Genomic DNA, 144,179 nt, shown 5'->3' on the forward strand with positions numbered 1-144,179 from the left:
GTGTCAAAAGGAAGGACTATGCTCTCCCACTGTTTATTCATAGGTGTGGTTCCCCCACTGCCCTCCAACCTGTCACCTAAAACTTACCACAACATCTTTTAAAGTGTGCATGGCCTCAAACAAGACAAGGTACTTAACTTCAGTGATGTCTGTATCTGAAAACTTCCACTGCAAACGCTTTGCAAGTGTGTACAGCAGCTGATCAGCTATCACAACGAGTGTCTGTCCTGGATTGAGAGCTATTGAGGTACTCATACAGTGAAGCATATTGTAATAGGACTGTTTGCTGACTCCGTCAACAGTGGGAGCATCTAGAGGGCTTTGAAATGAATAAGGGGGGACCTGGATGAACGCTCTGCGTGGTAGGGAGCCCAAGAACCCCAGTCGTCACGTCATTAGTTAGCTGCGCTTCCAAGTGATCATCTACATAATTCAACCACTGATAGCCATCTTGGAGGACCTGCTGCAGTGATCTGGATGCAGGTATTAGATGGCTGTTAATGTCATGCAGTGATGGAACATGAAAAATGTCATCCTTAGGCAAAGATACATCCACTGGGAGTGATCGCAGTCTTTTGGTACATGCTGATGCCAGTCCAATGAAAAACAGACTGAAATGACGCAGTTGTTGATGAGGATTATAATCAATGCTGTCACTTCCGCCAGTCGTGAAGACTCCTTTGATGGCTTCAAGAACTATATACAACACCTTCCCATTTCCAATGAGTAATGAGTTGGCAATATCAATGCTCAGCCTCATTCTGCCGGCATGCCAACAAGACTCTCCTTTATAACCGTCATCATAATATACCTTTATTACCATCATAAGGGATAATGTGGCATCTATTTCACGCAGATAGTGTGGCACACTCTGGGCATTTGCTGATCTTTTGTATACACTGTTGAACATCGGGTAGTTTAAGCCAGTGATAACACAAGCTTAAATATCTAAAGCAGGATGTATTATTGACATCGATGCAAGGGCCATCTAACAACAAAATAGTAAAGATCTCAATGTTGGAACAAGAGAGTCTGCTTCTGAGGTATTTGAGAAAGAGCCTGAAAACATGTGCTTGACTGAGATCTTCATGAAACACCAGATCCCAACAACCAGATGACCTTTGTATTTCCTTGATGTAAGGGATCACATTGACCATATCCTGTCGAAGAGGAATTTACCCGTGATCAAAGCAGTGCTAGATGATCAGGTTCAAGTTTCTTGAAACCTTAGGCTTTTATAATTTTGGAAGTGTGGGTTTCACGAACTATATCTGCCTTTCTATAAAGACTGCTAAAGGTATGCAATGTGGGATTCATAAACCATGCCACAGCTCATTCACCTTGTTTTCACCGGGCTGTCTCGGTATGTACTCCTCTCAGCCTTTATCAGCTTTGTCTGACCCACCTTCTGTTGGTTGACAGCGCCTCTGCAATGGCTCTACTACTACACTACTCGCACCACCGCCACACCCAGAGATACCATCTACTACTACAAAGCTTGGCCAATCGCCATACTCTCTGAGATATTTTTCTGCCGTTTTGTGTAACACGCTTCTATTTTTTTTAGGTTGACAACATAAGTTTACCGATGCGGAATATGTAATTGGCTCATCTCTGACAAACTGACAAATAAAACACAAATTTCAGTCTCATGTATCCATACTGATCATTTTAAATCAAATAACGCTTGTTGCTATCAATAGAATGACTTGAAAATAATAGTAAAACTGTGTAAAAATATGCATTATAAAGTGTATCCTCAAAGGTGCTTAAACTTAAGGTATACATATTCATAAGTAAGTTTGATGTTCATCCTTCTACCATATAGCCAATGACAGGTACCTCGGAATTCACATTAAAAAACCCTGGTACCCTTTTCAAAATACCTCGTATCACATAAACAGTGCCATAAATGAGTTTTCCAACCCCAAATTAGTACAAATTGATATGTCACACAAGTTTGTAGCTCAAATGGTTCAAAAGTTGTAAAAACGCCTATTTTAAAGATGGTGGCCAGCAGCCATCTTGAATTTGAGGGTCCAAATGGGCACGGATTCCCAAAACACCCCAAAAAATGAATTCCCCACCCTAAAGTAAACCAAATTCAACTATTTAGAATTTTTTGTTTAGGTGAAATGGGCCAAAAGTTAGAAAATACCTTATTTTGGGTACTAATTAGCATAATTTATGCTAATTAGGGGGTTTTATGCATAGAGACAGAGCGTCTCTTTGGATGAATCTTTTTCTCTTGCCCCAAGGAACATCCATGCCAAGTGGGACCTTTGTGATTGTATCTAATGTTGTCGATGTTTGGTCTAAAGATCCAAAACATGGTTATTGTTTTTAAAAATAATGCAAATGAACGCACCGATGGGGATGAAACCTGTAAATTAATTAGTTTATACAATTTTGTTGCCAACATTCAGGAATATCTTGAGCGTTTATGTAATTTTTTCATTGTTTTATATAATAATGATTCAAACATGATTCTTGTATTTTTAAGAATGCAAATAAACACACCTGGTGGGGCTGAAACGTGTAAATTAATTAATTCGTATATAATGCCAACATTCAGGAAAAGCTTGAGATTTTATCTAATTTTGTCGATGTTTAATCTAATATCTCTAATGTTTGATTCAAAACATGATTCTAGTTTTCAAGAAAACAAATGAATACTCCTGATGGGAATATAAAGAGTAATTAATTTACTTCTTTACAATTTTTGTTGCATTGGTTTAGTTTGGTTTTATGTCAAAAAAATAAATGAATACATAGAAAGGAGCAGCGGTAAATGGAATGAAATAATTTTTAAATAATCTCATATGTTAGATAAAAAGAAAAGATTGTATTTCATTGAATGCAATGAATATGGTTAAGTTTAATAATGTTGCTATATCATATAGTGAAACTCATTAGGAAATTCATAAGCGATAATGTTCGCACCTGTTGACACAAAGTACAATTATCCCCTCTGCAATAACTACAGTGACATACATTTTTGTTGCATACGCTTATACCTACGTCGTATTCATCTGTTGCTGCTAGCGTTTTTTAATTATACCATATTACGCCATTCTCTATTCAATAACAGATTACAAGCTTTACCCTAACCTAAATTCATTAATAAAGTAGTATTGAATATGGAATACGATGGCGAAGAAGAAGATTATGATGATGATGAAGAAGAAGAAGAAGAAGAAGAAGAAAAAGAAAAAGAGGAAGAAGAAGAAGAAGAAGAAGAAGAAGAAGACGAAGAAGAAGAAGAAGAAGAAGAAGAAGAAGAAGAAGAAGAAGAAGAAGAAGAAGAAGAAGAAGAAGGAGGAGGAGAAGAAGAAGAAGATGATGATGATGATAACGATGATGATAATGGATAATGATGATGATGATGATGGTGATGGTGGTGATAATGATAAAAATAATGATGGGGAAGAATAAGAAAAGGAAGAAAAAAATAGAGAAGATAAAATATCTTTTGTACAGGTGGCAGATTGTACCCAGATCACGACGTTTGGAGAGGAGGGGGAGGTCTACTTTTGAGAGTAGATCCTCATGGGAATGCTTCCATTCCCGCAAGATCACGCGGAAGGCAAAGCGCCGGGTGGATTCTAATTGGTTTGTGGTTTAAAGGGTGGTTAAAATTCTGATAACACTGTACTAGTACGTTGTAATCAGAATTATTGCATCTTTTACTATCTAGCGATTCATACACTGTTCAACAACTCCTCCTATACCTTTGTACAGGAGCCAACCGTTGTTAATCCATGATGAATCCACACTTTTACTGTAGCGTATACGTGAACGCGAGCGAGACTACGCGTTACGCGAGAGCGCGTAAAATTTGTCATGTCTGGAACTTTTGTGCGTGTGCAAGCTTGCAAGTTGAATCCCTGGTTAAAATCAGTATTTTTCAGGTAGTGGCTAAACATTGCCGTTTTACGGGCCGTTTTATTTTGTAGGCCATAGTTTTATTGCTGATATCAACAGAGAAATCATCGAAGTTTTTGTAAAGATGAGTGGTAATGATTAACTGACATTCCTCGTGAAATAATCGTGAATTATACGATCTTAAGCTTCTTTTCGTTGTTGAAAGGGATTCAATCATGTTTCACCGTTGTTCATCACCGTTTAACAACTCGCGTCCGGCGCGTCTGCGTGGTTTACTTCGCTCGGGCAGCTAAAGCTGCCCTCGCGAAGTAAACCACGCAGCCCGGGCCACGCAGACGACGCGGCCGCATCGTTGTTAAACGGTGATGAACAACGGTGAAACATGATTGAATCCCTAATAAACAAATAATCTAGGTGTCAAATTGAAATGGAACACAACTAATAAACTTGAAGCCAATTCTACAAACCGCATCTTCCACATGTTTTCAAATTACTATTCAAATTCGTGTATAAATCCATTGTGATTCAATCCTAATAAGGCTAGTAAAGATATCATAATTATCGTTGAATTGTTGTATATCGTCAGCATGCTACGATAAGTCTTTTTTTTTAAAATTTTGAGCACAAAGTACAAAATTTGGTTCAAGCATGCATTTAAACACATTTATTCACAAGAACAAAATGATAATGATACAAATAAAAGAGAATGATCCCAAATAATGGGAAAGAAACGTGTAAATTGATTAATTCCCGGGGGGGGTCACTCCCATTGTGGCCTGTACACTATCCGCGATAATAAAAACGCGTAAAAAGGGTAGTTTTTCGTGGGTAAGCACGATACGCGAGTAACGCGTTTAGGGTGTCAAAAACATGAAATATTGGAAAAAAAGGTAGCAAAATTACAATTGCTAATACGCGGAAATGAAATTTAGGGTATGAAATTTGATGCAAGGAATATGTTTAGGGTGTGAAAACACCTGTTTAGGGTATTGTTTTAGCCAAGGGTTAAATCCTTGTTTAGGGTGCTTTTCAAAAGTTGATTATCGCGGATGGTGTACAGGCCACAATGGGAGTAAACCCCCCGGGATTAATTCGCACAATGTTGTTGCCAACATTCAGGAATAGCTTGAAGAAGAAGAAGAAGAAGAAGAAGAAGAAGAAGAAGAAAGGAGTCGAGGTAAATGGAAGGAAAATTAAACAATTTTCAAATCATCTCATGTGTTAAATAAAAGCAAATATCGTATTTCACTGAATGTAAAAAATCATATGCGATAAATGTTCGCACCTACCGGCCATTATGTATTTGACACAAAGTACAATATGATTTCCATTTAAAAGTATTATTCCCTCTGCAATAACTACGGCGACATACATTGTTGGTGTATGCTTATATAATACTGCTGCTAGCGGTTTTTATTTTATTTTTGCATACTGACCACGGATTACGTCTTAGCTGTATACTATAACAGATCGCAAGCCCTTATGCTCCCAGCATACGTTCCTGCCGCTTGCCGCTGCGGCAAGCGGCAGGGCGTTTCAACCAATGACAAGCCTTGATTGTGTCCGTTTGTCTGCAATGCGCGTGCGCCACGCCGCTCAGCGGCAAGCGGCAGGGTAGTATGAAACCAGCTTTACCCTAACCTAAAATCAGTGACATTGAAGATGGAATATAATGGCGAAGTTGAAGAAGAAGAAAAAAAAAAAAGTAGATAATGATAATGATGATGATGATGATGATGATGACGATGACGATGATGATGATGATGATGATAAAAACAATAATAGAGAAGAATAAAAAACGAAAAAATTATGAAGAAGATAAACATGAGATGAAGAGAATCACAAAGATGAACAAACTACACTGTAAAAAATGGCCGTAAATTAACGGACGCCCGGACGCCCGTATTTCGAAATTTCCCGTAATTTTACGGGAACCAGCCGTAATCAAAACACCTTTTTGTGATTAGAACCCCCTACCTACCACCACACCCACCCACACATCTACATGTATTACTACAAACCCATGTGTATCACTAACTCCCACTTAATCCTGCTTAAACAAACTGAATGTAAAATTTAAATTTTACTGGTCCCCGTAAAAACCACTGGCAGCAAATTTTCCGGGTTATCCCGTAAAAACAACAAGTTACGGCTATTTCCCGTAATTTTACGGGAACCAGCCGTAATCAAAACACCTTTTTGTGATTAGAACCCCCTACCTACCACCACACCCACCCACACATCTACATGTATTACTACAAACCCATGTGTATCACTAACTCCCACTTAATCCTGCTTAAACAAACTGAATGTAAAATTTAAATTTTACTGGTCCCCGTAAAAACCACTGGCAGCAAATTTTCCGGGTTATCCCGTAAAAACAACAAGTTACGGCTATTTCCCGTAATTTTACGGGAACCAGCCGTAATCAAAACACCTTTTGTGATTAGAACCCCCCTACCACCACCACCCACCCACACATCTACATGTATTACTACAAACCCATGTGTATCACTAACTCCCACTTAATCCTGCTTAAACAAACTGAATGTAAAATTTAAATTTTACACCTCCCCGTAAAAACCACTGGCAGCAAATTTTCCGGGTTATCCCGTAAAAACAACAAGTTACGGCTATTTCCCGTAATTTTACGGGAACCAGCCGTAATCAAAACACCTTTTGTGATTAGAACCCTTACCTACCTCCACACCCACCCACACATCTACATGTATTACTACAAACCCATGTGTATCACTAACTCCCACTTAATCCTGCTTAAACAAACTGAAAGTAAAATTTAAATTTTACTGGTCCCCGTAAAAGTACGGGGAAACCACTGACAGCAAATGTTCCGGTTATCACGTAAAAACAACAAGTTACGGCTGTTTTGCTTACGGTTGCTTCCAGTAAAATTACGGGAAATTTCGAAATACGGGCGTCCGTTAATTTACGATCATTTTTTACAGTGTATGAAAATGAAGTGATGAAGCGATTAACGAAGAGTAAGAAGAAAGAAGGATAAATAATAAGAAACGGAGAAAACGACGAAGAAGAAGATGAAAAGAAAGAAAAAGAAAAAAGAGAAGCAACAGGAGACGAAGCAAAAAAGAAGAAATGAAAAAGAAGAAAAAATACAATACAATAACGGGGCAGATGAAGATGATGAGCAGAGGTAAATGGAAGAACAAATAGTTATTATTTATTACTTACTTATTACTTGAATAACGAGATTATTCCAGCATTTATAATCAAATCCTTTCAGAATCACCTCATTGGTTAACAAAATAAGTCAAGATCGTATTTCATTGAATGCAATTAATGTAGCTTTGTTTTAATGTTGTTATAGCATAATGCAACTCTTTAGCAGATTTATAAAGATGTAATTAAACGCACCTGACGGCCACGATCCATTTTACAAATGTAGTTAATGTATCTTATTCCCTCTATGATATCTACTGTGACATACATTTTTGGTTCATCGCATTACAAATACATAATTATTCATCTGCCGCTAGCGGTTTCATTATTGTACCATAATGTGACCAGAAATATCTGCTTTTCTATAATTGGTAAGGCGGCAACAGATCGCAAGTCCTTACCCAAACCTAAATTCATTCACACAGTTGTGTAATAATTGAAGATGAAATATGATGAAGACTTGAAGAAAATGATGAAGATACTGGCAATGAGGAATATTAAAATGGTTTAATTACCTCAATAACTCAATAATTTTAAAACCTAATTCAATATGCACCAGACGACCAAATTTGCACATGTAAACAAAACATAAAAAGAAAGTCTTCACTTTTGATATAAGTTTCACAGTGACCATAGTAAACTTACTACTTTCCTGAAAGTAACTCGATCATTCAAGTTTAAATTTTTGCGATTTTTACCGTATTTTATACAGTGTAATGTAATGTAATGTAATGTAATGTAATGTAATGTAATGTAATGTAATGTAATGTAATGTAATGTAATGTAATGTTATATATAATGTAATGTAATGTAATGTAATGTAATGTAATGTAATGTAATGTAATGTAATGTAATGTAATATAATGTAATGTAATGTAATGTAATGTAATGTAATGTAATGTAATGTAACGTAATGTAACATTTATATTGCACCTGAGAGACAAAAGTGATTTGCTCTTTAGTGTCTAGTAAAAATAATAACAATCTATAAGTCCATACACTGTAAAAATATTTTACTCAACACTGAGTAAAAAGTCCACAGCTCAACAGTAAAAAAATACTCAACATTGAGCTCATATAGGTCAAGGTCACAACTCAACAATGTTGAGTAATTTTTACTCAACAGTTGAGTTGTGACCTATAATGAGCTCAATGTTGAGTACATTTTTACTCAACTGTTGAGCTGTGACCTTTTTACTCAGTGTTGAGTAAAATATTTTTTACAGTGTAACCATGATAACAGGTCAAAGACCTTATCCGGGTGAAATAAAATAGATTTAACTATAGCTGTGTTAAGCGCATGCAATGCAAGGATTATACCATGGTATTTGGTAATACTATCATAGCCAACCTGTTTATATTCCACGTGGTTTACTTTTCATCACTTCGTTATATACAAGATGCCTTCCCATTAAAGGTTCTTGGGAGAACATGAGCGAAAGTTAACGTTAAACAGGCCTTCACCTAATGTTTATATTCTTCTTCTGGTTGGTTTTCCACTTGAAGAACTGAGCGCAAGAAGACCATAAGTCCACTTGGCCCCTCAACATGTATACACTAAAGTTACGTATAGTTTCTTAGGGTTTTATAAACATTACCAAACTATACGAAACTATACGCAACTTTAGTGTATACATGTTGAGGGGCCAAGTGGACGTACGGTCTTCTTCTGGTTGGTTTTCCACTTGCTTGAAAAAGGTTTTTATAAAAGGTATATAACCTTCATTGGCTCGTATTCCAATGTTCTGCTTTTCACGGCGCCAAAATTTGGACACACGAGCTCAAAGTGAACACTGATCAGCAACCCAACAAACACAAAACAGTTTTGTAAAAGGTTATTATCGTTGCATTGTCGTATTATGTGACCGGATCAAACAAATGAGGGCAGTGTCGTCTTGGTTGAATTTGAGGTACAAGCTCGTTTTACTATTCCAAATCTCTATTGTTTAATGTTTTCACTTTATAAAATACATCTAGGTAATTTTTTGCAACTTTGTGATATACAGTAAGCCCAAAAATTAAGGTAACAGTTATGTTTACCCCCTGTATATCCTAAACAAGCAGATGTTTTTAAATCAGTTGGTATACAATGGGCTAGTGCGCGTGAAGCGTAGAAAATTGCAATTTGCAATATTACCATAGTTTGGTCCAAAACATGCTGTTTTCGGGCTAAAAAGGAACATGAACAGGGCAATTTTGGGGGCCCAAATGTTGGGGGCCCTGGGCCCGGACCCATCTGGCCCAATGGTAAATCCGGTCCTGAGTAGTAGCTAGGGCGTCGCGAAACCATCAACTTGCGACTTTACGCTCATTACGTGGTAGCAGGTCAAGAAGTCAAGTGATTTAGTAACTAACATAGCTGATACTGTAATTTGGTTTAAAGGTAAAGGCGGGGCAAAGGTAGCCTATAGACGAATCCTGATCCACGCATTCCTACACCTGACTAGCAGCCTTTAGTTCGGTAGCCGTCGGCTACAATGCACCCAAAATGTGAAATGATTCGGCCTTGGCGGAAATTTTAAACTGCATTCCATCACCCGTTTTCCATCTTCCGCTAAAACACAGGTAGACAAAAGAATGATTAACACAATAGGCCCTACAGTTCCCTTAATAATAATCGGATTAACTACACCATATCAAACGCTAAAAATTGATGTACTTGCGAATAAAAGGACTAAAGTATAAATAGATGCGACGGGATTACCTGCGGAATTATCTCTATTGTATTATTCTATTAACCCTCCTTGTCCTTGCATCTTCTCTAGGTATTAGGTGGCTTTTATTTGCACAATAGGGCGCTCAAAACACCAGGTTGGTGCTAGCGGCTACCCAAAGATGGCCGACCAAATCCTGACCATGACTTGGCTAGTTGGATTCGCCAGCAGAGTAATGCTTACAGGCCAAAGTGTGCTTTGGCGATCTGAGCAGACTCCCCTGTGTTAACCTGCGGGGCTTACCACTCCTCCGCGCACCCACAGTGAGACTATTTTTCTTTCCCAGTATTTATTTGCTGTTTTGTTGGCGCTTACAGCTGCAGACTCTTTGCGCCATTATCTATACGGGCAATTGTCCGAAACTTGACAATCCAGTTTTAGAAGTAGTAGGAAACGAGAGACAATCTGTGACAGCGAGTATGGACTGAAAACCAAGTGCACATGAAGCCGGTCTCCTTAAGAATGAAAATAAAGGTATTGTTTTTAGCCGCTGTCGTGCATCTATTGTCTCATATAACAATGACATCATCATTTTTAGCGTCGATGATGATGTATTCTGAAGAGATTTTGGGGAATTACCAAAATAATAGTCTATTAGTGTGATAATGACGATAGATATTGAAGGAAAAATTGCAAAAAGATTGCAGTCAACAATTTCAGAATGATTTATATTAAAACAAGTCAATCGTTTACATTATAGGAAGTAAACGAAGGTTACAGTTTAATGCGATATGACAAACAACCTCTCATCTGTGGCTTATGGTAACTCCCAAAAGGACCCAAATCCAAAGGTAATCTTGGTCATCAAAAGTAGCTAGATTATTTTAAAACTTAAAAAGTTTTTTGAACATAGGTTTCAGCCTCAGGTTACAGCTACATTATATCTGACAACATTACACCTAGGATGTGAAATTTGATTTTAAATGACGTTTTGGCTTTAAAAGCTCTCGTCTCGCCGTTAGAAACGTTGGTCAAAATACCTCTTATACACCTAGAGTTTATCCGTGCCACTCTGAACAAGATACTGGGGTGATTTAATTTAATTGGATCTACTGTGGTTTATTCAAGACATCAATATTGATAAATATGCTGGTAATTGTAGGAGCAAAATCAGTTATAAAGCTAATTTTGTACTCAAGCAGAACATGATTAAAACATACCCATCTGTTGTGTTTTAAGTTTTCCCGTGACATGAGCGTCATTAAACTGATGTTAAGGTGTGTTATATAGAATATGTGGTGTGATCAATAAGGCTGAAGTCGGTCATATACAATTTCCCGATCCTTATTGGATTGTAACAGGCATTTGCAAAGCTACATTTTGCCGAAAACCCCATTGAAATAGGACAACCAGTTCCAAAGATATGAGCAGTTGAAGAGTTTCCAGCTATATGTTAAAATCAATATGAAAATTCAAAACATTTCACAGTTTACTTGAGACGAAATAATATTTAAATAACTTTTCGTCAAAAAGTTTGCCGTGCCATAAATATACAATAGTTTGTTAGCATTTTCTGTTGCTCAGTCAGAACTGATCAAATAACGAAAAACTGTTAATAGTACCGGTAATGAGTGCTGTGTCAAAAATTGAGAACAATTATGCTACATGTAACACGTTAGGCGTCCATTGCATGTGATATCCGCCTCCTTATCGTGGTGATGAGGATATGTAGACAAGACAAGTCATGTATGTAAGTTATCCTCATTATCTTCAATAATTAATGTATTTATAACATTACTAACACAATTAATGTGTTTATAACATTACAATGATTACTAACACTAATTACCTAACAACACATAATACATTATGCTATTAATCTGTCATCGTGTTATGCCAATACAAGACAATAATAATTTACAAAGCAAACCCATTCTCTTCTACCAGACTACCAAAATGCTGAACACAAATATGTAATAAGTCAACAATTCTTTGCTTGTAACAGGTGACTAAGCAATATTTGATTTCAAAGGGTATAAAATAAGGAGTTCAAATTTGGAATATCTCAGAAAGTTATTTTTCAACTTTACGCTCATTTTGTGAGAGCAGGTCCTTGTGAGTTAAGGCTTTCTGGTTCTCAACCCTCGTATGTACACGTTATCAATCACATCACTTTACATGTTATAAGTTTACAAAACATAAAACATCCACAATTAGTCAAACTGTAAATTTATGAAATGCCACGTTATTAGCGATCTGAGACAACCATACATTGCTTTGATGGGTTCAATAATCCTTGAAAATACGTTCTGGGACATGTATTGGAATGGGTGTGCTTTTGTTTCTTTTAAACAACCCAGTTGTCGTCGATTTCCCACTGGGAGATAATGAATAAAAATGACGATGTCAAGAGAATCCAGGTGCGCAATTAGAAAAAAACAACTAATCTTACCCCATTTGAAATGTCAAATTTTATTTGAAGTTTAATCTTGGTTGGAAGCATGGATAGCTTTTTGAATATTCAAACGATCCGTTAAAGTATTATTTAGATCAATAGTGACATGAAATTCTCATTCAATTTATTGAAAAGATTTTCGAAATTGTTCAATTGTTCTAAATCTTTTTATTGTGAATTAGCGCTAATCGCTAGGCATCTTTGAACTCTTGGGTGAGTAAATTCTGTGTTTATTTTTGTACTTTGATGAACACAATATGAATGAGAACTTCATGTGCAAATATAGCAGTGTTTTTTTTTTAACCTCCATTACAGGAGGATGATACCTTTTGCAAACCATGTCATATTTTGTTCCGTGTTTGATTTATTTGGGTTCATTAAGCATACTTTATGGCAAAAATATCTCCAAATAGAATACAATTTGTTATCTAGATGATTCATATTCAGCGCCTGAAAACGTAGCATATCTTATATTTCAACACCACAGAATGTATATTCGTAGTTTTTGATGGTATATACTCAAGCGGAGACAGTTATAAGTTTTGACAAAGTAGTATTTCTAGTATTTGAGCGTTGAGTTACTGCTCCCCCATCCGAGACTCAGCATTAATATTATATTAAATATATTGTTTTGTGTGCCGGTTTCAGAAATGTAATACATTATTTAGCGTTCAGGTTGCAGAGAATATGGCTATGAAGGGTAGTTCCTAAAATATAACGCACGGAGAAGAATACATAACGGTGCGGTGCATAGAATTGGGCACTAGAAATTTATCATTAACGATAACATTACCATTGCAGAAGAATTGTTTATGTTTTTCCGCACCTGCATATCCCAAACAATTACTTTAAAAACCGCTCCATGATCAGTTTTAGACCAAAATAAGGGTATAAATTCCGCGTGTCACAAACACGGAATGAAACAGCCACGAGAACTTTCGCTAAATCACGAGGAAATGGAGTTCAATACATACCTGGGTATTTCAAATCATTAAGCATTGATGTCAAACTGACGTCATTTCATCCATTCTAACCAATCGGTACTCTTGATTCATATCAATTGACGTCACACGTTTACAAAATGTGTCCACGTGCGAAAATCTAATGTCGACTAGGAATTTTCGACAGGCACATGCAATAAATAAAATAAGTGTTTTTTTGATATAAAAGAAACATTTTGACATATATATTTTTACACAATATATTATCGTAGAATATACAGTTTATCGCAATCTCGTAACGTTTTAGCATAGCTTTCCTTTACGTTCCCTCAAAACCTGCTACACGTATGGGTATCTTAACATCCTAATCAAGGCAGTTATCCTGTCAAAATAGTATTACGTTGCAATGGACATGGCGCAATACAGAGATACACGATCCCTGGGATACGATCCGCAAACAAGACCGGCACGTAAGCATGAAAAACAATATCTAAGATAAGGAACTAGACTATAATAATCAATAATATTTAGACAATTATGATATAGCCTCTCCTATGAAAAATACATGAATTCAATATGCCCCTTCATTTAACAAATGCCCAATGGCGCGATGAGTAGTTGACTCCGCGATATACATGGCACCCATTAGTGGAATTAGTTATTTTATTTTTAACAATCTCTTGCTACTTTAAAAAGATACTAATGTTATGCAGCAGTAAATAAATATAAAAAGATTATTTTGTCAAAATGAAATGCTAGGAATTTTAGTTCTCTTTGCATGCGGAATCAAACATTAATAAGTAAATTTAACTATGCCATTTGGAAGTCAACGATGGGAAGACAATGGTTTCTATTGACGAAAATAAAATAGTGCGCAGCAATGTTTGATTCAAACCACTGAAATTATCAGACAGTATATAGAAGATACTGGTATAAAATATTATCAAACATTAATAGGTAAATTTAACTATGCCATTTGGAAGTCAACGATGGGAAGACAATGGTTCTATTGAAGAAAAGAAAATATTGCGCAGCAAAATTTGATTCAAACCACTGAAATTATCAGACAGTATATTAAAGATACTGATGAATCAATGGCACCGATTTGTTGTTATCTAAATGAAAATGTCGTGTATATATCAATTCGAATGATATCATCATAAGGAATATTAACGTTTGCACAGTATTTTGTGGGGGAGCTGAGAATACACCAGACATATCGAATTGCATTGTTAATACAAGGATTATCCTTCTGATATCAAATGATTTTGATTTTTTTGAAATTTGCGATATAATACAAATTATTAAAATTTAATATTTTTAAAATTTTTCCCCAAAAATACTATAAATTTTATTGGGGAAAAATCCATATCTTCAATACGAATGGTTAAACTTTTCAATTGATTATCGGATTTTCATCCCTGCTACATATACTTTAAGTACATATCATTAGATTTGTAAAGTTTACTTCGAGGACTGTTAAGTATCAAAAATATCAATTTTTAATCAGAGCCCTAGTAATGACTTTTGATTACCTTTTTCTCGGAAGTTATTTTCAGCTATACCGTCCACATCGACGTCGGTACAGAATAGGATAAAATCACATCAACTGATTTTAATGTGTATGTAGTAGGAAACTGACAACGTAAAATAGCGCCAAACCAGCTTGACGCGCAGTGGGTGGAGTAATTTGACCAAACCCACACATCTGCAAGTGGAAATCCAACCAGCCGTGACATGTCACTTCTCCTATATAACTGAGAGCACGTAAATGAGAACGATTTCAGATGAAAAGTGCAAATATTAGCAGACAGTCAATAGTAACACAAAAGCGCGGGAAATTATTTTTTACTCTTTACGTTTAAAGGTGGTCGGTTGGATTTATACAGCCTGCTATTACAGGTAAGACAGTTACTGAGATGTGTTTGTCTGTTTGTTTGTTTAAACCGTTGCTTTGTGAGAAGACACTTTTGGGCTCTGATTGGACCAAATCTCAAGGACAATACTCAAGACAGGGTGCTATAACGCATAATATATAAATATGATTAACATCCCGTTCTAACAATGCGATCCATGTTGCATTGTTTCATGTCTTGGATTGGGATTGTTTTAATGGCAAATAACCTATGTTTGCTAGTGAAGTGAAAAGGTGATTTGGTTCGTCCAGTGTGCTATTGTAATTACGCCTATGAAGATTGCGCGGTCTGTAAAATTTTACATTTTGGGAGATTATTGATATAGTCCCAGTGTTTTTTAATAATGTTGTACTGGTTAGTATTTGCTTCTAAAAGAAATCCGTTTTTTATTCTTTATTGCTTTATATCCACTATCAGGTATGTGAGTATAATGAAACTTTGCAAGAGATCGAATGTGCTTTCACTTTACCTCAATAAAGTAAACTTTTTTGGTGGTTTACGTTCTAGGATATTTCAATGATATCGTTATGAACACGGCAGAGTGCCGAATACGCAAAATTACTGTTCTGAGTAAACAGCGTTTGAAAATCTTGGTACCATTCCATTGGTCCATCTAAAAATTTAGAACATTCGTGAGCACTCATTTGAAATGTATATTATAGATGTGAATGTACACGAATTATTGGCAATAATTGCATGTTCTGAAATAATCGATATATCCCTCAAAACGCGTTTTAACAGCTATTCGGCTTTATGCTGTATCCAAAATGTCTTTACCACTGCGCAGAGAGAGGTCGAATACGTCCGTATTCAACTGCGTGTAAACCATAGCACGCATTCTTGATTTGGGGCTTTTGTGTAGAAATCACTGGTTGTCCTAATGCTTTGTAGAATAACTAACTATATAAGTTATAAATAGTCATCCCTGTAATATTTATCAAAATCTTGAGGATTTTAAAGCAAAAATAACAATATTGGCCTATATTTTGCGTATGATTTTCCGGGATTCACGGGCGCGTACTCACATTATTAAACCACATCAATACCATGTGGGGAATGTTTGTACTTATTTTGGTATCACTGGATAGAAGATACCTACAGCTATACGTTGGTATCAAATATATTAGTATAGGACATGTAATATAGAAAATTCGGGGTTTCCCGCTATACAATACCATAGATCAACATGATTTGTACAGCTAAGTATACGATTCGTCTCTCTGCCGAATTCATTAATCGCACTCAGGCGCGATTCGTCCAAATCAAAATTTCAATAACGTCGGTGAGTAAGATTTACCATTAATTTTTGGTGAAAATAAAAGATAACTTGAAATATAACCATAAGCATACAAAAACTCAATTTGCTCAAAATTCTCGATTCGTCACTCTGCCAAATTCATAACCAATTATGTTCTAAACACATTTCAACGACATGATAACTTCAAATGTCTTGCTGATATCAACATATTCATTTCCAATTTCATTACATTTGGTAGAAACTCACCTAAGAGTAGAGCCTCTCCCATATTTGCCCGGGCATATTTGTCGCGACATCTGTCCGATTTTTTTTTATTCGTGGAAGTACATTTTTGAGAATGATACATTTAACACAGTACCAGTTTATTTGCTACGAACACGACTTGAGAATTTACAAATATGTTACACATAAAAAGATATTTATGTTTCTATTCTGACAAGAATAACAGGCTATTCCAGTTGAAATCCACACACCCCCTATGGAAGACATGACCGTAATCTCCCACTCTCTGGTATATATTTCAAATAGAATTACCCATTTAGGTAACCCTTTTTGAATTTCCCATTTCCCATATGGAAGATTAAGGTCATATCGTTCGTAGGGGTGTATGGATTTGAACTGGAATAACCCAGTGATAGTGAGAAACAAACTGTTGACCGACATGAACGAATTCGTAGGTGACATAGCTCTGAAATTCAAACACAGTACCGCTACTTACTCTCTCACTACGTTTGTTTGGATTGTCTGTTGTTGTTGGTATAAAGCCATGGTCGCGTTCCTAGCAAACTTGAAAGATACGCTAATGCTCCAATAATATTACAAATACCGTATCTTGATTTCTCGTACATCAAGAAGTACCATTCAACAATTAATTCAGAATTGATAAGACTATTATCTGACTAGCAAACATTCGGTGGATTTCATGGAATCCGCAGTTTCTGGAAATACATTTTGCACGGACCTTGACCGTGTTTTGTCAAAAACAACTTTTAAATAGAGATAAGAGAGAGACACAACATAAGAATGCTATAAAGATTTATATGCATCCAGCACTGGCAATTATAATACAATTTGGGCATATGCCCAATTGCTAATTCTTTAGAACTATAAGGCGTGTATTTTGAGAAGGCATCCAGGCTGCTGTAAACGTACCTTGAGCAAACCGTGTTCATTTCAATACATGTATGATGCTGTCGCTATCTGAAATATTATTTTGATTTTTGTACATTACTTTGTTACACTATAAATAAGGGTACTATCTTTTGGTATTGGTGATCCGATCCAAACATAAATTAAAACGTAGAATACATAATTCCTCTCTAACCATGCTTACAAAACTATTGGGTGGTTTGGTCGTCGACATAGTTGTGTTTCTAATAAATGTATTGCTTTTCTAATTGAAATACAATGCAATAAGTCGTCTCCACACGTACATGTAGGAAGAACATTTGAGGTGTTAAAAAAGTAATTCGAGGTGTTTCCCGAGGGGTGTTTCTGACCGAAAAAAACATGTGGACACACTTGCAGTGTCGGCTTGCGGTGTCGGATCCTCAAGGGTCCGTCACCCTAACACGGCTTTATTTGTTTTCTTTTAACACGTTTAACACCTACAATTCTCGCGATTCATAATACGATACGCTGCCAGCGGTTGCTCTTTCCAGTCCAAGTTTTGACAAATAATGCAGCAAGAAATAAATATAAAATGATTATTTGCATGTAGAACAAATATTATTAAGTGAATTTAACTATACCATTTGTTGGTAGTCGAAAGTGGGAAGACAAAAGTTGATGTTGAAGAACAGAAACTCTGGGTATATTATATGCACATTGCTAACTCTTTAGAACTATAAGGCGTGTATTCTGAGAAGGCATCCAGACTGCTGTAAACGTACCTTGAGCAAGCAGTATTTATTGCTATTCACAAAAATTAATCAGTAAAGCATTTCCATTAACCATAACCATTTAAAGGCGAAATAAACTGAAACTGAAACTGAAACCCTCCTGTATACTACAAAATACTACTTGATATATGCGCTGTTCTTGCGTGCATCCCACGTGGTGTGATGACGCAATCGCCCTAAGTGATATATAGGCACGGTGGCAAAGTGTCGCTGACCGAGTGCTTAGCATGCGAGGGGTCTCGGGTTCGAATCCCACCCAGAGCAAACAACTTCTTTCTTTCTTTTCTCTCTTTATTCTTTCCTTCTTTCCCTTCCCGTCGCCAAAAAGCCCTTAGGCGGTTAGAGTTAAGTGAAACATATCTCAAGTACAAATGATCCGTTGAAATATGGTTCTGATTTGTGTACATTACTTTGTATGGTGATCCGATCCGTAATAATACATCTCTAACCATGCTTACAAAAACATAGTTGTGTTTCCAACAAACGTTATTACTTTTCTATTTGAAATACAATGCAATAGAGTCGTCTTCACACGTAGGAAGAACATTTTAGGTGTTAAAAAATTCTAAAAGTAATTCAAGGTGTTTCCCGAGGGGTGTTTATGACCGAAAAAAGTCATGTGGACACACTTGGGGTGTCTGGCTTGGGGTGTGGGATCCTCAAGGGTCCGACACCTTAACACGGCCTCATTTGTTTTGTTTTTTTCAACACCTACAATTCTCGCGATTCACAATACGATGCGCCGCCAGCGGTTGCTCTTGACAGTCTAATTTTTGACCCCGAGGTTTTTAAACTGTTAACTTTCAACTGCTTATTTTTACTCTTGAGTGAGAGTACACTACAATAGACAGCAGGGGATCGTACCGCTTGCAAGAAAATTTCGACCATGCACGGTTGAAACATTATTATTATTTACAAATATGTTTGTGACTATAATTTCTGACATGGATGACCAATATCCAGCTGTTCTTTCCTCATGTAAACTATAATCGGTTTTTGCAAGTAAGCAAGTACAATATTCATACGCTTAGATGGTGTAAGGAGGCATTATCTAGTAACAAAGATAACAACCAGTAATCCCTGCAGACCTTTTGATTTGGACCAACGTTACGATATAAGATAACAGGTGGATCACGTGCATTTGGTGTAAGATTTGTAATTGTTTTAGCTATAAATAACGATACTAAATATTGCAGGCATTAACAGTTTCCGACGTACTTTGCTCCTTGTTTTTAATAGCTCAGTGATTGCTTCGTGATGTAATTTGTATATACATCTCACGCATATCATACAGAGTTGACCCACTTGCTTTGATGCTAAGACTAGAGCATGAGGAGTCAGCAACATCTTCAATCATTATTGTTTTGAATGTTTCACAAATATATTAAACAGGCTTTTTATACTGCTAAAATGGATTTGATTAAAGAACACGTTCGGACGCTCTATCTGATCTGAAGTTGATCATTTGTAGATAAGCCGTTTATATCAATTAGAAAATTACTTGGTCACTGAATACTAATTTGTCTTACACGTATAATATTGCGGCTCACACAGAGACCCACGTTTTCCCTTCACCTTGTTGTCAGATATTTATTTACTCCCGATAAGAATCAGAACATGTTAATTTTTATCTTCAAATTTCAACTTTTTATCACTGATGTGTCTTTATCAATACGTTTATACCCAGTGGCTGGGAACTGGCAATACTCTTTAGCCAATGAATTGATGTGTTGTTTCTTTCCGAACTTGAAGTAGCGCATAACATAGCGTTTGATAACATCTGAATCAGTCTCTACTAGTGATTGAATTCATCTTGATGAAGTAATTCATCATAGAAGTAGGCTTCTACAAGTCTAATAATTTAAACCCTAAAAAGCGCTAGTGCATATTCTTCTTTATGTTTTCGACTATAATTTCTGACATCGATGACCAATATCCAGCTGTTCTTTCCTCATTTGAATTGTAATCAACCACAGTGTTTTTAAGCAGACTCTACATGTGTCTATAGTGCAGACTTCATCAGAAATATACACACGCTTAGATGGTGTAACGTATGTAAGGTATATGGAGTGCAAAGCTCTTTAAAACATTTCGTGATTTTGAGATCGTTATGAAGCGTAATACTAGCTTGAAATTGTGAACAGCAGAATTATAGGTTTGAATGGCAGTACTATCTGTGTAACATGTCAGACTAGTTATCCTTTGCAAATTAAATGTAAAATATACATGAAAAGGTGTTACTTAAACAAAACCTCTATCTCCTCTATAGCGAAGAACATCTTAAAAGCGCGAGTAAATCTGTAATTTAAAAGTTAATAATAGTCAAATATAAGGTTCATTTATCTTCACTAACTGTAACGCTGTTTTTTACTCTTGACACCAAATCTTTGTTTCTGGTCCGAGGTGGATTAATTTTGTTTTGGTCTCAGGTGGAGCATTTTATTTTGCTCAGATGGCGAGACAATTTTTTTTTTTTCAAAAACTGCCAAACCACCCTTGATATATAATGGTGCGTCCCTTACCATGCTTCGATGGGTTCAATGTATCTTTGAGATAAACCATGGGACATATATTGAAATGGATGTGCTTTGTATCTAAGAAATGATCTCATTTTCTGCCTCCCTGTGAAATAAAAATGATTGAAAATTAGGACGTCAAGAGAATCCAGGTGGACAAGTACTGGAATATTAGAAATAACATCTTGCTCCATTCGAAATGTCAAATTTTGTTTGAAATTGGGAAGAATAGGAGCTTTTCAGACATTTAAATAGTGCATTAAAGCATTATTTAGATCGATATATTGAAGAATAATAGTGACATGACGTTCTCATCCAATCCATTGACAAGATTTCTTGAGGTTGCTCTTTATTGTGAAGTAGTGCTCATTACTTGGCCTTTTGTTTTGATTTTATATTAATTATTCTAAATTGCTTTTGTAAATTTCACATGAGCAATTTGTGTTGGGTTTTCGTAATTTGATAAGCAAAAGCAATATTTAACAAAAATAGCAAATAGAATAAAACATTAATTTGTATGCGTATGCAAACAAGCCTTGCTTACTTAATTACTTAGTTCCTTAGGCACGACATCTTTTTTGGTCCTATAACGCTATTGGTGCCCGAGGAGGTACCGATGTCACTTTTTATCGTACCCTGAACATTTGTACAGTGCATTTGATCGTTATTTAAATGAAAAACAATATTACTATGCAACTGTTAATTAATATGCTTGATACCATGTATTACATCTCCAGGGAGTGATGTTAAGAGTCATTGGTACCTAACCGGGCACCGATGGTTCTGTAGAACCAAATCGGACGTGGTGCCTTACTTAGCTACATACTTACTTGTAACCAATCGGCATTCTCCAATCACATCAAATTGACGCCATACATTCACGTAACGTGAAAAAATCAAATCATGTCTGCTATAAATTTTCGCCAAGAACAAGCAATAAATAAAATAACAGTTCTTTTTTCACACAAATATACAGTTTATCGCAATCTCGTAACGTTTTTAGCATAGGTTTCCTTACGTTACCTCAAAACCTGTCACACGTATGGGTATCTTTACATACTAATCAAGGCAGTTATCCTGTCAAAATAGTATTATGTTGCAATGGACATTGCGCAATACAGAGATATACGATCCACCAACAAGACCGGCGCGTAGGCACGGCCAAATGAAAAACAATATAAACTATTCAGATTAGGAACGAAACTATATGAAGAAATCAATAATATAAGATAATTATAATATAGCCTCCCCTATGAAAAATACATTAATTCAATAGAATCCTACATTTAACAGATGGCCAACGGCGCGATGAGTAGTTGACTCCGCAGTATATGACACGCATTAGTAGGATTAGTTATTTAATTTTTACCAATCTCTTGCTACTTTAAAAAGATGTTATCATGTTATGCAGCAATAAATAAATATAAAATGATTATTTGTCAATATGAAATGCTTGACATTCTGCTCTTTGCATGCAGATCAAATATTAACTATACCATTTGGTAAGACAATAATTGATATTGAAGAACAGAAAAAAGTGCGCAAAATGCTTAATTCAGAACACTAAAATTATCAGACAGTATGTAAACGCTACTGATATACCAATGACACCGACATGTTGAATGAAAATATTCAATATGGATTGTATACTAAAATAAGTTTTTATTAGTTGTTTCGGGATATTTTCAGCTATACCGTCCGCATCGACGTCGGCACGGAGCAGGATAAAATCACCTGAACTGATTTTAGCTTGCATGTAGTAGGAAAATGACAACGTAAAATAGCGCCAAACCAGCTTGACGCGCAGTGGGTGGAGTAGTTTGACCAAACCCACACATCTGCAAGTGGAAATCCAACCAGCCGTGACACGTCACTTCTTCTATATAACTGAGAGCACGTAAATGAGAACGATTTCAGATGAAAAGTGCAAATATTAGCAGACAATCGTAACACAAAAGCGCGGGAATTTTTTTTTAAATTTTACGTTTAAAGGTGGTCGGTTGGATTTATACAGCCTGCTATTACAGGTAAGACAGTTAGTGAGATGTGTTTGTCTATTTGTTTGTGTAAACCGTTGCTTTGTATGGAGACACTTTTGGGGTCTGATTGGACCAAATCCCAAGAAAAATACTCAAGCCAGGTGCTAGAACGCATTATATATTTAAAAACATGATTAACATCCCGATCTAACAATGCGATCAACGTTGCTTTGTTTTCATGTCTTGTATTGGTTTTGCTTTAATGGTAAAAAAGATATGTTTGGTAGTAGAAAGGAGGTTTGGTTCGTCCAGTGTGCTATTAAAATTTCACCTTTGAAGATTGCAAAATGTTACATTTTCGGAGAATATTGATATAGTCCTAGTGTTTTGAACATGCTGATCTAATCATGACTTGAGGTAATATCTTTATACTTGATGAAAACAATTTTGTTGAAACCCTCTATTTATTAAAAAGAACGTCTTTTTAATACTGTTAATGTTGTTTTTGGTTAGTATATCTTTCTAGTGTGAAGGTTTATGAGTGTAACAGTCGAGAACATCAGTCCATTTGCTTGCATTTCACTGTCAGATTATGCGAGTATAATGAAACTCCGTCAAATATATAGATCGATTGTGTTTTCACTTTATGTCAATGCAGTAAACTTTAGTGGTTTGCGTTCTCGGATACTTTATGATGTGCAATGCACGTTTCAACGTCAAATGTCTTGCTCATATCAAAGTGTCGCGACTTCTGTCCGAATAGTTTTTATTCGTGGAAGGACATTTTGAGAATGATACATTTAACACAGTACCAGTATATTTGCTACGAACGCGGCTTGAGAATTTACAAATTTAATATGTTACACATAGAAAGATATTTCTGTTTCTATTCTGACAAGAATATAACGGGCTATTCCAGTTGAAATCCATACACTCGTATGTAAGACATGACCGTAATCTCACACTCAGTGGTGTATATTTTAAATAGAATTGCATATTTCGTTAACCCTATTTGAATTTTACATTCCCTATGTTGAAGATTAAGGTCATGTCATCCGTAGGGGTGTATGGATTTGAACTGGAATAACCCAGTAATAGTGAGAAACAAACTGTTGACCGACATGAACGAATTCGTAGGTAACATAGCTCTGAAATTAAAACGTTCAAATACTGTAATACTACTTACTATCTCACTACTTTTTGTTTGGAGTTGTCTGTTGCTGTTGGTATAGCCATGGTCACGTTCGTAACAAACTTGAACGATATACGCTAATGGCCCAGTAATATTTACAATTGTGTTTTGTTTATTGGAATAAAAGAAATAAATAAAATAAAAAAATAAAAAATAAATAAACACCGTATACTGATTTCTCGTACATCAAGAAGTACTAGTCAGCAATTAATTCAGAATTATTGATAAGACTTTTATCATGATTATCTGACAAGCAAAATTGATGAGAAGTTGATAATCGTGAATATCCGCAGTTTCTGGAAATACGTTTTTAAAAAAACCCTTTCAAATAGAGATAAGAGAGAGATATAGAGAAGCAACGTTGTTGGTTGTTTACAACATAAGAATGCTATAAAGATTTATATGCATCCAGCACTGGCCATTATAATACACTTTGGGTATTATACAATTGGGTTTATCATACAATTGCTAATTCTATAAGGCGTGTATTGTTCATTTAAGGTGGTACTACTGTCACCCCTGGCCAATTTTGTGTCTATTTTTGCATTTTTCTCAAAAACTATAGAGCATTGGTGACAAGTAAGATATGTATATTGTAGGGGCAAGGACTACAACTACTGAACTGAAAATTCAGCAACTAAAGACAAGTAATTGATCAAATATTGGTTTCCCCTCATTTTTGACTGTAACTCCACAACTGTTGTCTGTGTTGAAATAAAATTTCCAGTGCTGTAGTTGTAGTCCTTGCCCTTATAATATACATATCTTACTTCTCACCAATGCGCTATAATTTGTGAGAAAAAATACAAAAATAGGCACACAATTGGGCAGGGGTGTAGTACCCCCTACAATGTTTATTCTGAAATCATTTCAAAGACAGACAACTGTTAAAGTTAACTTTAAACTGCTTATTCTTACTCTTTCTTGTAATTTTGAGAGTAAAACTACAATAGACGGTGGATCGTACCGCTTGTAAGAAAACTTTGTCAATGCACGGTTAAGACATTATTACTATCAATAATAACTATGGTCCAGTAACAAAGATAACAACCAGTAATCTCTGCAGCCCTTTTGATTCGGACCAACGTTACTATATAATATAACAGGTGGATCTCGTGCATTTGGTGTAAGATTTGTAATTGTTTTAGCTATAAATAACGATACTAAATATTGCATGCATTAATAGTTTCCGACGTACGTTGTTTCTTGTTTTTAATAGCTCAGTGATTGGTTCGTGATGTAATTTGCATATACATCTCACGCATATTATACAGAGTTGACCCACTTGCTTTGATGCTAAGACTAGAGCATGAAGAGTCAACAGCACCTTCCATCATTATTGTTTTGAAGGTTTCACAAATATATTAAACAGGCTTTTATATTCTGCTAAAATGGATTTGATTAAAGAACACGTTCGGACGTTCTATCTGATCTGAAGTTGATCATTTGTTGATAAGCCGTTTATATCAATTAGAAAATTACTTGCTCACTGAATACTAATTTGTCGTACACGTATAATAATGCGGCTCACACAGAGATCCGCGTTTTCCCTTCATCTTGTTGTCAGATATTTATTTACTCCCGATAAGAATCAGAACATGTTAATTTTTATTTCCAAAAAGCCTCTTCAAATTTCAACTTTCTATCACTGATGTGTCTTTATCGATACCAGTTGCTGGGAACTGGCGATACTCTTTAGCCAATGAATTGATGTGTTGTTTCTTTCCAAACTTGAAGTAGCGCATAACTTAACGATCAAACGCGTTTGATAACATCTGAATCAGTCTCTACTAGTGATTGAATTCATCTTGATGAAGTAATTCATCATTGAAGTAGGCTTCTACAAGTCCAGTAATTTAAACTCTAAAAAGCGCTAGTGCATATTCTTCTTTATGTTTTCGACTATAATTTCTGACATCGATGACCAATATCCAGCTGTTCTTTCCTCATTTGAAATGTAATCAACCACAGCAGACTCTACATGTGTCTATAGTGCAGACTTCATCAGAAATATACACACGAGTAAATGGTGTAACGTATGTAAGGAGGTATATGGAGTGCAAAGCTCTTAAACATTTCGTGATTTTGAGATCGTTATGAAGCGTAATACTAGCTTGAAATTGTGAACAGCAGAATTATAGGTTTGAATGACAGTACTATCTGTGTAACATGTCAGACTAGTTATCCTTTGCAAATTAAATGTAAAATATACATTGAAAGGTGTTACTTAAACAAAACCTCCATCTCCTAGATTTAATAGCGAAGAACATCTTAAAAGCGCGAGGAAATCTGCAATTTAAAAGTTAATAATAGTCAAATATAAGGTTAATTTTTCTTCACTAACTGTAACAATGTTTTTTACTCTTGACACCAAATCTTTGTTTCTGGTCCGAGATGGATTCATTTTGTTTTTTCTCAGGTGGAGCATTTTATTTTGCTCAGATGGCGAGACAATTTGTTTCCAAAAAACTACCAAGCCACCCTTGATATATAATGGTGCGTCCCTTACCATGCTTCGATGGGTTCAATGTATCTTTGAGATACACCATGGGACATATATTGAAATGGATGTGCTTTGTAGCTAAGAAATGGTCTCATTTTCTGCCTCCCTGTGAAATAAAAATGATTGAAAATTAGGACATCAAGAGAATCCAGATGCACAAGTACTGGAATATTAGAAATAACATCTTGCTCCATTCGAAATGTCAAATTTTGTTTGAAATTGGGAAGAATAGGAGCTTTTCAGACATTTAAATAGTGCATTAAAGCATTATTTAGATCGATATATTGAAGAATAATAGTGACATGACGTTCTCATCCAATCCATTGACAAGATTCCTTGAGGTTGCTCTTTATTGTGAAGTAGTGCTCATCACTTGGCCTTTTGTTTTGATTTTATATTAATTATTCTAAATTGCTTTTGTAAATTTCACGTGAGCCATTTGTGTTGGGCGTTCGTAATTTGATAAGCAAAAGCAATATTTAACAAAAATAACACATAGAATGAAACATTTATATTTATGTGTGTGCAAACATGCCTTGCTTGCTTAAAGGATCCGGAATGAGCGTTTTGAGCGTTTCGACAGTATTTTTTGTGGGACATGAGAGCACATCAGACATATCGAATTGCATTCTGAATACGAAGAATGTCTTCCTGATATCAAATAATTTTCATTTTTTGAAATTCACAAATTTTATGACAAATTGTTTTGGTGTTTTGGGGAAAAAATCCATATCTTCAATACGAAAGGTCAAAATTCAAAATTATCAATTGATCGTCGGCTTTTCATCCTAGCTACAAACACTTTAAGTACAAATCATCAGATTTATAAAATTTACTTCGAGTATTGCTGAATATCAAAAATATCAATATTTAATCATTTGCCATAAAATGTGTATTACATTGCGAATTTCAAAAAATCAACATTATTTGATATCAGAAGGACATTCTTCGTATTCAGAATGCAATTCGATATGTCTGATGTGCTCTAATGTCCCACAATAAATACTGTCCAAACGTTCATACCCCATCCCTTAAAGTACTTAGTTACTTACTTACTTGTAACTAATCGGCACTTTCCAACGCCATACGTTCACGTAACATGAAAATTTTTCGATAGGCACAAGTAATAAATAAAATAACACTTTTTTCACACAAATATACAGTTTATCGCAATCTTGTAACGTTTTAACGTAGCTTTCCTTACGTTACCTCCAAACCTGTCACACGTATGGGTATCTTTACATACTAATCAAGCAAGTTATCCTGTCAAAACAGTATTCTGTTGCAATGGTCATGGCGCAATACGGGGGTATACGATCCACCAACAAAACCGACACGTAAGCCCGATGAAATCAAAAACAATATTAACTACTGAGATGAGAAACTAAACTATATTAACGAATCCATAATATAAGTTAATCATAATATAGCCTCTCCTATGAAAAATACATTAATTCAATAGAACCGTTCATTTTATAGATGACCAATGGCGCGATGAGTAGGTTGGCTCCGCAGTATATGACACCCATTAGTGGGATTAGTTATTTAATATTTACCAATCTCTTGCTACTTTAAAAAGATGTTATCATGTCATGCAGCAATGAATACATATAAAGTGATTATTGGTCAATATGCTAGGCATTAATGCTAGGCATTGTGATGTTTGAACGCAGATCAAATATTAATAAGTGAATAACTATGCCATTTGGTAGTCGAAATTTATATTGAAGAACAGAAAACAAAGCTTGATTAAAACCACTGAAATTATCAGACAGTACTCATGAGCCAATAGCACCGACATCTGAATGAAAATGTCATGTAAATTTCAGTACGCATATATCCTTTAAATAATTTTGATTAGTTTCGGGATATTTTTAGCTATACCGTCTGCATCGACATCGGCATGAAATAGGATAAAATCAACTCGACTGATTTTAGTGTGCATGTAGTAGGAAAATGACAACGTAAAAAAGCGCCAAACCAGCTTGACGCGCAGTGGGTGGAGTAATTTGACCAAACCCACACAACTCCAAGTGGAAATCCAACCAGCCGTGACACGTCACTTCTCCTATATAACTGAGAGCACGTAAATGAGAACGATTTCAGTTGAAAAGTGCAAATATTAGCAGACAATCGTAACACAAAAGCGCGGGAACTTATTTTTTTATTTTACGTTTAAAGGTGGTCGGTTGGATTTATACAGCCTGCTATTACAGGTAAGACAGTTAGTGAGAATTGTTTGTGTGTTTGTTTGTTAAAACGATCACTTTGTGAGGAGACACACTTGGATCCTGATGGGACCAGTCCCAAATGAAATACTCAAGCCAAGGTGCTAAAAGGTGATTAACAACGATGTGATCCATGTAGCTTTGTTTTTGTTTTCAAGTGCTTTTACTTTCAAGGTAAATAAGCTATGTTTGGTAGTGAAAGCTGGGTTGGTTCGTCCAGTGTGCTATTGTTATTTACACTTCTTTTAAGTTTTTGTGGTCTGTAAAATATTACATGTCTGGAGGTTATTGATATAGTCATAGTGTTTTGGACATATTGATCGAGGTTTTGAAAATCACGACTTTTTAAAAGGACGTCTTTGTAATAATGCTGTTGTATTTCTTTCTAAATATCAAAAGCCGCTTTTTATTCTTATACATGTAGTGTGCAGGTTTACATTTGAAATTGGAAGATGCCTTCCCCTAAATAACAGCTAATAACAGTATTGCGAACCTTCAGCATCCATGGTTCGATGTAGAGAGTCTTTCCTATTCAGAGGAAATATTGCAACACCTTATTGCCTTTTAACAATAACCAATGACACTAGCACGTAATTCCAGTCAAGCACCAATCTTTAATCCTATTGTTGAAGAGGATAATAAGCTTATACTTATGTATAGCATTAGTAAAAAGCTTAAGTCTTTGTTTGCTTTGGCTAAATCCTGTTCAAGTGGTGGGCTAACCAACAATTGACAATGAGAGGACTTTCCTGAACCTCGTTCAGTTGGGGATGATTTGAAGTGACCGCCAGTTATGACCATTTGATATTTAATACCAGCAATGTGGAAAAAAAAGAAAAAGTGCCAAAATAATGTACCCTTTTACGGAAGGAGCAAAGTTTAACGAGTTATAACTCCGCTTCTGCAGTACGAATGTCAGCGGCGAATGTCAGGTTATTATTTCCCAGTCTCTAAAAAATTGCAGGCAGAGGTGGGAATTGATCTCGGTACCTCCCGGTTAAAATGCACTGTGCAAAACCACTAAGCCAACTAAATATCTGTTGTGAGATGCTTGACATTAATCTTTGATATTGCTTATTGGAACAAATCGCGGAATTAAATTAGTAATAAAAGAAGTATATAGATTCTTATTTAGCGATCAAATTGGATAAAAGGGGAAATATTTGTCCCTGCTCTAAAGAAAATACTTAGTATAGGTTAGAAAATTATCAAATAAATTAAAATTAAAAATTGAGATTTTATATTTATTTCTTTCACGAGGCGGCATTATCACAGACAAACACTGTATAAGCTAAAAACTCGACCAACATCACTACATGCTGTCATAGCTCAATGGTAGAGCATCAGACTGCTAATGTCAATATCGTTGGTTCGAGTCCTCCTGCCAGCAATGGTTATATTTATTATTTTAATGCTACGCTACAATTTGTTCAATTTTTTCGTTTATTTATTTATTTACTTATTTATTTATTTATTTATTTATTTATTTATTTATTTATTTATTTATTTATTTATTTATTTATTTATTTATTTATTTATTTATTTATTTATTTTGTTTATTTATGTAAATAATTTGATATATTTGAAAGAGGTATTTGAGCAATTGAAATTTTGATTTTATAATCCTATGGGGTCATTTTGAGCCCCCACCCCTCCCAAATTGCCAAACGCACAACACCTATGATTTTGCATCATACATGTCATCATCATAAAAAAACCATTCTATGTATACCTGACGCCGGCAACTAGACTACTATACAAAAAAATAGTATCACATCTTTCCTGCTCCATCAATATATTATAATACTTGCAAATAGATCATAGTTTACTAATCTAATCCTGTAATATAGACCTGTTATATCACCTGTAATATAGGTGAGCATTGTTTATGGTTTGTTATTGCAGAGATTAGTGTCCGATCTCTGTACTGTAATGTAAATGAAGCATATTGATATGCAGGAAGAATCGACCAGGGCGCTATCTATTAGGGAAAGATAAACACTATTCAAAATATCAATAGACAAGAAGAAAGGGATGTAGAGATTTGTAATTGAGTCATGCATGATTTAACAGAAGGTTCTTTCCAAAACCCAAACGTAATGATGAGTGCAATTGATGAGTATATCAGTCCATTTGCTTGCTTTCCACTGTCAGATTTTGCGAATATAATAAAACTTTTCAGGATCCAGGTTCCGTCAAATAGATCGAAAAGGTTTTTTAGTTTACGACAATGCATTAAACTTTGGTTATGGATTGCGTTCTAGGATATTTCAATAATATTTTAAAGCACATTTCAACGGTGCGTTACCTTTAAATATCTTGCTTATATTGATATTGTACCTAACAATTTCACTATATTCTGCATAAATACACCTATGAGTATATATCCTACCATAATTTTGGGACTTCTATACGAATATATTTGTTTTGTGGAAGGACATTTTGGAGAATGATGCATAGAACACAGTACCAGTTTACTCGGCTTGAGAATATTTACAACTTTAATATTATGTTAGACCATCCGCTAGAACATTATAGAAAGATATTTCTGTTTCTATTCTAACAAGAATAATGGGCTTTAAATTGTAGTTGAAATCCACACACCCTATGGAAGACATGATGGTAATCAGGGGGTAAATATTTCAAATAAAGATACCCATTTTGGAAAGCCTATTGAAAATGCATACTTCATGCGTGGAAGATTAATGTCATTTCTTCCATAGCGGATGAATGGATTTCAACTGGAATAGCCCCGTTAATACCTACTATCTCACTAATTTTTGTTTTGGAGTGGTTTGTCGCTGTTGGTATAGCCATGGTCATGTTTCTACCAAACTTGAAAGATTCGCGAATGCCTCAATAATTTTCCAGTTGTTTTTTGATTATTGGAATAAAAAGATGTTAAGGGCTGGGGTATGAACGTTTGGGCAGTATTTATTGTGGGACATTAGTGCACATCAGACATATCGAATTGCATTCTGAATACGAAGAATGTCCTTCTGATATCAAATAATTTTGATTTTTGAAATTCGCAATGTAATACACATTTTATGGCAAATGATTAAAATTGATATTTTGATATTTAACAGTACTCAAGTAAATTTTATAAATCTGATGATTTATACTTAAAGTGTATGTAGGTGGGATGAAAAGCCGACGATCAATTGAAAAATTTGACCTTTTTGAATTGAAGATATGGATTTTTATAAAAAAACACCAAAAAAAAAAGGTCTTTTTGGGAAAAAAATCCACATCTTCAATATGAAAGGTCAAAATTTTCAATTGATCGTCGGCTTTTCCTCCCAGCTACATACACTTTAAGAATATATCATTAGATTTATAAAATTTACTTCGAGGACTATTATATATAAAAATGTGAAATTTTAATAATTTTTCATAAAATTTGTATTATATCGTGAATTTCAAAAAATGAAAATTATTTGATATCAGAAAGACATTCTTCGTATTCAGAATGCAATTCGATATGTCTGATGTGCTCTCATGTGCTCTCATGTCCCACAAAAATACTGTCGAAACGCTCATTCCAGATCCCTTAATAAAGATATTAATATCTCGTACATAAAGAAGTTTCAGTATCAGGAATTAGTTCGAAATTGATAAGAAATTATTATCTAACATGCAAAATTTGTGTGGATTTCATGATCGTGGAATATCTGAAAACACATTTGGCCGATCTTGGTCGTCTTTTGTCAACTTTGTTTGTTGTTTTCTACGTAATCAGGCTATTAACATTATGCATACAATACTGGCCATTATAATACACTTTGAATATACATGTATTATATGCCCATTGTTAAATCTTTGCGTGTATTATGAGAAGGCATCAAGACTGCTGTAAACGTACCTTGAGCAAGTAGTGTTTACTGTTATTCACAGATCAGTTAAGCATCTTCATTAAGTGAGACATATCTTAAGTACAAAATAATGACCCGTTACCACTTAGAACATTCGTGCTCGTTTCAATGCATGTATAAGTAGCTCACGTGATACTGTCTTTATGTTAAATACTATTTTCGCAACATTACGAATAAGGGAACCAACTTTTACTACTGCCTACGATCTTGTATTACAAATCAAAACAGTTTATTTTAAACGATATTCTCTACGCATTTTACTTTATTCAGTTGTCGGTTATTTCACGGAACACACAAGATCATGTTTTATATGTATAGTCTTTTGGTCCTAGCATTTAACAGCGTTAATTTAACTATTGTTTCAAAGACAACAATGAGTAAGAAAATAGTACATTAAAGTGGGAATGCCGATTTCAAATCAACATGCAGTATTCACTTTGCGTGAATGACTTTGACCCTACTCCAATCACCCGTCTGATATGAGAGCACCATGGAATACATTGTGAATAATAATTACATGGTTTAATCCTCTTTTGGGCTCACACAAAATCCAAACAAAAATAATTTTTCAGCCCTGATATTTCACAGTGTTCATGAGAAAAATACGCGCTTTCCACTGATATAAACATCTTCACTTCGATCATCCTTCAATTTGAGCTGTTTTTGTCTTAATCCGTAAGTAATCAGAATCAAGCTGTAGTATATGATGATTATTAATCCTGTTATATTTATTAACTGAAGTCGTGTCCACACGTAGGATGAAAAGTTGAGGTGTTGAAAAATTCGAAAGGTAACTCGTAGAGTTGCTGACCGAAAAAAAGTGGCCACACGTTTATGGCAAGCTAAGCGGCTCAGAACGTGGGACTAGCTACGCGCAGCTTCTTTCTCGTTACGTGCAGCTTATTAACCAATCAGATTCGCGGTTTTAAACACGTGGAGCTGATGTAAACATCCTCTCTCACAAAATAATATTACGTTGTTAATTTTTGTAAATGAAAATATCTGTAGTATATCAGCAAAAAATGGTATAGGTGCTATTAAAGTAATATCTGAACAGAATGATGATTGTTCTATATTTAGGGGCTATCATTTTCTTCGGAAGGGATCCCAAATATAGGGGTCATACTTTTTGGAAAGAAAAATAAGGGGAGGGGGGTCATAAATTGATAATGACAAAATGTAGGAGTCACAAGATGACTACAGATAGTGTGTTTATTGTAATCAAAAAGACTGATTTCAATACAATTTTAGCCTGTCTAGGGGGTAAGGTGTATCGGTGGTGGGAGTCGGGGGTCATAACATTTTGATGCCGAAATAGTGAGGGCCGCAATTTATTGACGCCGACTTTTTGTAAATTTAGGAACCCCCCCGTTCTGAAAAAAATGATGACCCATTTTACTCTCTCCATATTTACACAGTGGCATGTGATATCGCTTTCCCTGCAATATCTTTACACAGCGCTTTACATCAGTAGTAGTTGTTGTTTGACCTTCATATCCCCTGCACCGCTAATACAGCCCGAGTATAAAGTTACTTGCTATTATATTAAACCAACACGGTGTAAACTTGGAAACACTAAATAAATATGCTTTGTGTCATTTTAGCCAGGCATTAGCAACATGTTCTCTTGACACGTGCTGTGATTTGGCCTCCTTTACCCGTTCGTTATCTATGCTAATTCCGTAAATTAATTACAAGATAATAATTGTGAAAGAGGATACCTATACTACGCGCAGCTAACGACCCAACCACGTGATTAAATTTGACTATTTTGATTGGTCAAACAGCTGCTCGTAACGAGAAAGAAGCTACGCGTAGCTGTTCCACGCTTTTGGCCCCCTTGGCTTGCCATACACGTTCAGTATCGAGCTTGGGGTGTCGGAGCCTCAGGGGTACAACACCTTAGCACGGCTTTATTTATTTTGGTTTAACACCTGTAATTCTTACGATTCACAATACGATGCGCCGCCAGCGGTTGCTCTTGCCAGTACAAGAATTGTAAGAATACTTCGAGCATGCAAGGTTGATCCATATTTGGTATTCATAAATACTATAGTCCAGTTATAAAGATAACACACAGAAATCCCAGGCTGCAGACCCTTTAATTCCGGCGAACGTTACTATAATATCACGACTGGGTCTCGTGCATTAAAACTAATGTAAAACAGTTTCCGACGTACTCTTTACATTGTTTTTAATAGCTCAGTGATAAATGGTTTTGTGATGTAATTTGCATACGCATAATGTCGCATATCATATACCGAATTGACCCACTTTTAATGCTAAGAGCTTGAAGAGGCAACAATTCCTATCTTTCGTTATTGTTTTGAATGCGTAACAAATGTTGAACAGGGTTTAATAATTTACTAAAATGGATTTGATTAAAGAACACGTTCGGACGTTCTATCTGATCTGAAGTTGATCATTTGTTGATAAGCCGTTTATATCAATTAGAAAATTACTTGGTCAATGAATACTAATTTGACTCACGCGTATAATAATGCATGTCACACAATCCCACGTTTTGCGTTCACCTTATTGGCAGATATTTATTTATTTACTCCTGATAAGAATCAGAATATCTTTCATTTCCAAACTGCCTCGTCAAATTTCAATTTCGATCACTGCTAAGGGGCTGTGCAATAATTATGAGGGGGATGTCCAAACTGCTCGCCAAAATCGCTTGCCCCCCCCCTCAGCCCGCCAAAAATCGATTTCCCCCTTCTCGGCCTGCCAAAAATCTTTGCCCCCTCTTTGCATATGCCAATTTTTGGGATCCCAATTTGCAAATGTTATGGTCTAGATACATGTTGTGAGTGCATCGAGCAGAAAAGTTTCCATATTTAAGCGTTCCCGTAATGTTTTCCTAAGCCTTTTTAGAACGTTTAATTTAAAAGGTGCCCTATGAATGTGTGCCAAAAATTTCTTGCCCCCTCAAATTTAACCTTCCCACCAGGGCTCATAATTATTGCACAGTCCCTAAGTCTTTATCACTAAGTTTATAGCCCAGTCGCTAGGAATTGCCGACTTTTTAAAGCCAATGAATTGAAGCGTTCTTTCCGACCTTGAAGTAGTGTAGGATTTATCTATCAAACGCGTTAGATCCCATCTGGATTGCTCTCTTCTAGCGATTGAATTCACCTTGATGAACTAATTCATCAATGAAGTAGGCTTCTACAAGTCTAATAAATTGACCCAAAAAGGCGCGAGTGTATATTCTTCTTTATGTTTTCTACTATAATTTCTGACATGGATGACCGATATCGAGGGGTTCTTTCCTGATTTGAATTGTAATCAAAGACGGTTTTTTTGCTTTTGCAAGCCGCTCCACACCTGTATATATATTGCAGACATTAATCAGAAAAAATATATTCGCGTAGACGGTGTAACTTATGTAAGGAGTATATGGAGTGCATAGCTCTTGTGCATTTTATAATTTCGAGATCCTAGCTTGAAATTGTGAACAGCAGAGTTATAGGTTTGAATGATAGTGTAATCTTTATAACATGCCAGACTACTGCTGCTTATTTTTTTCTAAAATTAAGCATAAAATATAAATGAAAATGACTTGCTTAAACAAAACCCGTTAAAAATTGTAAAGATCAAAGCATTAGTACCAATTTGGTTCACTATCATCTGGACTTAATAGCGTAGAACATCTGAAAATGGTTCATCTAAGAATGTAGCAAGTTGTGAATAAATGGTTGAACCGTTTGTTTGCACTATCTTGATGCTACGTACTTTGAATAAACCTGTGTACATACAGTGCCTATATGGCAATTAAAAAAACAAACACAACCAGGTGTAAATTGTCTTTTGGAAAATGGCTCACAATTGGTCAATGTAATTTCTTGGCTATTTATATTATTGCACTAACACATCATTGTCCAGAAAATACAAACGTATTCTTTTGTGACAACTATATTAGTGCACTAACAAGTAGTTGACCCGAAAATACATGGTGTAATTTGTATAAAGAGCAAAGAAATTGTCTTCTAACAATTACGAGCCATTTACCAATAGACTAACTTTGACACATATGGCCATTTAATGGCAATATTATATCATATAAGCACTGCATGTACACAAGCTTCATCAAAGTTCGTAACATCAAGAGAGTGCAACAATCTGTTCGACCATTTGTTCACAACTACATTAACCGTTGCACTAATACCAATAACACTCTAATACATAGCGAATTATTTTGCAATGTTTTTTGAAATAGACATTAGATATTATGATAAAATTGACCTATATGGTAGATCGCTTGGTACAGTGTTATACAAACTATTTATGTACATAAATCTCTTTAGGGCCTAGATATTATAAGTTCACAAAACATAAAACAATTAGTAAAACTCTAAAATGATGAAATGTTGCTTCATGCGCGATGTGAAACAAACCGTACTCTCTTAAATGAAAATATTGAATTTTCAATCTTTAAGTCTATAGTGAGTACACAATCGAAAAAAGAGATTTAACCAATCTTTTTTTTTCGATTATGCACTCAACACAGACTTATAGATTGAAAGGAAATCACATCATTTAAGAGAGTACCTCGCTTTGATGGGTTCAATGTATCTTAAGATACGCCATGGGACATATTGAAATGGGTGTGCTTTGTATCTTAGAAATAATTATATTATCGGCCTCCCACTGGGTGAAACAAAAATGATTGAAAATTAGGACATCAAGAGAATCCATGAGTACAATTACTGGAATATTAGAAATAACATCTTACCCCATTCAAAATGTCAAATTTTGTTTGAAATTGGAAGAATAGAAGCTTTTCCGACATTAAAACATGAGAGTTCATTAAAGCATTATTTAGATCGATATATTGAAGAAATCTCATGGCCTCTTGTTTTGATTTCATATTAAAATATTATAAAATTTGGTTGTGTTATTCAATTTCATTTTTTGTTGCGCTTTTGTACGAGCGTAATTTGATAAATAATAATTCTTTTCTAAATAGTAGAATACAAAATCAAAACCTTACTTTTGCGTCCACCTGCAATAATTTAATTATGTCTGCTATAAATTTTCGACACGCACGTGAAATAGATAAAATAACAAATTTTTGTTTTTTTGTGGGTTTTGTTTGTATAGAAGGAACTTTTTGACACATTTTACACACACTCGCTGTGATCTTTATCAACAGCGAGTTATAGCGGAATATAGAGTTTATGGTAATCTCTAACGTTTTACGCGTATGTATTAGAGAGTTTGCGGAATGAAGTTACTGGAACTTTAACGGCAACTTCAAAAATATTGATTGGATTTCTTGCTCAAATTCACTTCAACGCGAACGTCAGATTGGTTTCTGTACCAACAGCGTCTTGTTGCTTAAACTCGGGACATGTGTATCAATGTGCGTTCAAAAGAAGGGCATGTGTAAGAGCTTGTTACCAACTACATCCAAATGTCTCTCTTTTGTTTAGTCAAATGGTTATTAGTCCCACTTCAAGACAAAAGACTCTACCTTAAGAGCTTCGTTTGAGTAAACATGAATGAACTCGCGATACCACTCAACATGGATTATGTCGGGACCCAGCGTTAATCTCCTTATCATATTATTTTGATTTCCAATAATTGGTCTATTAACTAGATAATACATAAGTGGTAATTATGTAGTCTATGAGGAAATAGGCAAACTATTGTTCTAAAGTATGACGTATTTCATCATAATTTACGGCACACTATAGATTCTCGCGTTAACTTTAACTTCAAGCGGCTTTAATGGCAGAGTGGTTTTGAATACATAATCCTCTATAATCCTCTAGACGTTAAAGTTAAAGTTAAACTAACTTCATTCCGCAAGGTCTCTATTCTTACGTTAACTCAAAGCCTGTTACACGTATCTTTTTGGAATTACTTTACATGATAATCAAGCAAGTTATCCTGTCAAAATAGTATTATGTTGCAATGGACATGGCGCAATACACAGATATATGATCATCAACAATGCCAGCACGTAAGCACGGTCAAATGAAAAACAATACAACTTATTTAAGATGAGGAACTAACGACTATAATATAGACGTAGAGCCGGGGGTCCCAATATCTCGATAAAGGGATGGTAGTCCGTACAACCATCCCCCATTTTCCCACTTTATGTGAGGTTATGACTGAATGAACCTCGTATTTGGCCATTTTAGCCAAAATGGTGTCAATTGTTGCGCTCTCCCATTTGCACTATATTTCATCATTTTAGATTCATTATGGTGAAATATCTCGCGCGCATTTGTACCATAAATTAATTTACCACGTTGAAAAAAGGTGCTGGATTCACCTTAGGAACGCACCATTAGACTTCAAGGGGGTGGTTAGGAAGTTCCCCACTATCACTAAAAAACTCCACTTAAAGGCTTAATGTACGATATAAAATTGTAAATTCATACGTAGTGGTATAATTTAAATTAGAAGAATTTTTTGACTTCAACACTACTTAAAATTTGATCGCTTACCGGGAGCGCTTTCACAGTACCAACTGCGTCCTCAGCCGGATGTTATGGCTCTGATGGTTTATGGCTTGTTGACAACCTTCGATGACGTCACACTATTAGAAGATGACGTCAAAGGTGTTGTCCTCGTCCCCCTGGTGGTCTTGGGTATGAGTAGGTTGTCCCAAACTGGATCTAAATCCAGTCCAGCGTCTCTGTTCAAGTTGGGTCCTTTTTTCCTGATGTGTATGGCTTCTAGGACCCTTCTGGAAAATTCTTTGGGTTCTTTTTCCAGCACATTTACGTTTCCCAGTCTATTTGATGGGTGTTTTTGCTCCTGGAAATATGCTCATGTACAGCAGATTTGGAACCGGCAGCCTTTGATTTATGTTCAGATAGCCGTTTTTCCAACTTTCTACCTGTTTCACCAATGTACATAGCATCACAGTCTGAACAGGAGATTTCGTAGACGGTCCCTGACTGTTTTAATTTGTCTACTTTATCTTTCGGTGACACAAGTGTTTGCCGGAGTGTGCGGTATGGTTTAAAGGCTGTGGGAACACCTGCTGTTTTGAATGCTCGGCAAAGCTGCTCCGAAGTTCCTTCCAAGTAGGGTAAAGTTATTGTGAACCCCCTGGAATCTTCACTATCCGGTTCATCCTGTGAAGCTGATTTTTCACGCTTCTCCTGGGCTCTGAAAAAGGTCCAGTCGCGATAACCGCAGTTTCGGAGCGCTCCTTTTACGTGTTCAATTTCCTCAGCTCTATCCTCCGGATCCGTAAACAATTTCACTCCTATAAAGCAATGTCTTGATCACACTTAATTTGTGCTCCAGTGGGTGGTGGGAAGCGAAACTAATTTACCACGTTGAAAAAAGGTGCTGGATTCAATGTACGATCTTTTTTAATTTTTAGATTTTTCTTTTTTTCTTCCAAAATGATAATATGCAATCATTATGAAAGTTCCCAATACATTTGAACGCGAAAAACATTGGGAATTTGCAAAGAAACAACATCATAAACTTCACCTCTATCACTCGAAACATCTCGCACTATTTGGATTAGGACAGCGAGTGCGGCCTCAGAGTTAGTCTCCTACGCGGCCAGTTTGGTTGTAGGAGACTACGGTTTGCGATCGTGGGCGACATAAAATCATAATCTAAAAAATTATGATTTTATGTCGGACCAACAGAAAATCATCCCGTTTTACTACGAATAGGGGGAATTTGACAGTTTGCTCATAGATTTAAGTTAGAACATGTGTAAGTATTACAAATATGCCAAAAAATCGGGTTTGAAAAAAATAAAGGTAAATTCTGAAAAAAATCGTACATTAAGGCTTTAACTGTACAAAAAATGCATGAACAATTTTAAACATAACTCTTTGTAATATCTAGTGTAAAAAAATCTTGCCGCCTTTGGCGACGAAAAAAAAACTTCGTCCCTTACTATATTTATTTTCAAACAAATCCTCGAATGACCAAAGGAAATCTATGCCACCAGACTAATACATGTATATTAAAAAGTCAACAATAGTAGATAATTATAGTACAGTCTACCCTACGAAAAATACATGAATTCAATAATAGGACCCTTCATTTCACAGATGGTCAATTGCGCGATGACGCCCATTAGCGTGATTAGTTATTTGATTTCTGAGTTCCTCACGCTGCTTTAAAAAGATGATATCAAATACGTTAGGTAGTAATAAATACTTACAAAAATATTATTTTCCAATATGAAAAACTGTGCATTTAGTACTCTTTGTATGCAGAATCAAATAATTATTAATAAGTCAGTATATGCCATTTGCTAGACGAAAATTTAGGAAGCCAATGTTATTATCGGAAAATGTCACGGTTATTTCAATACAGATTCCAAAATTGTATCATCTTGATAATAATTGTTATACTTTTCGGGACGTCGGCACAGAATAGGATAAAATCACCTCGACTGATTTTAGTGTGTATGTAGTAGGAAAATGACAACGTAAAATAGCGCCAAACCAGCTTGACGCGCAGTGGGTGGAGTAATTTGACCAAACCCAACCCACACTACTCCAAGCTGAAATCTAACCAGCCGTGACACGTCACTTCTCCTATATGTGACCGTACAGCACGAATGAGCCGTAAATGTCCTCAATTGTATTCTGAGTTACAGTGTAAAATGGGCATGAAGGTCATATTCATATATTTCAATTTGGTGCTACGTGTATCTCATTAAATGAGGTACACGTAGCACCAAATTGAGGTACCTATGAATACGACCTTCATGCCCATTTTACACTGTAACTCAGAATACAATTGAGGATATTTACGGCTCATTCGTGCTGTACGGTCACATATAACCATCTGTGATATAACTGAGAGCACGTAAATGAGAACGATTTCAGATGAAAAGTGCAAATATTAGCAGACGATAGTAACACAAAAGCGCGGGAAATTATTTTTTAATTTTAAGTTCAAAGGTGGTCGGTTGGATTTATACAGCCTGCTATTACAGGTAAGACAGGTAGTGAGATTTGTTTGTCTGTTTGTTTGTTAAAACGATCGCTTTGGGAGGAGACACACATGGGTCCTGATGGGACCAGCCTCAAAGAAAATGCTCAAGCAAGGGCGCTAAAAGGTGATTAACAACTATGTGGTCCACGTAGCGTTGTTTTTGTGTTTCAGAATGCTTTTACTTTAATGGTAAGGGACGCACCATTTGATACTCAGGGGGGTAGAAAGTTGGGGTCGGCGAAGTTTTTTTTAAATTTCATGCATTTATACACAGTTAGGTGGGGAAAGTTTTTTTTTTTTTGTTGGTGGGGAAAGTTTTTTTTTTGCTCATGTAGTGGGTGAAGTTTTTTTCTTCCAAAAGCTTCCTACCCCACCCTGCGAATCTAATGGTGCGTCCCTAAAATAAGCTATGTTTATTAGTGAAAAGCTGGGTTGGTTCGTCCAGTGTGCTATTGTATTTACGCCTTTTGTGGTCTGTAAAATGTTATATTTCTGGAGGTTATTGATTATAGTGTTTTGGATATCGTGATCGAGGTTTTGACTCGGCTGATGTTATTATACTTGATGGAAACAATTTTGATGAAAATCACGACTTTTTAAAAGAACGTCTTTGTAATAATGCTATTTGGTATGTATTTCTTTCTAAATATCAAAATCCGCTTTTTATTCTTATAGTGTGAATGTTTATGAGTGCAGTAATTGAAAAAGTTAATTTTAAACAATATTCTTACAGCATTTTTCTGTTTTCAGTTGTCGGTTATTCCACAGCACACACAAGTTTTATTTGTATAGTCTTTTGTTCTTAGCATTTAACAGCGTTAATTTAATTGTTTCAAAGACGACTATGAGTAAGAAAATAGTACATTAAAGTAGGATTGCCGATTTCATATTAACATGCTGTATTCACTTTGCGTGAATGACTTTGACCCTTCTCCCATCACCCGTCTGATATGAGAGCACCGTGGAATACATTGTGAATAATAATTACATGGGTTAATCCTCTTTTGACACATTTGGGCTCATACAAAATCAAACAAATAATTTTTCAACCCTGATATTTCACAGTGTTCAAGAGAAAAATACGCGTTTTCCACTGACATAAACATCTTCACTTCCACCATCCTTTAATTTGAGACGTTTTTGTCTTAATTCAGAATAATCAGAGTCAAGGTGTAGTATATGATGATTATTAATCTTGTTGTATTTATTAATTAAAGTCGTGTCCACACGATGGAAGAAAAGTTAAGGTGTTGAAAAATTCGAAAGGTAACTCAAAGTGTTGCTGACTGAAAAAAATCAAGTGGCCACACTTGGGTGTGTCGAGCTTGGGGTGTCGGATCCTCAAGGGTACACAACACCTTAGCACGGCTTAATTTATTTTGGTTTAATACCTGCCATTCTCGCGATTCACAATACGATACGCCACCAGTGGTTGCTCTTGCCAGTCCAATTTTGTAACCCGGAGGGTCGACATCGCCGTTCTGGCTACCAATGGAATTTCACCCGAGTATGATAATAATAATGATAATAATAAGGACTCCCTGTGATAGGAAATGGATCTACTGCTATTACATATGGCTATTTTAGTGTTCTGTCGTATATAACATCATTATATCGACATTAAAACACAAAATAACATATGTTCCTGTGTTGTATTCATATTACGCGGTCTTTGGATGTCGACTTTTTCCCATGATTTAGTACGTATGTTGGCCTCTCTATAGCAACCGCGTGAGGCACATCGTGTTGTGAATTAACCGACTTGCCGGTACACCAATGAACTCACAACAGGTCATATTTGTTAGTATTATGATCCGTTCATTTAACAGTGTTTATTTTCAAAATCGTTTAAAAGAAGACCGTGGATTTGGAAAGCGTACATGGACTTCAACTGCTTATTCTTATTATGAAGCTCTTCCCTACATTATGAGAGTAAAACTACAATAGGCAGGGATTTGTAAGAATACTTCGAGCATGCAAGGTTGATCCATATTTAGTATTCATAAATACTATAGTCCAGTTATTAAGATAACACCCATAAATCCCTGCAGGCTCATTGATTCGGACTAACGTTACTATAATATCACGACTGGGTCTCGTGCATTAAAACTGATGTATTAACAGTTTCCGATGTATTCTTTACCTTGTTTTTAATAGCTCAGTGATAAATGGTTTTGTGATGTAATTTGCATACGTATATCATACCGAATTGACCCACTTTTAATGCTAAGAGCTTGAAGAGGCAACAATTGCCGTCTTTCGTTATTGTTTTGAATGCGTCACAAATTTTGAACAGGCTTTTATATTCTGCTAAAATGGATTTGATTAAAGAACTGATCTGAAGTTGATCATTTGTAGATAAGCCGTTTATATCAATTAGAAAATTACTTGGTCACTGAATACTAATTTGACATATATAATATTGCGTCTCACACAGACCCACGTTTTGCCTTCCCTTGTTGGCAGATATTTATACACTCCTGATAAGAATCAGAATATGTTTCATTTCCAAACTGCCTCTTCAAATTTCAATTTCTACCACTGCTAAGGGGCTGAGGTAGGAGTTTCCAAACTACTCGCCAAAATTCGATTGCCCCCTTTCTGTTGAGAGCGCAGCGAGCAGAAATTTCCATATTTAAGTTTTGGACATAAAATCTACAAGTCTGTTTGGCTAATTCTTTTTAGAGCGTTTTATTTAAAAGGCTCCCCATGAATGTATGCCAAAAATCACTTGCCTACCTCTTGCCTGCTAAAAAGTGCTTGCCCCGTTACGGCAAGACAAAAAAGTATTGCCCCATCTTACCCTCCAACCAGGGCTCATAATTATTGCACAGCCCCTAAGTCTTTATCACTAAGTTCAGGGGCGTAACCAGACCTGACCTTCCGGGGGGGGCAAGATAGAAAAATGTCCCAAGTTTTGACCAAAAGTTGTATTATTTATGTGCGCATCGCGCAGGGGCTTGGCGCGAAGTTATAAACGGGTGGGGTCCAGGGGCCCGCCTTAGGGCCCCTGGTGGGGTCCAGGGGCACCGCCCCGGCGGGGGGTCAGGGGCGGAGCCCCCACAAAAGCTCATGGTTTTTGGCATATTAGAAGCTAAAAATCCAGTGTTCAGAGTACAAAATTTTACAATGAAATTAGTATTGATCTTCTTCCCTCTTTCTTTCCCTTTTCTCTTCTCCCTTCCCCTGTTTTCTTCCCTCTTTTCTTCTTTCGCCTTTCTCTTCTTCCCTCTTTTTCTCCTTTTTCTCTTCTCCTTCCCTTTTTCTTCCCTCTTTTCTCTCCTTCCCCTTTTCCCCTTTCCCAGTTTTTTGTGTCCGGGGGGCAACGTGCCCCGGCCCCCCTGGTTACGCCACTGCTATATAGCCTAGTCGCTACAATTGCCGACTTGTTAAAGCCAATGAATTGAAGCGTTCTTTCCGACCTTGAAGTAGAGCAGAATGTAACGATCAAACCCGTTTAGATGCCGTCTGGATCGCTCTATTCTAGCGATTGAATTCACCTTGATGAAGTAATTCATCATAGAAGTAGGCTTCTACAAGTCTAATCAATTGACCCAAAAAGGCGCGAGTGTATATTCTTCTTTATGTTTTCAGCTATAAATTCTGACATGGATGACCAATATCGAGGGGTTCTTTCCTGATTTGAATTGTAATCAAAGACGGTTTTTGCTTTTGCAAGCCGCTCCACACGTGTATATAGTGCAGACTTTAATCAGAAAAAATATATACGCGTAGACGGTGTAACTTATGTAAGGAGTATATGGAGTGCATAGCTCTTGCACATTTCATAATTTTGAGATCCTAGCTTGAAATTGTGAACAGCAGAGTTATAGGTTTTAATTATAGCATAATCTTTATAACATGTCAGACTACTGCTGCTTTTTTGTCTCTAAAATTAAGCATAAAATATAACTGAAAAGGAGCATTAGTACCAATTTGGTTGCCTATCTTCTAGACTTCTTTTGAGAATACTTTATAGAACCATTATAAGAAGAGCTCTGTTACAGTATAGAGGACAAAAAGGCAATTTATTTATAAAGGTGTTCAAAGCAAAGTCACAGATGGGTATTCTCCTGAAAAACTTATATAAATATTCATGCAACATACCTGATATGGGCTCCTTTTGTCTGGGGTAAATTTTACTTCCAAATAGAGAGCTCCTTCCTATGTAAATGCTAACATATGGAGTTTTTACGCTAGGCATTTTCAGTTTATGCTATAAATTCCAATTATGTCAAGGGCGCACATGTGCGCCATTATGCGAATCTTTACGGTATCTCATTGAAAAGATCCATGTAAACCAATTATTATAATGTACTTGTGTTTTTGCCAAATTGCATGGAAACATTTTGCTAGGTTTGACATCTAACTTAAAGTAGAATAACAATAAAAATACGTCTGCTTTTATTATAATCGCGCGAGTGAAGCTGTCGAATTATGAACCATACATACTTACGCTAGCAATCAAGTTGTGAATAAATGGTAGAACCGTTTGCAGTGTACTTCGGTTATATCTATCAATGCGCTTTTATAAGTGCGCACGTGGCACATGGGCACGACGTACCAAGACCAGCAAGCGTGACCAAATCCTCATGCAATGATCACTATACAGAAAGGGGTAGGAACTCTGTAGATAAACATCATCAAATTTAAGTATTAATTGAATTGCAAAATGATTACACATTTTGCAATTCCCAATTTGTAATATGTTATCAAAAACAACATTTTGAAAGTATTTGACGACGGAAAAAAATATTCAACGACGGAAACGTTTACAATATAATCACAAAGTTGAACGAAATAGACAATTTTGCTGCACAGCAGTCTCATGTTGTTCCGCCTTTGCATTCAAATGTATACTGTCTATAAGCTGTTATGGCAGCGCGGAGGTGGGCACGTGCGCATTTATAAAAGTGCATTTATATTACCGAAGCACACTGGTTTGTTGCACTGTCTTGATGCTACGTACTTTGAATAAAACTGTGTATATGCAGTGCCTATATGGCAATATAAATCCAATAAAACAACCATAGGTGTCAATTGTCTTTTGGAAAAGGGCTCGTAATTGGTAACAGTAATTTCTTGGCTATTTATATTACACGTACACATAATTGTCTAGAAAATACAAACGCATACTTTCGGGACAACTATGTATTAGTGCACTAACAAATAGTTGTCCCGAAAATACATGGTGTAATATGTATAAAGAGCGCTTTACCAAAAGACTACTTTTGACACATATGGCCATTTAATGGCAATATTATATCATATAAGCCCTGCATGTACACAAGCTTAAAGTTCGTAGCATCAAGAGAGTGCAACAATCTGTTCGACCATTTGTTCACAACTACATTAACCGTTGCACTTATACCAATAACACTCTAATACATAGCGAATTATTTTGCAATGTTTTATGAAATAGACATTAGATATTATGATACAATTGACCTATATAATGGTTGATCGCTTGGTACAGTGTTATACAAACTATTTATGTACATTAATCTCTTTAGGGCCTAGATGTTATTAGACTACCGTAGAAACCCGTCTATAAGGAATAGAAGCGACTGTGATGATAGCATATTTCACGCTAGCGCCCTCCACAATATTATATCATTATGGAATTTGAGCAAATCATTTACCGACACAAGCAGGTATACAATGTATTATTTTATCTTTATTTCGCATCTCACGAGCATAGCTCACTTGGCAAGGCATAAGACTTTGGTTCTTTAGATCGGAAGATGGTGAGTTCGAGCCTCATCACGGTCACACAAACTTTTATAAACAAAATATTGTTCAAACTTTTCATTTATATTTTCTTGCATTTTCTAAAGACTCCTTTCGTGATCATTTTTTTTTTTCATATTTAGTTTAATTTATTCTATTGTTTTTCTTTAGATGTTTCTTTTCTTTGTCTTTTTTTCTTGTTTAATTTTATGTTTCCTTTATTTTTCTTTGATTCATATAATATTGGCAGGATAAGGAGAGGAGGAACTAAAGACCCATTCAGTGATTTGCTCATCCGGACGATCGTAAAAATCATCAAAATTCACCTTTGTCATTGTCATAGATGTGGTAACATAGCCTGCTAGTGGTTCAGCAGAAAACCGTGTGACACATAATATACATTTGGCTACATTTTATTATACGATAAATACGAATTTATTAAACATGGTAACAAATATTCTCTAGCAGATCGGTTATACGATGGAACTGGTAGGCATAGGCCTATTATAAATTCGGGATATTAAATATCTTCCTGACGAGACAGATCTGCGCATGTGGTCAAAGACGATTCCTTACTAGCCACAGACCGTCCGCTGTCAATTAGTTGAATCGCTATGGCTGTTGGTCGGACCTCTCATCTCTCCACATCGATTGTGACCTATCCCCGACATTGCCCTTATGAACTCACATCCTCCTGTTTTATTCCAATACGCTGGCGAAGTTACGTAATAATCGGATTAACTACCATAGCAATAGGTGAAAACAATTTTTGAATATACCGCGTTATACACTGATACGTTCAGACGGTACCTCTTCATTGAACCATATCATGCTGCACCTGTAAGATCTTTGAAAAGACCAGTATTGTATTCAATCTATGATTGCAGACATACACAGTACAGGTGATGAGTGTAACCTGCTTGTAGCGCAGCGCGATATGTTCAAAATTGTTTTCACCTATTGCTATGGTAATTAATCCGATTAATTACGCAACTTCACCAGCGTATAATGGCCGAATAAATTCTGACCATCACTTGGCTTGTTGGATTCGTCTATACTACAATTCGCTGTCGAAGTGACGTAATAATCGCAATAACTACCATCAAGCAGATTGCACTAATCACCCGCGTATGTCACCAAACATAGATTGAATACCACTCTTTTCATAAATACTAATCTTACATGGCGAGTGATTAGCATTTCTTTGACAACTATGGTTTAATGCATAGGTGCCACGTGAACGATGAAGTGCAGGGCTATATATTCGAAATTGTATTCATCAATTGCTATGGTAGTTAATCCGATTAATTACGTCACATCGACAGCGAATAGCCTATAGTATGGGTTCAAGTGGAACAAAAAATAGTGTATGTCCATTGCTAGCTATGGTAATTAATCATGTTAGTGTTTACATCACTACTTCGGTGAAGACAAGAGAAGTGTGCCTTATCTACCAACGCCTGTGATATAACAGGTGCAAGCGAAACAAAATTGAGTGACCAGAATAGTTTCCTTTGTCAGATGAATTGATTGAAGTTTTTGAAGACACTCTATTCTTGATGGGACAATAGATTCAAATATGGAATAATTATTATTCCTCATCTATTTTTTTTTTATTGAAAAAACTGCAATTGTGGCAACAGAACAATATTTATTTTGATTTCATTTCAAGTAGAAACAAAATCGTGCTTAAGCCAAAAACGCACCCTACCTCAAGAATTGGGATGGCACAAAGGTGCAACATAGGTTTTATTGCAAAGACGAGGACAGACAAGTAGTTACAACACATCTGTCTAACCGTGGGTTTCGCTATTATTTAGAATAAATGCTTTTACTAGTTTCTATAAAACCACAAAATTACTATAAAAAAAATTATAAAAAAACGCACCTAAAATTAAAAGTAGAAAGGTAGATTTGAAGAAAGATAAAAAGAACATGTCAAAAGTTAAAATTAAACGAGAATGAAAAAACGGAACCGGTGCCCGGACCATGCTCTCTTCAGCATGTCTTCAGTTCCAAAGTCTGACGCTCTATCAATTGAGCTATACGATCCTGATATACGAAACAGTCGTTATTATGTCAATACAATTGATTGGTGTTACAACATACTTAGATGGAATGCATAGCCACCCAGTGCCAGTATATATTTGCTCAAACTCCAAATACAACAAGCAACCAATTTTATTGAGGGCGTTTCTTAGGTATATCCTTGTAGACGGGGTTTTACGGTATGCCATAGTCGATTTTTTGATAAATATAAATGTTATTAATCATGATGAACGCATTCAGTTGAACTCGAAATTATACTGATATTTATTACATCAAAATACTAGTATAAAATGGTTATGAAAAAGTTTATATAATTATATTTGTGACAGTAAAAGTAAAGTATACGTAGGATTATATTATTGAATGCAACATATCATAATGGCATAATTATAATGGCACTTCAATACTGAACAATTCTAATTATAGAATCTGCCAGTTTATTATCCGAGTTAAATATCGACTATGGACTTTCACTTTTAAGCAGAACTTTACCCCGGGACTTCGTTCTCTGAAACACACTGTCAATCATACTTGTTTATCAATCAACTCTAACCACAAGACTAAGCATGGTGGTACAATACGCGCTAGATGCGTACGTTCATCCACCAACTTTCGCGCCAGCACAAAAGCGCCGCATTCCCTAGATAGTTGTGTACCATGTATAGTTAATGGTACCAGTATGTGTCGGGAGGATTTAAACAATAACGAGATCTGGGCGACCAATCACAAGCCAGATTGACTTTAAGATGCATTACATCATGACCAATTTTAGTTAGGCCAGAAATTGGCCTAACTCTCCATAGAGTCCCATGTTAAAAATGTTAACCGCAATCCAAAGTCAGTAGTCCACTAAACAAGTGGACTACGGAGAAGTCTAAGATGTTATAAGTTCACAAAACATAAAACAATTAGTAAAACACTAAAATGATGAAATGTTGCTTCATGCGCGATGTGAAACAACCGTACTCTCTTAAATAAAAATATCGAATTTTCAATCTTTAAGTCTATAGTGAGTACACAATCGAAAAAAGAGATTGAATATTCTTTTTTTTCGATTATGCACTCAACACAGACTTATAGATTGAAAGGAAATCATGATTTAAGAGAGTACCTCGCTTCGATGGGTTCAATGTATCTTTAAGATGTGCCATGGGACATATTGAAATGGGTGTGCTTTGTATCTTAGAAATAATTATATTGTCGGCCTCCCTCTGGGTGAAACAAAAATGATTGAAAATTAGGACATCAAGAGAATCCATGAGTACAATTACTGGAATATTAGAAATAACATCTTACCCCATTCAAAATGTCAAATTTTGTTTGAAATTGGAAGAATAGAATCTTTTCCAACATTAAAACATGACAGTACATTAAAGCATTATATAGATCGATATATTGAAGAAATCTCTTGGCCTCTTGTTTTGATTTCATATTAAAATATTATAAATTTGATTGTGTTATTCAATTTCATTTTTTGTTGCGCTTTTGTACGAGCGTAATTTGATAAACAATAATTCTTTACTAAATAAACACCTCAAAAGAAATAAGTCCCCCTCTGAACATGTCGTCATAACATCGTAAGGTTTCGTTTTGTACCAACAAAACTAACTTTGAAATAATCATATGACTGTTTACTAAGTGCTGTGTGAAAATGAGAGATTTCCATGACTTCATGGCTGAATGAGCCTAAATTGAAGACAAAAAGTGCCCTTTCCAAAAGTCACAAAGTAGGCCTATGCTTGTTAACTGCAAGGCGTATTGGGACAAGGAATGGAACTGACCATCTTACAACTCACTGTGCTGAACTCTGCACCAAGGGATTTGCATGGCTGAATGATCAAGAATCGATACACATTACAGTAAATGTTCACTTGGTGAGGATTTTAAACTGCACTCAAACACATGGGGTTTTCCATTAGTAACAAGCCATGAATCAACTTTTGTGACAAGCATAGGCCTACTTTGTGACTTTTGAAAAGGGCAGTTTTACTTACTTACTTACTTACTTACTTACTTACTTACTTACTTACTTACTTACTTAATATGTTGTTAATTGTGTGATATATGTGTAGGTGTGAAGGGGTGGTTAAGTATGTGTATCAATAGAAAGGATTCGAGTTTCGTTCGTCGACGTGGTATTTCACGCCAACCTATATAACCAATTGGACACTATTAAATCACATTCAATTGACGTCACACGCTCACGTAACGCGTCCACCTGCAATAATTTAATCATGTCTGCTATAAATTTTCGACACGCACATGTAATAGATAAAATAATAAATTTTTAGTTTTGTTTTTTGTGGGTTTTGTTTATATAACAGGCACTTTTTGACATATTTTACACAATATAGTGTATCATCACACTCGCTGTGGTCTTTATCAACAGCGAGTTATAGCGGAATATGCAGTTTATGGTAATCTCTAACGTTTTACGCGTATGTATCCTTACGTTAACTCAAAGCCTGTTACACGTATCTTTTTGGAATTACTTTACATGATAATCAAGCAAGTTATCCTGTCAAAATAGTATTATGTTGCAATGGACATGGCGCAATACAGAGATATATGATCATCAACAATACCAGCACGTAAGCACGGTCAAATGAAAAACAATACAACCAATCTAAGATGAGGAACTAACGACTATAATATAACGTAGAGCTGGGGGTCCCAATATCTCGATAAAGGGATGGTAGTCCATACAACCATCCCCCATTTTCCCACTTTATGTGAGGTTATGACTGAATGAACCTCGTATTTGGCCATTTTAGCCAAAATGGAGTCAATTGTTGCGCTCTCCCATTTGCACTATATTTCACCATTTTAGATTCATTATGGTCAAATATCTCGCGCGCATTTTTACCATAAATTAATTTACCACGTTGAAAAAAGGTGCTGGATTCACCTTCGGGACGTACCATTAGACTTCAAGGGGATGGTTAGGAAGTTTTTGAAAAAAAAACTTCCCCCACTATCACTAAAAAACTCCACTTAACTGTAAAAAAATACATGAACAATTTTAAACATAACTCTTTGCAATATCTAGTGTAAAAAATCTTGCCGCCTTTGGCGACGAAAAAAATCTTCGTCCCTTACTATATTTATTTTCAAACAAATCCTCGAATGACCAAAGGAAATCTATGCCACCAGACTAATACATGTATATTAAAAAGTCAACAATAGTAGATAATTATAGTACAGTCTACCCTACGAAAAATACATGAATTCAATAATAGGACCCTTCATTTCACAGATGCTCAATTGCGCGATGACGCCCATTAGCGTGATTAGTTATTTGATTTCTGAGTTCCTCACACTGCTTTAAAAAGATGATATCAATATGTTAGGCAGTAATAAATACTTACAAAAATATTATTTTCCAATATGAAAAACTGTGCATTTAGTCCTCTTTGTATGCAGAATCAAATAATTAATAATAAGTCAGTATATGCCATTTGCTAGACGAAAATTTAGGAAGCCAATGATATTATCGGAAAATGTCATGTATATTTCAATACAGATTCCAAAATTGTATCATCTTGACAATAATTGTTATATTTTTTCGAGACGTCGGCACAGAATAGGATAAAATCACCTCAACTGATTTTAGAGTGCATGTATTAGGAAAATGACAACGTAAAATAGCGCCAAACCAGCTTGACGCGCAGTGGGTGGAGTAATTTGACCAAACCCACACTACTCCAAGTGGAAATCTAACCAGCCGTGACACGTCACTTCTCCTATATAACTGAGAGCACGTGAATGAGAAGGATTTCAGATGAAAAGTGCAAATATTAGCAGACGATAGTAACACAAAGGCGCGGGAAATTATTGTTTACTCTTTTTGTTTAAAGGTGGTCGGTTGGATTTATACAGCCTGCTATTACAGGTAAGACAGTGATATTGGATTGATTGTTTGTTTGTTAAAATGATCGCTTCGTGAGGAGACAGTCTTGGGCTCTGATGGGACCAGTCGCAAGCAAAATGCTCAAGCCAGGGTGCTTAAACGCCCACATAAACAGGATTAACATCTCTTTTGAACCATCTGATCCTTATAGCTTTGTTTTTATGTTTCAGATTGCTTTTGCTTTAATGGTAAATAAGCTATGTTTGCTTATGAAAAAATGGTTTGTTTCGTTTTCGTGTGCTATTGTAATTACGCCTTTGAAGATTTTGCGATCTGTAAAAGGTTACATTGCTAGAGATTATTAATATAGTCAATGTTTTGGATAAGTTGATCGAGGTTTGTGTATGCATTTGTTGCTAAATTATCAAATCCGTTTATTCTCATAGTGTAAATAAGTGCAATAGATGTGTATAACAGTCCATCTACTTGCTTTCCGCAATCAGATTTTGCGAGTTTAATTAAAATTATGACCGTTCACGGCGAATGAACCGTAAATTCCTCCCCCGGTCAATTTTGTTTTATTTCGTGTTTAAAAAATAAACATCATAAACTTTAAAATGGTATATCATTTGATTTCAAACGATATCCAGAAGCGGGGTTATGGTTTGTTAAACTTTGCTCCTTCAACAAAATTATAGCTTTTTACGTTTTTACATGTGTCTCTTTTTCCACATTGCTGGCAATAAATATCAAACAGTCATAATTGGCGGTCATTTCAAATCATCCCCAAGTCAACGAGGTTTAAGAAAGTTCTCTCATTGTTAATTGTTGGTTATGCATACCTGTACAAAATACAATGCCTGGTAACCCACCACTTGAACAGGATTTAGCAAAAGCAAACAAAGACCAGAGCTATTAAAAGTTCTATAGCCATCTAATGTAGAAGCTTACTATTACAGGTAAGACAGTGATATTGGATTGATTGTTTGTTTGTTAAAATGATCGCTTCGTGAGGAGACAGTCTTGGGCTCTGATGGGACCAGTCGCAAGCAAAATGCTCAAGCCAGGGTGCTTAAACGCCCACATAAACAGGATTAACATCTCTTTTGAACCATCTGATCCTTATAGCTTTGTTTTTATGTTTCAGATTGCTTTTGCTTTAATGGTAAATAAGCTATGTTTGCTTATGAAAAAATGGTTTGTTTCGTTTTCGTGTGCTATTGTAATTACGCCTTTGAAGATTTTGCGATCTGTAAAAGGTTACATTGCTAGAGATTATTAATATAGTCAATGTTTTGGATAAGTTGATCGAGGTTTGTGTATGCATTTGTTGCTAAATTATCAAATCCGTTTATTCTCATAGTGTAAATAAGTGCAATAGATGTGTATAACAGTCCATCTACTTGCTTTCCGCAATCAGATTTTGCGAGTATAATTAAAATTATGACCGTTCACGGCGAATGAACCGTAAATTCCTCCCCGGTCAATTTTGTTTTATTTCGTGTTTAAAAATAAACATCATAAACTTTAAAATGGTATATCATTTGATTTCAAACGATATCCAGAAGCGGGGTTATGGTTTGTTAAACTTTGCTCCTTCAACAAAATTATAGCTTTTTACGTTTTTACATGACTGTCTCTTTTTCCACATTGCTGGCAATAAATATCAAACAGTCATAATTGGCGGTCATTTCAAATCATCCCCAAGTCAACGAGGTTTAAGAAAGTTCTCTCATTGTTAATTGTTGGTTATGCATACCTGTACAAAATACAATGCCTGGTAACCCACCACTTGAACAGGATTTAGCAAAAGCAAACAAAGACCAGAGCTATTAAAAGTTCTATAGCCATCTAATGTAGAAGCTTACTATCCACTTCAACAATAGGATTATTGATTAGTTTTTGATTATCAAAATGAGACAGATGTCGGGCCAGTTTAAGTTACCGATGAAGACCTTCGTACACATTTTACACCGTAACTCAGAATACAATTTAGGGAATTTACGGCTCATTTGTGCTGCCGGGTCACAATTTTCATTAGGTTCCGTCAAATATATCGAATAAAATTTCACTTCATTGCAATGCAGTAGACTTTTCTTTTGCAATGCAGTAAACTTTGTTTATTGTTTGTGTTCTAGGATATTTCAATGATATGTTTTAAACACATTTTAATGCTCTGCGTGCTTGCCATAAGCTTCAACATAAAAAGTCCAAGTTTTGAGATATTTTGTCGAAATATCAAGAGCTATCTTAAGAACCACTGAACCAATACCAGGCTTGTTTGTACTCATTTTAATGCATTTTTCATGCTGATTCCAAATATGGTCATGAAAATTTACAATTATGAAATTTTTGAATTTTGAATTTGTTTTTGGAAACTTGTCGTCTGCAGTCGACACCCGCGTGGAAAGAGTTAATCGGTGGGCTACCTTTAAATATCTTGCTCATCAACATTAAGCTATTCCATTTACAATCCACACTACCCATGTGGAAGATTTAACGTAAGTCTTCCACGGAGGGAGTATGAGTTTCTAATAGAACAGACAATTAGGTAGCTTCCATTTGAAATACTCACTCCAGTTGTGGAAGATAAAGGAAAGTATGAGTTTCAAAATGGTTAACACTGACCAATTACATTCGAAAAACATACTTCCCCTATGGAACATATTTCCAAAATCTTCCACAGGGTAGTGTGGATTTTAAATGGAATAGCTAATTATTGCCATATTTGTCGGTCGCGACTTCTGTCCGAATATTTTTTATGCAATGCATGGAAGGATATTTTCAAGAATAGTGCATAGAACCAGTTTACCTGCTTGAGAATAACGTTAGTTATTTTAGACGACAATAGAAATCCCTACACCAAATATGGAAGACATGATGGTAATCTTCCACTCAGGGGGTATAGATTTCAAATGAAGACGCCCTTTTAGGTAACCATATTTGAATTCAACGTCCTTATTTGGAAGATTACGGTCATTTAGAGTAAGAAAGAAACTTTACTGTAAAAGTAATACCGTTGTGTTTCTCATTAAATGAGACCTACATGTATTGCTGAGACATTTATTAAATTTGACCGACACAGCTCTGATCAGCAATAATTAAAACGTTCAAAATACAGTACTATTGCTTACTATCTCACTTATGTTGTTTTGGAGTGGTCTGCTGCTATTGGTATCTCCATGGTTGTGTTTCTCGCAAACTTGAAAGATTCACTAACGCCCCAATAATATTTCAATCGTGTTTTGATTATTGGAATAACAATACAAAAGACATACGTACAGAAGTAAGTGCCAATCTACAATGTATAGAGAATTGATAAAAAATTGTTAACTGACGAGCAAAATTCCTGTGGATTTCATTATCGTGGAAAATATATTTTGCACAGTGATCTTGACCATGTTTTGTCAAAAACAACTAAAAAAGAAGAAATAAGAGAGAGAATCAAATTTGTTTGTTATTTCCTACGCAAGATAATAAAAAATATCTATATAAAGATATTTATGCGTCCAATACTGTACATTCTATACACTTTGGGTATATTATATGCTCATTGCTAACTCTTTAAAACTATAAGGCGTGTATTCTGAGAAGGCATCCAGACTGTTGTATATGTGAGTGGACACTACGAATGAACCTTAAACTCGGCAACTTGCATTCTGAGTTACAGTGTTAAATGTACATAATGGTCGTATTCATAGGTATCTCAATAAGGTGCGACAAGTATCTCATCAAACACTGTTTAAACCAATCAATAATCCTATTGCTAAAGAGGATAGTAGCTTCTACCTATTTCTATAGAATAGTTCTTGTCTTTGTTTGATTTGGCTAAATCCTGTTCAAGTGGTGGATAACAAAGCATTATATGTATAACCAACAATTAACAATGAGAGGACATTCCTGCATTGACTTGGGGATGATTTGAAATTACCGCCAATTATGACTGTTTGATATTTATTACCAGAAATGTGGAAAAAGAGACACACGTAGAACCGAAAAAAGCTACAATTCTGTTGAAGGAACAGAGTTCAACAAACCATAACCCCGCTTCTGGATATCGTTTGAAGTCAAATGACATACCATTTTAAAGCTTAAGATATATATTTTCTAAACACGAAATAAAAGAAAATTGACCGAGGCCGACTTTACGGCTGATTCGTGGTGTCCAGTCACAATGTACCTTGAGCAAACAGTATTTACTGTTATTCACAGATCAGCAAAGCATTTCCATTAAGTGAAACTTATCTCAAGTATAAATGATCCGTCACCAATTGAAATGCTCGTGCTCGTTTTTTTTAGTAGTTCACGTAATGTTATCTTCATTTGAAATACTGTTTTTGTACATTATTTATTTAACACTACGAATAAGTGAACTACCTTCCGCTACTGCCTATCCCTTGCGCACACAAATGAAAACGTTCAAATTAAATACATACTATCATACTAACAAAATTATTGTTTTGAAATTGACTGTTGGTCGCGTTTCAAATTGAAATATAATGCAGTTGGACTGAATCATACGCTGATAACGTCCCAAGAATTTTCCGATTGTGTTGTGTTTAATGGAATAAAAATACAAAAGAAAGCAATAAATACATTGTTGATTTCTCGATGGCGGGAATTTATTTCTAAAAGGTATTATTATCTGGCGAGAAAAACGCCCGCTGCTTCAATTAATATCCAATTGAAAGAATCGAGCCAGGTATACCAACTTGGTGTGTGGAACAAGACAAAGACAAGATAAAAATTAATGCAGTATGTAAACTATTTACTCTTTCAGCAGCTAGCCAGCTCTCTTTTTGTAGAAACGCTATATTTTTGGCTCTATGATATTTTGCTTGCTACCTTGGTTTAATTGTTTGCTATGATTTGATTGATTTTTATGCTTGCTATCCACTTGTAACTAGATTCAATTATCTTTTGTTGTTTGTCACTGAGGAAAGGCAGTTTATCTGCTCGAAACGTCGGCTGTATTTTTGTTTAACGTTGTCTACTATCCTTGTGGTTTTGGATTTTTACTAGTGCAGTAATAGTATACAAATATTAACTGTCTATGAGTGTGATGGTCGAAATATAATCACGAGGTGAAAGATGGATTGTTCCATTCCACGAGCCGGAACAGCGAGTGGAATGGAACAATCTCTTTCACCGAGTGATTATATTTTGACCATTACACGAATTTAAGACAGTTAATATTTGTTTTATATCACTCATACATAAATACTATTACTAAAATACTATTTAAGGTAGGAAATACATTTTTTCATCAACATAACACCATGTTTTGCCGTGATATACTTCCCATTTTGGGATCCACCTCATAACTAAATCGGCGAGTCTAAGAGTCAGCGCACGGCTTGGCGCAGGCGCACTACGGCAGGCACTATGATGGTAAAGACTATCATACGGAGAGGCTGATGGTAAAAATGATAAATTGTAATCAACCAATGAACTGTCTAGAATTTATGTATGTATGAGTGATATAATGTACACAATTATGGTTTACATACTGCATTAATTAGTTTTTATCTTGTCTTTGTCTTGTTCCCCACACCAAGTTGGTATACCTGGCTCGAATCTTTCTATTTTTATATATTCTAGGTATCCTCTTGATCCTCGTCCGTTAGAGGCAACAGGTTCATTACCTACTTGTTTGTTTAATGTGTTGTTCCATGTGTTGTTCCCACATGGAACAACACATGGAACAACTCCACCTACTTGTTTAATATCCAGTTTTTGACAATTAATCTTGACGATATTTTGCTAGAAACAACTAATAATCAAACGATTTGAAATTACCTGGTACTCCAGGTCGATAAGCATGAATAGGGTTTAATCTTTTCCTCGAGAGGGATAAGCTTTCGGAACTCTATCGAGTGCCATCTTCAGAGCAACTAAATAAAAAAGACGATGCGTCTTATATACACTTATAATCAAAGACAGATTTGCCGGTTTGTCATCTATCAATCAAACTCAGGCACGGTTTGTTTTATACGAGTGTCGTTTGTGATTGAGTGGACATACTTCTAGTGGCGCGCTTGGGGTATCGGCAGCTTATTTATTTTTGAAGGTATAATAATGAACACATTCGGATTCATATTTTATCCCTATTCGTTTGTTTACATTCTTTAAGGCCCGTTAGGGCCACCGCTAGAGGGGTATGGGGATGTGAAACCCCGCAATTCATAATCTTTTCGGAAAAAATGACTGTTGTCGGAAAAACCATTGAATTGTAAAGTCGGCAAATTGTATTCTGAGTTACAGTGTAAAATGTGCATGAAGGTCGCATTCATAGGTACATCAAGTTGATGCTACATGTATCTCATTTTCCTAGTGCCAGTCAAACACCTTTTAAACCAATCAATAATCCTATTGTTGAAGAGGATAATAAACTTCTAGCTATATCTATAGAATTCTTGAATAGCTCTAGTCTTTGTTTGCTTTGGCTAAATCATGTTCAAGTGGTGCAGGTTACAAAGCATTGTATTTTGTCTAGGTATGTATATATAACCAACAAGTAACAATGGGATGACATTCCTGAACCTCGTTGACTTGGGGATGATTTGAAATGACCACAAATTATGACTGTTTGATATTTATTACCAGCAATGTGAAAAAAGAGACACACGTAGAACCGAAATAATGTACCATTTTGTTGAAAGAGCAAAGTTCAACAAACCATAACACCGCTTCTGGATATCGTTTGAAGTCAAATGATATACCATTTTAAAGCTTTATATATATATATTTTCTAAACACGAAATAAAACAAAATTGACCGGGCTGATTTTACGGCTGGTTTGTGGTGGACGGCACATATTGTCAGATTTATAGATAAAATGCTACAGCACTTTATACAAGATCACCTCCGATTTTCAACAATTTGTGACATGTAACACAAAGGTTTATGATACAGGACAATATGCATTAACAGTTTCGATCAGTCTTTCAGTTTCGTCAGATATTTATTTACCCCTGATTAGAATCAGAATATGTTCATTTTCATTTCAAAAAAGCCTCTTCAAATTTCAATTTATGGATTTCCATAGTTGTTGTGTCTTCATCATTACGTTATATCCCAGTCGCTAGAAATTGGCGACTAATATTTTACCCAATGAATTGTTACGTTCTTTACGAAGTAGTTTAAGACGACCAAACCTGTTGGATGACACCTGAATCGCTCTCTGCTAGCGATTGAATTCACCTTGAAGGACCAATTATCACAGTAGTATGCTTCTTCAAGGCTAGTCATTTATACTATAATTTCTGACATGGATGACTAATAATCCAAGGGTTCTTTCCTCATTTGAATGCCAATCAACCACGTTTCACTATGGACCACAATGGCCTCATTCCAGTGGCATAGTTCAATGACCTCAATTAAACAATCATAGTGCAAAATTTGACTTCAAGTTGAAGAGTATGCGTTTTTGTACTCAAATTTTCAAAGGTCATTCAATGAATGTACAAATGTATTAGGGTTAAAGAACTGTGCCCTGATAGATGAGCATGTTGTGAATCACAGTGTTTTTGCACTTTGTCTATGCCGCTCCACATGTGTCTAAAGTGCATACTTCAATCAGGAAAATACATGCGCAAAGACAGTGTAACCTATGTAAACAGGCTTATAAACTGCAAAGCTCTTGAGCATTTAGTAATTTCGAGATAGTTATGAAGTTTGATTGATTACAAATTATAAAAACAGCAGAATTATAGGTTTGAGTGACAGTGTGATCCTTATAACATGTCAAACTGCTTATCATTCAAAATTAAGCATAAAATATACCTGTATATGAAAAGGGTTTATTAAAACGAACACGTTATAAATGTTAAAGCTCAAAGCATTAAGTGTCCCCAAGCCTTCACTCTATAAAATACAGGTTTGACTTAGAATTATTGTCCCATATCTCCTAGATTTCTGCAAAGCTGATAATGGTGCTTCAAAGAACCAAGTTTCTTTAGCGCTTACTTTATAGAGCACGTTAAAAAGTTCTAAGAAACTTGTTTTTTTTCTAAGTGCTTTCAAAAGCAAAGCCATGGGATAGGTATTTTCCATTCCAGAAACAAATAACCTATAGTTCACACATGATTATTATTCAATCGACACTCTCAGGATATGACAAATATTTTTGCAACATATCTCATTACAAATTTGATCCGAGTTTAATTACGTAACATAAGGAACTTGTGTTTGGCGCCTTTGCAATTTGTACCAAGATATATTACATTTACTATGTCATGCCTGTGTTTAAGAGCGAAATACGTTACGTTTACAATTAGACTGACAGCGTTGTAAGTCGGATATATTTCACTTAGATCGGGGGTGGTTGTTAGTGCTAAGGTGGGTAAATCGGCTATTCCATTTAAAATCCACACTACCCCTGTGCACGATTTTGGACATATCTACCCCAGGGGAAGTAAATATCAAATGAAATGAGCAGATTAGCAGCTCCATTTGAAACTTGCTCTCCTTCAGTAGAAGATTCAGGTTGAATCTTTCTCAGAGGGTGTGTGAAATTCAAGCTGCCTAATGTATTCATTCCATTTGAAATTCATGCTTCATCTGTGGAAGATATTTCCAAAATCTTCCACAGGGGTAGTATGAATTTTAAATGGAATAGCCCAATGGATGTGTGATAGATTCGGGTTAAATTTCAAACCTTCAGATTTAGCTATGGGTCGCAAATTTCAGGAAGCTAGTTTAAAGAGTGTCGGGAAGCTTTTTCGAAATTTTCTTCAAAATCTGGAAATAGATCATTGTATAATAACAAGATTTGGCGTGAATTCTATAGAATTTGTTCAAATTTAATTTCCTTAAAAAAATCATTCAAAACGCTAAACAGGTGTTAAATATTTGGGGGCCAATTTTAGTTCCTCTTTGGAGTCGCTTTTCAAAATCACTGCCGCACATCGATGTCCACACCCAATTTAAAATAAAAAACACACATGGATCAATATATAAAATGAAACTTAACTTGCAAAATATGATAAAGCCAAGACAGTTGTAGGAGACCATTCATTCAATAAGGTGGTCTTCTGGACATTATCTGTCGTCATTAGCTACTAAAAATACTATCTGTTTACGAAAGATAAGACAACATCGGAAGTATACAGTGATGAACGATAATGTCTGTCAATGTATGACCCACATAAAGCTGTGCCGCTTTCTTGGCAGTCAGTATTTAGTATTAAAGGCTTTTCAATGATTTTCCGAATCAGAACACCTTTAAATTTATCAAAATTCAGATTTTTGCATTGTTGGAAAAAAACAACACAAGATGTGTTTCTAAACAAGCTGAAGCGGATAAATGGCAAACGCGGAAATAATGTGATAAAGTTAAAATCTGACTTCAAAATTAGAATAAAATAAAAGTACTTGCGAATTTTTCTTATCGCGCGATTGATGCTGTCATATTCGGTAGGGTATGGTACATACGTATAACGGTAGTTTGATAGCATGTAAAACTACGTCATTTTAAAGAAACGGTGAACACCTGTGGTGCTATCGTGTTTTCATCTTTACAAGGTGCTAGACACTGGTATAATGGCATTAAAACATGAGAAAAAGAGTAACAAATAACAATGGATTTTCAAAAAACTTTTTATCATGAAATGTTAGGAATAACTTATATTATTTGGCTAAATTAAATAAAAAATATATGTAAATAGCGCCCTCAATTTGCACACAAATATACAGTTTATAGAAGACTAAAATCGATGGTTAAAAGAGCTGGATATATGTACATATTAGTTGCTAGTATTGTCCGGGTTTAGAATCTCATAAATGTTTTGTTAGAAAGTGCAATAAATGATCATATCAAACAACCTAAAACTTATAACACTGTAGATGTTACACTTCCATATCGGGTTTATGACATAGACACGATATACTAATCGGCTTTGATAGAAGAGTTTTTTTAGCGTTTTTGTATCCCACACCGTCCAAAGGTCATGGGGTTAAGGAACTGTGTTCTAGAGAATGTCGTTTTTGAGATGCTAGTGTTTGAACAGCTTGCATGGTAAGAGTACTAGACTGTTAACTCATTGCGTGGTTCCGACATACACGAGAGCCTCGATCTGGCAGCATATATTATGAATGGGAATTGAACCAGCCGTATAAAATTGTGTAAAGTTGTAACCCGTACGAAACTCGGGGAGTTGATCCTGGCTGCGAAGGTCAATTGTGGAATGTCTCGGGTGTGCACTTTAAGTGGTAAAGTCCTGAGTTTGCCATGCTCAATTATGCTTAGAGTATTTCGAAAATGCCTCATAACCCGCCTGAACTTTTGATATATGCTAGGGATTAGGATAATGTCAAGGTCAGGTCCAAAATGCGCCCCTGAATTTATGAATTGATAATAACACCTAGTGATGTTAGTGAAGCATGCGTAGTAGATTACCTCCTTAATGCTCTGCGTGCTAGCCATGCGCTTCAACGGAAAAAGTTTTGAAATATTTTCTCAAAATATCAAGGACTATCTTAAAAACTACTGGACCAATACTAGGCTTGTTTGTACTCATTTGAATGCATTTTCATGCTTATTCCAAATATGGTCATGACAATTTACATTACTGAAATTTTTGAATTTTTAAAAAATTTTGAAACTTGTCGTCTGCAGTCGACACCCGGGTGAAGAGAGTTTTAAATACAATCCAGTAGTATGGCTTTAAGGTCGACTGTACAAGATTACTTTCCACTTAAGTAACTACAAATCCTATTTTCATCAAGTTAATAACGTGACTTCCATATCCCTGTTGGATAAGAACAGGAGCGATCCCAGACACCCAGGAGAAATAAGATTTAATATAAAAAGTAAAAGAAAATGTGACATTCGTCAGGAAAAGCTAGCCACATAATAGAATTAAGAAATTAACGAGTTAGCATTAAGTCCCCACTCAAGATCGGTGTGTCATGCCGTGTGATCTTTGATACATCTGTAGAATCTCAATCTTAATCTTAACCCTGGTGCTAATGCTATAACCATAGCAGATAGTTCTTCTATTGTAATAGCGTTACATGGATTTGTAGTAATGTAGTATTTTCCCTACAGTTGTATGTTAGATTATTGAAAGATTTAAATACGATATTAAAACGACGATAAAGCGATTTTACTGGATCCGGAGCAGGTTCTAAAATTAATCAAAAATGAAGAATTTTGTATTTTTGGAACATACATAGATGTGCAACTGAATCGGATCGACAAACGGCAAATGTTAACACAATCGGACATCACATGAAGATAAACAGTGATAAAATAAAAGCACCTTTGTTCTACAGGTTAAATAATTATACCATGGTTTTTTCGAGGCTTGATTCCAGAGGGGTGTAAATTAATAATAGAAACAGCCATGCAGAAAATAATGAATTCATGCGTACTTAGTATTTCAGGCCATATGCACAGGACCACGAACCTATCAAACCTATAAAACCCTTCGCGTTAACTTCAAAACGACCAATAATCTAAAACAGCAACTTGGACACCCGAAAGACCCAATTCCCAAGGATCTCCAAGCAGGAGCTATCTATTCTATCCTATACCTTGTGGATCTTGTGACCAAGTTTACATTGGTGAAACTGGCAGAACTGTCAAGAAGAGAACTAGTGAACACCAAAGAGACACTGCCTCTGGCAACACACAAAACTCAGCAATCGCTGAGGACGTATGGCAAACCCAACACGACATTGACTGGGACAATACCAAGATTTTGGACATGAACACCAAGTGGTCTGAAAGGAAGTTCATGGAAGCTTGGCATATCCATTACACTCCAGACAATTTCAATAGGAACAAAGGAATGGACATTACTCATGAATGGAATAGATTATTCAAAAGGACCTATGACCAAGTTAATTAGCCTGTTTGTTCTCCACACAGGAAGTTCTCCTTTTTTTTGACCCATTGACACTTCCTGTCATCATTTTGTTTCCCCTTGACACTTTATGTCAATCACTTTGACATGTCCTGTTGACAGTTCCCCATTGAATATAAGGCCCATCAATATGTTTATTTAGTTGCTCTGAAGATGGCACTCGATAGAGTTCCGAAAAGTCGGCCCTCTGAAAAGGACTTCTCTAGGGAAAGATTAAATTCTTATTCAATACCGAATGAAGCTAAAATATCATGGTCTCTTAAATTGGGAGTAAATGTAAATTTGCTATTATCAACCTCACAGTTTTTTTTATTGTCGTAAAATAAAAAGCAAGTTAACCCCATGAGAACTACCTGCCGATTGGCCAAAAAGAAGTTTTCATTATCGATTGGACCAATCAGCAACATTGTTAGAATAATTTCACCACGCAAACAAATTGGGCTGAATTATTTACAAAGCTCCATTCTGATTGGTAATTAAAGTGAAGATATCATATAATTGACCAATCAGAGACAGTGTTAGATCGACAGGTAGTGCTCAGGGGGTTAAAATGCTTCGATCATGTTGATGGAAATTGCATGAGGAAGAATTGTAATTATCTCTTGATTTGCAAATCTATACTACCTACAAATCGTGCCAACTGTCGCCTCGTCTTCCACTTTTATCCACCTGACTGCTTTTGAAACATTCTTTCTCTCGTTATTCATGCTCTACACTGACACGTCACAATTAGTTTCGTAATACTTAATCACACCGCCAAAGAGGATTTGTCAAAAATAATTAATTCCCCGAAATTAGTCTGAACGTAACTGATGCAATACGCAAGCTCCAATTGCATGTATATAATGGTTCAGATATTGATCGATTGAGTGAGCCGGTCTAGGCATGAGTGGATCGGAGGGAGGGCGCCCGGAACCCCAAGGAATCGTACCCCGCTCAAGCTCCCCTAGAATGGTCACATTTGCCGTTAAATTTGAGCGAGCATGAACATGTTTCATGAACGGCTCCCTTTAAAAAATGGATCTGCCCTTTGTTCTAGCTCCCAGGATATAAACACTATGAATGTTACAGATGTTATAGACTTACTGTTTTTAGCTACTTGGGTATTTGCACCCGGGATATTTGGAATACTTTATTACTGGTGATAACAGATAATAGAACATGTATAGGCACATCTAATTCACAATTTTTGCCCGTCTTGTGCCCGTCTAGATATCCTTTAATCTCTTTCTAAAGACCTTTATTCACATTGTTTGCATTGAAAACTATTAAACACTGCAAGTATTTAGAAATAATTTATATTGCGTGGGTAAAAACACCGAGTGTGTTACTCATTATGAAGCTCAAGTGACGGTGTGATTTCGTAATTATATTCTCGCTTTATAGCAATTAGTGTAATATGGTATAATCAGATTCAGATCAAATAGTTGGATCCCTTTACCAGACATCCTAATGAGTGTTATTGAGACTACGCTTTTAAACGTAATTTTACGCCACCCATTACAGTTCACATTAGCGTGAGATCTTCAATAGCAATAGGACGTCACGCGCCACTGTATCGTTATTCCCAGAAAACGAGCAGTGCAGTGATATCTACAGTTCAAACTGACAAACTCTAGCATTAAAGCCTTTACATCGGGGCTTGAGATTGGAATTGCAATTGTCTTTCTCACGAAGTAAGGGCTAAGAGTAAAATTGTACACTTGTGTTTGGGAGTGGCCTTCTCTTCTTTCTCCCTTTCCTTGCTACATTCTTCCATTTCTTGCTTTGATTATCAAAGCTATCTGGGCCAGCATAGCAGCATGCATCTTATTAGCCTTCACTGGCTATCCAGGCTTGTGCATTTTTATTGTATAAGCTTTAAACGGTCCATGGATTTCCCATGGATTAGCATTATGTCCCTCACGGACCAACCTGGGTAAGCAATTTCTTTTACTTCGTTCACCTAGTTTAATGTGAATATGATTTTTTGTAGTTTATAGTTAGCCAGTAAGAAGAACCTACTGCCGACCCCGACTCTTGGTAAAACATTATTACCACATAAAACTTTGTTGAGTTTCTGAAGTGATCCAATACATCTAATAACTCAAAACCACGTGAAACATTTGTATTGCTGTTGTTGTTGTTTTGTTGTTAATTTAAAATGTTTCCACATTCTGTTTTAACAAAAATGATAATGCAGTATCCTATCCTTTACACCCAAATAATGTGTTCGAGGCAGTAAAAACGTAAATAATGGGCAAGGCAACATAACCCATTATTTAAACGTTTTTACTGTCGAGGACACATTATTTGGGTATGAAGGATTAGGCAGCCACCGTTACTTCTTTTCATTTACCCTAAAACAGTGCAATTAAAGGCAAAAATATAACGTTTTGGCCTACGTATTTGAATTTGTTTACATCAAGGTAAACGGCGTATGCATATCCACAGCGCAAGTGGCAGCGCGTATAGCTGGACAATTAGTATACGCTGACGAAGTGATGTAAGAAATCGGATTATCTACCACAGCAATAGATGAAAACAATTTTGAATATATCGCGCTGCACTACAAGCAGGTTGCACTCATCACCTGTGTAGGTCTGCAATCATAGATTGAATACAATACCGGTATTTTCAAAGATACTAATCTTACAGGTGCAAGTGATCAGCATGATATGGTTCAATGCGGAGGTACCGCGTAAACGTACCGCGTTATATTAAAAAATGCTTTCACCTATTGCTATGGTAGTTGATCCGATTATTGCTAAACTTCGCCAGCGTATTGATCTGCATAGAATGTGCACGTTTTATTGCGTTCCATACGCATTCAGGCCACATTATTTCAAATACATACCGCAAAAGAATTAATGTACCAGTTATATTCACCCCTGTATATCCTACACAATGACCAATATGTCAAAATTAAAGCAAATAGCCAGTACCGTCTTTGGCTTAGATTTAAGATCTCTGAAATTGGTTGAGATTAAGGTTATTCATTATTTTAAACTGTTGTGATTTGGTAGTTTACAGTATCTTACGAATGGTGGTGAGCTTTGGCAAAAACTGCATTGCTCAATTCATAGCCAGAGTGTAGAAGAATTAAAATATCACAGATATACTTTTACAGGTGCTGCGGTTCTTGAGTTACGTTGTAAAGAGGGCTGAAACAACAACACTTTTGTAAAACGTACATAACTAATTAACAACAATAAATTAAGCAAGTTTGCAAAGTATTCGATTTGTAGAATGAGCTTTTGCAAAACATCAAGGTGTTAATTTTCAATAATATATTGATCTAGATAATGAAAATCCATTTTTAGGTTGCTTCGACCAACAATACCTCGTCTACCCTTAAGGAAACGGTCATATCAAACACAAGGAAGTAACGGAATCAAAAGTTACTTAAATTCGTTAGGCATGACCTGATGATGTCACATTAACTCAAACCCGGAGGTTTAAATCATCACGAGATCTGGACCACCGATCACAAGCCAGATTCATTACACCGTGGCTAATTTTAGTAGGCTAGAATACCGGACATCTCCCCATAGACGCCTGTTAAGCATTTTAATCGCAATCCAAAAGTCAATAGTCCATTTGGGAAGCTAGTAAACAAAGGTGACTGAAAAGATCAGATGTGGAAAATATATCAATTGTGCACAAATTAATACAGTGGGCAAGTGGATTATAGAAGAAGTGTAGCGAATCAGAGATGAATGGCAACCACATCATGCCATTCGATCTTTCTGTATGTTCTGGAATGCATAGCAATGTTTCGGCTCTACTATCGTTTATATTATTTAGTCTTTGATTTCCAAGCCAAGCCATGCGACCCACTTTTGCGGAGGTGAGAAACAAAAACGCAGTGAGATACATTCTGTCAAGTATACATGTATTGCTTAGTTATCGGATATTAATACCAAGTACTGTAATAAATGAGATTTTCAATGGATTAAATACACTGTCTTACAAGTGGAAACAACACTACATTGTGAATTATACAGTTACTATATACAGGGTTCAAAAGAAATAACCCCCCCCTAAAATTACAAAACATTTCTTTACATAACTTGACATATATTTGGTTGATTTGAAAAATTCAAAAAGCTGTGAATAGAGGAATCATTTTGCAACCCTCCCAAAGTTGTTTCATTTGCAAACACAATATTTTTGGTCGACATTATGTACAAAACGTTCTCGATATTAATGTTAAGGTTAATTTAATTCTTGGTTTTTGCTTTCACCTTTCTGTCTCTGATCCTTCAGGCACACATGCCACCATCATTCAGTGCAAAAAAAGATTTGTTGAACTTAATTTTGACGTAAAATTACATTTTCTTTGAAGTTTTTAATCAGCAGTTGTTTCAAAATGATAAAATTACTCGGAAGGAGAAATGAACTCTCCGCGCATACATTTGACCAAAAAGGTGAATATTTACCTGTATTGGGTCGGTTGAAGCATCTTGTATTTTGATTTAAAATGATGGCTTTCTTGGATGACGTAGGTGTAACACTCATGATGTGGCCACAAGAGATTGGCTGCATGCAATTAATTGGCTGGATGCTGACTTCCAACCTCCAATCTCTGTTGGCCATACTTCCTGGTCATGTTATTCAAGACAGCCGTTGCTATAGATCTTTGCAACTCTTTCAGTCTACCAAATTTGCAAATAAATTTTTCATCTCTTCTAGCCAACAAAAGAAATAAGCATCACACTACAAACCTTATTTCTACTCCTATAGTGATTTTACCATTTTTGAAACACTTACTGCACTGAAACCCCCATTCATGTCAAAATTCGTGTCAATGAATCATTGTTTTATACTGAAAGATGACTGCATGGGTGACTGAGTAATCGGACACATAAAGTTTAAGAAAATAAACTAACAATTAAATCAATCAAAACATTGATCACGTTGATATCGAGAACGTTTTTGTACATTTCATGTATAGGATGTTGAAAAGTGCAACTTCTTCTGAAAGCATCATTTTTGGAAAATGTGATAATTTTTGACCAACAGAAATGATTTTCAAAAAAGAAGAAAATTTGGAGGGTAACAAAAAGGTTTTTAAATTGTTCAAATCAACCAAATGTATGCCAAGTTATGCAAAGAAATGTTTTGTAATTTTAGGAGGGGCGGAGGGGGGGTATTTCTTTTGAACCCTTTATTTGATTTCTGTTTCTGTATTAGTTTTCATGAATTTGACTCCAACAAATAGAAACGAAGCAGCCTATTTGTTGTTCACCCGTAAAAAATAGGATTCACACTTTGTCGAACTAGTCATTGTTACTTGCTTATACCAACAAAAGTAATACAGACAGTCAAAGTCTCAGCATCACCCGATAATGAGGGCCGATCGTTCCATGAAGTGCAACAAGCGAAACTACTACCGTGTGTTTTACGGTCATTCGTGTAAACGTGAAGACACGAAACGCTCTATCGCGTACGCTGTGATTGTTAGACACGCACGATAACAATTGGCACTCATGAATATGAGAGAATCCATTGCATAAAAAGCACGGGACTTTGCATGTTTGTATATAGTTCGCAAATTTGATGATATTTATCTACAAACTTCCTGTCCTTTTCTGTATATTGGTCAATGCATGAGGAGTTGGTCACGCGTGCTGGTCTTGGTATCGTGCCCATGGGTCACGTGCGTATTTAAGCGCATTTATAAATATAACCGAAGTACACTAGTCAGAGAAAGAGATTTTTTAGAAGTTTAAGTTTAACTTGTTTTGTTTGGTACAAAAGAGAGAAGCAAGAGAATTTCGTGGCAGATCTTTATTATTATGAAGCGCTAGCGAGGTGAATTTAGTGCAGCAATATGTTCTCAAAGTTAAACATTTCAAATCAGCCAACTTGGAATTTTAGCGATAGCAAAGTTAGTATATATATTATATTTGGCCACTGAACGAAGGAGATACTAATGTGGAATCATCTCGAAAAGAGGGTTTTATTTTATTTAGGTCTTCGTCGTCATGCCGATACCGAGTGATTCAATAAGCTTCTACAGCTTGACAAGAAGAACGGAAATAGTGAATAGTGAAAGTGAAGTTATTTTGAATGTTGTCATAGCCAAACGACGACATGATTTAAAGAATCGTCCGAATTCTGAAAAAGGATCACTAGTCCGAATATCGGGTTCTCTAGTCCGAAGGTTCGAATAATAAATAAGGTTCTCTAGTCCGAATATAGAATAAGGCTCGCTAACCCTAACCCTAACCCTAACACTAACCCTAAACCTAACCCTTATTCTATATTCAGACTAGAGAACCTTCGGATTAGCAAACTTAATTTGGTTTACCGGCTAGCGACCCTTCGGACTAAAGAACCCTTGGACTAAAATGTAAAATGGAGTTAAATGTAAATTTGATGTAAAATGCGTTTGCCAACAAAAAGACTTACTTTCAATTGTGAAAACGCTTGTACAAGTGTTATGTGTGTCAGTCACCACTCGCCTGAAACAATTGAAAGTGCAACTTTTACTTTTATAGAAAAAAGTTTTCCTGAATTAGTTTCAGCCAACGATGTCTCAAATTGGCCTTATTCAGTTGAAATGCACTTACCCATTTGATACATTACCTTAAACTTTCAGACAGAGAGTGTGAATTTCAAATGGGGTTATACCTGAATGGCTGACTCTATTTGAAATCTACACCCCTGTGAGAGATATAAAGGGCATGTTTTTCACAGCGGGTGTTTGTATTTCAACTAGAATAGCCCATTGATGATTAGAGGCTATAAGAAATAGAAATGAGCACTAAAAGTATATAAATATAAATAAACAAACCCCTAGGCATCGCTTAAGCATACTCTGCCAAGCTGTTAAATCCTGTCACTCTTTTTTTACTATGTTCTTTTTTCTCGGTCAGTGATCATGTTTAAAGGATTTAATTCGTATCATTAAATTAAAAGCACCCTGATTTTCACTTAACGATCATTCATTAGTAATGGCTAAATCAGACGCCTCTGCGGTATTCTAAATGGATATACTTAGATGGGTAATTAAATATTTCTCCGTAGCAGTGTTTAGGAATATATTACGTTCTGCCCCAATAAGCTGCAATTTATAGTAACGTGATGAAGATAAAAACGCAATTTTCAGCCAGTAGACGACAAGAAGTAAACAAATAAATGCACACAGTGGGTACAACGGGCACATCAGCTTATTCTTTTTAAATTTGTTAGCTTAATGTTAGTTAAATGTAAGTTTTAAAGTTTAATGTGGTCTCAACACGAGGCCGTGGAAGGCACTATAAGACAATAATCTATGTGACAATGTGCCCAAGTTATTTTTCCTCAAATCTAAAGTTTTGAAGTATGTATGTACGAGGGTCAGTCAGTATGTAATGAAAGTTGACCTTTGAGCCCATTATAATTCCTTTATGATCACATAAAGGCTGTACCCATTTACTTGATTACGTTAAAGTACCACTAATTTTTGTGAAAATGTAACAATAGTAGAATAACAATAATATTTTAGTCACGGTTTCAAATATTTTCTATGGACACTCCCGTTTAAATGTTTGGGAGTTATTCAACAGATCTGGCCAAAAAATAAATTTCCACGTTTGCTATTGTTGGAAATATGAAAATTTTTATAGAAAGAAAAGCTTTGTTTTTGTTTAAAAAAACAAAAACAATACATAATTAATTTGAACACACATTATAAATAAACTGAAACCTTTCCAGCTCGTGGTATACTGCTATTCTAAAAGGCAGCATTCCATACTTTATTTCCTCAGAAAATATACAACAATACCTCATTTCAGCCTCTTATTTCCCTCAATAATACGACTTATTTTCAGGCAGTGACTGTAGGCCAGTGAATAATTTTGCCAATACTTTACGTAATCAAGTGTGCGATGTCATTTTACATGTGTTGATTGAAAAACAAAGTAAGTGTTTATTTGATCATATACTCCATATATGGGGCAGGGCTGTCGACTGTCTCGCATTGAGAGTGACAGTCTCGTGTTCGGGCACTTCCTCATGCCAAGGTGCATAATCTAACGCCAAGGTAGTAAATGTCACCCAAGATTGTACAATTGCACCAAATGTCACGCATCGTCACATTAAATAGTTGTCGCTCGCCCCTTCACCACCACCACCACCACCACCACCACCACCACCACCACCACCACCACCACCACCACCACCACCACCACCACCACCACCACCACCACCACCACCACCACCACCACCACCACCACCACCACCACCACCACCACCACCACACAGTGACATCGCCCCGATATCTTCATGGTAGAAATCGCCATGGTAGGTTGAATCCACAGCCACCCATGCCCATTTTATTCGGACCTTATCAGTCAGCCACCTGGACAACCGATTCTTTAGAAATGCTTAGTCGCGCTAAAAGTCGATCGATACATGTTTAAATCAGCACAATTCAGAGATACACCTTTTTGCTATGAAATTAATTTTTCTCGGTCAAATATAAAGCAATAATTTTTTTTCTTCAGTAATGTCAGTTAAAAACTTGGTGCTTGGATATACATTTTTTTTAAATCCTGGTGTTAAAATTAAGCATCAAATTGTGTCTTTTAGTGTGATATTTTTGATTTTTATAGGCCTTGAATTCGCCCGCGAGCTTTTTACGGAATTCATGTTTTAGCGTCTCAAACTAATATAGTTTGCTAAAGAAAGATATTTCCCACCCCTGTAAGGCACATCGTGTGGGTCTATATGTTATAGTTTTGTCAGAATTTCCGTTTTTGTTTTACCCTTTTCCCCTTCATGCTCCGAAAATGTCAAATTCAGTACTTTTATCTCGAGAGCAACCAGCAGAAATAGTCGATATTTCCATTGTTGTTTATCCAGGTCAATTTTCTTCCATTGAAAGCAAATTGCCCGACCAGCGATTTGGTAGCCCAAATCCCCAATTGAGTGTTCTGGTTAAACATGATCAGTAGGAGCGCTATAGGCCTGGGAATTTCTTTGCTATATTGAAGTTCTATCAACACTGTAGCCATGCCGGTATTCCTATTAAACACTGGGATATCGATCCACAATGCTAGTATTAGCCTTAGATTTCACGCGTTGATTTTGAATAATGGTCAGCCGGCAGTAAAAATGGTGAAATGAAAACGCAAATTCTGACAAAACTATGATATATTGCTCACGGTGATGTGCGTTAGAAAGTTGGGAAAAATCCTTCATTAGCGAACTATCTTACTTTGAAAAGCTAAAGGTTGATCCAAAAAAGGCTCGCGGGGCAGAGTTTAAGCCTATCAAACTAGAAAATCTTACACTAAATGACTAAATTTCACGCCTAAGTTTAACACTAGAATTTGAAAAAAAATACAGTATCAAGCACTACAATTTTTCCTGACATTTACTGAAAAAATGAAAATGATTGCTTTTCATTTGGCCGAGAAAATTAATTTTACATCTAAAAGGTGTAACTAAAAATTTAGCTCATTTCAACACCAAATTCGATCGTTTGTATAGCCTCATTAAATGACTGAGTGAGCCTTGCATAACAAAAGAATCGGTTGTCCAGGATGCTAACTGTTATGAGATGCATAATTAGCGAAGTGAACTGACTAACGCTACTGACAATAGACGGGGTAATTGATTTCTCGCTGTGTGAGCAAGCTTGTATACGACATTGCGGTCAATGGTTATGGTCTCCACTTGAGTGAGTGCCGTTATACTCTGCTGCGCGTTGTAGTCCATATAGGACCAACGCAATATAAAATTAAGAGTTTTGTTAAATTTTGAGTTCAAAGCGCACGGCCAATTTTCAAAGCGCACGCTAACGACTATCATATCTGTTCAACACGTATTTTCAAGTGTATGAGACCACATCTGGTTTCTTGAGAAAAATTCATTTACGGGAGATATTCATCATTTTCTAAAGCAGTATCCGAAGATTTTCGTCTGATATCAAAATCGTGCATAGCAATTCACGTGTATCGATCCCGTGTATTCATTTTAATGTCTCTGCTGCACCAAATAATTATTAGCCAGGCGATGTCGGTGTGCACCACCCTCTTTTTAGGTTCTCTGGTAGCGCCTTGGTTCACTTAATCATGAGTACAAATGAACACTTGTAGTCGGCAAACAATAGTTCTGTCTCTGTAAGTGATAGTCAGAATTCATTCGGCCGTTACTGGGGTCCAGCCGCACCAAACGGGTGTTGTCACTGTCCAATTGGGTGGATAAAAGTCCCTTAAAATCGACATTATATTGTATTACGTTGTAAAATTTCATCATTCTTTCTCTTCGTGTAACACGGGTGATGGAATGCAGTTTAAAATCCCCGCCAAGCTGTCATTATTTTACATTGCAGGTCCCGCCAATGTCTGCCATTGAGGTGTAGGAATACGTGAAATGGATTCGTCTATAGCGTCTAGTATGTAGGATCGCCGTAGAACACATTTGTACAAATATTTAAATTCAAAACTATCTGAATGTCCCTTTAATGCTAAGGAAATGTAATTATGCTAGCGGAAGGCAAACACGAGAATAAGAATATACAATTATGATTGATCTATTCTAATGGAACTCCATACACCCCCTGTGGAACACATGACCAAAATCGTCCACATTGGGAGTATGAATATTGAATGGGGTCACCTGAATAGGTAACTGCAATTGAAATCTTTATCCTGTGGGAAGATTGAAATCAAGTCCACAGCGGGTGTATGGATTTCAACTGGAATAGCCCATTCATGATTGCGTTGATGAAGATGAGTTTTAGGAGGAGGGAACAAATAATTATAAGACAGGACGGAAATGTGAAAATCATTTGTAGAAAATTTTTATTAACATTCTTGTTTATTTTTATCGTAAACATAGACTGTAATGTTATTTTATGACTATTATATGATATAGCAAACAGCAGCGATACGCGATCATGTTGAAAACTAAACATTATGTTTGTCGCTTTGCCATTTTATTTGATTCGTGTCATTTTAAAACTATTTAACATTTGTAGTACCAGTTTATGTGTGTATATTTTAATTATTGATACATGATTATTACTCTTTGAATGTTTAAATATTTTTATGTATAAATCTTCGGTGCTTTTGATATATTTTGATATGTATATTAATGTATTTCAATTTTGTTTAAAGGGGTACTACACCCCTGTCCAATTTTGTGCCTATTTGTGCATTTTTCTCAATAATGATAGCGCATTGGTGACAAGTAAGATGTGTATATTATAGGGGCAAGGACTACAACTACTGCACTGGAAATTTTATTTCGGCACATACAGCAAATGTGGAGTTGCAGTCAAAAATGAGGGAAACCAGTATTTGATCAATAAATCGATAACTACTTGCCTTGAGTTGCTGAATTTTCAGAGCAATAGTTGTAGTCCTTGCCCCTACAACATGCATATTGTTATGGTCACCAAAATGACCCAGGCCAAAATCACCTGCTTCGGGTTCACGCAACACCAAACACACCAACACACTGTTTGTTACTTAAAACACTTATGATTATTTATTAATTAGTGCAGTATGGCTATCAATCAATCCTTATACAATATTACAAAAAATTATGTAAGATTATGATAAAGATTTCTTTATGCTATGGTTACTTAACTAAGCCTGGAGATCTTGATTGGCTGGCTTTCTGATGAGATTCTGTTGATGGTCTCAGTTCTTGATCCAAGATCCGGCAATGTCCGCGATCCTATCTACCACAATCTCAGTCCAAAGTCCTGATGACTATACTTCCACTACCCTAGCTACTCTGCTAGTGTTCTCCAAATGGTCTTCTATGTTGACCTTAAGCTCCTCTCTCGGAGATCTCTTGAGCAAGCTTTCTGCTCCACTTGACAGACAGATAACACTCTATGCTAGTCCAGCAAAATATCACAGTTCGGTGATGGAGATACTTCAGTCTGTCACTTTTTTGAGTCGACAAACAATAAAGCACTATTGGCTTTCACTACCGCCTTTGGCGTAAAGAATTCTCTCCAACACACACACACAAGAACCGCGAACCGAAGTTTGAAGACTTCAATGGTAACTTTGTACCAATACTGGCTAACATAAGTTTCACAGAGTTTCCTCTTACACCTCAAGACTGCTTCCTCGATCATTCAACCTCCAGGCTTTTATCTAATTCTACCTATTCTAGAATAATCTGCATATTACAGCATTCAATCATCCCATATATGGCATATTACATTACCTCAATTCCCAAAATAGAGCATGAAATCACCACAAGCCAATCAGATCAATTACTCTGTACACATAGTTCTAAAAATAGCACATTACCTCAACACAAACCAATCAGACACTGTACACTGATTTTTGGCACAGTGCCAGCATTTTACTACTACTGTGGTAATCAAGTAATCATGATTATTAGTATGATCTAATTGTTGCTAGAACTTTCTCCACATTACTAGATATATGAATTTCTTGATCACTTTAATCATTAACCTTCTAGAATATTCCAAGCACAAACAAAAGGAGATAAATATCAAAACAAGTGAAAATTAATGTTTGATTACAAAACATATAACTTTTAATGATTATTATGGAATAATTTTGGGGCGCACATAACAATATCTTAATTGTCACCAATGTGCTATAATTTTTGAGAAAAATGCAAAAATAGGCACAAAATTGGCCAGGGGTGTAGTACCCCCTTAAACTGTAATAATTGTCACAATTCAGTGTTACTACTGCAATGACTTAACCACCTAATATCTAATATCAAAGAAGTCCGATTTAAACACAAGCGTGATCTTTTAGTCCTAGGTTTGCCATCAAACCAGACAATCAAAACAAGTGCTCATGGTCGTCATAAATCATACCTCCATACTCATTTGGGTGCTCAAATGAGTTATATGCGTGACTTTGGACTTGTTACTCCAGACCACGTCTTACAATTCGCGTAAATACAATGATGGGCAACCTTCTCACCCAGAGGACAAACAAAAGTCTCTATGAACACACGCTTCAAATATTGCACAGACGAAACCATCTGTTGAAGACCCGCGCTGTGATAAATTACGCTTGTACTTATGTTTTTAAACAATATGTATATACAGGCTAATAACTGAAGGTAATTTTGTTCAAAAACCTCGCTTATGTAGATGGAAGAAAATAGTCTGACAAACATTGTTTATTTGTAGATTGAATTAGATAAACATGCTAAAAACACGGAATATTGATTATTCCGTCCTTTGGAGTACATCATTCTGTGTTTAATTACCTAAACTGCTTATTCGATTCCGCAGTGAATACATCAGGATTTTCTGGCATTTTTCCGAACATGTGATATTGTACAATAATATGGACATACCATGTTTATTGGCACGTACTACCGTTAATAGATCGGATGAATATCATATGGATTGAGTATTATAGTAGGGCAGTCAACTTTCACTACTTTCCGTTTCGGATGCATTTTACACAAATCGAGGCATCGTGATGACCAATATAGACCTGATATGGTCATCATACACTACTTCCTGGGATTCCATCTGGTCAGCAGATCATGTGTTGCTGTATAGGATAACTGTTTTCCGTTCCATCAAAAGGGTCATGATCCGCACGGTGTTTAATTATAATTAATTTGATCAAAACAGCCAGAACTCGTTTTTCGACCTTGGACGCTGTTAACGTGAATGCGTTGCGTGACATCATTATGACGTCATTTTATGTTACGTAATCAAATGAAGTGAATATTTGCAGCACTAAAGTACCGTATACTTTGTGCTGTGATCGTACTGCGAAAATTTACTATTTGATCACGTCACATAACAATGACAGTAAAATGATGTCACGTGTCCAAGTACCGCATCCAAGCACAAACAATTTAGTAAACATGTTTGATATGTGTACACGTTATTCAAGTAACAATTAGAGCAACACCTGAACTAAAAGAAAATTAAAACGTATATGCAAAATAACCTGATAAGTTTGTAACGTCTAGATCAATTAATGTTTTGAAAATGAGGCCACACAAAGCCACAAAATGGTGTGTGCAAAGGTCGATAAACGAGTTAAAAACTTGAGTTGGTAAGGATTCGAGGAATTTGTAGAAGTATTACGGAAAGGTAGGTCCATTAACAGAACCAGATTGGTCTGTTTAAAAAAAACCCCATGTGAACAGCCATTTAAAGTATGGGCAAGGTTGTTTATGGGTTGAGACTGTTATTGATTCCAGATCATCGTACTTTAAGCAGTGAGTAAATATGAATTATAAATTGTGTTATGGGTTAAAGTCAATATTCACCCTGTGTCACATGATATTGCACTGGATTTTTGTTAGTAATAGGCCCTATACAAGATATGGAGGCAGGTAACTTTCAATGCGATGATGTCATGGCTAGAAACATAATATGGAATGATTTCGATTCTTGCCAGATTTTTCAAAAAAATCGAATGTGAAGAAATCTGAAACGTAATTGTCCTTGACAAACAAAAATCTTTGACTTTTCTAGCTTTTCGACGGAAAATTTAACTATTTGGTAAATCATTTGATATTATTATTAGGGCATGGTAGCCTATTATCTGTACGGGCTCAAGGGCTAAGGTTGTGGGTTCATACACGGCGGTGTTCCAATCGTGCTATGCCCTTAGACAACGTTTATATTTTAGGTATGTTTATGGTACAAAATGGCAGCCAAAATGGTGATTTACAACCAAAGCACAATTAAAGTCATTAAAGATACGTGATTGTTTGATGGCATGTAGAACTGTATTCATTTTAAGCAAAGCTGAACATTGATGGCGCTATTTATCTTAAATCTAGTTGGTATCTTTACAAATGGTAGACATAAAGATAAGTAACATATAGCAAAGACATTTTCAAACTACTTTTTATCATCAAATGAAAGGAACAACTTACATTATTGGGCTAAATTAAATTTTAAAATATATGTAAATACCGCCTTCAATTTTCTCACAAATATACAGTTATAGAATAAAACTTGTGAAAAATTTGATGAAGAAAATACAATTTAAGTTAAAGTTCGTGTGATAGTTGTTGGTATTGTACAAGTATAGAATTAAAATGTTGTAATGTTTTGTTAGAAATATTAATAAATGATCACATCAAACATATACATTATTAGAATAGGAAACCTTATTAAAATCTTAAAACTGAATTAAAACGGACAAAAACAATAATTGCATAACTTTCATTCACAAACATCCTGTAATCTCCCCACTTCCCTACCCCAAGAAAAAAGTAAAAACTGTCCTTGCTAAATCCAACAATTTCCACTCCAGATATTGCATGCACAAAACTCTCAGTGCAACCCATTCCTAAACACAGTCCCAAACCTGTCACCCAACCTCCCCACCATATTAAACCTATTAAAAACACCCAAAGCAGTTGGACCACAACACAGATCAAGAGTAACTGACACCCTTTCCCTGTTAGGATTGTTCCTTCTGCAAAAACATTAACAATGACCTTTTGGATCTCTTGAATCGGAACATCCGTTGCGAGATACGGCCTTCTAAAGATTCACAAAATTTTTACCCTCATATTTAGGAAAATTCTGGTTTTGTCATAAATTTAACTTAAATAAGGTAAATATGTGTGATTTTCACCAAAATGAGGGTGCTATTATGTGCCAATTTTAGTCTTTAAGATGGAACTACACCCCTTGATAAATCTGTGACTATTTTTTCGTTTTTCTCAAAAAATAATAATACACTGGTAACAAAAACTATGTATATTATATGGGCAAGAAATCCAGTTGCTATACTGTAATTTCAGTGACTCAAGACAAGCGGTACGTTATGTATGATAAGAAAAGAGGTACCGTTGGAATGTACATCATTTCTTAGCATATATGACGAACCACTTGTCTTAAATCACTGAAATTTCAGTGAATTAATTGGATTCCTTGCCCTTACAATATACATAACTTTTGTCACCAGTGTGCAGTTATTTTTAGAGAAAAATGCTAAATTAATCACAAAATTTATCAGGGGCCTTAAAAGCCAGTATTTCTTAAACCGCTCAACCTAATTATTGTCTGATTTTTGCACACGATTTTGCTCTGAGGGTCAATATTGTAAAATCAATAGAGGATAATTGTACATCTTTACAATAGTTTTATTTGATGACAAAAATATTTTCTATCAACAAAGGTAGTCAGGTTTGCACAGCAGGTACTAGCAGACAAAATATATGGAGTTGAAGATGCTTTCTAGATTTCCAATTACTGCAGATTATGTTGCATTTCCATTATATGTAGGCATGGGTACACACAGTAGCATGTACAAATTTACCCTATTTCTTCTTTAAGAGATCAGCTACCAATGGGAGAGGAATTGACCAGAATGCCTACGATTTTCATTTGTGTGGCTTATAGACGAATCCAAGGAGCCAAGTCATGGTCAGGATTTGGTCGGACATCTTTGGGTAGCCGCTAGCACCAACCTGGTGTTTTGAGCGTCCAATTGTGCAAATAAAAGCCGCCTAACACCTAGAGAAGATGCAAGGACGAGGAGGGTTAATAGAATAATAGCTAATAATACATATAATGGAGATAATTCCGCAGGTAATCCCGTCGCATCTATTCATACATAGTCCTTTTGTTTCAAAGTACATCAATGCATAAATACTGTAGCTAATCCGATTATTATGTCACTTCAACAGCGAATAGACCCGCTGTGAGTTTTGTCGAAGGGAACTGTATTGTGTTGTAAACTTTAATCTTTCTTTTGTCTAATCATTTCACATTTTGAGTGCATTGGAGCCGACGGCTACCCAACTAAAGGCTGCTAGTCAGGTGTAGGAATGCGTGAATTTGGATTCCTCTATATGTGTATGTCGTTTTAAGCCTGGGCGCATATGTTTGGTTCAACGCTTTACACGTAGAATGCAAACAACTGCGAACTTTGAATCGAAATTTGTTGGGCGCTGGAGGTACACATGTAAACATGGCAGTTTCGGTACCAAATTTGAACGAAGTGTGAATGGGTAAAAATTGATCACTATTCTAACATGGATAATTGTTGGATATCATATTACTTGACTTCGAGCTTAATACAATAATGAAATAGCTCGGTGATTTTGAAATGTGAAAAGTGTCCTCCAGTAAATAATCCATTATTATTATTACCAAAAAAAGAAAAAAAAAAAAAAAAAAGAATAATTCATATTGCCGTATTTGTTATCTTACTGTAATACTTTGTATCACCTAATGTTGCGGAACAAATCATAAAGCGATCATTCGTATCTGCAGAGTAATTTACCTTTTAAGAATTTTCTTTGTTTTCATTCGACAGAGTTGCTGTGCAATTGGGCGCTACTTAATTAACAGTCCGTATCATTTTCATCACATATTTATGTTATATTTATCTTTATTATTTTATAGCTACATGTAGGTTATTTAATGTTGTATTATCACTATTTCCGATGAACGTCATTGTTTATTCTGTTTGTTATGCCAGTGCTTGTTGAAGGTGTATGACCTGATTAACACTAGCAACTTTAATTATCCAGCCACTGTACCTAATCAAAATGTTGATTATGGTATCAGGTGAAAGAGTGGGGGAGAGACAGTGACATAGTTTGGGGATATGGCGCCCGGGGATAAGAATACATAATGGCGCCCGTCACCAATTCAGGTACTCTCTAAATGTAAAAGAGTGAATTTTCACAGAAAAGATTGAATTTTCACTCTTTCAAGGAGTTGAACGAAGGACAACCCGTTTTTGAGTGAAAAATGTACATTTTCTTTAGACTATATCCACTCTTTTTAGAGTATACATACTACTTATTTCAATCCTTTTAGAGTCAAATTTTCCACTCAAAAAGGGCTTGTCCTCCATTTCACTCTCTAACTCGGTATGCATTTAGGGAGTAGCAATTGCACGCGGGGTGCGCGAAATTTTGAAACACCAATAATTATAATTACATTCAATCCCAGTCACAGTATCTCTACCGTTTCTGTATCTGCAAATCGGTCCTTCTAATATACCTCGCACATGTTTTACGCATATTCATCCCAAGTCCAATCCTGTCCTCAAATATGCAACTCTCCACCCAATCCAGTCATAGCTATTTACTCACCCTACTTTCATTCTCCGGACCCAGATAAGTATAAGCTATCTGTTAAAAGGGCATTTCGTGATTCAGAGCATCATCCCCCACTTTTCTAAAAAAAGTTGAGATTTTCAACTGGAAACCACTGGCTACATAATGCTTATGTACAAAATATTTCTTGCAGATTAATTCATTCAGCAAAAATATCGTGAAATTTGATTTACGTTCTGGTACACTAGAACTATCACGAAATTACAGGAGCAGTGAAATACACATAATCATAAATAACTCGGAAAATCGGAATCAACTGAAATTTTGGGAATACACTTTTTAGTGGATATCTATTGAAAAATGTTATAAAAAGAGGATGCTAGGGATCATTTAAGAGATAACTGCCATATTTACATTAACATACATGTTCTTTAATTTCCACCTTTATATAAACCAATACTATTCTAATCTTATCTAAAGGTGTGCTCTTTAAGTTAGATCTTCCAACCTCCAATCTGTAAATTTAATATGTCCGCTTCCGTCATAGCAAAATCATTCAGTGACTCGTTCACGCCTCATTTCCGGCTATCGTACTTCCCGCCACATCTGCATATTAACAAAAATTTGGGAAGTCTTTTCAAGTATCTTTATCTCAGATTATTTTGACATGTTTATATCGTCTTGCATATCAATGAACAGCTAATTTATGTTAATTACATGTCTTACGAATAAAATGGGGGCTCAAACAGAATGTGCCAAATTGACCATTGTTCTGTGCTCAAATATCACTAGTCACCCCGTCAATAGTGGATGTAAAACCATATGCAACCACATGTACCTGTTACCCCATCTTCATGCTGTTCATCAGCCTGGTCACGCGTTGCTGTGTGATGGCATTCCATTCTTAAACCACGATTTGTCTTAGATCATTTAAGGTTGGTCTTAACCATGGAACTATGGAAACTTTCGGGCCTCATAACTGCTAAATTGTTGGTCTAAAGTATACATATTTTGAATGGCAAAGACTTGATAAATCCATCTGTGAGGTCAAATTTGGGCCAAAATGCTCATTTTTGTCCCAAAATACAAAAAAAATGTTTTTGGCCCACTTCTTTTTCGTAAGACGTAACAAAAACAAAACAAAAAACAACAATTTAGCAGTTATGAGGCCCGAAATTTTCCATAATTACAGGGTTAAGACCAATCTTAATGTGGTTGCACTGGATACTCTGGCACGCACAGCACGACCCAGCTGGTCTCACAAGTGTACTGTAGATAGTCGTTGATTAGCCTGGCTCTGTGGGGCGAGCATTGTCATCTTGGAGGATTACATTAGACCCCAGTTTGCGAAGGTATGGGATTGCAGCTTGCTGCACAGAATAATGGTTAATTTGGCACATTCTGTTTGAGACCTTACTACATTCACAAACTCGGCGTACTTAGCCGTGAAAAGGGTGACTATGAAACTTTCTCATCCCTCCATCTGACTTTCTGTCTCCCTTGGTGTCTTGAGCCCAGCCAAGGCCTCCATTCTGTGACATTCTTTGTCCATCTATTATCTGTTGATCTTGCAAGATGGCCAGCCCAATGCCACTTCTTCATCTTTATTGTGTGGATTATGTCTGTAACTTCTGTTTGGCTCCTGATCCATGCCACTGTTTTCCTGTCCCTTTTGGTGTAGCCCAGCATACATCTTTCCATGCTATGCTGTGCAGTTTTCAGTTTTTGCTCCATCCTCTTAGTAAGTGACCATGTTTCAGCTCCATAGGTCATGGCTGGTAGTACACATTGGTTGAAAACCTTTCGTTTCAGACAAGTTGGCACAGGATGTCATTATAAAGGGTAATAAATTAGCTGACCATTGATATACAATACGATATGGACATGTCACAAATAATATGATATGTAGATGCTTGAAAAAAAACTTTCCAAACTTTTGTTCAGGCGTTTATAACAACCTCCTTATAGTCCAGTCAAAGTGGGTTTTGACTCACCACTAATTGCAACAGAATTTTTTTCACCGCTACAAATGTCAGAGATGTCCCCTGAACAGCATACAAAAAGTATACTAAAATATACTTGGTGGAAAGGTAGTTTTTGGCGGGAAAAGGTCATACAGGGGTCAAATTTCAAAATCGCTCCAATCATTTTAAAAACTATACCAAATTATTCCTCTAGTCATAAGGATTCATAAAACATATAGTTTGCCATATCTGTGATGTACGGTTCTTGAGTTATAACCGAAAAGGTCAAAGGTCAAATGTTGGGTTCAACAGAGGTCAAAAAACTAAAAATTGTCTGATTTTAACCAAAATGGTCTCAAATTGTTCGGCTTGCAAACATAATTCATTTAAAGAATATTTGCACTGTTTGGGTTGTTTAATTAAATGCGTAACATCGAAAACTAGGTCGGGGTCAATAGAGGTCAATGGTCAATGACCTCTTTTACCCTGCTACCTAGGTAACGAAACGTCCAAGATATGGCAAACTTTTCTTATTTTTGAGTGTTTTTAAAGGACGAACACATTGAGACCATTTTTAAGGAGATCGGAGCATTTTTTCGAAGTTGACCCACGTGGAGCCCAAAATTTGACCTTTGACCTTTTTGCTTATAACTTGAGAATGATACATCACAGATATGACAAACTATACTTTTTCTGAATCCTTAAGAGTAGAGGAATGCTTTGGTATAGTTTTAATAAGATTAGAGCAGTTTTGAAATTTGTCCCCTGTATGACCTTTTCCCGCCAAAAACTACCTTTCCACCAAGTATATTTTAGTATATTTTTGGTATGATGTTCAGGGGACATCTCTAAAATGTATAAAAGTGAAAACAATTCTGTTGCAATTAGTGGTGGGTGACACTACTAATTTGTTTAGATTGACTGGACTATTACGCTATAACACTCCAGGCTTAAGTATGAAATTCAATCATTTTTCATCATCGTTTTTGCTAATGAAAAAGGCGGTAATAAATCATTCAACCCAACCCTTACACTATTCGTTACCCTAACTCTAAACCCTAATCCTAATTCAAACCCTACACCATAAAATCAAACCTTATTGTTTACATGAAGGTAGAACCTTCAGCTGCAACGATGCTGTACCATCCCCTCAACATCAATACTGTTACTGCTTATTGGAGGTCTTTAAACATAAAATAATGTAAACTTTTTTACGTTTCATGTTGTATTTTAACAGGCAGACATAACAAAGGAATATGACATCACAAACAACTTTATTAGTCTTAGCCGTAGTACTATCATCATTACTTCTATTAGCTGTAGCATACACAGACGACGAAGAATGGCAAGATGATTTACTGTGGCCTAACGGAGCCGACTACGACTCAAGAAAGAATTTGTTTGACCTCTTATACAGGAAAAGAAATGCGGGAAGCAAGTACCAAAGTAAGTATATGTATTAATCTGGGAACAGCCCGTTGTGCGAAAGATCATTACTGTTCTGAAAGGGTTAAAGGTTAAGATAAGGGTTAGGATTACGGTTAAGGTTAGGATTAGGATTAGAGTTTAGGGTTAAGGTTAGGGTCTTGCTAACTAAAAACTATATATAAACTTTTATATAGCAACAATGAAGTTACCGTCATGAACGAAACTTGTTTCCAACTTAAGTTGCGAGCACTGTGATTGCGTGCGAGTATTACGCATTAAGCAAATGGCTACAACTCGCTGCATATCGCGCGTTGACAAGCGTGTTCCTTGACGACGCTGCCACTGCTGTATATCGCCTCATAGACTACAACCAGGGACCAATGAAATTAATTTAACAACGCCCACTTATTAAGAATTAAGAAAAGGATAACTACTTTCGGCGTGAATCGTAATAAACTACAAAGCAATTTTGTATAGAATAATTTTGAAGATATGCAATAAAGGCGGCATGTACAACAACACCAGGGGCATTGACTAAATGTAACAGACATTCAAATACTTGTAATTTGAAAGTAATTTCATGTATAGCGTCAAGAGGAGTCGCGGTGTTATATAGGTGTGTAAGACGCGACACTAATTCAATGAAAATAGACTCAACAGTGAAAACATCACGAAGATAATATCATGTAAGTAATGGTATGACTGGAAAAAATAAGTTGTCTGTGGATTGAAGCACGTAAAACATTGAGTAAATTGTATTATAGACAGACGAGGAGAGAACGAGGGCGGATCTGAATCTTCATACTTCAGATATTGAAAGGTTTTATTTCGTATATATTGAGCTGATTCTGACTTTAATTTCGACAGTTTCTTTTCTTCTATTATTTCAATATATTTGTGTAGCTTTTAGAAGGTCAATGATTAAAGATAATTGGTAAACAACCAGGTTAGGGCTAATTAGGCAAAAAAAAGTTTGTCTCAGTTTAGGTAACTGGTTTAAAAAATGCATTTATTGCATTTCTTTCTTTTTTTAAAGCCTTTTTCGACTATCCACCAATAAAAACCCTCAAAAACGGAAAAAAGTGGGGTTTTTTGGCCAAAGAAAGTTAAGACAAACCTTTCCTTTGGCATTAGTTATCCATAGCACCTTAGAACAGAAGGCTTCCACGAGAATGCTGGTCAATACAGAGAGTATTTCACACCACACCACCCCTGGGGAAAAATTGTAATTAATTAATTAATTAATTAATTAATTAATTAATTAATTAATTAATTAATTAATTAATTAATTAATTAATTAATTAATTTATTTATTTATTTATTTATTTATTTATTTATTTATTTATTTATTTATTTATTTATTTATTTATTTATTTATTTATTTATTTATTACACTTTATCACTGGCACAGAATTACAAAAAATATATAATATTACACATAAGTTACATCAAAAATTACACAATATTATGAAAGGAACAATATTTGTTTTAAAAAGTCCAGCGAATGGCTGGAGCGAACAGGTGCCAGGCACCTCTAAGACCGCCCCACCAAAGCCAAAAAAAGAAGGGAAGGGAAAAATAAATTAGAGAGGGAAAATTAGAGGGGGATAATAAATTAGAGGGGATAATACACTATATCGAGGGTTTAGACCCATAAACCCTTGATATGGTTGTTAAATTGACCCATAATAATGGTCAAAAAGTAACCACCAGAAGTTTGTTCAAAAAACAACAATAACAACACCACAATATAATTTGTATAAGCTTTATGTGCGCATATAGCGCTACTTCGATGATCCCGGAAGTATATTCAAAGGGTGAAATGTCCGATAATGGTGACGCAGGACCACGACCATGACAGATCAGACAACCCTGCCCTTTGGTATATAAACTGCCAGTCTCCCTAAGCACGTCTGCGCACGGAGCCTCGGAACCTACATCTTCAATTACAGCTATGTTAAATCACAGATCCTGAAAAGGATTAAATCACAGATCGTAACACCTGTTTCAAAGCAAAATAAAAGCTTTACCTTTCAGGTTTTTGTGCGTTTAATAGACTTGTTTTCAGGATTTAAATGAATAAACAAACACATATTATACTCCCTACATGATACTCTTCATGATGATGACAAAAATACATTGCAATGTTTGTGACAGCTTTCTTACCTATTACATTTATGCAAACATTAATCAATCAGCAACATGCCATATGATGACTAATTAAAATAAAAAAGATATTCCTCTCATTTTCAATTTTTTGCTTTAATGAGGAAATCTGGCTTCCCAAGTTTTGTTGTTGTGCGGTATGTAGACGATAAACAACGCAACAGAAGCTAGCAGGTGTGCAAAACAACTGCTTCATGGATAAAGTTGCAGTATGCAAATACACGTACCGCAGATATCTCAACAATACATCGCAAACAAAAGTGTCACTTTCTTAAAGGGACAAAGCCCCTAAAATGGTAGTGTAATTGATTTTGTGGTGCCAGAGGAAAACTTGTATTTTCCCCTCATAGCCTTGCAAAATATTCGAGCTGCAAAATGTTTTATTTGGAATTTATGAGTCTATGTTTGAGAATGTATTATTCACGGACGACTGTGTCATTATTCACATTAATTATTCTAATAGTGTTCTATTGGACCTTAAAGGTCCGTGACCCGATCGACAGCATCATCCCCCCGATTTTTCGCATTGTTGATGAATTTTTGGTATCATTTAATAGATTATATTTTTCTCATTACCATCCTGAAATTTGACGATCCAATTTGATGTATTTTCGGAGAAATCAAGAAACAAACAGGCTATATTGGTAGCCACCTTCGACATTCTGGGTAGGAAAAAATGAACCCGTGAATAAGAGCCGTTTTACTCCCATACTAATTCGCACGAACGGAAATAGGTCCGAAATAATGAGGGCGCTATAATGATAAACGCTTAAAACAAAAATAAAGAAATACATGGGATGAATTAAATACAAAACAAGACCTTATCTTGTTAAGTATGATACGAGGAATATGAAACAAAATATGAGAAAAAATGCCCCCACTATAAAATTAAATAATTAGAAATAAATTTAAAATATAATTTTTTCATTAAAACAAATCCTAAAATAAAAGAAAAGTGTAAAATGTGCATGATGATAATATACAAAATTAAAAGGAAATGTATCAGGGTCAAATTAAAATAAAAAGAATTAGATATTTTGTCACAAGAATGATGGGCGTAGTGGTATGGCGAAGCACTCGACGGGAGTGTTGTTTCTGGATGCCGGACCACAATGCAATTCATGCGTACCAACGTATTGGCTTGGTAATTGTGCTAATTATTCACTTTTACGCTGAAAATGTTCTCGTTTTCTCACATAGATGCATAAAGGGGACAATATTTGAAATTGTATGTAAGTTTGAAGACAATCCATATCCTTATCATCATTTACATTTAATGGATTGAAAAATAAAACCATTAAACTTTTAAATACTATAACAATTGATTTAACATTTATATCTAATCATTGCATGGGCATGATCATCTAAGTATATCTAATAATGTAAATCGTAGCACTGCTTTGATAAAGACCGTTTGAAATATACTACCCACTTTTGAACATGGTAAGTACTGGTAACTCTTTGCGCCATCGGCAAAGTGACAATGCTATTTGATTTAAGCGCCAATGCTTTAGTTTTTGTAAAACTATTTGCGTTCAAATTATAATTCAGTTTGCATACATTCACCCTGGATCTTTTATATGTTTTAAAAGTCGGAACATAAAATACCAAGTGGTAAACATCATTACAAACCGGTGTTATTGAAGTGCCGATTTGAGGTTATTGTCGGAAGATAGGGTATTTAGAACCCATTTTGTCAACCAAATGGTAAAGTTACCATCATAGTGAATGTACAGTTAGAGAAAGGGGTATAGGAAGAACCCCTGGCCCATGGACAAGGAGCAGTGCGATGCCCTTTTAACATCTTTCTTTCTTTCTTTTACTTTTCCCCCTTATTTTTATTTTTGAAATGAAACTTCGTCCACCCTGTCCACCCGCTTGTGACGCCCCTGGCCAGGAGGGTGAAAGTTCATAGGGAAAATGGCAAAACGATAGGTCACTTCCATAGGAGAGATGAGGTACCAGCATCGGCCATTATATTCATTCTAACGCATGGGTTTCAGGTTTTCTTCCAATAATTTATTTAACTATCCTGGTACAGGTCTAGCTACATACAGTCAAATGAAGTATAATGAAACTATAGCCAACTACCATGTAACTTCAGAAGAGACATAAAAAGTCTCCTACATATTTTCGTTTCTTGTATAATTGTTTCAAATAAACATGTAAAGTAACTAGACCTTTGATCAAAGATCACAACTCAATTATTATGCAGCAAAAACATAGTTAATACGCAATAGAACCCCAATATATTATATTCTGCACTTTTAGAGGCCTCATACGGCGACCATTTTAATGAAAAAAAATCCGCCCTCCAAAATGAATCCAGGCTACGTCCTTGCACTTGTAGTTTTCCAGAAAAACGGGAATGTATCTACTTATTGTTTGTTATGTGTTTATTTCCCCATCTGCATAGACATAATTACGATCATTTTGATAAACTTTTACACACCACGGGTTTCTTTACATTTTTTTTTCAGGATGTATACATCACAAATACCGCGCCAGGTGCATGTGTGATACAACCAAACCAAAGTACTCGGTAGGATACTACTACAGATGTAACGGTAGGTCAATGTACTTTATTCTGAAAGCATAATTAACGTACGATAATGAACGTATTTATCCTTTTAGTGTGTTACTATTAAGCTGCATATCGTATATTGAAAGGTTATGCAATTATAATCTGCCTGAGGATGGATTTTGTTCTTCACACAAATGATGACGCTAAAATTGCTTTCCCCATCTTACGGCATTCAAAAGAATCATTGTCCCATTTTCATAGCCAAAATTATAACGGTTTTAATCCATTAAAGCATATTTCTTTATATCTTACAGACGTGTTAATTATCGTCATACTGAGAAAAAATTAGTAATGCGAATTACAAAGGGGTTATTGTTGTTGCAACTGTTGATTTAGTGTTGCAACGCAACACTAATTCCTTCTCTATATTAGAGCCACAATGTACGATTTCTCAAAATACTGAAAAATATAAGTAATAACTGCCGGGAAGGGGTTCTGTTCATTTAAGCTGAAATAACAACAACAACAACAAAAAAACAAAAACAAAAAACACTGGCTATTTTGATCGTATAACATGGAGTTCTATGGCGGACGTAAAATGACCTTATGTTAAAATTCTCTTGTTGACCATGACCTACAAACACAACGAGTTTGGCTGATTTCATTAGGTGTAAGGTGGGAAATGTGTAAACATTATAGATTTTATATCATAAGATCGTACATTATGCCTTTAAACATCATCCTGCTATATTTGGTAGCACTGTATAGCTATGAGTCCCTTTCATCTTGTGATACCAAAATAAGTACAAACATCTCTCACGTAATTTTTAATTTTGCCAAAACTTCAAAAGTACCTAATGATAAACTTATCCTTCACTTTTAAGATTAGCAACTATTTTAAACTGTTGCGATTTGGTAGTTCACAACATCTTGCGAATGGTATTGAGCTTTGGCAAAATGCATTGCTCATTGCATAGCGAGTTTGTAGAAGAATTCAAATATCACAGATATACATTTGTAGGTCATGTGGTTCTTGAGTTATGTTGTAAAGAGGGCTGAAACAACAACACTTTTGTAAAACGTACATAACTCATTAACAACAATAAATCAAGCAAGTTTTCAAAGTGTATGATCCTGCGTCATATACTGGGGTACCCAAAAAGGTGGCTTTGTTACATTTTGATGTGCAGCTTGGATTTCAAAACACTGTCTCTTGAGTATTCCTTCACTTAGAAGATTCAACTAGGTCTTAAATTGAGGCTAATTTATTCTATATTACTCATGTTTTATCCTATTTTTAAATAATGTTTAATTATTTTCTTATGACGTTTGGCATGAAATGTGCCAAGGGTGGTTGTGGATTAGGGGGAGGTGGATTAGGGGAGGGATTCATATCGTAAATTTGATCTAAAACCCCCATTAAAAATTTGAATCTAGTAAAAAAATGTCTGAATGAACTCTCAGACATCTAAAGCAAGTAAATAAATACAGAAAGTCATTTAAAAGACTAATACTTGCTCATAATGATTGTAAATGTGGAAAAAAGAGGTGGGGTTAAATATCCCCTACTTTGTGATTGTTTTTGCACCGATTTCCACAAAAAAGTATCAAAATGCTCAGGAGAATGAACCACTTCAAATGAGACGTGTAGGTAAAATGTGTGAAACATTTCATTTTTTTACTATGTAACACAAAGGTAAACCAGTTTGTGACACAGGACCATATTTTTTTGTAGAATAAACTTTTGCAAAACATCAAAGTGTTATTTTTCAAAAATATATTGATTTAGATAATGAAAATCGATTTTTTGGCTGCTTCGACCAACAATACTGAATCTACCCTTAAGCAATTTATATACTTTTTAACATTTCGCTGTGATCACTGAATAAGCCTTTAATCATCAGCAAACAAAATTCATGAATTTTTGGGATAAACGCCGTATTTCCTAAACAACAAAATTAAATTCGATGATATAAAAAGTATAATGGGTAAAACCTAATCATTCGTGTTTTGTGCAAAAAGTTTAAAAAAATTTACCCTAGTTCCAAACTAGGGTAAATCTTTCAAAAGCCCTTTAATGCAGGCATATTCTTTGATATATTAGATATGTTAATTCTTTTTAAATTAAATATTCTATTCTCTTTTCGAATATATCATTGCAGGTTAAGTGAGCAAGCTCTCTGAGAAGAAGAAGATGTAACATTGACTTTTTTAAACAATAGCTATTTTGTTTGGATCAGTGTTCTGTTAATTCTTTTGTTTTGTGGGACAACTCTTTTTGAATTGCAAAGACTACAACTACATAAGGAACAACCCTTAAGACGAGCTACCTTCATTCGCTGAGCAACGAGCGATTGGTATTTGACCAACAAGGTAGCCCCCCCCCCTTTCTCAACGCAAGAAACTTCATTGACTAAAACCCAATCGCTCAATCGCGATCGCTCTGCGATGTAGTATAAATTCAGCTGTAGGCTACAGGTCTTCAGCTTTTGTTTGACACCGTTATAGTTCCTAAAGAAATTCTTTCAGTGGGCTATTTCAGTTGAAATCCATACACCCCCTATGGAATTAATGACATTAAGGTCCCGTACAGGGAGTGGGAATTTCAAATGAATAAAATGCATACTCCCTGTGTGGGAGATTAAGGTCATGTCTTCCATAGGGGTGTATGGATTTCAACTGGAATAGCTCAATGTCTCTGGGATTGCTGTACCAATTCGTCATACAGTCAAGGCAATATATGACGCAACTGGGGACTCAGCAGTCCAGCTTTCCTGGATGTGACATGTGCCTGATCTGATTAGGCAATTGGTTGTAAATGTTTACTGTTGGTAATCAAGGATAGATTGAATAAGTTAGGGTCGGTTTCAAAATTTGACCGGTGGTTGACGGCGGTTGAACCGCGTTCCATTCTTTTAGAACAATAGAAACCGGCTCCAACTGGACTGAACTAGGCGGAACCAGCGGGCAACCGGGCGGTTGAGGTTTGAAGCCACCCTTTAGTACTTTTAAGATAAACGTTGGTATAATAGGACTGATTGTTTAAGAGGTCTTATAGCCTGATGCTGAATGTGAATGTGAATGGCATTGTATTTACGTGTTTCATGCTCTCTAAATAGACAGTCGTAGCAGCTCTTCTTGCATGTAAAACTCTTAAATGCAACCAGGATATCATAACCATAAGTATTCATATTGATATATGTATTTGTTTTCTGTTGATGATAATGATATTGAACATTAAATAATAACATGTCATGAAGACTTCTAAAAATAATTGGGTCACATGGAATGATGAATCCCCAATATGTTGCGATTTATCACAGTACAGGGTCTAAAGATGACTTGGTTATGACAAGTTGTTTTTAATTGTTGCTGCAACTTGACTTTAAAAATAAATAAGTTGATTTTTGATACGTTCACTTAATCTGATAACGACATCACACTTTCTTCTGTCACCAAGTTAATGATAGGTGTGCAATCATAATGTAACACCCTCCATGTGACTACTAGATAGTGAGAATTCCCAAATAGGTATATATTACACTTGCTTGATTAACAATGGCAAATTAAAACCAAATCCCGAAGATATAACACATTGGGCTATACCAGTTGAAATCCACCCTCCCCTCTAGAAGATTACGCTATTTTAAGCTAAAATCTTCCATAGAGGGTTTCAAATAAAATAAACAATTGTAACTCCAATTTAAAATAGTCATTTCAGCTGTGGAAGGTACGGGTAAGCAATAATCAGGGGGAGTATGAGTTTCAAAATAATTAACCCAAGCCATTCCATTTGAAAAACATACTCCCTCTGTGGAAGACTTTTCTTAAATCTTCCACAGGAGTATGGCATATTACAAATACGGTAATAGCCCAGTACATGGAATAATTAGGAATTGTGATATTACTATCACATCTATTTTTAAGATTGAATCTTAAAGAAATCACTCCTGGTAGAAACGGGGTGTGATGTTTAGGCTATCAAATTATTTACTCTCAAATTAACTTAATTTAAGAAATAGGTGTTTCTGGCGAATTAGATGAGAATTGCTCATCCATAATGTACAAAGATTTTTATGATGAGGGCATAAATACTGTGAAAAAGACGTATGAGTTTAAAAGAAATTAAAAAAAAAACCCATTATAGTAATATTCGATAGTAATACGGGTGGTTAATTACGCAAGTTACGGTAAGAACATTAAAGTATTCAAATGTCCCACACTGTAAGAACTATACGCACCACATGGTGCTTAATCATGTTATTTTTACACAAAAGAATATTAAAATTGCTTTCATGTATCGTACAGAATTTGCAAAGGTCGTAATGAAAAGACAGTGGATCTATTGAATATCAGTGTGTAACTTAGTTTTCGGGGCGCCATGTTCACAATTGATTTTGTTTTGCAACTAAATGAGATTCATTGATAACACTTTCACATACAATAGACAACATATCAGTGTTGTTCATATTGCAAATTGTATTAGATTTGCACATCAACTTGCTAAGCATATTTATAATTTTGTTAATCTGGGTACAGATCATTTCAACTCAACCTATAGATGAGTTGACTTCTGACGTCAATGCCTGGTAGTATGCGCACGCATCATGACAAATTTCTTTGTTTTTTGCCTGGCAGTATGCGCGCGCATCATATTTCGTTTAGGGCTCGTGTTTTTAAAACTCCCGCTACATCACAATGAGGCTATTGAACAGTGCCGTGGTTGCAGGGGGTTCACTCAAGCATATCGATATACCAGTCCCTTGCCTTTGTTGATAAACATTGAGGTCAACTCATCTATACTATCCTAGCAATTGAATACATGAATGCAAAACCCACCCAAGGCCATCGAAAGTGACTTTGAGAGAAATATCATACAAGCTGGGTATATAGACCATGTTGGATTTCACATGCTCAACAGACGCACGCAGAGGGCGGATTTGGGTTCAACTTTTATACATAATTATGATAGGCCTATGTATAAGCAACAATTTCCCATGCTTTAACTCAATTTGGCCAAAGTATGGTCTTGGGTGAGTTTTGTATTCATATATTCAATTACTCAAAAGAGATTGTTTTAATGGTAGTTCTCAACATGCTCAATGTAATGATTGAAAACAGAATATGAAAAAATCTGACCACCCACCTTAAAAGTAGTATGTAGCATAACGGTTGTATTATTTAAACCCCACATTGGATCAACTATGACGAATCAACAATTAGGTAAAAATTCCCGACACAAAGATTTTACCCAACATTATTTTGACTTATACATAATTAAACTAATTTAAACATGTGATAAAGCCGTACTTAGTTTTACAAACAAAGCTATGCATATGTTTAAATGCTATCTTTGTTGTCATCTTATCTTGAAAATTCATTTTCGAATGGAATATTTTTTACCGAACAGTTGAGGTGTTATTATTAAAGTTTGTCCAATATGGGTTCATACTTAAGCAGCTGTTCAACAATGTAGAGTTCTGACAACCATATCTCAGTATATGACTATGTGATACGATCTGATTAGACATAATAATCTCAATTTATAAAATGTTGTTCCCGTATTATTGTAATACCTGTATAATCGTTTTTGTCAGCAGATATTTGTTTTTGTTTGTACACATCAAAACTATTATGGATGTTAAAAGTTTAGAGCAATAAAATTCTCTTAAGTTACATCTTATTTAATGAATCTTGTCCTGTTTGTCGTTTTTATATTATTATGACATAAACATATACCAAAATGTAATTACCCCCCTTAAGGGCTGGGGTATGAGCGACCTTGAAGAACAGGTATCTGGAGAAGGGAAGCAACGAGTTACCCCAAATCACAGCGACAGGTAGTGACTGGGCCGCCGAGTGCTAATATATATTTATTTTGGAAGGAAGGTTCGTGTTTGTTTTAAATTTTGGGGCGTTTTTCCAAAATTTCATATTTTTGGCGATATTTCAAAAAAGCGACATGCCAAAGACAAATCTTTTTGCACATACTTTGTTATTGCTAATACAACTCTTTTCTGCATACCTACGTTACAATTCGTTGTGGTGATTTAGTAATATTATCAATTTTGTGACTGCATTTTTGCGTTTTCGATGCGATTTTAGGCTTACCGTGATTTAACGTTGATATCTGGTCTTGCTCCTTTTATAATTTTACTTTGACCGTCGGCTTTTGTAAATAACAGAATGTAGATTGGCTCTGAATAAGTATCGTAGTCCTCTTGGTGGGTTTTTTCATGATATAATTAGTTTGTATTTGCATGTAACAACCCAAAATCGACCTCTGAATTCGAGGTTGAATGCTGTTTCCGGAATACCTGTGGACTGAAACAAGTGCACGAGTGGCGACTATGGTTTTATACTTCCCGCATTCATGATTGCGTCAACGCCTAATAATATACTTCTTTGTATAGGTTGAGTGAAGCTGGTATACACAAAAATTGGTTACATGTCAATGACCATTAACTTCAGGTATAGATCTTTTGCACGCCTTTCTATCATGCAGTATCTTTACCCACAGACATGTGCCCGTGTCATGTGCCAATATTGCGCAACGTTAAAGGTTAATATATATTTTTGACATGGAATAGACTGTGTGCTTCTATGGCCGAGTGGTCTAAGGCATTGTGGTTTCTTAGTTGCTGTTCTCAGTGTCGCTTGTTCGAATCCGAGCGGCTGTTTCTTTTTCTTATGCGCTGATTTATTTTTCCAGCGTAGGTCCTAGAAAAACTAATTTATAATTTCTTTTGTATTATTTATTTATTTATTTATTTATTTATTTATTTATTTATTTATTTATTTATTTATTTATTTATTTATTTATTCATTTATTTATTTATTTATTTATATTTATATTATATATTTATTTAATGATGTTTTGGGGCTCGAGAGAACGGACACATTAATTAATTAATTAATTAATTAATTAATTATTTATTTTATTTTTATTTATTTAATTTTATTTATTTATTTATTTATTTATTTTTTTTTTTTTTTATTTGATGATTGAGTGAGCAGATTTATCGATTGCTACTTTAGTTGTGGGACTTCTATTAGAGTTTGAATGACATCGTACATTAGTATTGATTTTTCCGTTAAACATTATCAAGAATTAATATCACAGGTTTTATTGCAGATAGGAAGTTGGCTTAGTGATACTATCTGTTGATTCAGAACCGGAAGGTGCCGGGTTCGATTCCCACCTATGTCTATTTTTTTTAAAGACTTGGAAAATTACTGCAGTAAGTTTATTTGGCGCGCGATCTCAGTTATTAATTTTCTGATGGCTGTGCCTCTTACAGGCACCCTCCCTCTGGAATCCAAACCACGGTTCGCTCATAACACCTCCCTTAATGAAAGACTATTACTCAAAAACGGTGCCAAATTTGGGATATGCATTCGAAGCAGAAATTTTTTCCTCGCATTATGACACCTCATTTGTGACCGTACAGCACGAATGAGCCGTAAATGTCCTAAATTGTATTTTGAGTTACATTATAAAGTGTTCACGAAGGTCGTATTCATCGGTACCTCAAATTGCTTCGACAAGTATCTCATTTTGATAGCCAATCAATAATCCTATTGTTGAAGAGGATATTAAGCTTCTACCTTAGATGTCTATAGAATTCTTTATAGCTCTTGTCTTTGTTTGCTTTGGCTAAATTCTGTTCAAGTGGTGGGTTCAATGACCGCCAATTATGACTGTTTGATATCTATTACCAGCAATGTGGAAAAAGAGACACATATAGAAACGAAAAAAGGTACCATTTCGTTGAAGGAGCAAAGTTCAACAAACCATAACCCCGCTTCTGGATATCGTTTGAAGTATACTATTTTAAACCTTATGATATATATTTTCTAAACACGAAATAAAACAAAATCGATCAACGGCTCATTCGTCGTGCACGGTCACATTTGTTTCAGTGGCCCAACATTGATGCCACAGCGTACATTTAAATGACAGTAACCCAAGATTTGAAAGCTACAGGAAATCCTATTGACCTGTATTCAGTGTAAATGTAAGGAAATGTTTACAGCTCTCCTTAGATTATTCGCCAGCGGAGTGGTTACGTATCTCCCTGGTAACTGGGTCACGCACCTTTTGGAATTGATAGTACATGCCATACGCTGGCGAAGTTACGTAATTAATCGGATTAATTACCATAGCAATAGGTGAAAACAATTTTGAACATATCGCGCTGCACTACAAGCAGGTTACACTCATCGCCTGTGTATGTCTGCAATCATAGATTGAATACAATACTGGTCTTTTCAAAGATACTAATCTTACAGGTGCAAGTAATCATCATGATATGGTTCAATGAAGAGGTACCGCGTGAACGTATCAGTGCAGCGCGGTACATTCAAAAAAAATTTCACCTTTTGCTATGGTAGTTAATCCGATTATTACCTAACTTAGCCAGCGTATAGACTTTGTGTTGCGATCAGTTCGATCGTGGTGTAGAACTCAAAAGCGTGATCCAGTTGACATGGTGATAATCGGATTACGCGTAACATTTCGCTGGCGAATTCCTTTTGCTTCATGAATTTGGTGGAGGTCAAACATGTAATGTGATAATCAACAAATTGTCATTTTTCACAGGTGTGGTCATGGTCATTGTTTACTTAATCACATAAACATGACAAGTTCAATGTTTTCTGTGACCAATGAAGTGGAAGACCAAGGGTTACATCTGTTGGTAACATATGTCAAACAGGAAATGTTGAGTGTAACTTTACCTCTGAAAGGACAACTTTGTAATTGACTTTTTTTTTTGTATATTAGCGCTTTATAAATATTATTATTATTATTATTGTCGTTGTAATTGTAGGTCATTTAGGAGTAGACCTTGTTGATCAGAAAATAATTCATAAAGTAGTCATGTTTCAATTTGACATGAAATGAATGACAATTGTTATTGATTATCACCTGTTTTCACCCCCTTCAAATGTATGAAACAAAAAGAAAATTTCAATTCGCTATCGTAGACATGCCGTCATATTGGTGACCCCGGGGCGTTACCATAGCGACTGGATCACGCTTTCATGAGTACCGCAATGGCGATATCAATGTATGGAATTTATTTATCAAATTTTTAAATTACCAGTCATATTTAAGACCAGAAAGCTCATGATTTCAGAAGGAAAACATCTTGCAAAAGCTTACTAGGCAGTAAAACCCATAAGAAATGGCTAAAACTCGATTTTCAAACATCAGAACATCGACGTGTACAGCGTATATAGCGTTGTTATGCATCCGCTTGATCCATCACTACGGTAGTTGTGACCTCGGCAGGAAGTGACGTCGGACTGCGACAGCGAATAAGAGCCGATCAGATTTCCTTTATCAACGGATGCTGAATACAAGGCAATAGGATTGGGCTATTCCAGAAATTAATAGCACCCCCTAAAGAAGACAAATACGTTTTTATCATAATTTTTTGGGAATTCTCAGATCAAAATTGTATTTAAAAAAAAATGGGAATTCCCATTTTGACAATAAAATGATTAAAACATTGAGCATTCCCAATGTCCCTAAAGAAGACAGGCAAATTTTTGCCAAATTTTGTGGGAATTTCCAAGCCTAAATAAAAAGGTGTCTTTTTCTTGGGAATTCCCGTGTCTTCTTCAGGGTTTTGAAAATAATGACCATTTTTTTCGGGAATTCCCGGAGCAAAAAATGGTGACAAATTGTGGGAATCCCATGTCTTCTTTAGGGGGGGGGGGGTGCCTTTGATTTCTGGAATAGCCCATTATGCTGCAACTTTCATCAGTGGTGTAGCTATAGGGTTGTAGCGCATAGGGCCAAGATTAGACTGGTTCTATTTTGGAAATATGTGCTTATTTAAGCATCAAGCGACAAGTTCGCGTAAAAGCTAACAACCAAATTATTTTGGTTAATTCGGGTATGCTGAATTCAAAATTTTTTCTGCTAAGCTATAATGGCACTCCGTGACCCTAAAAAGACCCCCCAAATCCCTTACATTCTCATATAGGGGGCAAAAATTAAAAATGGTCCAAACTTACTAAAACTATGTAAAATTATTCGTCTGGGCCTAAGCAAAAATGTGCATATTCTGTGCATAGGACAAATAGTTACCAAGTTATGAGGTTCAACAGGTCCAAGATAAATTTATATGTTATACAGGGGTGAAAAATTTAAGTTACTCCGATTTTCGTAAAAGTAGATGCAATCTGTTCCTAAAGTTTAAGGGATTCCGAAAAAGAATAGTTTTTACTATATGCGATGTCAAGTTCAGAAGAGATGAAAAATAAATACAAATTTCATTGAATCCTATGGAATCCGACATATCTTTTGACTCTTTGCTGTGTAACATGATAACTAGACATCGCAGTTAGTGCAAACTATTCTTTTTCTGAAGCCTCTTAGCTAGGCAAACATTTTGCCTCAACTTTTACGAAAATCTTAGCAACTTTGACTTTTGACCCATACACGACAAGCAAATCGAGCTGTGACCTTTCATACCCCCATAACTTCTTAATAATAGCTGGTGCACGTACAAAAAATTACATTTCTGGGATCCGTGGGGCCAGACGCATAATTTGACATGTTTGAAAGTGATATTGGAATAAAACTAATTGTTGCCCCTATGCGATACTATGTGGTCATTTGGGCGTATTGTTGAGGATTACGGTCTCAAAAGATTGATTGGCACATACAATTAATTGTTGTCCCCTATGCGATCCTCATGGGATCATTTGAGTGTCTCTTTGAGGATCACGGTCTCAGATTGTTTGGCAGATACCAGATTCGAGTTCAGCATACCAAAATTAACAAAATAAAGCTGGTTTGCTACTTTTACGCAACGCCTTTTTCCAAAAAAACCCGCCTTTTTCCAAAATAGAACCAGTCTAGGATACCAATGGCGCCCATCCCAAATTCTTGAAACGATTGCGGAAATAGGTCCTACCACTAGTTAATTTTGGGTACAATGAAGTTGAATATCGGTTTGTGGGATAGGCTTCTTCTGCAAACGGCTCTTTTCAGAGCCACCTAAACCTTTATATTAGCAGATAGGCGAGATCTGCTTGTTCTCTGTTGACAAGGGACAGTCTTCAGTGAACGACTCTTTTCAGAGTCATCAGTAGACAAGGGGCGGTCTACATGTCTCAATCTTAGGTACTTTGTCCTGAAGAAGTCAGAGCTACTCCTGACGAAAGCTTGACAGTTCTAAACTTGTCCGACGGCGAACCCGCTAAAACCCACTAATTGTTGAATATCGGTCTGATAATAATAATAGTAATGGGATTTTTTGGTTCAAATTTAACGCAGGTTTTGGTCGTTATGTGAATGTTTTCATCAACGAATAAAAACGTGCTTATATTTGGCGTAGGTATCTTATTAATCCTTAACTATAATTGAAGACCGAATTTAAAAGACTACTGTGCATCTGTGACGTCAGTGCAAAGGCGCAACGTGATTGGCAGTTTTGGTTTGGTTGTCATACGCCAAACTAATCTTTTTTAATTCGGTCTTCAATTATACATTGGCAAATTGACATCAAGAAGGATGATTGTTGACATTGTTTACGGAAGTGTCGTTAAAATGTTTTGTTATCCTGAAAAGTGGACTCAGACGGGTTGATCAGTTCTTACTTAAGTTGTAAAGCCCATTCAATATTATTGAAAATTACAAAAATTACAAAACCAAAAACAAACAAACGAAAACTAAACGGAAAGTAAATCAAATTAAATGGACTGGACTGTAGACGTAAACTCTAGCGGTAATGCAATAAACCAACCGGAACGGTAGTAAAAACCTCGATAGAAACATTTACTGAAATTACAGCTCACAGAACACTCGGAGACACACATACAACAGTGGATGAACTCAGTTGATTTTAGACAAAGTAGGAACGGTTCAAATATTTGACTTTTCTATAAAATTTGATTAATCTTGAATAGTCAGCAAATGTATCTGATTATGATTGGAAATGTTATACTAGTAACTCTTTACAGCTGCATGCATATACGGGCTCAGATGTAAAAATATTTTCAAGTCGAGGGTTTTCAAATCCATAAAATTGTTTTTTATTAACATCACAAGCATTGAATCTATTCAGCTAATTCTGCTAAAACACTTTACCTCGCATGTTGTGAAATAAGCAGAGCAAACACATCTATATTTGACCGATAAGTAATTTAACACAAATGAAAAACTGTAACTGTAATGATCGCTGTAATAGCGCCTGAATTCTAGCACAGAAAGATTGTGTTATTGTAGCCATACTATACAAAAATTGCCTAAAATTGTTAGCATTAAATAGCTGACTTACTTACCGTTTCGTTTTTGACACTATAATATTAATTATTATCAATTATCCCCATACATTACTTGTATGATTACCAATCTGTTGCAGTGAAACTTGGCATCAGATCATTTAGGATGAGTAAATTATTGTCTATCATAATAACGTATTATTGGCTTATATTTACACCAATTTATCCCCATCGGAAATCATGAGCGACGAGGTAGTTCTGTTGATGATTTGATCAACAAGGCGCAATACCATTAATAACGCATGGGCCAATAGTGTGTGTCCTGTATTTTTACAGATACTTATCTTCCGATTAAATTAGATGTTTTAAACATCATGAAAACGGGGTAAGGTAGTATTCTCAGGTTTACGATATTGATGATAGAGATTTTCATCCAGAGACTTAACTTCTGTTTACCGTGACCCATGAGATTTATTTCATACCCGGGGATTTCTTTATATCATTATACCTAGATCGAGTAAAAGTCAAAAATATATAATCAGTCGATGCTTGCATCTTCGTAATGTACAGGCAATAGTCTGGTGATTCATATATTGTTTGTTCGGAGAAAATAATGGTGAATGTCGGGGTGTGTGTGTGTGGGGGGGGGGCGGTGTCTAGGTGGAATCTGGTGTACAAAAACACAATACTCCGATACTTCAGGTCAAACATTTGAGCTATAAGTATTGAGTGGAGATTAATGAATTGAGCCATTGTAATCGAGATTATTTTGACTCTTATTCCATCAAAATTATGAGGTGAAAAATATAAGCCACTTATAGTAGTATTAGGTTTATATGATTTGTAATGGTAATGGTAATGGTAATGCATCTGTTCTTTTAAGATTACTGTTAAATATGGAGTTAATATACAACTGAGAATATTTATATCTGTCAGCAACTTGTTAATTAAGCTATACGTACATTATACTAAGAATGACACTGAATAACATCGACATAATCTGCATTGTGAGATCAAATTGGAAATAAAACACCACCGGATTTACGAGAAAATTGTCTACGGATGATTATCAATTCTGACCACAGATCCTGGAAAGATAACTGACCGAATCATTGTCATTAAACCTCTGTTACATACACACGATGAATGACGAGTGACTGGGTTTTGATGACAAGTGAGGAAAACAGCTTTAGCTCATTTGGAAACCGATTGGTCAAACAAGAGTCACCATATAGCGACTGATTATGAACTCAGCTTAAAAGAATATTATATTGAAAAGTGTTCCGTTGGAGTAGAATTATAAAATCAAGTCAAGTTAGCAGTCAAGTTAGCTCAATCGATAAGGCGTTCGACTATGGTGCGAGAGGTAATAACTTAGTAGTGTTAGTAGTGTAAGCTCAATGGATAAGGCGTTCGACTATGGTGCGAGCGGTTGCGGGTTCGAACCCTGATGGTGACTAGTACGCTCTCGTGAAAAAAAAAAGAGTTAGCTTGAAATTTCCCTGGACAAGAAACTTACTGCTAATTTGTCTCATTGTAACCCGTATGAAACTCGGGGAGCTGATCCTGGTTGCGAAGGTTATTTGTGGAATGTCTAGAGTGTGCGCTCTTAAATCAGCAAAGTCCCTGAATTTATGTTTAATGGTTTATGGAATGATGTGGGGCCATAGTGGTCAGCGACAACCTGTAAAGTGTGGTGAGGCTTGTGGATCAACGTCTAAGCGTTGTGCCTGTGCGTAGCGCACTATAAATCACTGCGCTTTTTTTAAAATAGTTTCTGTAATGTAACCCTAGTTGATTTTACAGTTATTTCTTAAACTGTGACTACAGAATTGATGAGATGATTCGGCCAGTGACAGTTTTAAGATTTCACCTTCAACCTTGTGTTATTAACCTTGAAGTTATTGAATTCAATTCATATATTGGATTTCATCGCATTGCTCAAGTTTCCTTATCAACAAAATACATCAAGCATCCCATAAACACGGTTTGATTACTGGATAGAAAATACTTTGTTCTAACAATATCTTTTGTTTTTGACACTTTGACGTATTCTAGATCTTCTCCGATATTACTGGATTAGTAGTACATTGATTACATAAGACATGTCTGGTTCGCAATTTCCTTCATTTGAAGGCATATGCTTAAGCACACTAACTAGCCAACAACAACACTGTAACCACTGTGAAGAATCCTATTTACATTTTCTTACATACTAAACACCAAAATTCCCATTATATTAATATCCAATTACTACTTTCACAACATATGATGAAATCTGGAAATTCCCAAGACTAATTATAAACATTAACATTTCACATTACAACACTTCCTGGGGAATTCTAATATGATTATGACGTCATATCCACTTTACCTTGTAGGGAATTCCCACTTTGTTTACCTGACAAAAAGGGGATCCCACCTTTTATGACATAGCTTTAAATTGTAAACAAAGATAAATGATCAAATATGAATTACTCAGGGCACATCACAGTATTCACAGTATGATTTTCCAATCTGTTGCAGTGAAACTTGGTATCGGTTCCTTTAGGATGAGTAAATCTTCGGTTATCATAATAACATATTATTGGCTTATATTGACATCAATTACATTATCCCCATCGGAAATCATAGCGACGAGGTAATTCAGCTGATGATTTGATCAACCAGGGGTAATACAACTAATAAGGCATTGGACAGTAGTGTGTGGCCTGCATTTTAACAGAAACGAAATCTTCGGATTAATTGCGATGTTAACACCATGGAAACGGTGTAAGGTAACATTTTCAGGTTTAACATATTGATGAGACTTTACTTCTGTTATTGGTGATCCCATGAGCTTTATTTCATGCCCGGGATTTCTTTATATGTGACGTCCCATGTAAAAAGCAGACACTTTTGGGCAGGATCGGAAATGGAGAAATAGCCAAAAATTTGCCCGGGAGTGTTTTTTTCATAATTTGGGTTTGTTGGGAATTTGTGATGTTATTAAAAATATTTGAAACATAAACAAAAATAAAAATAAAATGTTTACAATATTGTCTTTTATTTTTTGAGACATTTGTCAAGGTAATTCCTACTCTCAACATTGTCAATAATATTTTTATAGCCCGATATCTTAATTTCCAATTTTATAATATCATAACTTACGAACTCAATATCTTCGCTTAGGAATGTCCGATTTCATTGGGAAAACAGCGTTGTGGAGCAAAATATCTCTTTATTTAAGATATGTAAAAACCTCAAAATTAATAACCTGCCCAAAAGTGTCTTATTTTGACATGGCACGTGACATATTAATATACATAGATCGAATAGATATCATTGCAAATAATATCAAATCAATCGATGCTTGCATCTTCGTAATGTATAGGCAATAGTCTGGTGATCCATGTCTTGTCTGTTCCGAAGAAAATAATGGTGAATTTGTGTGTAGAGGTACACGGAATTTCGGGTACAAATACACAATACTCCAAAACTTCAGGTCAAAATGTAAGCTACAAGTATTGAATGAGGGAAATGAATTGCGCCATTTTAAATGATACTATTTTGACTCGCATTCCATCGACTTCACGAGGTGAAGGTGAAAAACTGTAAACTACTTATAGTAGTGTTAGTAGTGTAAGGTTTATATGATTTGTAACGGTAATGGCAATGAATCTTTTCTTCTAGGATTACTGTTAAAGATGGAGTTAAATACTGAGAATATTTAGGCCTATATATGTCAGCAACTTGTTAATTAAACTACGTACAATATTCTGTGAATGATAGTGGACAACTTTGACATAATCTCTATTGTGCGATCAAATTGGAACAAAACACCGCCGGATTTACAAGAAAATTGTCTACGGATGATTATCAATATTGACTAGATATCCTGAAAGAAAACTGACCAAATCATTGATGAAGAAAATTAAACTATTACTCAAAGCGGAAATTAGCTCACCTGAGAGCTTTCGGAATATAACACTATTCCTTGTTCACTCGGTAGATGGACTGGTGAAAGATGCTTGTTACTGGTCAGAGACCGTCGAACCGTGACTTGAGTCACGTGACATGCTCTGACGCAGTAAAGAGTTGTAGGCTCCGGAAAGTCTGTGGCGGCCCTGATCCTTGTTCAAATCACTTTTGCTGGTCCTGATGTGAATGGCTTCTTTTACGCCCCTCCGGAACCAATCCGTTTCTGCTAGAATTTTGACGTCTTTCCAGTCAATGTTGTGACTCGCTTTTTGGTGGTCACCAACAGGAGAAGTAGTGGTACTTGGTCTACGGTGTTCTGCGATCCTGGTGTTAAGGGGTCTAGCAGATTCACCAACATAAGCTGAGTCGCAGTCATTACAGCTGACTTGGTAAACTGTACAGCAGCATTTACCCGGGGGTACCTTGTCCTTTGGCGCAATGACCAAATCATTGTTAACATGTTTTACCCTCAGTTATTTAACATCCAGGCTACGAGTGATTGGGTTTTGACCATTGAGGATATCGAAGATGTTGTCAGAGACATTGCCCTCATATTTATAATTATTAGCACCAGGTTTAAGACCAATCGGACACATTTTAAAATTTGAACCCCTCCATGACATTTAATCTAGGATCAGGGCCCATAGAGAAAATGTTACTACAACTCTCGCCTCGATATGACATATGACAAACCCCTGACAAACAGAGATGGATGCAAAGTCAAAGATTCCCTCTCCTATTTGCGTTTGCGTCGCTTTTCCAGTTTCTTCTTCCACACATCCCTTCATATGCTTTTTCTTAGGCAAAAATGCAGTTTATAGCCTGTAAAGTTCCAAATCTGCTTCTTCATCATCGTCATACTTATACTTTTATTGCTTTATTAATCTCTTTCTCCTAATTCTTCGAACTCTTCTTTAATTCTTTTCTATTTCATTTCATAACTCGTCGTCCATCGCTCATCCACGTTGAAGTGTTATCGGTTTATATATTCGGATGTTGTTGACTCAACATATTCATTAAAGTAGACTGTAGAGAAGGAAGACATTCTGTTTCCTAACAAATACATTTATATTACAATTAAAGACAGAGATAAAAAGAATTTATCGCGTCTGATGTCACTGTCAATTACGATCCTTGATTGGTTAATACATAGCGCGTAAAAGAAAGACCGATCTATCTGGTGCTGATCGGAGAAAAGGAATAGCACGAAATGGCGAAAAATTACGTACTTTTACAAGGCAACAAGCAGCTTTTCTAGGCATCGTTGACATGGTGCCTTCGCGAAAGAAAGTTTCCTACAATAAAGACCTAACTTTTGAGATGGTTTGCATGTTTGAAGGTGCAAAATTAACAATAAAACGCCCGGTTATACCGCCGCGTTCAGCAAGTCATCATCACAACACTTGTAAATAAACCAAACTCGAGTTTGATTGACAGATGACGTCAGATGCGATACATTCTTTTTATCGTCGTCTTTAATTATAATTAACATGATTATGGTCTAAATACAAATACACTAGTTTAGTTAAGTTAAGTTAATCATATTCAAAATAACTAAGTAGTACGCAGGGTATTTCAACATATCGTCAGTGTACTAACAGTTTTCCATGGTTGTACATACTTTTCAAAAAAGATAAATCGAGTCAATTGGCAGTGATATTTAAACATGCGAATAAAATGATTGCATTGGTATTTGTTTTAGATCATTTCTCTCGCTATAGCCCACATGAACCAGATATATTTGTGCTACATTCATGCGCTATGTTTGATGTCATGTATCTGGCCATGCTTGTGCAAATTAAACAAAAAGGCGAATTGATGACTGAGGGTAAATAAAGGCCATGTCGGAGTAAATATATGCTTCATTAAAATCTGTCGGTGATGTACGGTCGTAAGAATTGTGATTGAAATTAACACTTTCAATTGGTAAAATGTAAAATAGTCCGGACAAGACCAAAGACTTATTATTATTTGGTTTCTTATCCACTTTCAAAGAAGACCATCATCTTCTAGTGTGAATTGTGTCAAATAATAGGAAATTAAGATATGTTTCACACGATGTTTACTGTAAGATTATATAATTACTGTTTCATATTATGTGAACACCAAAGCACGGTAGTAGAAATTCTGGCAGACTCACTCTAACATAGATGGGATAATGCTGGGACACCTGATTAGATGAATGGAATGAACAGGAATGCAGACGATACATAAAAATGGACGTTGGTTGTGAGTGCGGGTAATTTGGTTAGCCCAAGTTTGGGGAAATACCTCAACCCCCATGCAAGAACAACATCGACATAACCAAATACCCCAGGAGGTAAACAGTACTAATGTTCGAATAATCTTTCAATAGAAAAGACAGTGTAACTAAACTATTTAAATGTCTTCCTGGCAGATATCATGAGCTTGATTTAATTTTTTTTGTAAAGCTTAATTATGATTCACTTAAGTTAAGTCATTGTTTATATTTGTTAATATAATAAATAATGATATCTCTCTGACACGGATCATATGATAATACGCACGATCAAAGTTCATTTTTATTTCAATTCACACATCTACATTGCAGCAACGCATTATTTGGACGCCATATTGATAAGAAGCTCTAATGATATTATTTTCGAGTTCACTTCGGAATGAGACTGAGGTTCAAAACATGTAATTAAAGTGCAAATAAACTGTTACAACCTACATGTTTAGCTGAAAAAGAGCTCGCTACAATGGCTGACCAGGTATGACGCCAATCGTTAAATTCATTTTTTGTTTCTTTATATATTTTTACTCCCGCACTCAGAAAGCGCTCCTTTGCAACGATGTTTTTGTAAACTGCTCTGTAAGTTTGTCGCTACTCCCGCTTGGAGTATCGCGAAAGACTCCACAATCGTCATCTTAAGAGCTATTTAACAATCCTGTTTTGTGTTCGCGCAGTTTGTAACTGGTGATTTGTAGGCGCAAAGCCTGGATAAAAATTTAAACAAATATATTGTACTATGTTGTGAGAAGTGCGTTGTGTTTTAATTATGCAGTAGTTCGTTGTGTTTTAATTATGCAGTACTTTAACTGCATAATTAAAACACAACGCACTTCTCACAACATAGTTTAGAGTCACTGAACTTTCCAATTAGGCCACACACAAAAAAAGAAAATTACCCGATCGACCCTTAAATTAGGCTCGACCCTATATTTCTTTTGCAAAAATTGATAAGTAGATGCATTAATTAATCAATTAATTACATTAAAAAAAGTTCCATGGCCTTTATCAAACGCAATTTACAGCTTTAAAAGTAAAAACTAAATAATTAAAAATCCCGACCTACGTACCCTAATTTTTTCGTTACTCCAATCAAACAATTTCCTTTTTGTTAGCTTAAATTTAAGATAATGTATGTAATATGCTAGTATTCATTTTTGAAACATATCGAATCCCTTAAATGCATGAGCTAAAACGGGCTTGTACCACTGTAAAACTGTAGATCTGTCAGTCTTCATACCTTCACCATACACACCTACCCTAAAGCCACGATTTCTCCGTGTTACAACATTTTTGTCGAAGCTCGGAGGCAAAATACTTCAATGCCCCCCCCCCCGCCCTAACCAGGATTCGGGTTTTGCCGGCAAAGTGGCAAAAACTAAAAAAAAAAACCCTAAAATAGTATCTCAAATTTTAAAAAGTAACACAGAAAGCTCATTAACAGTAACAAACAACTTTTAATGAATCATTCAATATATTTTTGTCCTTAAAGTAAAAAAAAATGATTTGATATGCCACATTTCAGTTAAATGCAATGGTAGGCAATAAAACCCCATGCCTTAAATTTCCTAATATGTTACTTATAATTATAAAAAAAATGTGTCCTTTTACACACATGAAGTTATTTTTGCAACTCAATAAATTTGTTTTTCTACCTGCGGCAAAAACCTGTAAACCCTGACCCTAACCCTAAACAATAACACCCGTAACACTAACCCTAAAGCTAACCTATCCTAACCCTAATAGTAACCTAACCCTAAGTCCCTAACCGACCCAATCCATATCCCTAACATACCCATTACCATAATTCTAACTCTATTCCTAACCTACCTATACCCCTAATTAAGTAGACTACTCTGTAGTCCACTTGCCCATTGTGCATACTCTGGTTATTGCATTTAAGCTTAAAACTCTGATTTAATTAATTTGTGCACAATTGATAGATTTTCACGACTGATCTTTTCAGTCACCTTACCCCCTCCGGAATTTCGCGATTAATAAACTGGTAGATTCTAAAATCAGAATTGTTCGGTATTGAAGTGCCAATATAATTATGACATTATGATATGTTGCACCTAATAATATAAGCCTACGTATACTTTACTTTTACTGTCACTAATATAATTATAATAAACTTTTTCATAACAATTTTATACTAGTATTTTGATGTAATAAATATCAGTATAATTTCGAGTTCAACTGAATTCATCATGATTAATGACATGTTTTATTTATCAAAAATCGACTATTGCATAGTCTACTAATTAACGGAAACATCTCATTTCAAATAATTCAAGTTTATAAGAGTATAAGAGACTGTTATTGTATTGAGATAACTATTCTCCTTTGTCTCCCAAATTTTGATTATATTTAATAAGGCAATAGAACCAAATAAGTTCGATCGATCGGTGCTTGGTCGATCCTTATTATTGATGAAATACCAATTAATTAGCTATTGTTAATTGTTATATCATTTAATCTCTGTACGTAATGCACCGCCCAGTACATTTTTACCATTACTTCTAATAAGTTAGTTGATAGTTCATTAATGACAAACATCAAAGCAACATCGACAGTCGATCCAAAGATCGACCAAATTTGACTCTGGTGCCTTAAGGGGGTACTACACCCCTGGCCAATTTTGTGCCTATTTTTGCAATTTTCTCAAACATTATAGCACATTGGTGACAAGTAAGATATGTATATTATAGGGGCAAGGGCTACAACTACTGTACTGAAAATTCAGCAACTCAGAGCAAGTAGTTATTGATTTATTGATCAAATATTGGTTTTCCCTCATTTTTGACTGTAACTCCACAACTGTTGTCTGTGCTGAAATAAAAATTTCCAGTGCAGTAGTTGTAGTCCTTGCCCCTATAATATACATATCGTACTTGTCTCCAATGGGCTATAATTTTTGAGAAAAATGCAAAAATAGGCACACAATTGGCCAGGGGTGTAGTACCCCCTTAATGGGTCCAAGTGAAGCGCCCATATCAGATATTCTGTGCCATTCAAAACTGATGTGTAATATAGAGGGCGGCATGACGGTATGTATTTAAAGCGATAGTTTGTACAAACTACGCCTTATACACTGTTCTTTCTCCCGCTCCAACGCATTTAGAACAAGATACATACTTGGTGCATACGCACCAATATGAACCTCGCGCCAATCGATCCGTGTTCAACGTATAAGTGACGTATATTTTATTGCTTAAGCATTATAGCGACCCAAATTTTTTCTCTTTGATGTACGACCTGTTTTTTTTTATATTGTATTCCTTATTTTTTCTCATTCATGTGGCACCACCCGGGGGTCATACTAGACGCCATTGACCCACCATAAAATCCTTTGACCCACCATAAAATCCTTTGACCCACCATGACATACTTTGACCAACCATACTAGTCTTTGACTCACCATGACACCTCATAACCCACTATGACTCTCCTGGCAACCCCACCACATACTATACTGTAGTATCTCTAAGCAAGAAAATCCACACTCTTCTTTAACTAAAAGAGGCCAATATTGATACAAAGTTGGATGGTTTGAACTCAAATGAATTGTTTGAAAAAAGAAATTAGAAAAAAAAATCGTGAAGAAAATGTGTTAAAAAATAATCTAATAAAAATGTTTGGGACAAAGGCGGGGAAGAAACGCTCTAGGGATGTGGATCCCATGACCAAATTTCCCCCGAAATAGGATCTTTTAAAGTGTGCACAAGCAATACAAAGGAAGAATCTAAAAACATTAAAATGACTGAAAAAGACAGATCATTATTGCTATGATATTTACAGATTTTCAAGGGCTGATATCCCCTCCGAGCTTTCCGCTCTCCCGTGCACACTTAGAGAGATTGGGATGTTACAAACGTGGTGTGTGGCACGTACGTTGGCCCGTGCGTTTATACTACGTTGAAAACGGTGTTAAATATTACTAGTCTCGGTTCCAAACTGGATTGTGCTCATTCGTCACAAAGGAGAAAAAGGCGGCTGGAACAAAGACTAATAACTGAGGTTATCTGATCTGGTCGATAGAGGGCAATGTAATTGTAAATTTCAATAGAGCGTGCTTTTAATTCTGACTAAAAACCAAGGTTAACCTGGCTGCTTAAACCTAATTGTATTTTTGTGCTCCCCAAATATTATAGTTGCCCCAAAACATATATTTTGGTAGATCTACATCCATATATCATGACTTTACTTTCAAAATGAGACTTTTTCGTGCTGAAAATTAGGCGCGTTACATGAACTTCGACAAGTCGTAAAAACAGCGTATTTCCACGTAACACGTGCGTGCGTTTCCAAAATATGCAATCGCAATGTCATTTTATATACGGAGAGTATCGCACACATTACAATGGACAATCTCTGCGTGTGAACATCGCGTATAAATGAAGTCAATTTTTAACACACCTCTGCAGCTGCATCTCCAGATATGGTGCCGCCCAGATACACAAATCGTCGGCTGTATTCCATAGTGGCGTATAGTGATTTTTGGTCATTTTTTTGAAAATGGGCACATATGTTTTTAATGGTGTTCTCTTTCATTTTTTCTTAAGTCTCATCAGTCATAATTAGCTAATTAATTAGTAATTATTTAATTAAATGTGGCGTATAGTTACAAAGTGACATTTTTTGTTTTTTTTAGTGGCGTATCGACCATACGCCACTTTGTATACACATTTTATAATTAAGAAATGAAAAACTTTGTATGTCATAGTGGCGTACACCTCGCTACATGTCATAGTGACGTATCGTGACCTATACGCCACTATGGAATGAAGCCGACGAAAAGTAACGCCATAGGGATTACACGGCGATCGAGGTGACGTAAGGTTAACATTAGGTTAGGGTATTGCGTTTTGCGTGTTTTCCATATTTTCTTTGAAAAATATATAGAAATAAAATCTATTTAGTTAACTACCAAAATTTCACATCATTTACCAAATATGATGAATGTCTGATTTACACAACTCGATTATAAATTGGTATTTCTTCAAACTCGATTGTCTCGAAAAGTTGTTTATTCGCGATGCCTCACTATACGCCACTCTGGAATACAGCCGACGAAATGATTTTACTTGTTCCAGCTTATCTCCTCCAATTGTAATATCTAGTCTGTGGTTATATTTGGTAATGGCTTGAACTTGAGTTTTGGCAACATTTATTTTGAGTCTATAGTTGCTGCTTTCATTGTGTTTACCAGGGTGTGGAGTTCTTCTGGTGATTCTGCTATTAGAACTATATCATCAGCAAATTACAAACAAAAAGGATCATAATGTTAGTAAGACATTCCTTTTTATGTTCATTATCCTTGACTGTCTTTAACATATTTGGAAATGGACAAATTCTGTGCATTTTTAACGATGTATCTACGTTAATTTCGCACGTGCAAAGTCTTCAAAACTAGCTAAATACGCGACCTCGTTTCGATACAGGATAGTGGTTTTGAATAGATTGACGTGCGTCTGATCACGGCGTTTGAAAATCGCAATCTCTCAATGTCTGTGCACCATTTATATTGTAAATACACGTTTTATAAATATTAGGTTATATCAAGAATCTGAAAAAAGGTTTAAATTGTTTCATTCTTCTCAATAGGTTGTAAACGAAGCATCACGTTCTTCTGCAGCACCGAGATTAACATTATTAGATCTACATTTTCATGAAAAGCTTGGAAAGGGAGGTTTTGGCACTGTATTTAAGGTAACATTCAAAAGGCCGTTCTTTAATGTAAAGGTAGCAGCAGCAAAAAGAGTGGATGACGAGAATCTCAAAGAAGAAGGTGAGCTCATGAAAGAGCTCGATCATCCAAACATTGTCAAGTTCTACGGCGTTTTAGATGGACAAATGGGCACAAAGATCTTGTTACTTGAATACGCGCCAAATGGTACAGTACGCGACTATCTTACGCAGCATCAAGGATCTCAAACCTCCTTCAAATTGCTAAAGAAATGGGCACGAGAGTGCGCCTTGGGGCTACAATACCTACACCACAAACGGCTTCTGCATAGAGACGTGAAGGTCTCTAATGCCCTTCTCTTTGAAGACAATGTTTTAAAACTATCTGACTTTGGGCTAGCAAGAGAAATGATCGAATCGGAGACTACTTCAACCGCGAAAGGCACGTGGCGCTACATGGCACCTGAAATCCATAAAGATAATCGCTTCTCCTTCTGGACTGACATCTATGCGTATGGAATGCTGGTGCTGGAGATCGGGACAGGAAAGCCTCCGTTTGACGGAATGGATCCTCTTCAAGTGGTTTTTCGTGTAGGTGGAGAAAACCTGAAGCCGACTATTCCACCAGATTTTCCTGATGCACTGGGAGATCTCATATGGCGTTGTTTGAATGCAAACCCAAAATATCGCCCAAGTCTAGCAGAAGCACTGGACGTGATTGATGGTAAGAATTTGCTGTTGTTTGAACAAGTTCATTAGGATTGTTGATTTTAACTGTAAATTTTCTACAAAAAAACGAAGGTGTTCAACTCATCACATCTAACTGTTTCCTTCTTTGGGTAACATGAGGGCGTGATGTGTTGGTCAAAGATGTTGTTGAGTGCGTAGGGCCTCCCGTCCTTGTTTAGTGTGTCATGTCCTTTTCTGGGGATCCAAATGGCTTCTTTGAGCATGGTAGTCTTATCAGATTCACGATCAATGACTTTGGATTCCTCCCAATTGATTGAGTGATTTGTTGAGGCCACGTGATCAGTGATGGCAGATTTGTCAATGTCTGCGACAGAATATTTGCGATTTGCACGTGTAAATGGTCTGGATTCAAATTTCAAAAAGGTACGGCCAGTTTCACCAATATATAACTGGAGCAGTCACTGCAAGGGGATCTCGTAAATGGCCTCCGCTTTTTGTTGAGGAAGAAGTTTGTCCTTAGGGTGAATGAGCATACTGCGAATGGTGCGACGTGGCTTAATGGCAGTAGAGAACCCGTGTTTTTTGAAAACACGGGATACTCGCGCAGAAACGCCCTCTATGGTGGGTGCCTTTGGTTTTCTCACTGTCATCTTTTCGCTTTGAGGTAGGTTTTGTCTTGGGAGTGGATCTGTCTTGTTGGACTTTCTTAATTGACCAATCTGGATAGCCGCAAGTGGTTAATGCTTCGCGAATTTTATTTTCCTCTGTCTGTTTGTCCGTTTCCTCTGTTACCAACTCGTCACTCCTGTCTAATAGCGTTCTAACAACTCCCAGCTTTTGATGTAAGGGGTGGTGGGAGGAGAACTGAAGATATTGGTCAGTGAGCGTTTTCTTACGGTAGATGCAGAGTTTCAATGATCTATCTGGTTTTCTGGTGATTAGGGTGTCGAAGGAGGGAATCGAACCTTCTTGTTCTTGCTCGTATGTGAACTTGACGCTGCTGGATTGTCAATGTGTGTTTTTTTAGGCTGTCTACTTCTCTTGCGTACTATTTTCAACACGTCATCTATGTATATTTTCCAGAGACGCGGGCAACAGGCTACAGTGGCCGTGGAAATGGCTTTCTGTTCTAGCCACTCCATGAATATATTACAATATTCCAATAGCCATGCCGAACCGTTGGCGGTAAATATCACCCGAGTAGCAAAAGTAGGCGACAGTGGCAACACAAAATTTTGTAAGTTCGATGATGTTATTAATAGTAAGAAGAGTCTTTCAGGCCACAACCTGGCCAAGGCCCTAGCTGTTATTTTGAGCCCCATTGTTAGCCCATCTGCGCACCACGTTCCGAATTCCAAAAGTCTTGCGGAAGACCTAAAAGACATAGTCCTTACAGAAGATGAGATATTTAATTCGCACGATGTGGTGGCGGTCTTTACCAGTAACCATATCAATCTTACTCTTCATGTGCTCCATGAAAGACTTAGTGAGGATAAGGATCTCAAAAACAGAACTCTTCTTACTATTAATGACTGAATCGAACTTTTACTTTTTTGTCTTGCCACTGTCGCCTACTTTAGCTACTTGGATGATATTTACCGCCAACAAAAAGCGGAGCCATTAACGAGATCCCCTGCGGCGCGGTGACTGCCCCAGTTCCAATATTGGTGAAACTGACCGTCCCTTTGGTACCCGAAAGAGAAAGAGCACCAAAAAGAGAAATTTGAATCACGTGCAAATCGCAAATCTTCTGTCGCAGACATTAACAAATCTGCCATCATTGTTCATATTGTCTCAACAAATCATTCAATCAATCCAAAGGCATTGATCGTGAAGCTGATAAGACTACCAGGTGGCCCAAAGAAGCCATTGGGATCCGCAGAAAAGGATATGGCACTGTAAACAAGGACGAGAGGGCATACACACTCAACAACATCTTGGACCACTCATCACGCCCTCTACGGTGCCTCATCATGCTCATGTTACCCAAAAAGAAAACATTCAGATGTGATGAGTTGCCAGTCTGATGAAGTCACTAGTTTAGTGGTGAAACGTTAATGTTTTGTTAATGTTCTGCTCCTTCCGATTCTTTCGTCAAACCCCTTTTTACTCTCAGACGCATCGACCTAATTTGGGCATAGGATTCCACATATACAAATCAAAATATAACAAAAGGAAACCTTATTTGATCATTTCAAGGTAGCTGTGCACTCACAGACTAAACATGCTAAAAATGAAATTATGTGAAAATGTGCTTGGTGATGTAGAAAGTTATTCTAAGCAGCACATGCAGGTCTTTTTCATGATCACCATGATATTAAAAGCACGATTTGATCACGTTTTTATTCGAGAAAAAGAGCAAAAAAGTTTGAACATGACACTCGATTTTCTTCTGTTTTAATTCACATTGAACACATTTAATATCATAGAAAATATAAGACTTAATTTTGTGATTGCCGGACACTTCCTTTAAATATCTTAAAAACTAAAAATGCTCCAATTGGTGGTGGCGAGAAAAAATATTTATTTGTGTTTGCAAAAAAACTGTTATCCCGTCTAGTTTTTGATATCAAATTTTATAAAAAAAAAAACAAGTGCGGTTTTGCATTGGCGTCATTGTTGCTTATCGGGGTTTTCGATTTTAAACTTTCTAAAAGATCTTTCATGTACAAGCATTGAATAACTTGAGTCTGCTGTGCTTAATTGGGTCTAAACATTGATTAAATTGGCTCTAAAAGGGTTATTTGAGCAATACCGGTTTAGTTTTAATGAACCATTTTAGGTTCGTTAAAGAACATCTTTGAATTGATTAACGTAGACCCTCTGAGAAAATAATTGTTTATGGTCCAAGTTTCCACTAACCCTCATTAGGAAGTTCTTAAATTTTAATCCATTCTTATATAGGCTCTGTTATATAGGTTCTTCAAAGAACAAAATAGTTGCTTAGAGTTTACAAGACCTGTTTGGTTTACTTTTATAGAACCATATTTGGAATGGTTCCGTTACTTCCCTGTGTAGGTTATACAGTGTTCTATGTTGAGGTTTGTTTCTTAGAGTGTACCTGTTACATGAATGCTTCCGCTTTCTAATCGGACTGCACTTGAACGTGTATTTGTCCTCAAAACACGTTTGATTGGCGTATAAATATAAAAATAGAGTAGGTAGGTAAGGATTTATTTTCTTCTTCTTTTTACTTTTAAAGCTGTTAATTCCTTTTGATACAGGCCTTGAATTTTTTTTTTCAATTGAAAAAATATCAGGTCAGGCCAACTTCGGATCGGTCTGATTACGCAAATCAACCTATTTTTAGGCCTACTACCTACCACGTGCGCTATAATTATAGTTATCTAGTTATGCAATTTTCATTTAACTATTAAAATTTAAAATAAAAACTTTTTTCGTGAGTGTATATGAAGAAGTAGAAGTAATTTTGAAGTTATCAAACTTGTTCTTTGTTAGTTGTATGATTATTTTATTATATTTGAATTGCAGTTTTAGTTGTAATTGAAGGGACCTATATGAAAAACAGGTAAACAATTATATCTTAATGTATTTTATTGTTCTTCTTCAACTACTGAAGTACTGGCAGAATCTGTCAGGCATATATGCGTCAATCTTCCCCCGCCCACCTTTCGGTAATATGGCCCATTTTTTTGTTCTTTCCAGCCGCTTTTTGAAAATTCAGGCCGATTGCCCCCCTTTGCATGGATTGGCGCAAATACTGTGAGGTCTTCATTATTCAATATAGGTGTGTCTTCGATAAGTTACTTCACTATACGCTTTACCCATCAATAGTTCAAATATCAACAGCAGTCTAATTGGTCGAAATCTGTCAAATGTTGATATAAAATTCGATCGACTGAGCCCATATTTTTTGCTCGAGCTTTGAGTTTTAAAATATTGAGTCCAATATCTTAATAATCATAGCGAGACCAATGAATATTTGGCGTAAAGTATTCAATTTTTATCATTATCATGTTTTGGATCTAATATTTTCACATACTTGCATTCATGAAAACCTAATAATGGTTGATATTTACAGAAAATTGCGTGATGTTAACAAATTATTGTCCATTAATTGAAGCTTTTGATATTTGAACCAACTTTGGGTAATATTTGCACAACCTTTTTGCAGTGTTTCGAACAAAAATATTAATTTCATTCGTTGATTCTATTACATAGATCCCCATTATTTTAATACAATATAGGCTTAGCTGATGAACCAGTGGCATTCCAAAAGCAAGCGAGCGAGACTGCATCTGCGTCAACAAGTTCATACAGCAGCAATAATTGGCGTCTCATCAGGGAATTTGGCAAGGAAGGTGAAGCAGAGGGAGAGTTTCTGAAAAGTAACGGAATCGCGGTATGCAACAATTCGGATGTGGTAGTTACCGACTTTCCTAATTGGAAAGAAGACAAGCATCCACCACGACGCGCATATGTATTCAGCCATGGCGGTAAGTTCAAGTGCACGCTCCATCCACCAGATGACAAACCTGAGGCACGGATGATATCTCCTTCTAACGTAGCTATTACATCACGAAGTGAAATCGCAATAACTGATTCAATGTCTCAATACGTGAAACTTTTCAATGAGAAAGGTACATATCTGCGTATGTTCTCGGTACTATCAGATGAGAATCAAACCACTATGGTACAGCCATGGTGCATATCAGTTGCTTCCAATGGTGATATATTGGTGGGTTGTGGGATCAGGAAGGTGATCACCATACATGATGCAGATGATGGAAGATTGATCAACACTGTCAATCTCAACATCAAGCCACTTTACATGGCAACCAATAACAAGCAGCAGATCTTTGTGTGTGATTGGGAGGTCAAGAAAGTGCACGCAGTAAACTATGCAGGTGATGTCATCTTCTCATTGGAAAGTTTCACTGTTGATGGGGAACCAGGTATGCCAGAAGGACTTACATGTGATGAGGAAAATCACGTATACATCGCTGTGAGGGAATTTTATCCAGCAAACAATAACGGCTATATTGATACTGGTCACATTCATCAGTATTCATCATGGGGTCGGTTCATGAGGTGTATCATTACAAATATGTACGCTCCTCATGGTATCACCTGGCACAATGATACGATCTATGTAGCCAATGAGCATCGTGTATCATTGTATAGCCAAGGGTAAAAACTTGGAAATATTGATGCACTTTACATCTAAAGTTGGATGAGCAAAATTAAGCGAGAAAGTACAGTTTAAATAAATTTGAGTATTAAAGGATGACTCCGGCAATCACAACATTGTGCCTTATATGATAGAAAATTAATTATCAAGCACGAATCACGTGGTTTTATTTGAAACAAACTCATAGTGACCATAAAAACGAATAAAAACATCCGTCTCTCAACACGCGATATTCAAAATTCCCGGGCACAGAAATTGTCCAGTGCAATGACGTCCCAGTAATACAATGGAGGTTGACGACAATTGAACACAAATAACCATTACGTCATTGCACTTAGACAAATTAGGCGCGGGAATTTTGAATATCGCGTGTTGAGAGCCGACTGTTTTTATTCGTTTTTATGTTCAATACGAGTTTGTTTTAAATAAAACCATGTGATTCGTGCTTGATAATTATTTCTCTAACATATAAGGCACAATGTTATGATTGCCGGAGACCCCCTTTAAAAATTTGAGTATTTAGACGGCTGTTATTTTCTACGGGAGGGGGGTCAAGAATATACTAGAGTCATATCTTTTAATAAAATGAAACATTTCTTGAACTTTTGGCAAACATTTTTTTTTTGGTTGGGTCTATGTGAGGAAGCAAAAAAGGTGGAGGGGTAAAAATATTCACCTTATTGTTTGGGGTTCGTAAAATCATTTCAACTCGCGATAGGGAAGGGTTATACAATTGACAATGGTCTTTAACAATTCATGAACCCCTTCCGGACAAAATGGCAGCCCTTGCCAACAATTATTTTAGAGGTATTTCATGCGGTTTTGCTTTATAGTTGTTTTTTAGTCTTTTTATTCATTAAAATTATCCATTCAGTGACATTCTTTGTCCATCTATTGTTTGTTGATCTTGAAAGATGTTGAGCCCAATGCCACTCTCCTTCACTTTTAAGCAATTTATAAACAAGTTCCAATGTTTTAATACTTTCGCTGAGATCACTGGATGGGACTTTAGTGTTGCTCTGCTGCTTTTGCAATGCAGACTCTATAGCTTTCGGGACTATTTTTGGACCAATAATTTATGTTCGACATAACCTCAATTTAAAAATGACTTCTTTCATGGAAAAACGCATTCTTTTCTCCAAAAAGACGATTTATTTTAGGAAAAATACATTGTTTTTATATTCATTTTCCAAATTTTAGGTTTCTTTTTCAGTTTGAGAATTCCTTGTTTCGTGTTAGCGGGCCACGTTATAAATGAATTTCAAGAGAACATTTCATCTCATTTTTTAAATGTTTATCTCTTTCATTTTATTAAATCACCTCCATATTTACATCAGATGCTGAGAAACATATTTAAAGTAATATGGAAAAATAGATAGAAAATCAAATGATATATTATTTTTTGATATAGCTGTACAAATTAGATGAATTATACTTAATAATAAATTTGCCAAAAGTAAGAAATAGTGAAATTGAATTATCCTCGATTATACAATTATTAAAGTTGACAGCTATTTAAAAAGGATAAAATCCACTTTTTTCTAGAATTTTGATTCGATTAATTCCATGATGTACACCGCAACCAAAAAATCTTGTTCATTGTACCGATGTGTAAATTAATTATCTTTCAAATGGCCTATATAAAAAATAGGACAGGACCAGGAACAGGACCACATAGCATTTTATATTCATTGAACTTTGCATTGAGCGCAATTGAATATAGCCACTATGAAGACAAATCAGTCAATAAAATGGGACTGATTTCTCTCCGTGGGTGAAATAAAGACATGATGGAAGTATAAGAGCATAAGAGCACCAGTTGGTGGTATTGAGATATGGTTGAACATGGGGCCTCCGGTTGCAATTGAAAATGTTATATTGACCGTCTATGCAGAAAGGACATGAAGGATGGGAGGAAGGGTAGATATATGTACATTGATTATGGGTTATATCTTACACACACAGAAATGTTTACTTAACGTTTTGTACGGATAGAACTTCATAATAATTAAGTTGAATATCTACCAACATAATGTATATACACAATTTTGTAATTAATAATTTGGTAAATATAACATAGTAAAATTTACTTAATTATTATGAGATTCTACATGTACATAACGTTATGTAAACATATCTCTGTGTGTATGCTTTCCTTACTGTTTTTTGACAATGTGGTAATATGTACATAAGTATATAACCATTTATATATAACTATTCCGTTTCTAACCTCATTAATGTATTGATTTTTGTATTCGGTTACATCACATCTAACCAATCAAAAGCAAAAAATCGCCGCGATCAGAAACGAATCAGCCTAGACGATTTTTTAAATAATTCCTCTGTTGTATCAACAACCAATTGTTACCTTCAGTATTAACTTTTTAGCAGTAAACTATTTCCTTGCCATTTACTTTCAGGATAAACAATACCACTATTCCGATCCTTTTTGGGTACAATACCTATCTGATATTGTCTGCAATTATTCCAGTTCGATAATTTTCAGTTTGAACATGTCTTCGGCCAAATGCATAATTTGAAAGGTGGACAATTGTCAATTTGAATTAGATTTTTATCTCAATGCAACATGTTTAGGGGTGGACAATTGTCTACCCTCAGCTGTAGACAATTTTAAATTTGAACCGATTTTCATCTCAATGCAACATGTTTAGGGGTGGACAATTGTCTACCCTCAGCTGTAGACAATTTTAAATTTGAACCGATTTTCATCTCAATGCAACATGTTTAGGGGTGGACAATTGTCTACCCTCAGCTGTAGACAATTTTAAATTTGAACCGATTTTCATCTCAATGCAACATGTTTAGGGGTGGACAATTGTCTACCCTCAGCTGTAGACAATTTTAAATTTGAACCGATTTTCGTCTCAATGCATCATTTTTACGGGTGGACAATTGTCTACCCTTAGATGTAAAATGATGCATTGAGATGAAAACCAGTTTAAATTTAAAGGGGTGGACAATTGTCTACCCTCAGCTGAAGACATTATATATTTAAACTGGTTTTCATCTGAATGCATAATTTTAAGGGTGGACAATTGTCTACCCTCAGCTGTAGACAATTAAACAAATGTGGTCATAATAGATATGTGTCTCTCATTCAAAACAATAGCCTTTATTGTGCTTTACTTATTTTATTTTTCAAATTGACACTCCAAAATTGAATAGAGGAATCAAGAGAACAGCTTTTAGTTTTTCAAATTGATATTAATTCATCTGAACAATTAATACAAAGTATGATAGTAACAACAGTGGTTAATATTAAAGGATATATTTGAATTTATATACTTCATTAATATATTCTTGTTCATTGATTGGTTAAAAGTGGATCACATGACCAAAAATAGTTCTACCATCAGTACTCCTATCCGTAAATAGTAGTTCCTCTAAGCCGTAAATAGTATTTTCAATGTCCCGGATGAGCCGCAAATAGTACCTCCAAGCCGTAAATATTACGTTTGACCATGCCTTCCGCGTGCGCGCATTCGATGCGACGGAACAGTTCACGCACGCGAAACTGCCATAGCGTCTTTTCGCGCTGCTGTAATTGGTTAGCCCGATTTTAGGCTATTCGATTTTTTGAAGGGTAGGTTGTGCTTAAATTGGTCGTGCTGTTCACTCAGGATAGAAGCGGGAGAGTCAAAACGTCAAATAATTTTCTTTTAACAAATCAATGAACAAAGAACATATTAATGAAGTATATAAAACAAATATATACTGCCTTTATTCGAAGTTCTGGTCAAAACTATGGTCCCTCGTTGAGATCAATTAATACTATTAGGAAAATAGTACTATTGATCTCACCTCGGGCCCATAGTTTTAACCAGAACCTCTCATGGCAGTATATATTTGTATAATAAATCCTACTATAAATATACTAATATAAACCCTACTTGAATATAAATCCTAAAGCCTTAAGTTAAAGCCAAGAATTTTCTGCTAAATACAAATGCTAAATTCCGCTTTTCTCCGCTTTGTAATTTAGCACATTTCTGACATAATAAAATTTCACAAGAATCTTACCTTTACTGTATATAGTCGCCCTTCAAACTGATTTGAAGGACAGGCGTTGTACGGTAAATCTATAACGAATTTTACTTTTATTTTACTTTATTTTGATGAATTTTGAAGACCCATTTCATTTAGTATTTTATTTATTTATTTTCAAATGTATTTTTTTTTTTTTCTAGGTCATTTTGCTTATTTTTTATTTTTTTCTCAGAAATGCGTTTTCCGCTTTACCTCTGAATTCCGCGATTTTCGCGGAATTTCTGCAACACGGAAAATTCTTGGCTTTACCTTGAGTCATAATAAAATGTAATTCTTACCTTTCAAAGTAAAAAGAAATGTGTTATACTGCCCTCATTGTCACATAAATATACACTGATAGTATCTAGTTTTTCCTGCCAACAATTAAATGGTTATCCTCTTCTTGATATTATCAACACTTCAGTTAAAGCTAAACAAGAAGGCTGGTCTTTACAAGTATTAAAATGTTATCCCAAAATTGTATGTCCCAGGCATAAATTTCTTATGATATTGTTAATAAAAATTGCTGATATAAATAAAACCAGTGGCCCCAATGAATTTAGCATAGGTCCCACTCATCTCAGCAAAATTTTCACCATTGCTATCACAGAAAGTGCCATGACTGGGAAGTCATTATTAAAGTAGTGTTGAGAGATTTTGTGAGAGTATCAAACAAGAAATTATTACTTTATATAGACATAATTATTTCATAGTTCGAGTCCAATTAAAACAGCATTTACTGTGGACGTTTTGAAATCTGTCAGATTTCTTTATCAACACTCTGATGTTATTATTTTGTTTTAAAAGAATAGATACTCAAAAACCCTTTGAATAGTAAATACTCAAAAAGCGTTTTGAACAATAATTCACTAACAGAATCCATTAGAAGGAACAGTTTAAAATGCACATGAACATTATACATGACTTGTATGCAAAACAGCTTTTGATCATATGAAAGTACATTCCTTCTGAAATCTCTCAATATAATATATTATTTTTGTTCTTTTCAATGAAAATACAGCTATGGTATACAAATTGTATTCTACTATATATGTTAACTTCCTAGCTCTTCTTGCCACTATATATTATCATATTATTGTCTTAAGGGATCTGGAATGAGCGTTTTGACAGTATTTTTTGTGGGACATGAGAGCACATCAGACATATCGAATTGCATTCTAAATACGAAGAATGTCTTTCTGATATCAAATAATTTTCATTTTTGGAAATTCACGATATAATACAAATGTTATGACAAATTATTAAAATTTGATATTTTTCACATTTTTGATATATAACAGTCCTCGAAGTTAATTTTATAAATCTAATGACATATTCTTAAAGTGTATGTAGGTGGGAGGAAAAGCCGACGATCAAATTGAAAATTTTGACCTTTCATATTGAAGATATGGATTTTTTCCCAAAAAGACCTTATTTTTTTTTGGGTGTTTTATCCATATCTTCAATACGAAAGGTCACAATTTTCAATTGATCGTCGGCTTTTCATGTCACCTACATACACTTTAAGCATAAATCATCAGATTTATAAAGTTTACTTCGAGTACTGTTAAATATCAAAAATATCAATTTTTAATGATTTGCCATAAAATGTGTATTACATTGCGAATTTCAAAAATCAAAATTATTTGATATCAGAAGGACATTCTTCGTATTCAGAATGCAATTCGATATGTCTGATGTGCTGTAATGTCCCACAATAAATACTGTCCAAACGTTCATACCCCATCCCTTAAGTGGACAACACTATGATCAACATTTATCATTTATCATTTTTTAACCACTATCATAATCATTCCACAAAATCAATGAAAGTTCCAGTGTAAGACCATGAAAAAAACCTGTCTACCATTGAACAGACTTTTAAAAAACTCTGTGGACTAAATTTTAAAAAAAACCTTTTGTGCAAATAACACTAAAAATAACCAAAATCTGTAAATATTTTGCAATTTTGTGAAATACCAAAAAAATTGTTCCTGAAATGTCCAAGATTTGGGTATTTATTTGCACAGGAAAAATTTTAAAAATCAAATTTAAAATTTAAAAATCTAGGTCGGCCAGGCTTGTAGAACAGGGGTTTTTTGTGGCCTTGGTCTCAGTTTTCCCTTCATTCCGCTACATGTAGTACAGTGTGTTCACTAAATGCATATTATAATAATTAACAAATTTAGATCTACATCATAGGCCTGCAAACAAAGTATAAATGTATTTCCATTTGTCGATTCATGTTCATTAACTGAGAAGTGGGTCTTTTGAAAGAAGGTATTTGAATTACACGGTGCAACATTTAGTAATCATATAGTATATATAAATTTTCAGTCCTGTGAAATAAATTTCAATAGTTTGATGTTCTCATATAAAATACAAACTGCACATGCATTCATTTTTCAACCAAGTTACATGTAAATGTAGCTGCCATTTGCCAGCTCTAACACAAGCATGCTGACAAACTGTGTTTATATGCATAATGCATACACGTGTACATTATGCATGATCAATGTTACATGTTCAATTTTATATCATGACCATGGAAGTACACAAATTGATTTCATAGTAGTATACTCTTTTCATTACATCGATCTCATCAAAATAATTATAAAGGTGTGTGTCTGATACTCAAAACGAAATGGCTATATATCTCTGATCATGTCATTTGCACTGTGTCAAAAAATGATGAGTATACAGGTAGGACTGGGCCAGCATTTTTCTACCGTCTTACCAACATCTCTTCCTAACAAAACTTTAAACCAATGAACAAAGAATCTGCCAAGTATATGAAATAAATATACGTATATTTGAATCTCTGGTAACTGCATTCAGGGACATTTATACATAAGACATAAAGTTACTGAAATCATCATAAGATCACTGAATGATCCCATATGATATCAAATAGTATTACTGATGTTATAGGGTCTTTTATTGTATGGGCGGAGCCATAAGCGGAGAGCCATACTTTAATTTTGTTTTGCAATATTTGTTCGCACGTTTAAGGGTTTATCTAGCCACTGTGTAGATTGAAAGTTGCAGGGTATATAGTATGTAATCGAATGAAGAAGTAGATAGATTTTCTATAATATGTGTTCAGGAGAGGAGATATTTAACAAAAACAAAAACACCCAAGTCCGTCAAATGCACGAATAAGAATACGTGTATAGTATAGGCCTATCCACCATTGGGGAAATTGCCGCAGCTGATTAGAGTCGTTCATTTCGTGCGGTACATGATTAGAGTCGTTCATTTCGTGCGGTAAATAGCGGGCAATGGGTGTTTTTTTGTTTGCTTTTGTGTTGCTTTTTGGAAACACTCGCGCTCGCTATAAAGTCGTTTGTTTGCACAGACCTAGTCTCCTACACAGCCAATTTGTGTCGGGCGATCCGAACAAACATCGTGATAGCCACATACAGTCTGGCCCGAGGCACAGACTATCAAGTGTTTGTTTACCAGTGACCTTCAATAAAGTCGACACTGTAGTACAAACATGCTATATACAGGGTGTCCCTGAAAGAACTGTATCGTCAGAAACTTAATTGTTTGGGTATTTTAACGACACAACTAAACAAAACAAAATGAATTTTGACAAAAAGACGAAATATTAAGATTAGAAATTTAATAACGTGGCATAATCACTGCGCATCATAATTTTTACTTCATTTACTGTATAAAACATACATCTTTTGACTCATTATGACCCCAGATTTTTTTTTTTTTTTTTTTTAACAAAAATCCTTCCAAACTTTACATAGAGCCAAAAAGTTACAAGATTAAATTTTTTATTTTGGCATAACAATTTAGGGAATTTTGTTTTTGTTTGTTAACATTTGTTTTAATACGCAATCACTCGGGCACACCCTTTCCAACGAAAAATGAAAACTTTAATCTCAACATTTAATTTTGAGCATGGAGAAAGGAAATCATAATTTCCCTCCCGTTTCTCCCCATTTTCCCCTTCTGTTTTTCTTCTCTTTTTTTTCATTTTGCTTTTCACCTTTCCACATTGTTTCTTCTCAGACAACCCTTGTTTACCAAAAGTAATAAATTTTATTTAATTTATGACGACACAGCATTCTGTCATCCCTGTCTAGCCCCGCTCCAAAGGTCTGACCTGGTTGTTAAACCGGCGCAGGCCAGATGTCAGAACTGCAAATCAAATGCAGCAAGGTAGAGGTTGTAATATCGTGCACATAGCTACCTATACCTTGCTGTGTATAGTGAACAGAGCACGTGTATTTTGCTCACTGGCAATTGATATAAACAGAAGGTATCAATAAATGGGACAGTATGAATGGATCATTTTCGAAGTTTATGTTGTAATGAGGTTTGGAAGTCAACATGGTGTATCGCCTAAACTTGGTCAGTTGTATTTGTAGAGCTGAATAGATTTCGGGGTCATCCAAGGTCACCCAGGGTTCATCTAAGGTCAAATGACTAAAAATTGTCATATGGGCACGAAACTTGGTGGGTATAGTCAACACTTAGAGTAAAATTTTGGAAGGTCATTTCAGGGTCATCCGAGGTCACCCAGGGCATCTGAGGTCAAATTACTAAAACTGTTATATGGGCACGAAAGGTGGGGCATAACGGACCCCCGGGGCAAAACGGAACCACCTGGAAAAATAGGCCTTGGCAATACTGCCGTCTATGCAAATTATATTGAGGAACACAAGTATGGCTACGAGGATTTACAACAAAAATTTTATCTGAAACAATCCACTGACATTCGAGCAAGATCGAGTCAAAAATTACTACCCGTCTGGTGTAAGATATGTAGATGTTTAATGCGCTGAAATTTTACTTCATTAATATCGGATTCCCAAATAATTGTGTATTATTGTAAACACGAAGGTACTAGCCATGAGCAGTATTAAGTGCATGGCCTATATGCTACGATGTATTATGCATGCAACCAATTTCTAAAAAATCTGGTATGGGGCAAAACGGAACCCTAGGTGCGGGGCATAACGGAACAGGGTTCCGTTTTGCCCCGGGGTTTTGTCCCACAGATGGGTTCCGTTTTGCCCCAATTGGTCATAACTTGTCTTCACTCAAGGAAATGTAGGCGTTATCTAGGGGCCTACTCGAACATGGTAAACACTTCGCTGAAACATAGACATATAACTAGACCTACAGATAGAATTAATGATTAAAAGTTAACCACTCCACAGAGATGGTAGGCCTACTGAATATTTCTTTCTAATCAAATATTGGTCATACATATTATAGGCCTACTAGGCCTACCATCTCCACAGAGACGGTAGGCCCACTTAATATTGTAACTGAATATAGGCCTACATATAACTAGGACTAGGGCCTACCGATGGAACAACTAATATAAGTTTGCACCCAGGGTGCCGTTTTTGCCCCATAGGGGTTCCGTTTTGCCCCGATAGTGGGGCAAAACGGATTTTTTTTGTTGAAAATATTTCTTCATTTTATAAAAAATTGTAAGATTCAAGTTATATTGGTTAATGGTATAATAAAGGTAAATACAAACTTCAACTGAATATATAATTTTTACAGTCATATTACTTATGGTGACGTCACAGAGCATCCTCAAAGTTAAGTGTTCCGTTATGCCCCACCTTCCCCTATAGTCAACATTTAGAGTCAAATTATTGGAAGGTCATTTCGGTGGCATCTGAGGTCACCCAGGGGTCAAATTGATGTCAACTTACTAAAAACTGACATAACAGCATGAAATTTGGTGAGTACAGTCAACATTAAGAGTCAAATGTTTGGAAGGTCATTTTGGGGGTAATCCAAGGTCACTTAAGGCCTCATCTGAGGTCAAATGACTAAAATCTGTCGTATGGGCATGAAACTTGGTGGGTACAGTCAACATTGCTAGGACACTGTCTGTCATACAAACTGAACTTCCAACACACGGCTCGGGTTGTTTTGGTAAAGCAATACCAACACCTGTTGTGAACTCGACACCACGAGGGGATATCCCATATCCCAACCCGTGCTCTGGGTATCTTGTAAAACATAAACATTACACAGCCGTGCGGCCTATTACATTTCCATATTATTTCCTTCTTTAATCACCCCACACTCCCCATCCACCATCCAGGCTTCGCCCATACAGGGTTCTGAAAAGAAACTCACATCTAAACACAACCACTACCATATCATCACCCAACAACCTTACACACCAACCACGTATGCCGAAAACCGCGCAACCCGAGAACCGCTCTAGTTTGTATGATACATTTACTACACCCAGTGGCGGTGCCAGGGGGCATGAGGGGGCAAAATGCCCCCAGTCAGAACTCTTGCCTCAAAAGTAACTGCAACAGCACATGCAGGTTGTTGTTAATAAATTATACATATTGAAACTATAAACTGTGATTTTCAAGGGAATTTAAAGCTTGCATTTGGAAGAGACAGGCTTTTCACTAAACATGAGACATGGTGGATACTAAGAGTGTTGATACAGTGTGTACAGGGTGTACCAAAAATAGGTTATATGTGAAGTTTTAATATGATAGTTCAAGGGAAACTTAGGTTTTGAACACAACATGGGAAGGGTGTCAAAAGCACCTACAATCCAAGTATTGCCTAATACAAAATTAACACAAGCACCCATTTCTTTTTATTTTGCTACCTCAAATTCTTATTTTATGCTTATTTTTCATGTTTGAACTCATTGCCAAAAGAAAATTCAAAAATAAGATATTGCACACCATAAATAATTCCGTTCGTAAGGACATCATAACGTCGGACAGAGACCTCCAACATTGTCAAAAATGTCTACCTATTCAGGTTGATTTTAGTCTTATCACTTGCAGACAAGCAAACTCATGATTTTTTGATAAAAATTGTTTATGTTTTATTTTATTGAATCACCGATGACAGCTTAATACGTTTTTATCTTTTTTACTACGCTGTACTTCATAGTGTCATTTTGTAGATTAAAGTGTACATGATATTTTAAGATTATGTTGTATTGAAAGTTGGTAAAAATATTTTAAAAATATCAGAGATGGATTACGACAAAGTCGCGTTATTGTGGTTGCATTGTGCTCAGAACGTGTGTTCTTGTAAATTATATGCTGATACCTATAGAGATGAACATAATGATCACTCACCAATGAGGTGCATCGTATCATACTCTATGGTGTCAGATAAAATGTCATTGGCAGAATTAGCCTAAAAACGTTGGTGTTTTGTATGTTAAATGCTAAATACAGTGTATAGTAACTGTAATGATGGTCAACTGATCACTCACCAATTAGGTGCATCGAATCATACTGCATGACATCAGATAGAACGATTCCTTTCATTGGCAGAATCATAAAAATGTGTGTGTGGGGGATTTGTATATTTTATGGTAGTTACATTGTGTAGTAACTATAATATAAATGTGAGTGTTTTTGTATATTTTATGTTGATTATATTGTGAATTACAGACTATAAAACATTAAGTATGGAATATTTTTTCAAGAAATGCCAAGTCTGAAAGGGGTCTGCATAAACCACACGGGCTAAAATATTAATTGAAGCTAATTGTTATGTGTCGGGAGATGGTGTCAAATAAGCTTTTGATAGAAAATGTACTTTCCATGAGTATACTTAATGTGTTCATAATGTAGTGAATATTGTCCTAAAATGGGAAATTTATTAGAGGTATTGGTATCGGTATTTATGCAACATTCATCTGTTATCACTGGTTATTATCAAATTGATTGAGATTTGAGGTGATATTTCCCAAACTTCGTCAGCAAGAGGGCAATGAATGACTCACTGGGGTCAAATGTTATACACTACAGTACAAAAACAACTATGTGGATTTCTGGTTGTTTGTCTACAATAAGTTTATAAAGTTATAACAAATTCAACACAAGGGAGATATTCTTGTAATGTAAAGTCATGGAAAGATCATTTTCCATCAAAAAATATTTGACATATAATATTTAACTCGACGGTTTGTGCAGACCCTTAAATACAGTAAGTCAAAAAATTAAGGTACCAGTTGTGTTCACCCCTGTATATCCTAAATAAAGACAAATATATCAAAATTAAAACAAGCTAATATCTGAACTCTTTAGCTCTGATTCAATACCTTATTTGTCAAAATCAAAAGTTGCACTTTTGTGTTCTAATCAATGGCAGAATGACTCTAGTTTTAACGTGCTAATCATCTGTCTTTGTTTAGGATATACAGGGGGTACACATAACTGGTACCTTAATTTTTTGGCTTACTGTATATTCCATACTTAGTGTCAAGACCGAAGTAGCTAATATTTATAACAAGGGTCATTATACTAATTTAGTAGGTGTATGACTTGCTCTGATGACGGCAATGATTTATTAGAATATTGTTAAAGCTTTGTTAATGTTGTCCTCCACACCCTTATTAAGATTAGGTTAATTGAATGTTGCTACAATTGCATTATTGTTTGATTCCAAGACATGATGATGTCCCTGAAACATCAAGACAATGCATAACCTTGCATCAGTGACATCATACATTCTTAGGCCATGTTTGGTGTCCTTTGTCTTATAGACAGGAAGCTATTATATTCCTGCTCACATACCATAACTTTGGGCCAATCAGAGTTAGTTCATCTCCTACTCCCAAACACATTCTAATTATATATTAATTATGTTGTATTAACCAGTAGTTAGTTAAGATTGGAGATCGGCAGTAAAGAGTTATGATTGGAGATCTGTCGAGTTATCATCGTATTATTTTTACATAGATAACTTTACATCTGATTCCCCGTTTCGCTTATTTATATCCCGGTTATATATTGCATGTGTCGCTTTCGGTCTTATCACTTGTAGAGTATGCTTAATGATTCACTGATAGTGCGTTTTATTTAATAAGTTTATCTTTTGTACTTTACTCTACTTTATCATTTTGTAGATTGGTATGAGCATGATGAGGGTTCATTTATTTGAAGAGAAATTTAATGTGGTATTGAGGGATAAAAAATGTATTGTTTAATGCCAATGTAAATACTCACAGATCACGCAATTTGAGTTTTTATAATTTAAAAAGATATCAGGTTAGGGGTTCAATAATCATGCATACTGCATTTGGGAATCATAGCTCCTTTCTCTTCAATGATTCACATGACCAATTACCCTGTGGTACAAAATGATTTTGCTCCAAAATACTAGAGATGGATTACACAGGGTCAAAAGACCTTGTGTTCTTGTATATATTTTTGCTGATTATTCTGGTAGCTATAGTGATATATTGTATATGGCATCAGACTGATTTATTTCATTTTTATAAAGGTACTCAGATTGATAAAAGTACTTTTTGCATGTCTATCAGATAAATCCCAAATCAAGAACTGTATTATTTTAGACCACGTGTGCTTCTGGTATATATTTTGCTGATCATATTGTGTAGTAGCTATAGTGATGAGCATTTGATCATTCACCAATAAGCTGCATCGTATATTGTATGGCATCGTTAGAATGAGTCATTTCATTGACAGAAATTGTAGCCGCATGTGTATAAAGGTACACAGATTGACGAAAGTACTTTTGAATGTCTATCAGTTTTAACTTATCTGTTATTCATCTGTAGAAATATGAATTGTAATGTAAAGAAGGATAAATAAATCACAAATCAGAACTCTGATTTATACAAAATTATTTAATCGGTTTCTTTAATACCTCTGTGTTAACCTCGAGTTAACAACCCCAAAGTGCACAAATATGGACAAGATTTGCAATTAGTCTGCATCGATCTGCACATTCATACCAAATATAAATGGGATTTGAAATAGCGACCGTGTCTTAAATGTTATGTCCGGGGATGGGGTGCACTCAACTTTGAAAGTAACAACATGTGCCTACCGGCGCGTCACAAAGCAGGGGCATCTCGGTGCAAACCGTGCTTGTAGGTCATTGTACAACCAATGAAAAATGGGTTCATATTTGTTTGAAAAAAAATGGGTAATTGGGTATAAAAATTTTAAAAAGGAGTCATTGCGTAGAAAATTTTGAAAAAAAATGGAGCAAAATTTAATTTCTTGTTCCATATTTCCCAAATTTACAATACAAATTTGCTGCCTGCAATAAGAGAATTTAAAAGTTTCCGCATTATTTTGTGGATTTTTGATGACACAATTCTAAAAAAGGTGAAAGTCGCACTTTAAAAAAGGGGTCATCGGGTATGACTTTTTTTAAAGGGGGTCATCTGATATATTAGACTTCAAAAAAGGGGCCCATTGTCAGCCTCATACCGTCACTTCTGAAGTTGAGTGCCCCCATGTAGATCCAACTGGAAACCTTACACCATGTCTACGTGGAAAACACTATTTCGACAAAAGTATCAGAGCCATGTTATCGTTATTATAAACACCTCAAATAAAGATAGTCCGCAGTTTTGTAAGCCGTCCGACACCAAATACCTGATCTTGTTATGACAATTTAATTGATAATGTCGTGTGCAGAATCTGGTTAGTTCCAACTTGATTCGAAATTTGCTACCAAACACTCAAAATATTGACAAAGATTGATAACAGTATATGAAAGCTGGTGCATTTTTAAAAGTTGCAAATCTCCTTTACATCTTTTAAATCTCCCTTACATCTTGTATTAAGTTTAGTACATTTATGGGTGCAGTAATTTTCCAGGCCTCTAAATAAGAAGAAAAATCCAAGGCTCTGGACCCTTGCCTTTGAAATTTCAAGGGTCCTCACCAATTTTCAAGGGTCCGACGCCGGACCCATGCCTTTAAAATTTCAAGAGATAGAATTAGCTACGGCGATCACGGTATGTCTAGATTGTAGAAAATTGAAAACCCGGGTTGAAAACTTGATGGGAAACTAAAATGAAAGTGTACTCAGGGAGCTGGACCTATTATTTTCCAGTGGAACAACAAAACTAGGATTTTCCGTTCAATTTTTACGGGTCACGCGAACCCGTAGCGTAGGAAATTTGCGGGACCGCGCCTACTTCCACGGGTATTTGACGCAAGGACGCGCCTTATTTCGAGCGGCCAGTAAACCTATTTATTGCTATTATTTTTGTTTCTTATGATATGGATAGTCCTTCGATACCAAACCTCTTTGTTTAATTTTCCGACATCTGTCTCATATCCCCGCTTTGGATCACACATTTTGCCTATTGATGCTTCACGAAAGGTGTAACATTACATGTATAGTGCATCATGCAGTTATTGTTAACTACATGTATGCACACAACATATGGGTACTCACAATAGGCAATTGAACCCTACTGGTAGCGCTCTGTTGTAGCTATAGTGGATGAGCTAGTTAGCGTCATATATCAAAAAGTATAAAAGCTATGATTTTAGTGCCTGCTCTATGTTTCAATTACTTATTCTTTTCCAAAATATCTGAATTTTCAACCCGGTACAAGCTTTAATAACGGGGAACATACATTTTTATGAAAAAGAAATCCTACCATCTATCCAAACTCGTCGTGTTATTCCAATGCACATTTTGCTTCACCGGGCAGCCATGGTTTGGTCGTATTTGGAAGATTGGTGTCATAAAACCGTAATAGGTACAAATTTAGTACTTTCTGTCAATCAAGTATGGCTTATTCTCTACAAGTCAATCTTTAAATAATTAGCATAGTCCTTATAATAACGGTGGTCCGCCTTGATGAGTAAATGACAGCAAACAGCTGCAAACAAGTGAAAAATACCCCAAAACTCGGTCAATGGAGCTCCGCTCGTACATGTCAATAGCGTCATTATCGATTTGATTAGTCGTCCGTAGCGGACAATTCGGTCGCTCATTGGATTAATATTATCATGAGGTAATAAATTTGCATTGGACAATAGATTACTATATAATGGTTTAGTACTGCATATATCGGTTTAATCTTCAATAAGCGGGTTTATGGCTGGAAAGGTGACGGTGAATTTGCCGTGGACGTAACTGCACTATGGATATATGAACATTTCTTTGAACACATATCTTTACCAATGATTTATCTAAGTAACATAAGAAAATATTACTGCACAACACCCTTATGGGAAGAAATCCCCAATTTTACGACTGTAATAGCGCCATCTCAGATTTCAGAGTTCTCACAATTTTCGAAGGCCAAGTTTACCCTGTTGAGGGTGCTGTAAAGATTGTTCAGAAGTATGCGATAAATAAATTAGGGTGCATCGTGGTTTGCCCGTGGGTATCTGTGACCATGCTGACCCTTTTATATTAAGAAAACAAGCTTTTCCAAAAAGCCTTTTCTCTGGCGCATTACGTAAAATTCATACAAGGATTAGTACTACGTCTGCTTATCCATCTCACGTAATGTTAGCTAAACAATGTCAGTATCATTCTGAACAATAAAGACAAATATTGCCCTGGAACCTGCCTTGTAAATACACTGCGCCAAAAAATCAAGGTACCAGTTATGTTCACCCCTGTATATCCTAAAAAGACAAATATGTCAAAATGTAAACAAGGAATCAATACCTGTACTCTTTAGCTCTGATTTAAGACATCATATGTTGAAATTGGTTGAGAATTAAAGAAACGGTGATATAAAACCTAAAGAAGAAACGAAATTAAAAGTTGCACTTTTGTGTTCTAATCAATGAAAGCATGACGCCAGTTTTAACGTGCTAATCAGATCAATAGAAGCACGGCGATAGTTTTCTTGTTCGAGAACGCTTTGTGTCAGGGGCTATTTTAAAGTGCCTCCTGGCATGTTTGTGCAGTGAGATTAAAATTCCGTGCAGTGAGAATTAAAAATCCGTGCTTAGAATAATTTCTATGCCAATAGGGATGCTTTTAATATAGCATCTACCGTAAAGGTTATTTTCAGATAAAATGTCAATGGTTTAGCGCTGACCGCGCTTAACACTTCATTACCCCTTTTCTCGTGTTTCTAGAAAACTCTTAATTTTCACAGGGCCTCATGCATATTATAGACACTAGCGGGACACCCCGCTAGATGAGTAAACAGAAGCGTTCACTCAAACAGGAGGAATTACTGTACAGATAGACCACAGAATTAGAGTCCTGGTTCTCTGGTTTCAATTCTGTGAGGTAGACTCATTGAAAATTCCTCATTCCTTCCGAATCCTTAGACGTTTTATCATCTTGGTAATCTCGTAACCCCATCCCGTTAAACCACAACCCCGTATCCGTAATCCATCCAAAGTAGGCCTACCTTTTTATGTTTATGTTCTTTCTTTTTCCCCTCCCGTACCCTTACCAATTACGATATTTTTGTCTTCGTAGGCCTAATCCCGTTATCCCATATCCCGTACACACCATAAGCTCGAGCGCATGGCTATGAGCACGCCGTACCCGTGCGTGCAAGTCAAGTGGCGCGCGTCTATGCTAGACATGTGGACGCGTTGGATGGCATAGGCCGTAAACAAACAACCACTTAATTAATTTGCCCGAAAAACCCAATTTTTACTAATTTTGAGGCCAATACTTTTTTTCAACCAAATAAACTTTAAACACATTGTGGTATATTCTTCTATTACCCGTGTGAATTTGGCGACATTTGGATCGAAACTGACAGAGCTTTTGACCGCACAATTTTTCTGAGTTTAAGTACCACTGCTACCCCACCAAAAGCAAAAAAACCAAAATACTTAAGCAGTAGAGCCATTTAGACCATGGTGAATAAACTAAACAATTTTTAAAGAAAATAGTGAGCGAGAGAGAAAAACAGGCTAATGCCTTGAACCAAGGCTTAAAGTAGGTTACCTGAAGTTTATTTTCAGGATCTAAATCTTTTGTGCACAAATCCATGTATTCTTCCGCGATGTGACTATATGCGATGATGCGTGCATGGTTTGGAAACAAAATAGTGGGGATTATGTTGTCAGTAATAAACACCTCAACAGAAGAGAGTTCTTACTGTTTGAGTGGTCATAAAATAAAATTATTTTTAACACAATAAAGTAAACCAAATTATGATCAAATGCAATTGGTTACGCTTGCCAAAAAAGAAGTAAATATCGTATAATATGATCAACTTCGAAATCTCTAAGGCGTTACTAAAAGACTTTAAGGTAACTTAAGTCAGTTACTAAAATGCCTGATTTTTAAAAATCTCCAAAACTGGAGGGGAACCTCCCCCACCCATCCCCGCAAGCTCATAACAGCTGGTTGATCATCGAGACTTTACATTCACCAACGTGCAGTGACTTTTATCTCCTAAAATAGCCCCTGCTTTGTGTACAAATCAATTTGGCATGCAATGGAGCAAACTTTTGAATTTGCATCGATTGCGATCGTTGTGTCTTTATTTCTTGAACGTTTTCAACGAATAAGGTCTTACATTCGAGCTAAAAGATGCAGCTATTGGCTGCTGGTTGCAATTATTATATATCCGTCTTTGTTTAACATAACTGGTGCCTTAATTCTTTTGCTTACTGTATTATATTAATGTGTCATTAAAATTCAAATTTTTGTATGAAAATATATCAGATTAGTCAAAAACGTGTTGTCAAATTATTCTTGACATTATAGTCAACAATATATATTATTTATATCAGGCTTTTCTTACAACGACACAGCCATATGCTCGCTTGACTGAGATATTTTTCACGACAAAGAATTCGCAAAAAATTCTTGAGAATAACCATGATGATGAATAACTTTATTATTATATTTTTGAAATTTACTTTTTTAACAATAATAACACTTGTATACTACTCTACTACTATCAATTATTTTTCGAAACTAACGGCGCATTATCGCGTCACATGTTGACATTAAAAATTCATGCTGCATCGAAGTAAGGCAATAGAAAAATTCTGAAGACTAGATTTGGAATTTCCCAATATAATTTTTAAACACACCAAAAAAAAGCAACTTGATTATTTTAAAAGCATTAAACAGGAAAATTCCCATATTTGCGATATTTTCTTATTTTCTTATTTTATTCACAATAGACTAGTATTGAACTTCTATTATGCATTATTGAATTGAGAGAATGGGTTCACTGACTCTTGGTTTTCGATGCTCACACATACTGGTGTAACAGGGAACTACTATGGCGGACAACGAGGATTTATCCGTATCGGTAAGTGATTTTATGTTATACAAGTGCTGTATAGAAATAATATAAAATTTAGTTGACAAGTTACTTTTACACGTGTATAAATTATTCCGAATGTGAATTAAAACTAGAGCGGTTACCGCACCGTAGCGGAACCATGTGACTTCGGCAATATACTGTGGTATATGTCATCCGGGGTCATTTTGAGATAAAGACCCAAATAGGAATAGGAATGTGGTCTTATGAGGAATAGCACCACGGTGGGGAAATTATTTCTATCATATCCTGCACTTTCTTTTTCTTTTTCATTTGGCATGACACTCCTTAAGGAATATTTGACAGCAAGAACGTATAACACGATACCAATATCAATTAAATAAAACAGAAAATTATATTTTTTTTGATGTATAGTGTTAATTTCCATCCCACTCCACAGACTCCCCTGTCCAAATTTTTTGGCCGGCACCTACTAATATTGTGGTCGATTCGATTCTTTTAAAAGGTATCAAAAAGCTCAGAAGATCATGCTGCATTTACATTGGTTCCCCTGTTAAACTAACCACTATTATAAACATTTATCAAATAATATTCTATACATCTAAGGTTGAAATTTATTTCCTCCACAGGCTGGGTATAAAGCAACAGCGTCATCTCGTCCTGAAGCACCAAAACTACAAGTGTCGGATCTGGAATTTCACAAACAGCTTGGAATGGGAAGTTACGGCATCGTGTATAAAGTAACATTTAAGACACCATACTACGATATAAACGAAGCAGCAGCAAAGTGTATTGCAGAAGTTGACATGAAAGAAGAGGCTAAGCTAATGAAGAATATCGATCATCCAAACATCGTCAAGCTTTACGACGTCTTGGATGATCGATTGGCTTCAAAGATCTTGTTACTTGAATACGCGCCAAATGGTACAGTCCGCGACTATCTTACGCAACACCAAGGATCTCAAACCCCCATGAAATTGTTGAAGAAATGGGCAAGAGAGTCTGCCCTAGCTCTACAATATCTTCATCAAAAACGGCTCCTGCATAGAGATGTGAAAGCTTCCAACGCCCTTCTGTTTGAAAGTAATGTATTAAAGCTATCGGACTTTGGACTAGCTAGAGAGATGACCGACTCAGAGACTACTTCTTCCGCCAAAGGCACGTGGCGTTACATGGCGCCTGAAATCCACACAAATGATCACTTTTCCTTCAAGAGTGATATCTACGCGTATGGAATGCTGGTACGGGAGATTGGCACGGGAAAACCTCCGTTTGAAGATCTAGAATTGTCAGCACATGTGGTTTATAAAGTAGCCACAGTACACGCCACGCCAACTATTCCACCGGAATTCCCCGACGCATTGGGAGATCTAATATTTCGATGCTGGAACGCAAATCCAAAATATCGCCCAAGTCTAGAGGAAGCACTGGATGTGATCGATGGTAAGGAAATTATTATTGTTCCAGCTAAATATGTACGTACTGTGTTATGAAAATCGCGTACGCGTTCGACTAATATTTCCATCGTGATAATAAAACAACGGTTCCTGCGTTTTATTTAAAATATCGGATTTTGACAAAACTACATGAGAAGACTTGACTTTTGCACGGAAAGTTAGTTTTATAAAGTACATTATAATCGTGTAAAAACAGAATTTTGAAAAATATTGAGGGCGTCCTCCTCAGCTTGTTACAATAAGGCTGTAACCTACTTTGGGTAAACTTTGTCCAACTTTGCCCAAAAATTGTTAGTAAAGTTTTTGCATATTAATTTAACCATTTGATATTTGCGATTTGACGGTCTTTACATTGTTTTAAAATAAAATTACAACATATCATACGCTTATAGGCAAACGCATAATTCTCAATATGTTGATACTTTAGGTTTAGCTGATGCAATGGCATACCAAAGTGGGACTGCATTGGAGTCATCAAGCTCAGACAACAGCAACAAATGGCGTCTCATCAAGGAATTCGGTAAGAAAGGGGAGACAGAGGGAGAGTTTCGGAAAAATTGTTGTATCGCAGTATGCAACAATTCTGATGTGGTAGTTACCGAATTTCCTAAATGGCAAAAAGACAATCACCCAGCACGACGCGCATACCTATTCAGCCATGACGGTAAATTCAAATGCACACTCCGCCCACCAGATGACAAACCGGAGGTATGGATGGTATCTACTCGTGACGTAGCTGTTACATCACATGGCCAAATCGCAATAGTTGATACAGAGTCTCAATACGTGAAACTTTTCAATGAGAAAGGTACATATCTGCGTATGTTTTCTGTGCTATCAGATGACAATCAAACCACTAATGTACAGCCATGGTGCATATCAGTGGCTTCCAATGGTGATATATTGGTGGGTTGTAGGATCAGGAAGGTGATCACCATACATGATGGTGATGATGAAAAGTTGATCAACACTACGGTCAATCTCAGCATCCAGCCACATTTCATGGCAACCAATAACAAGCAGTACATCTTTGTGAGTGATTGGGAAGTCAAGAAAGTTCACGCAGTAAACTATGCAGGTGATGTCATCTTCTCATTGGAAAGTTTCACTGTTGATGGGAAACCAGGTAAGCCAGCAGGTCTTACTTGTGATGAGGAAAATCACGTATACATCGCTGTAAGTCAATATGATCCAGCAAACAATCATAGTATTACTAATACTGGGCATATTCACCAGTATTCACGATGGGGTCGGTACATGCGATGCATCATCACAAATATGTACTTTCCTCGTGGAATCACTTGGCACAATGATATAATTCATGTGGCTAATTTTACAGGTGTATCAATGTATAGCAAAGGGTAAACGCGGCAATATTTATTTACTTGTATTTAAATTTAAATGAGCGACACTAAATACGAAAATGCAGATACTTGAGTTCATAGATAGTTCACTATCTATGCTAAGAATGTTGAGTAATTTACGAATATTTCTAAGAGGTCGAGGGTTGAGAACCAGAAAGCCTCAGCTCACAATCACAAGATCCCATAAAATGAGCATAAATTCACCAGGGCACTTTAGAAGATACAGTCTATTAATTATGACAAAATTCAATAGAAAATAAAAGACATTGCGGAGGATATAATCGATTTTTGAAGCCCAAAGCAAATAGCCAACTTTACGCTAATTTTATGAGAGCAGTTCATAGTGAGTTAAGGCTTTCTGGTTCTGAACCCTCGAGGTACTGCAGTCTGTTTTGCTTCATGTATTTCCCCACCAATTCATTCAGCAGTTCATAGTGAGTTAAGGCTTTCTGGTTCTAAACCCTCGAGGTACTGCAGTCTGTTTTGCTTCATGTATTTCCCCACCCATTCATTTTATGCATTGAAACACAGTTTCCGTGAACGCGGTTTAATGCACAATTACCTTTAAGTTAATATTATTAAATTATTCTGTTGCAACGTAAATCCTTTGTCATGTGTGTAGTGGCCAATTCAATATCGCATGCAAGACGCAAACATTATTATACTGACACAATTTTTGATTTGTTTGCTAGTTTGTTGTTCCTGTTTTTGCGGTCTTAATTGGTGCAGTATTGAGGTGAAATCAATTTGTTATTTTGCACAACATACAGTGTCGTGATTGGGTGAGCATGAAATGCAGAATAATAACCCGAGAATACTCTTGCAAGCCACAAAACCAGGAACTTGCTTAAAAATTAATCATTTTGATACCACTAAAAAGAGAATACTTTCAGTAATTTAACATCTAAATTATATGGAAATAAATAATTCCAATTATTTTTAAACCATGAGTCATGCGCAGGATGGGAAATCCACTATGAAAGAAAATGTCATGAATGTGCTGAATATCTTTATTCCTTTCCTGGATTTGAATTATTACAGTGATTTTTTTCATCTAAACCAAAAATTAAGAACACACTCTGATTTTCAATAGTAAAGAGCTTTGACGGTATCTTAGATTCGTTCACATGTACAGTGGCGTATATAGGGTTTGTGGCCAAGAATACATAATGCACTCTTCTTGAAACAATTGCAAAGATCTGCACAAATACCACTCACTTGGTTATAATAATGTTCAGTAAAGTTGTGGCCAAGGATACATAATGCCCCCTTCTTGAAACAATTGCGAAAATCTGCACAAATGCCACTCACTTGGTTATAATAATGTTCAGT

The 144,179-nt window shown here is 35.8% G+C and overlaps 1 protein-coding gene across 4 annotated transcripts; it reads left to right on the forward strand.

The window, feature by feature from the left end:
- The first annotated feature begins 14,913 nt into the window (after positions 1-14,913).
- Positions 14,914-96,693, forward strand: LOC140170285 (uncharacterized). Of its 4 annotated transcripts, none has more exons than XM_072193652.1 (4): positions 14,914-15,035; positions 86,130-86,338; positions 90,967-91,053; positions 93,173-96,693. In XM_072193652.1, the coding sequence occupies exons 2-4, from the start codon at positions 86,149-86,151 to the stop codon at positions 93,175-93,177; spliced, it is 282 nt and encodes a 93-aa protein (XP_072049753.1). In that variant the 5' UTR covers positions 14,914-15,035; positions 86,130-86,148; the 3' UTR covers positions 93,178-96,693. The 4 variants fall into 4 exon arrangements, with proteins under 4 accessions (XP_072049753.1, XP_072049754.1, XP_072049755.1 ...); XM_072193653.1 differs by lacking the exon at positions 14,914-15,035 and adding an exon at positions 28,412-28,614; XM_072193654.1 differs by lacking the exon at positions 14,914-15,035 and adding an exon at positions 41,422-41,445.
- The last annotated feature ends 47,486 nt before the right edge of the window (positions 96,694-144,179 follow it).

Source organism: Amphiura filiformis, chromosome 14 (assembly GCF_039555335.1).
Source record: "Amphiura filiformis chromosome 14, Afil_fr2py, whole genome shotgun sequence".
In the NCBI taxonomy this organism is placed as follows: domain Eukaryota; kingdom Metazoa; phylum Echinodermata; class Ophiuroidea; order Amphilepidida; family Amphiuridae; genus Amphiura; species Amphiura filiformis.

Bases quoted from the DNA above. Each gene is read 5' to 3' on its own strand.
- LOC140170285 (XM_072193652.1), top strand. From the start codon at position 86,149: ATGACATCACAAACAACTTTATTAGTCTTAGCCGTAGTACTATCATCA. The intron at 86,339-90,966 runs GTAAGTATATGT...TTTTTTTTTCAG, and splicing joins TGCGGGAAGCAAGTACCAAA to GATGTATACATCACAAATAC.